This window comes from Heterocephalus glaber, unplaced genomic scaffold, assembly GCF_053883595.1.
Source record: "Heterocephalus glaber isolate CG9 unplaced genomic scaffold, H.glaber_assembly_v1.0 deba00001644, whole genome shotgun sequence".
Taxonomy (NCBI): domain Eukaryota; kingdom Metazoa; phylum Chordata; class Mammalia; order Rodentia; family Bathyergidae; genus Heterocephalus; species Heterocephalus glaber.
Genome location: NW_028258397.1, coordinates 109274 through 219430, shown reverse-complemented (window position 1 = coordinate 219430; position 110157 = coordinate 109274). Strand labels below are relative to the sequence as shown.

General features: G+C 50.9%; 3 protein-coding genes and 3 pseudogenes across 5 annotated transcripts; 3 read left to right on the top strand and 3 right to left on the bottom strand.

Annotated features, from left to right (window-relative positions):
• The first annotated feature begins 36 nt into the window (after positions 1–36).
• On the top strand, positions 37–19752 carry LOC147822385 (coatomer subunit gamma-1-like; annotated as a pseudogene). Its single transcript, XR_015445731.1, has 16 exons — positions 37–221; positions 331–464; positions 3550–3617; positions 3743–3931; positions 4920–5015; positions 6864–7107; positions 8127–8202; positions 9418–9521; positions 9957–10082; positions 10254–10322; positions 12258–12399; positions 12625–12796; positions 13258–13355; positions 15766–15904; positions 16118–16216; positions 19287–19752. The product of XR_015445731.1 is annotated as a coatomer subunit gamma-1-like (transcript).
• Positions 19753–20315: 563 nt separating this feature from the next.
• Positions 20316–35735, top strand: LOC101699348 (5-hydroxymethylcytosine binding, ES cell specific). The gene is given in 7 exon segments (XM_087196929.1): positions 20316–21189; positions 25398–25541; positions 26628–26753; positions 30152–30333; positions 32892–33014; positions 33016–33082; positions 34321–35735. Coding segments are annotated over 7 exon segments (1062 nt in total). The 5' UTR covers positions 20316–21006; the 3' UTR covers positions 34558–35735.
• A 16918-nt stretch (positions 35736–52653) lies between these two features.
• LOC147822384 (endonuclease 8-like 1 pseudogene) lies at positions 52654–54004 on the top strand (annotated as a pseudogene).
• A 2330-nt stretch (positions 54005–56334) lies between these two features.
• On the bottom strand, positions 56335–58851 carry LOC147822383 (sperm motility kinase 3A-like; annotated as a pseudogene).
• Positions 58852–60968: 2117 nt separating this feature from the next.
• LOC147822382 (histone H1.10-like) lies at positions 60969–63280 on the bottom strand. The gene has a single exon (XM_087196928.1). It carries the CDS (start codon positions 61974–61976, stop codon positions 61374–61376), a length of 603 nt encoding a protein of 200 aa, XP_087053054.1. The 5' UTR covers positions 61977–63280; the 3' UTR covers positions 60969–61373.
• A 13651-nt stretch (positions 63281–76931) lies between these two features.
• LOC101704017 (ras-related protein Rab-7a) lies at positions 76932–106770 on the bottom strand. 2 transcript variants are annotated; one of them, XM_087196927.1, is made up of 7 exons: positions 106690–106713; positions 105011–105070; positions 89109–89169; positions 87106–87232; positions 80939–81157; positions 80237–80365; positions 76932–78300 (listed from the first exon to the last, which is right to left on the bottom strand). In XM_087196927.1, the coding sequence occupies exons 3-7, from the start codon at positions 89159–89161 to the stop codon at positions 78205–78207; spliced, it is 624 nt and encodes a 207-aa protein (XP_087053053.1). In that variant the 5' UTR covers positions 89162–89169; positions 105011–105070; positions 106690–106713; the 3' UTR covers positions 76932–78204. The 2 variants fall into 2 exon arrangements, with proteins under 2 accessions (XP_087053053.1, XP_087053052.1); XM_087196926.1 differs by lacking the exons at positions 105011–105070; positions 106690–106713 and adding an exon at positions 106751–106770.
• Between the last annotated feature and the right edge of the window lie 3387 nt (positions 106771–110157).

Sequence of the window (110157 nt, the reverse complement as noted above, 5' to 3'; positions counted from 1 at the left end):
AGTCTGAAGCCCAGAGACATACAGTGACTTACTTGTATGTACCCGCTGTTGCTGTCCCCTAAGTACCATGCGCTGGGGCTCCTGTACCATGTGCGGAAGAACGACCACCTGGCTGTCAATAAGATGATCAGCAAGTTCACCAGGCACGGCCTGAAGTCACCCTTTGCCTACTGCATGATGATCCGCATGGCCAGCAAGCAGCTAGAAGAGGAGGACGGCAGGTGAGCAGTCCACCTCCTGCTGCTGGAGCCGGGCTTGGTCCTGTCATGCGGAGCTGTCCTCAGCTTCTCCTTGCCGCCCCCGCCCCCCCCCCCACAACTTCTCTTACAGTCGAGACAGCCCGCTGTTCGACTTCATCGAGAGCTGCCTTCGGAACAAGCACGAGATGGTGGTGTATGAAGCCGCCTCGGCCATCATCAACCTGCCGGGCTGCAGTGCCAAAGAGCTGGCCCCGGCCGTGTCAGGTCTGGGAGAACATTCTGGCCATCACTCGGGAGCAGCCCTGGGCCAGAGGCCAGAGATGGGGGAGAGAGGAGATGCCTTTAGTAGGCTGCTGGCTGCGGGGCGTTAAGCCAGAACCTGGGCTGGGGATTTAGCTCAGTGGTTCCGGCGCCTGCCTTGCAAGCACAAGGTCCTGAGTTCGATCACTGGTACCAAAAAAAAGCCAGAACCTGTTCGGCACCTGCTCTTGGCCGGAGAATGTGTGGGGACCTATCCCCGGTGTTACTTTTGGAAGTGGGCTCTATTTATTTTTGGGGGGTGGGTACCCAGGAACAAACTTGGGTCCTTGAGCTTGCAAGGCAGGCGGCAGAACCACTGAGCTGAATCCCCAGCCCAGGAAGTGGGCTATTTTCAGGTCCATTTTATACCAAATTGCTGAGGTGAGCCAAGCATGTTGGCACACACCTGTAAGTGAAGCTCTGTGGGAGGCTGAGGCAGGAGGTCATAAGTTAGAGTCCAGCCTAGTCACCAAGTCTGCAAGACCTGTCTCAAAATAAAATAAACGAAAGGGGTTGGGGTTGTAACTCAGGGTGAAGGCACTGGGTTTCAATCCCTAGTACTTCAAGGGAAGAGGGCTCCTGGGAAAGCCAGGACTGGGCGGTCCTAGGTGAAGAGGGTAGCAGGCCAGCCATGGGTTCCAAGCCAACCCCGGAGCCAGACAGCTGGGTTAGAGTCCCGGCTCTGCCCATCACGGGGGCGACCTGGGTGGTCACCCATCTTCTCCAGTCTTCAGGGCCCCCTCACTCTGCAGCGCATGTGACAGTCATGCCTGGCATGCAGGGTCGTCGAGGTCGGCACAGATGGTGTAGCATGGTGTCCAGCTCCAAGGCAGACACAGCAGACTTGAGTGTTTGTGGCTGCTCACAGAGAGCGGGAAACATGCAAGAGGCATTCAGGCTGGTGTGGACAGCAGGTGAGCTGAGAGGGTGGAGAAGCCCCCTTGAGGGGCTGGGCCTGGATTCTGCGGGCAAGAGAGAGGGGAGACAGCTCGAGCCAGGACCCACAGGTGAGAGCAGAGATGCTGAGGTTGGAGAGTTAGATTTGCAGGTTTTAAGGCTTTTATATATTTATTTTGTTTTGAGGGATTTTTTGGAGACAGGGTCTCCCTATGTAGTTCAGGCTGGCTGGAACTCTCGCCAATCCTCCTGCCTCAGCCTCCCCAGTGCTGGGATTACAGGCGTGTGTCACCACACCCAGCTAGACCCCCATGTATTTCTAGTAATCCCCGCAGTGATGTTGTAAACCCAGTCAGGCCGAGAGATGGGATTCAGGTTTGGAGGGAGGTCTCCCTGCCCCCTTGTGAACAAGCACAGAAGGAACAGGTGAGTTCACCCACTGCTCTGTGTGCTCATCCATATCCCCTGTCTCCAGGGTAATGGAAACCATAAAGTAGAGCTTTCAAAATAAGGATGGTCCTATTTAAGTAAAGAAAAATTTAAAAAAATACGAGATAATGGAAGCCAAGTGATGAATAAAGGGATGAGGGAGCCCCTGAAGATGGCAACCCCAGGTTTTGGGGGTTTTTTTTGGTACCTGGGTTCGAACTCAGGTCCTTGCGCTTTCAAGACAGGTGCCGGAACCACTGAGCGAAATCCCTGGCCAATGGTAACCCCAGTTGCCATGTGGTTAAGTGAAAACTTTAGCTCTGAGCTTCTGGGAGCAGGGCAGAGAGGATTTGCTACCTGATGCAGCTCTCCTAGAGATGGAAAATAAACTGGTCTTTTGTTTATTTAGCCATACTGGGCATTGAACTCAGGGCCTTTGCATTGAGCTACCAGCCCTTTTCATTTTAAGACAAGGGCTTACTAAGTTGCCCAGGCTGGACTAGAACTTGTGGTCCTCCTGCCTCAACTTTCCAGAGCTGAGATTGTAGGTGTGTGCTACCACACCGAGGTTTATTTGTTTATTTTGCAGTGCTGGGAATCTTACTGAGAGGTACTCTTATCACTGAGCTGCCTCTAGTTTTATTTTTTTGTTGTTGATTTTTTGGTACCAGGGATCAAACTCGGGACCTTGCGCTTTGGAGGCAGGCAGCGGTTAATCTTTTTAATTTTGAGCAGGGTTTTCCTAAGTTGTCCAAGTCTAGGTGTTGTGGATGAGTGAGTTTGGACAATAGGGATGGGCCACACTCTGTGTCAGATTCAAGCTCATTTATTACAGCTGGCGGCCGAGGGGAGCTAGCACCCAGAAAGGTTCCTCGGCAATGGGAAGCAGTTTGATTTCTCCTTTTAAATCATGATTTCAGTTGGGGAGGGCGCAGGGGAGAGCAAGCAGAATCTTACAGAACCAGAACCGTGCCAGGTTAGTGGGGGGGTGCAAGGAAGTTTCACACATAGTAGGTGAGCTACGAAGCATCCTGAAAGTGTAGCAAGTTTACTGCCAAGCAGGATGTGGGGGTTTTGGGTGCTTTTTTTTCTTTTATGTGCAAGCACTTTGTTTAAGCGCAGCTACAAAATGGCATTGAGGCACAAGATGGAGCCGGGTTGTCTATCAGATAGTCCCAAACTTGCAATCTTCCTCGCTCAGGCTCCCAGGTAGCTGGGATTACAGGTGAATCACAGTGCCCAGCTATACTGGTGGCTTCAGAGAGGACTTTATTCCTCCATTCCCAGCACCATGGGGAAGCCCTGCTGCTTCCTTGTGGATACTGTGAGAGAGGTGTGAAGTTTGACTTCCTAGTGGCTAAGAGCCCAGGCTGCAGATATGGCCAGCCCTAGGTTCTAATCCTGCACTGCCACCAGCTGGCTGCCAACCTCAGGGCACTTTAGCTGCTTTACCCCTCCTGCTTCAGTCTCCTTCTCTGGAAGGAAGCATGGTAGTTGCTGCTGCCCACTCCAATGTGAGGAACCAGTGACACAGGGCTGGCAGCAGCTGCCCCTGGTGCCTGGCCTAGAGCTCGGTAGGCACAGCTGGCACCCGTCCCTGGGAGCCCGGGGCTGTGCTGGCAGCTCGGGCCATGCTGGGATCTGAGCTGAGCTCAGCTGTGGCTCAGAGTTGCCCTTGTTCCTGCTGTGCAGCTCCCGATATGTGTCCCCTGCGTCCCCATAGTGCTCCAGCTCTTCTGCAGCTCCCCCAAGGCTGCGCTCCGCTACGCTGCCGTCCGCACCCTCAATAAGGTAGGGGTACAGGTTCGGGCAGACCCAGTCCCTATGATTCTCGGGACACTGAGACCGGACTCAGCCCTGCACAGGGAGTGACAGATGGGTTCTACCCTCTTTGTCCCTGTCCTCCCCCCAACCAGGTGGCCATGAAGCACCCATCCGCCGTGACTGCCTGCAACCTGGACCTTGAGAACTTGGTCACAGACTCGAACCGCAGCATCGCCACACTGGCCATCACCACACTGCTCAAGACGGGCAGTGAGAGCAGCATTGACCGCCTGATGAAGCAGATCTCGTCCTTCATGTCGGAGATCTCGGATGAGTTCAAGGTGCTATGCCAGGCTGGGAGGGCTCCAGGCCTGCTGCCTCGTGCTGCCGGGGGACCTTCAGCAGGGATGTCACCCTGTAGGTCTTCAGCCCTGAGAATGTGCACAGCCCCACCTCCCGCCCTCTTCCACTCGGCCCTTCTGGGATAGTCGGGTTCACCGATTCATTCTTTAAGAATTTATTAACCACTGGCTGTTCACTGTAGAGTTTGAGGAGAAGGGAACACAGCAGTAAATAGGACAGGGACCTGCTCTCATAGAGCTTCCTTTTGGGGGGCATGTAATCCCAGAACCCAGGAGCCCAAGACAGGAGAATTGCCAAGTGTGAGGTCCACCTGGGGTACATAGTGAGTTGGAGACCAGCCTGGAGAACACAGCCAGACTGCTCATTGAAAAGTGCTGCTTTTCTCTCCAGTGGATAAGCATCAAGTAAACAAATGAGCGAGCTCGAGCTTGGCCTGGTAGCACACACCTGCAACCCTAGCACTCGGGATACAGAAGCAGGAGGATCACCACAGATTCAAGGCCAACTTGGACTATGCAGCGAGACCCTGACTCAGAAAACTAAAAAAGGACTGGGGATGTAGCTCAGTGGCACCGTGCCTGCTTGGCAAGTGCAAGGTCCTGAGTTTGATTCCCAGTACCCCCCCCAAAAATTTTTTTTTAAAGCCGAACGAGTGAGCTAGATGATTTCAGGCAAGGGGCATGCCACAGAGAACCTAAACCTGCAGTCACTAAAGGTTGCTGGTGAGGAGAGCAGGGCTGGGGAGCCTGGATTCTCTTCTGGGGAGACCAGGTCTGCTGTGGGTACCCCTTTGTGAGCCACCTATTTGGTGGCTGGGGATCACAGGCTCCCCAGCATGCCAGTGTAGTCCTGTCTCTCTGCCCTAGTGTCACGCCCAGAACTGGGCCCTGCCAACAGGGAGGTACTTCCTTGGCACTCAGGAAGTGACTCACAAGGCTACTCTCACACTGGTCTTGTCTGATCCAGGTGGTGGTTGTCCAGGCCATCAGTGCCCTGTGTCAGAAGTATCCTCGCAAACACGCCATCCTCATGAACTTCCTGTTCACCATGCTTCGGGAAGAGGTAAGGCTGGGGCTGTTGGGGACCTGCCAGGTGTCCTGCAAGGGCAGGAAGTGAGCTAGCTGCTGGCTGCGTGCTCCATGTGGAGTGAGAGCTCCTCTTTGTGGGTGTGCCTGGCTCACCCCATTAACCAGCTGTTTACCTGGTGCCTGTGGCCCTTTAAACACCCATGCATACATGATGTAAGCATAGTCACAGTAATGACACAGTGACTCACCAGCCTGCCATTGCTCAGGTGCCCGGAGGTGATGCTTGTTGCTGAGATGATAAAACGCATGTTCTCTACTGGTGGAGTTGAGCAAAGAAATATTTGGGCTGTTCTAGGAGCTCCCGGGGTGGTGTCTTATGAAACTGGCTTTAATAATGTGACATGGGTGCTGTGTTAGTTCCTCACATGGATTAGTGATTGCACTTGTTAATGTCTCAGCAAGACCCATTCATTTCCCAGGAGCAGAAGCAAATTTTCACAGGCTAGATTTGGCCTCCAGCTAAGTGGTTCCCCTGCCCTGCCCCAGAGGGGTCAAGGATCCAGCACTAGAGGAGCCATTGCCCTGGGTGTCTGGGGTGTCCAGGGGCACCAGGAGAGAGGGGACCACTGACACTTCCTAAGCCCTCAGCTCCTGGCCTGGCTCTTCAGAGACAGTAGGCAGTGTGCGGTCCTGTGACCCTCCACCCCTGTTTGTTCCTGAGTTTTAAGTATGGCTACTAATTCAAAATGTTTAAAACTGTACACTCTGTGAGGTGGAGGGTGTTGCTCAGTTCTGAACACATTAGATGGCTTTAGCACAGGTGTCATCTACAGCAGAGCTTCTGGAGACCAATAACATGGCCTAGCTGTGAGACTTCCCAAATGCATGTTTTTCTAAAGTCACTTAAGACCAAGCGAGCTGAGCGTGGTGGGCACACCTGTAATCCCAGCACTTGGGAGGCTGAGGCAGAAGGATCACTGCAAGTTCGAGGCTAGCCTGAACTACCTAGCAAGACCCTGTCTCAAAAAAAAAGATCAAGTAAAGCCAGGGAATTTATTTAGTTTTCCTTGGTAACGGTCTGCTGACATCAGATTCAGGAGGGATTTCCTCTTAGGATGGTGCTGTCAAGCCAGGACCACCACCCGAAGTAGTTCCTATTGCTAAGTTACATGCTTCGCACCTCTGGCCTCTTAACTTTCCCCCTCTCATTAACATCTACTGTGCACAACCCTCGCCACCATCCATCTCGTGATAGTGACAATTTCAGCTGCAGCTCTGTCCTTGTTAACAACTAGCTGTGCGTTCCCCTCCTCCCAGGCCCCGGGGTTGTCGTTCCATTTTCTGTCCCTGACAGAAAGTGGCATTGGACAGGACTGGTCTCTTTCTGCCTGTTTTAGTTCACATAGCACCATGTCCTCCAGGTTTATCCAGGTTTCAGCCCGTGTCAGAATGCCCTTCCTTCTTAAGGCCTGGTGGGTATAGACCACAGGTCTGGATCTTTTCAACCCTGGGTGGGCACTCAGGACACTTTCACCTTCTGGTTGTTCGGCTCTGCTCTCAGCTCAGCAGGGTGCACAGCTGGAAGTAGAATTGCCAGGTCAGTGATGATTCTGTGTCTGATATTTTGGGGACCTGCTGTGCCATTGTCTGCAGCAGCTATCCCACCCATTCTGTCTGGGTCTCATCTCAGTCAGGAGGAAAAGTGGGCTGTGAAATGTTCCCATTAAACTCTTCCTGTTAGCAGCAGAAGAGCCCAGTCCGAAGCTAGGCCAGAGGCCGAGGCCCAGCGAGCCAGTGCCTCAAGGCTCCAGTGTGGCCTGGTGTTCCTGGTCCCAGGTCTGGCCGGGCTCTGGCTTCAGGCTCAGCTCTGTCCTTCCCACAGGGTGGCTTTGAGTACAAGCGTGCCATTGTGGACTGCATCATCAGCATCATTGAGGAGAACTCAGAGAGCAAAGAGACAGGGTTGTCACACCTGTGCGAGTTCATTGAGGACTGTGAGTTCACAGTGCTGGCCACGCGCATCCTGCATCTGCTGGGCCAGGAGGGGCCCAAGACCAACAACCCCTCCAAGTACATCCGCTTCATCTATAACCGTGTGGTGCTGGAGCACGAGGAGGTCCGGGCAGGTGCGTCTGGGTGCGGGCAGATGGGGCTCCCGGATCCTTCTCCACTCAAAGGAGTGGCCCTGCAGAGGGACCTGCATGGTGCATGTCCTCGCATCACAAGCTGATTTCACATCATTGTGGAAAGGAGTTTAGATGTCATCTAGTTAAATGGTAGGGATGTAACCTCTGTGATTTGTTGACTCTTTTCCTCTTTTTTTAGAAGTATCTTTTTATTCTTTTTTCTTTTTCTTTTTTTTTTTTTTGGTACTATGGATTGAACTCAGGACCTTGTGCTTATGAGGCAGTTGGCGGAACCACTGAGCTAAATCCCCGGCACTCTTTTTATTCTTTTAGGCAGGATCTTGCTATGTAGCCCAGGCTGGGTGCAAAGTTGGGATTGCCTGCCTCAACCTACCAAGTGCACTGCCATGCCCTGCTTGACTTTTTTTTTTGATACCAGGAATTGAACTCAGGGCCTCACGCTTGCCAGGCAGGCACTGCATCACTGAGCCATAGCCCTGGCTCTTTTGTTTTTTGAGCCTGAGTCTCACTGTATAGTTCAGGCTGGGCTTGAAATCACTATGTAGACCAGGTTGGCCTTGAACTCACAGCAGCCCTCCTGCCTCAGCCTCTCAAGTGCTGGGATTACAGGCATGTACCGCCATGCTGTTTGCAACCATCCTTTACTTAACCTTAATTTTGTTTATATTTTATTTTCCTTTTATGCCATCCCATTAGGCAGCTTTCCTTTTAGCAGCTGATACTCACTAAGTACTGGTCATTTCCTGGTTTGTATGGACCTAAGGCTTGATTGCGAATGGGGGCTGTTTGGAAACTGAGAAGCCTGACATCATAGGCCGCTTCCATGGCCTTGTCGCAGTTGGTGTGAAAATGGTTCCTGGGACCCTAGGTTGGGAGCCACCGGCAGTGCTGGCTCCCTGCCCCTCGCAGTAGATGTGGTGTGTGGGGTCAAGTGGTTCCAAGGCTAGTGTGGTGTGGCGCCACAGGGAGCTCCTAAACCACCTTTGCTTTCTGTGCAGGTGCCGTGAGTGCTCTGGCCAAGTTCGGAGCCCAGAACGAAGAGATGCTGCCCAGCATCCTGGTGCTGCTGAAGAGGTGAGTCTGGGCCCACCCTGGGACAGTGTTGGCTTGCGCAGGCAGCTTTCCTTTATCTTTTAACGAAGGGGGGGAGAAAATGAGAGCTGTTGATGATATGAAAAAATAAAATAGAAAAGCAATGCGTGAATCCCATCACCCACAAGTGACTATTTGTGGTTTGTTGTTTTTTTGGTACCGGGGATTGAACTCAGGTCCTTGCGCTTGTGAGGCAGGCGGCGGAACCACTGAGCTAAATCCCTGGCCCTCACAAGTGACTATTTGTAACTGGAGTGTTCCATTTTTAAAAATAGCTTTATTAGCGGGCACGGTGGCACACACCTGTAATCCCAGCACTCCAGAGGCTGAGACAGGATGATTGCCATGAGTTCCAAGGCCAGCCTGGGCTAACTTAGCAAGATCCCAAAAGAATAAATAAAAATTTAAAATAAATAAATTTAAAGCATTTCTTTCACCCCAAAAAGAAACTTTCCATTTTATAGCCACTCTTTCCCCTCCAGTCTCTCCTGTCTGCCTTTTATCCATATTTTTAAAGTGAATTACTTTTGTAGCATGCTCCAGTACTTTAGTCCTATTTTCTTTTTCCTCCCTTTCTTTCTTCCCTCCTTCCTTTTTTTTTTTTTTTTTTTTTTCTTGGTACTGAGGATTGAACCAGGGCCTTGCATATACTGGGCAGGCACTCTACCACTTAGGTTCCTCCCACCCCTTTTTATTTCTTATTTTGACAAGGCCTTGTTATATTGCCCAGGCTGGCCTCAAACAATCCTCCTGTCTCGGGCTCCAAAGTAGCTGGAACTACAGGCACATGACACCATGCCCAGCTATTCTTTTCTGTTACCAAATGTTTCACTCTGTAGATAAATTACATTTGGGTTATTTCTGTTGTGGGGCTGTTATCAGCAACACTGCTGTGAATGTTCATATCCAAGTTTTCACATTGCACATGGGTTGTCCTGTCTCTTGGGGAAGTGCTTGCTGACATAGGCTGTTGGAGATAGAAGTGCCACCCTCACTGGGGATGGAACCCAAGGCTTTGCACCTCCGTTGAGCCACACCCCTGGCTCCTGTGTGTGTTGACGCGCAGGTTCAAGTGTTGCTAGGTCCCCCCCAGTTTCAGGAGACCTACTCCCCCCACTGCCCCTGGTGACACCCTGCAGGATCCTTCCTGCTGTCCCTGCCAGGCCCCGTCAGGAGCACCTTGTGTCCTGGCTGCAGGTGTGTGATGGACGATGACAATGAAGTGAGGGACCGAGCCACCTTCTACCTGAATGTCCTGGAGCAGAAGCAGAAGGCGCTCAATGCCGGCTACATCCTAAACGGTGAGTCTGGTGGCATCTATGACCCTCTGCTCCTTGGGCAGAGGAATCTGAGACACGGCTGAACTTGTCTGGCAGCCACATGGCATTGCCATGACCTTGGGGGACACAAGGTCATCAGAGTGGAAACAGCCTAGTAAGTGGGAACACTTGTCATTAATAAAAACTTGTGGGGCCAGGGATTTAGCTCAGTGGTGTGCTGTGCCTGCCTTGGAAGCCCAAGGTCCTGAGTTCGATCCCCGGTACCAAAACCAAAAACCAATAAAAACTTGTGTCTTCACACCAGTTTACCTTTGATAAGTCACTTGGTATCTGTGTTTATTTGCTGAGCAGAGGTTGAAAGTGTTAATCAGTTTGCTCCTGTTCAGACCACTCCCCTCCTCCAGTCCTCTCGCCTTCTGTTGTACTGTCAGGTGACCTCTCTCCGCTGGCCTCTAGGTCTGACCGTGTCCATCCCTGGGCTGGAGAGAGCTCTGCAGCAGTACACCCTTGAGCCATCGGAGAAACCCTTTGACCTCAAGTCTGTGCCCCTGGCCACCACACCCATGGCTGAGCAGAGACCAGGTGAGGGTGGGCTAGATGGTTGCCTTGGCTGCCAATCCTGGAACTTCGCCAGGGTGGGCAGGGTCATCACTTTCAGGAGTTGGAATTTATACTGTGGGTAACACCAGCGGGCCAGCACCCCTGCCTCCTGTGCCCGGAGTTGTTGGTCACCCTGTGTGTCTACTCCTGCAGAAAGCACCCCCATCACAGCCACCAAACAGCCTGAGAAAGTGTCAGCCACCCGGCAGGAGATCTTCCAGGGTGAGTAAGAGTGCCCCAAACCAACCACTGGGGTCAGTATGGGGTCCGCTACCCTCCAAGGCCTAAAATACTGATCCCATGGGCCAGGTAGGGTCTCCTCGGGGATTAAAAGTGAGCACTTTAAGGTAGACATGGTGCCAGACACCTGTCTTCCAGAATTCAAGAGGCTGATGCAGGAGGATTGCCACAAGGTTGAGGCCAGCCTGAGCTTTTTTCATTTCTTTCTGTTTTTGTGAGCCTTGAGCTATATAGTGAGATGCTGTTTCAAAAAAAAAAAAACCCAGGGCCAGGGATTTAGCTCAGTGGTTTTGCCTCCTGCTGCACAAGGGCAAGGACCCAAGTTCGATCTCTAGTACCGAAAGAAAAAAAAAAAAACAACTTTAGAGACCAGGGGTGTAGCTCAGTACTAGAACACTTGTCTAGCATGCGCAGGGCCCTGGGTTCAATTCCCAGTACCACAACTGAGAACAAGAGTAAGAACTTGATGGGGTCTCTGGTTTGTCAGCACCTTTGGTGTGCCAGGAGGTTGTGAGGTCCAGCTGGTGTCTAGCTCCAGCAGAGAGTGGTTGGCACAGGTAGAAGATGGAACATGCTGGAATTAAGGTACAGGGGAAAGTGGCTTGGAGCTGCTTCTGGAGCCTACCCCACCGGGACTCGGAGACTGTGGCACATTTTAGATTCCCTGTGTTCAGTCCACACGTCCATCCTCCCCTCTGGGCCTCAAATGTGCGGGGCAAGTACCCTCACTGAGCTCTAGTGCCTGTCAAGGCTCCTATCGTGAGAGGAGAGACCATATTGAGGTGCTGAGCTCTTGTTGCACTTCATTGCTCCATCCTGGGCTTGGCTGCACCTCCTTCCGGAAGCCTTTCCTGCTCTCTCTAGCGCCTTACTTCCATCTACTCTGATCCTCTGTGAGCTGAATAGTTCTCCCTGCCATCTGGCTGTGTTGTGCATCTGTCATAGCAGTGGCCCGCCTTCTTCTTGGTGCCACCAATCACCCACAAACCCCCCTTTCTCCATCCCGTTCCAGAGCTGTGTCTCCCGTTAACACATTCCCTTCCACACCCAGACAGCGGCCTGAGATGAATGGGGTGCTTGGTGTCCCGCTGCTGCTCCAACACAGGACCACAAGCCTTGCAGCTTAACATGGGTGGCCCGTGGCCATAGAGCAGGGGAAAGCACAGCTGGCATTGTAGGCTTGCATGTGTGTGTGTGTGTGTGTGTGTGTGTGTTTTGATCCAAGGTCACATTAAGTAGTCCAGGCTGGCCTTGAACTCACAGTGATCCTCCTGCCTCAGCCTCCTGAGGGCTGGGATTCCAGGCACAAGTGACCATACCCAGGGCTGTTTGTCTTAATTGGACAGTGTTAAGGGCTGACTTGTTCTTTGCTGATTGTGTAGCTATAGCAGTGTGCACTTCATCTTCCTAGTCTTTTCCTGGTCCCTACTTTTCTTTTCAAGAATCCTTGCTGTGTCTCTAAAGGCAAAGGAGCCTCCAGCTGGGGTCAGGCCTAGGACAGTTCTCCCTCCTGGCTTTGCTTCTAAAGTCTTCCAAGGACAGGGGAGGAGAGGTCCCTGTGGGGTACAATTTGAGCAAGTGAGCAAGATGCAGACTGTTCAGGAAATAGCAAGTAGCCAGTGCTGTAGACACCATGTGTGTTTTGGGTAGGTGGGAGACCTTGAGAATTGGCCGTGGCCCCTGAATAGAAACCATCATACCTAGATGTGGTGGTGTGCACCTGGAATCCCAGCACCCTGCCAAGGCAGGAGGATTGCAAGTTCAACTTGTGGGATCTGTTTTAAAATTAAAAAGGACTGGGAATGTAACTCAGTGCAAAGGCCCTGGCTTCATTCTCCTGTACATGTGGGAAAAAAAAGTATTCTTAAATTGGCCTGGGGGTAGAAAAGCTAAGCGCATGTGGCTTGTGGGTTTCAGAGCAGTTGGCAGCAGTGCCAGAGTTCCAAGGGCTGGGCCCCTCTTCAAGTCCTCTCCTGAGCCTGTGGCCCTCACTGAGTTGGAGACGGAGTACGTCGTCCACTGCACGAAACACGTCTTCACCGAGCACATGGTGTTCCAGGTAAGCGGGGCAGGCTGACTGCTGGGGTGCCAGGTCTGGGATTCCGTAGGATCCTGGCACTCCTGCATGGAGTTGACAGCAGGGTTTGTCACTAGCAAGAACGTCCCCCAAACCTCCTGACCAAGGACCTCGCTGGGGACACAGGGAGGGACACCGGGAGCCGGGGGCAGCTCCAGGATGAGGAGAGGTGGGAGCAGGGTCTCAGCTCCCCTGTCTCCCGTCCAGTTTGATTGCACGAACACCCTCAACGACCGGATGCTGGAGAATGTCACCGTCTACATGGAGCCCACCGAGGCCTACGAGGTGCTCTGCTATGTGCCTGCCCGCAGCCTGCCTTACAACCAGCCTGGCACCTGCTACACACTGGTGGCACTGCCCAAGGAAGACCCCACAGCTGGTGAGCCCCTCAGATGCCACACAGCCTCCTGGGAGCCATGGGAAGAGGTTGGGACAGAGCACTGTGTCCTAGGTGGTCTCGCTCCACCCCCAGAGCAAAGTGCCGCTGTCCCTTTCCGACGGAGGAAGCCAAGGCCCCTGCTAAATATCTGGCCCGAGTTCAGAACCCAGGCCTGCCCAGTGCTCTCATTGTACCATGAGGTCTGAGTCAGTCACAGCACATACACAGTCCCATTCCACACACCCCAGTGAGCCTGCCAGCTTCTTGCTGGTGGCCCTGGCTGTGACACGGCCGTTGCCGTTGTTTGGCATCTCTTCTCTTGTCCTTCCTTGCCCTGTAAGTGGCGGCCCCTGGCCAGCCCGCTGGGGTCCAGTGGCGTGTTGCTGCTACTGCCGGTGGAGCAGAGGCCTGGAGGGCAGGCTGGGGACACCCTAACCAGCAGCCAGCCTCTCTTCCCACAGTGGGCTGCACATTCAGCTGCATGATGAAGTTCACTGTCAAGGACTGCGACCCCACCACCGGGGAGATGGACGAAGAAGGCTATGAGGACGAGTATGTGGTAAGAAGTGGTGTCAGGGGCCACAGAGCAGCTTCCTCCAGCAGCTGCTCACCAGACCAAGTTCTCTTCTTGCTGGTTTTGGCTTCACAGCTCTAGTTAGCCAGGCGTAGTGGTGCATGCCTGTAATCCCCACAGTGTGGGAGGCTAAAGCTGGAAGATTTCAAATTCAAGCCCAGCGTGGGCAACTTGGGGACCTAGCAGAGCTCTGTCTCAAATCAAAAGGGCAGGGGACATAGCTCAGTGGGAAGGCTCTGGGTTCAACTCCCAGTTCTGAAGGAAAAAGGAAATAAAAAGATTTCTTTTTTAAACTTGTAAAAATGCATACTCATCTGTAAAAGAAATTTGGCAAATTAAGAGCAAAGTATTAAGAAATGGAAACATAGGCCATAGTCCTTAGGCGTCCTTTTAAAGGGGGAAGTTCCATAACTGAGGTTCTGTACTTTATAGATCCTGCGATTTTCACTTAAAACTGTGGTATATTTTTGTACCATTACAAGATACCTCAGAAACACTTCTGATTTGTCTGTTTAGTGCTGGGGATAGAACACAGGCTGAGCCACACCCCCAGCCCTCGGATTTTAATGGCTAAAACACCCAGGCCAGGGATATAGCTCAGTGGCACCATGCTTGCCTCGAAAGCCCAAGGTCCCAGGATGGATCACTGGTACCAAAAAAAAACACCAAACCACCCTATCATACACACAGATCATAACTCACTTAACCTTTTGTTCTTAATGTTGGACATTTGGGCTTCTCAATCTTCACTGCCTTTTACAAAGCTGCATTAAACATGTAGGGTATACATTTTCATCTGCATTTCAGTTTTGTTTTGTTTTGTTTTGTTTTTTGATATAGGCCCTCGCTATGTAGTTCAGGCTTCCCTTGCACTCACTAGGTAGCCCAGGCTGACCTCGAACTCCTGGAGATCCTTCTGCCTCAGCGTCCCATCACATTATTTCTTTAGGATAGATTCCTGTTGGGTCAGAGGGTGAGCATGACTTCAGGACTTCAATTCCTATTGTCACGCTACTTTCTAGGTAAATTGGACCCATCTGTTTGGCGGGCAATTGTTGCGTATCCTGAAAAGCCCTTCCCATGCCTGTTCTCCGAGCTTGCAGGGTCCCTGGTGCGGGGTCCCTCTGGAGTGTGAGCAGGGGCCTGGCCCAGTGCCACTGCAGTGCAGATCATGGTGTTTAGAGACAGGGACCAGCAAGCCTCCTCCTCAAGGGACAGCCACTGTGGAGCACAGCTGACTTTCACCCCATGTCACCCTGGGGCCATAGTTGAGGGTGCCACACGCAAGCCCACGTGGCCCTCAGACTCCGCTCCTTGAGAGCTGGGCCTGGCTTCCTTCTGCTGCGGGAGCTGGGCCTTGCTTATGTCCACCCCAGATTCCACCTTCAGGGCTCCCTGAGGGTCTGTGTGACAGGACCTTCAGTAGCTGCAGTCAGTCCATGGTGGTGGCGGGGTGGCCACTGTCAAGTTCCTAGTGGAGGCCAGGGATTTAGTTCAGTGGTTCCGATGCCTGCCTCGAAAGCACAAGGTCCTGAGTTCGATCCCTGGTACGAAAAAAAATTCAAAAAACAGTTCCCAGTGGAGATGTAGCCAGGGGTGCCAGTATGTCAGGCCCAGAGATCACAGTTGAGAGCAGAGGGAGAACCTGCTGAAACAGAAATGGCCACTGCTGGGCCTGGTGGTATACACCTGTCATCCCAGCACTGTAGAGGCTGAGGCAGGAGGAGCGCCATGCATTCCAGGCCAGCCTGAGCTACATAGTTCAAGGCCAGTCTGGACTATATACAAGACCTTGTCTCAAAAAACCAAGAAAAAAAAATCGCTGCTGCTCTGGAACCTTATGTGGTCCCCCCGGAGAGACAGGCACAGGAGGCAGACCTGAGTATCCTGTGTCTCACAGCTAACAACTCTAGGACGAGCAGGACACTGGTAGATTGACACTAGGGGTGAGAGAGTTTCGTGTTGAAGGAGCACCACTTGGCTCTGAGGGCCACTGCCCTGGCACACTGCTCTGTCCCCGGAGCCTGCCATGCCTCAGTGCCAGGCACACACACCTGGGCACAGGTGGAGAGTTGAGGACAGTGCCCAGGGGTGTGAGGTGCACACAGAGAACTCCATCCCCTGGAAATAGTGTCTGACTCGAAGGAGTGAAGGGAGGGGAAGGGGAAAGGAAAAACTATGAGAAAAGAAAAAAAAATGGAAATGAAATCTATGTAAATAGGGAAGGGTGGAGGGGGTGAAGAGCGCACAGGTAATGGGGAAAAAAAATAAGCAAGATACATCATGTACAGGTACAAACACCCAATGATAAATGTAAATGAATTGTATACCTAAAATGTACCAATAAAAGAACTAAAGAAAAAAGAAATAGTGTCTGACTCCACCTTCTTCCCAGCTGGAGGACCTGGAGGTCAATGTGGCTGATCACATCCAGAAGGTCATGAAAGTGAACTTTGAAGCTGCCTGGGATGAGGTGGGGGACGAGTTTGAAAAGGAGGAGACATTCACGCTATCCACCATCAAGACGCTGGAAGGTAAGGGCCCAGCTGCTGTCTCCACCACCTGCCTTCCAGACCCTCGGGCTGCTGACGGCCTCCTCTCCTTCCTGCCTGAGCAGGGCCACTTCCCTGAGCCTTCAGTGCCCGGGTACAAGATTTAGGACTGAGAGGCCCACACAGGCCCTGGGTTTGGTCTCCAGTGCCACAAAAACAAGCTACTTGGCTGAACTCTGCTGTTTTGTCCAACAGAGGCTGTGGGCAACATTGTGAAGTTCTTGGGAATGCATGCGTGTGAGAGGTCAGACAAAGTGCCAGAAAACAAGAACACACACACACTGCTCCTGGCAGGTGAGCAGCACTTCCAGGGGGAGGGCTGGGGACCCCACTGGGGACACGAGGAGTCAGGGTCCACTGCTTCTAAATCTTGCACACTTGTAATCCTAGACTTGGAGGCCAAGACAGGAGGATTGCAAGTTCAAGTCCCACCTGGGCAACTTAGACCTTGTTTCAAAATATGGGCTGGGGAGGTGACTCAGTGCAGAGACCCTGGGTTCAAAATCCAGTACCACAAAAGGCCTGGGGATTTAGCTCAGTGGCACCACGCCTGCCTTGTAAGTGCAAGGTTCTGAGTTTGATCCCTGGTACAGAAAAAAAAAAAAAAAATCCAGTACCATAAAAAAGGGGGAAAAAATTCACAAAGTATAAAAAGAGACCTGTGACAAGATGTCCCCCTTCCCTACCTTTGTTGCCACCCATCTAGCAGGTGACACTGTTATAAACTGCCTGTGTATCATCTGGTCATTTTATGGCTATAAAAATACAGGAAGCTGTAATCTCAGCTACTTGGGAGGCTGAGGCAGGCGGACTGAAAGTGTCTGCCCAGCCCGGGCAAATTATCAAGACCATGTCTCAAAATAAAAAGAGCTGGGACCGGGGCTTTAGCTCAGTGGTTCCACTGCCTGTCTTGCAAGCACAAGGTCCCAAGTTCGATCCCTTGTACCAATAAATAAATAAATAGATAGATAGATAGATAGATAGATAGATAGAGCTGTGGGTTAGCTCAGTAATAGAGTGACTGCCTCATGTGTGAGGCCTAGGTTCCATCCCCATAACTGCAAAAAGAAGTTAATAGGAATACATTTCCATTGTGAAATTCAGATGTATAAATGGTATACAATGTTCTGCACTTGACTTTTTCACTTTATAGTGTGCCTGGGGACGATCCTTGTCAATATGTAGAGCTTTCTTATTCTTTCACCTCTTAATTATGGTTAAATATATATAACAAGCTAGGCATGGTGGTGCATGCCTGCAATCCCATCCTTCTGGGAAGGTGAGGCAAGAGGATCATACTTTTTGTTTTTTTGGTACCAGGGATCGAATTTGGGTCCTTGCGCTTGCGAGGCAGGTGGCGGAACAACTGAGCTACATCTCCGGCCGTCAAAATTTAAAAATACACATAAAGGGCTGGGGATATAGTTCAGTGAAAAGGTTCAATAACCAGTACCACAAAAAGGAAAAAAGAAAAAATGTAAATTTTTTTGGAGGGTGTTACTGGGGATTGAGCCCAGGGCCCTTGCACTGAGCTATATCCCTAGCCCTTTATGTATATTTTATTTTTTGTTTTGGTTTGGTTTTTTTGGTACTGGCCATTGAACTCGGGACCTTGGGCTTTCAAGGCAGGCAGTGGAACCACTGAGCTAAATCCCTGGCTCCCTTTATATATATTTTAAAACAGGGTCTCACTAAGTTGCTAAGTTGTCCAGGCTGGACTTGAACTTGTAATCCACCTGCCTCAGCCTCCCAGACTGCTGCGATTACAGGCGTGTGCCACCACACCTGGCTAAAAAAATTTACTATTTTTAAGTGTACAATTTAGTGCATTAGGTACTTTCACACTGTTGTGTTACCATCACCAGGATCCATCTCCAGAACTTTTTCATTATCCCAAACTGCATGAATCCCTAATCCCTTTTTATGACAGCCCAGTAACCCATTGTATAGATGTACTGTATCTCATGGAATTGCCCCCTAGTGATGGACATTTAGTTGTTACCAATTTTTTGTTATCGCCAATGATGCTACGACTAATCACTCACACTTATTTCATATGTGCACACTGAGAGTATCTGTGTTAAATTTCCCAGGACATGACTGGGTCAAAGTGATTGACATTTCTCCTTTTGATAAATAATTCCCAGTTGTCCTTAAGAATCATATGCCTTTCCTTCGACACTGGGGACAACAGAAGATAGCATCAAACTTTATGACTTTTGCCGGTATGGGTGAAAAATGTTATCTTCGTGTAGTTTTAATGTCCATTTCTTCTGTTTGGAATGAAGTTAGCCATCTTCCATTTGTATTTCTTGTTCAGTGGTATGCTTACTTTTCCTTGTCTAAGTGTCTATTGGCATGGTTCCTCTTTTTGTTTGTTTGGAGATAAGAGTCTCGCTGTGTAGCCCAGGCTGGCCTCAAAGTCATGGCAATCCTCCTGCCTCTGCTTCCCAAGTGCTGGGATTACAGGCATGTGCCACCACAGCCAATTCTGGTTGCTCTTTTTTTTTTTAATTAATTTTTTGGGGGGGACTGGAGATTGAACTCAGAACCTTGCACTTTCGAGTCAGGCGCCAGAACCACTGAGCTAAATCTCCAGCCCTGGTTGCTCTTTTCTAACAATAGGCATTTGGGGCCAGGGATTGAGCTTAGCGGTACAGCGGCTACTTAGCATGTGGGAGGCCCTGAGTTGGATCTCCAGCACCATCAATGGGCATTCAAGCATCTCCGCTGAGAAATCTTCAGATGTACACAAAGATGGAAGAGTGTAACGAACCCCAGAGTTCATCCCCCAGCCTCCACATTAGCAGCACCTGCACTCACCCGCCAGCATTTCACATGTGAATATTTCAGCATCTGCACTTCTCTTTGAGATAACGATGCTGTGTGAATAGTTATACGTATAACACTTAGTGTAAGGAAATGGGACTTTTTAAACTTTGGCTGAGTGTTTATATTCAGGGTTGGGCGGATGTCTGCTCACAGCTGACAGCCTCCACCCCCATCCTTTCTGGACACGTTGAAGCAGCTTGGTCCCCTGGGCCCTGCAGCCACCTGCTGTGCGGTTTGTCTTGGTGGGACTATCCCTGTGTGAGCGCCTCTGTCATATCAGGCACCAGCCTTAAACGTTCCATGAATTCATTTGAGCTAGGCAGGAGCTGAACAATGGTATCCTTATTCCCTCCACTCTGTGGTTGCAAATCCTGGGGCTCATTGAAGCCAAGTGGCTTGCGAAGGCCCAGCTTGGGGACCTTACCCCACTGCTCTCCAGTGCTGCCTTCATCAGCTGCTGCAAACGGCAGCCTCAGCCAGGCCTGCAGCCCTTCTGCCTCACACAGCCTTATCTCTCTCTCTTCCCTGCCAGGCGTGTTCCGGGGTGGTCATGACATCCTTGTGCGCTCGCGGCTGCTGCTTTTGGACACAGTGACAATGCAGGTGACAGCCCGAAGTTCAGAGGAGTTGCCAGTCGACATCATCTTGGGATCTGTGGGCTAAGAGGCCCCCACAGAGGCCCATCCTCCTCCCCAACACTATGCAGAAGTCTCGCCTTTCTTTAGCACGAGTCTGGTGGAAACCCCTTCCCCAGCTTCTGTATTCAGACACAGACGAATCATTATGGCTTTTGTTTTGAATTCTGTACCCTCATTCAGAACTGCTGGAAGGTAGCTTTTTAAAACAGGATTATTTTAGGTTTTCCTAGATCATGCTGTCTTGCCTGTGAGGGAAGAGACATCACAAATGAATAAAGTTCATACCTCTTCTTGAATTTATCCCCAAAGAAACATATCCCCTCCCTATATAATAAACAAGCATGTATTTATGGACTGACAGCTTCTTCTGCAGGCTCATCCTTGGGGCTCCACCTTCCCGCTCCTGTCCCCTCTACACCCACAGCCCTGCCCAGGACCCAGCCCCTCGGGTGCCTTCACGGCCGTCCTCTGTAAATGATAAATGAGGGTCCCAGTGGTCGGGGGCTAATGCCCGGGTTTCTGCCCCGTTAGTTGGGTCCAGTGAGTGGCAAGCCAGGAGTGGCCCAAATACACCGGAAGTGCCTGTTTCTAAAACGGGAGCCTCCTCGTGGTCAGGAGGATCCCAAGTTCAATCTGGTGGGACCCTGGCTCAAAATAATAAAAAGATGAGGCAGCTCTGCAGAGGCCCTAGGATTCTACTCCGGTACCGGTACATATGCAGGGTCAGCCCTGGGACATTGGGATTGTTTGCCAGCATGGGAGAGCCGAAGGTCTCGCTCTGGTGCTCAATGGTTTAGGCGACTGGTGTGGACCAGCAGTTTCCCCTTTTCTCCAGCTGGCCCACCCTGAACATCCACGTGGGGGGGTGGGGGTGTTAACCTCGCCAGTCTGAGACGCTCCCGGCCACTTGTCCCTGCAGGCGCTGTCTCGGGTAGTTCCGGAAGGCCCTCGGCCCCGAGGGGCCGCCCCGCTTGGGGGCGGGGCCTATCCCGGGGCCGGGCCTGGCGCCTGAGCGAGATTGGCAGGGTTGAGAGCGCGCCGCGGTAGTGAGGGAGGCGACACTAGGCTGGCTCCCCGGCTGAGAAAAGGTGAGACGACGCGCGGGCGGTGCTCAGTTCAAGGCCGGGTTTCGCGAGCGGGAAGGGGCACTGAGGCCGGGGCCTTGGGGCCGTCCGCGCCCTCACGTGGGTCGAGCCGCTCTTCACCCCCCAGACCGAGCGGGACCGGAAGTGGGGTGGATTGAGCCACCACCGGGCCGGGGCGCGGGCTCCCGTGTCACAGGGTCCGAGCTTGGAGTTGGCCACTTGGAGTCGGTCGGGGACCCTGCTTTCCACTTCCGCGCCTCGCGTGTCGCCGGACCGGGCGCCGAGGTGGGGAGCAACACGAGCAAACCCTGCCAGGCGGGAGCTCTGGGAAGTTTCCAGAGAGTCGCGGCGGTGCTGCGGATCGGATCCCAGCACAGGCACCTGAGGCTAGAGGATCGCCGCCAGTCGAGGCCAGCCTGGATGCATAGCGAGACCCTGTGCAAAAAAACACAAGAAAAAGCCCCAGCGTCGGAGGCCCGGGAGCGCTCCCCTCCCTGTGCTTGCTGATTGCAGGGCGAGCGCGGCGACGATGTGTGGGCGGACGTCCTGCCATCTGCCCAGGGACGCGCTGACCAGGGCCTGCGCCTACCGCGACCGCGGGGGCCGGCAGCGGCTCCCCGAGTGGAGGCAGCCCGAGAAGTACCGCCCCTCCTACAACCAGAGCCCGCAGAGCTGCAGCCCGGTGCTGCTGTCGCGCTTGCACCTGGAGAAGGTAACGGACACTCCCAGCGGCCCGTTGCCCCCGTGGGTCAGGGTACGCCCAGCCTCGGGATGACGTGTGTCCTGGTCCCTACTTGAGGGCCACCCTGAGCCCCGCGGAAAGAAGTTTTAACCTTGTTTGCTAAGTTGAGACGACTCCGTGTTCTTCGGCCATTTTAAGTGTAGTTCCTGTAACACCCTTAATGCGTGCCCAGTTTATGAGCCTTAAATTTGATTTGTTTTAAGACAACAGCTTTCACCTCACTTATCATCGGGATCATTTAAGTATCCTAAAAGAAAATTACCCCCAGCTGTGGTAGCACACGCCTGTCCTCCCAGCACTCTGGAGGCAGAGGCAGGAAGATCACCTTGAGTTGTAGGCCAGCCTGGGCTACAGAGCAAGACCCCATCTCAAAATAAACTTTTCTTTCTGTACCCCTTTACCAGACCAGCTGAAACACCAACTGAAAATTTTAGCTGGTGTGTCAGCACACACCTGTCATTCCAGCTACTCAGGAGGCTGAGGCAGGAGTATCACTAGTTCCATGCCCACCTGGACTACATTATTGAGTTTGAGGCCGGTTTGGACTACATAGCGAGACTGAGGCGCTGCTTCAGAAAACCAAAACAGGGAGAAAAGAAAAAGACAAGCTAATTAAAAACACTTGATATTTTTTAAGCACTGAAAAATTCTGTTCTTTTTGCTCGTGTTATCAGCCTTTTTATTTTGTCTTCTACTAAAACTAGAAAGACATGTATTTGATTTGGTTATCCGAAAATTTTTTTTCCTCTTTAGATACTGGGAATTAAATTTAGGGCCTTCACACTGAGGTATATCCTCAGCCCTTTTTTAAAATTTTGACACAGGATCTCTAAAATTGCTAAGTTGGCCAGGCTGGGCTCAAGGAAACTATCTTGCCTCAGCATCCCAGAATGCTGGTCACGTAGGTGTTCACCACCATACCTGGCTTGGTTTATCTGAAATTTAATTGTATTTATTGTGTTTACAGTATTTATCCTTGTAGTGTTGGAGTGTCTATTAATTTATAATAAAGTTTAAGTTCTTTTTCTTTCCTCCTGTTCCAGAAAGCAAAAGTTTCTCTATGTCTTAAATATTTTAAATGCTTTTGATAATGTTTTTCAAAGTCATGATTGGGCTGGGCATGGTGATGCACGCCTGTAATTCCAGCTCCTGGGAAGGCTGAGGCAGGAGGTCTCTCAAGACCCAGTTTGGCAACTTGGCAAGACCTTGTCCCCCAAAATAAAAAGGGCTTAGGATGTAGTTCAGTGTGGAAGCCCTGGGTTCCATCCCCAGTACTGCAAAAATAAATGATTTTTTAAAAATTTTGTTAAAAGATTGCTGTTGTTTCTTAATTTGATAACTATTTGATATTTTATTTTTCTCAAACTTGTAAATTTTAAGGCGAAATTAGAAGCATTTTAGCAGCTCATCCAAATTCTTAACGGCCAGCATTTGTGTATGGGTTGCAGCATTTGCATTTGAAACCACTGATTTGCAAATTACTTCCTCTTTCATTTATCTGCCCCGTTGCTGCCCACTGTTCCCCTCGGGAGTCCTTTGGGGGAGGAAAGATGACTAATATTGAGAAGTATTTTCAGTATTTTGGCTTCTCACACATTGTATTTGTTGCCCTCACGATTGGGTTTGGTTTAAATCGCTCAGGGAGCGCACTGAAGTCAGAGGTGACAACAGAACCAGTGAGGACCAGGTTTCTCAGCCTTGGCAGGCACTGTTGACCTTTTGGGGCCTGATAATTGTTAGATGTGGGGTGCTGTGCTGTACATTGTAGAATATTTAGCAGCCCCCCTGGCCTCTACTCCTTGGATACTAGGAGCACCTCCAAGTCGTAATCAGAAATGTTCCCTGGCATTGCCTGAAGTCTGTGTGATGGGAGGGGTGGGTCAGAGTTACCTGGTTTGGATGAGGTCAGAAGAGGGGCCCTCAGAATGGAGAGGGGAACCTCAACTTACCCTGAGGAGTGGGTTCTTGGGGTTTTGTTTTTGTTGTGTTTTGAGTCAAGGTCTCACTATGTAAGCCAGGATGGCCCAGAGGTCATGGCAATCCTTCTGCCTCAGCCTCTTCCAGTGCAAGGATCACAGGCATTGGCCAACACACCTGCCTCAACCCTTTGTGTAATTTTATCTCTTATTTTCTTTTATGCTGCTGGCAGGGACCCTTCGGCTTGGCAGGCATATTTGACTTTGGAAGGGAGAGGACTTAGTAAATCTCTGTTTTCACCCATTTCTCAAATATACAGGCAGTGTTTATAGTTCTTCAATTCCGTATTTGCATATTCACCTACTCTAAAATGTATTTGTAGCTCCAAATCTATACTAATGATGTTTTCACAGTCATGGGTAGACACAGAGCAGGGAGAAATTTGAGTAGCCTGATTATATTCACATTTCCAGGTGAATAGAGCCAGCTCTGTTTCCACTCTTTTTTTTTTTTTTTTTTTTTTGTAATTTTTATTTATTTAATTTTTTTGGTACCGGGGATCACACTCGGGTCCTTGCTGTTTCGGGACAGGCAGCAGAACCACTGAGCTAAATCCCCAGCCCTAAATTTCACAGGTTGGTTGGTTTATTTATTTATTTATTTGGTGCCAGGGATGGAACTTGGGTCCTTGCGCTTGCACAGCAGGCAGTGAAACCACTGAGCTAAATCCCTGGCCCTGTTTCCACTCTTAACACTGCAAACAAGTGGTGTCTCTTTTGTGGTCAATCTAGTGCTATGTTTATTACATTTCTGTGCTTTTTGTTTGTGATTTCACTGTTTGAAAAGACTCCCAAGCCTACCTAGTGGTGGATGCCTGTTAATCCCAGCACTCTGTGAGGCTGAGGCAAGAGGATCGCAACTTTAGCCTGGCCTGGGAAATTTAGCAACTTAGTAAGACCCTGTCTCAAAATAAATAAGAATGGTGGCCGGGGATTTAGTGCAATGGTTTCGCCACCTGCTGCACAAGCACAAGGACCTGAGTTCAATCCCCAGTACAAAAAAAAAAGAATGGACTGGATATTTAATTCAAGGCAAAGGTCCTGTGTTAAATCCCTAGTACCAGGTGGGAAAGGGACCCCCAAGCATAGTGCTAAAGTGCTGGCTAGTGTCCGTAGCCATGAGGGACCTGGAAGATGCCTTGAGAGGGAGAATATTAACTAGGTGAGCTTCTTTCAGGCCGAGGTATGTGGTCTTGTTAAATGTAAAGTAAATGAATCAGTGATACAGATCAAAGAAGGTGTCTTTAAGCCAAGCAAACAAAAAACAAGTTATGTATTGACTAGTTCTTTGTTTGGTTTTTGGTGTTATTTTTGTTTTATTTTGAGTTTGTTTTTGAGACAAGGCCTCACTCTTCCAGATTATCGTGGAACTTACCATCCTCTTGCCTCAGCTTCCTGATTCTGATTACAAGTGTGTACCCTCATCCCTGGTAATCTCTTCATTCAGACAAACTAGGCAGAGTAAACCGCCTTGTCCAGTGGGAAAGGTATGAACGATCCTGGGGGTCAGCTTGTAAGTAGACCCTCCTAAAAGTAGCATTCTCTGGCCTGCTATTAACTCTTCTACACAAAGCTATGAGTGCTTTGTTCAGTGCTGGGATGGAACCCAGTGCTCTGAACATCTAGGTAAGCATGCCACCGCTGAGGTACATTCTTATATTCCCTTTTTAAAATTTTTGAGACAAGGTCTTGCCAAGTTGCCCACGATGGCCTCAAACTTGCTATCTTCTTGCCTCAGCCTCCCACTAGCCAGGATTGCAGGCCTGTGTCACCTACATGGGTGTTGAAAGCTGAGGCCACATGAAGTCTGTCTGTCCCAAAAGCACGGATTAAAAGTATACAGGAACTTCAACTCTTTGTGTTCCCTCCCTGTCCAGGAGAATGTCCTAACATCCCAGTACACAGGATTGCTAAAGAATTCAAGTCATCTGTATCATGTAAACCATGACATTTGTTTTTCTTTTCCTGTTTTTTGTTTTTTTTTGGTACTGGGGATCAAACTTGGGACCTTGTGCTTTCGAAGCAGACGCCAGAACCACTGAGCTAAATCCCGAGTCCTACAATTGTTTTTAAGTAGACTTCTTTTGAAAAATTGTGTGCAGTTTGTCTTTTCATACTAATAGTAATGTGATGCATGTGTCTGTTTGGTTTTTCAGACTTCATTGTATCTCACTGGTCAATCTTAACCTTTTTCTGTGACAGGATGCAGACTCATCAGAGCGGATCATTGCTCCTATGCGATGGGGCCTGGTCCCCTCTTGGTTCAAAGAAGGTGACCCTTCCAAGCTGCAGTTCAACACCATCAACTGTCGCAGTGATACCATCCTGGAGAAACGGTCATTCAAGGTAGGTTGCCGGTCTAGGGAGAAGGCACATGCTCTGGTTGTTTTTTTGGTACCAGGTATCAAACTCAGGCAGGACCTTGCACTTGTGAGGCAGGCACAGCACCACTGAGCTAAATCCTCGACCCTTGTTTCATTTTGGTTTTTGCGGTACTGAGGATTGAATGCAAGGCCTTCACTGAGCTATATCTCCATCCTTTTATAATTTTCAGTTTGAGACAGGGTCTTGCTAAGTTGCCCAGCCTGGGGTCTAACTTGTAATTCTCCTGCTTCAGCCTCCCAGAGTGGTGGGATTACAGGGATTACAGGCATGCGTCACTACTACCAGTGCTAACATAGTGATTTAACTCAAAACGGTTCTCTCCTGTTGTATGGATATACTTGTAAGCAGATGATAGCTGGGGATGGATGTCCATATGCCATCTAGGCTGGGAGGGTTAGGGCTAGAATAACTGGAAGCCTTTCCCATGCCTAGCTCGAGGGTATGGGGTCAGCAGGCTCTGACACGGCAGCTCACGCATGGAGCTCATGACCCAAGAAGGCAGGATGGGTGCTGTGGACCCTCCCAGGGCAGGGTGGGAGGGAACATTGTGGGGTATGGATACTGGGAAGTGTGCATGGTTAAATGGGGGCCAACGCTGGACACCAGCTACCAAGTGTACCTGCTTATTAGAAAAGAGCCACTTGCTTTTATGTACTTTATATCTTTTCAATATCTGTGTAATTGAATGGTGACTGTACACACAAGGAAGCCAGGTTCAGTGGCTCAGACCTACAATACCAGCTGCTTGGGAGGCTGAGGCAAGAGGATTACCAAGTTTGAGCCCAGCCTGGGCAACTTTGCAAGACCCTGTCTCAGAATAAAAAGGACTAGAGGATAGTTCAGTGGTAGAGCACCTGCCTAGCATGTGTTAGGCCTAGGTTGCATCCGCACTACTGCAAAGAAAACAAAAAAAGTGAGATACAGAGAACTCTCTGTAAGTAACTCCTGGGTCACACCATGACTGAGATTTTAACTCAGTTACCTTAATGCCATCGCTGAAACACGAATGTGTCACTAAGGCCATACCTTGCCTCTCTTTTCTTTCAGGTGCCTCTAGGAAAGGGGAGACGCTGTGTTATCTTAGCAGATGGATTCTATGAGTGGCAGCGATGTCACGGAACAAACCAGAGACAGGCGTACTTCATCTATTTCCCCCAGATCAAGACGGAACAGGTATCTGGAGCTGAGCGCACAGTATACCTGTGGGAAGGACAGCGGGCCAAATCATGCTGTGTACCACATGACGATGTTTCCATCAGTGATGCACCGTGTATATTACAGTTCTGTGCCGTGTAGCCTGGTGTGTAGCAGGCTCTACTGTCTATACCCTGTGGTGCTCACACAGCGCTGAAATCACCTAGGATACATTTCCCAGAAGGGCCCAGCAGTGATGCTTGCAGTGATCCAAAGTAGGACATTTTTTTCTTCCCTCATAGAGGTGGTTTTGTTTTTGTTTGGGGTGGGGGTTTTTTTGTTTTGTTTTGTTTTGGTACCAGGGATCGAACTCAGGTCCTTGCGCTTGCACAGCAGGTGGTGAAACCACTGAGCTAAATCCCTGGCCCATTGTTTTTATTTTTTTGAGACAGGGTCTCACTATGTAGTTCAGGCTGGCCTTGAACTCACTGTAGCGAAGGCTGGTGTGGAACTCATGGTGATCCTCTTGCTTCAGCCTCCCCAGTACTGCAATAACAGGTGTGTGGCACCACACCCTGTATGTTGTTTTTTTTTCAGGCAACAGCTTCACTGAGATACAGAAAATAGGATGTATTGTTTTAAGTTTAAACCATTTATTATAGTAAAAGACACATTGCCATGAACTCCCCTCAAAATACTTCCCCCTACTTCCAACACTTCCTAAAGCAGTTTTCAAAGTCCTCTTTTTTGAGTGTCTAGTCACATTGCTGTGGCTGCCTTAATAACCTGAATCAATTCAAATCATTTACCTTTCAGGATCATTTTGACTTTGGGGAAGAGCTAGAAATTTCACAGTGCCAGATCCAGTGGATAAGGTGGATGAGGACTCTGTCACGTTTTTACAAATATGCCTTTTCATTGGATGGCACTGGGCAGCAGCATTGACTGTATTTTTGATCATCCCCAAAGCTAATGGTGAACCTACTATGTAGCCCACCATAGCCTCAAACTTGTGAATCTCCTGCCTCAGGCTCCTCAGGCCTGGTATTGCAAGTGTGCACTATGCCCGGCTAACACTTGAAATAAATAAATCAATCTATCTTCCTTCCTTCCTTCCCTCCCTCCCTCCCTCCTTCCTTCCCTCCTTCCCTCCCTCCCTTCCCTGGGATCAAACTCAGGACCTTGTACTTGCAAGGCAGCGGCACCACTGAGCTAAATCCCTGGCCCTCTTTCCTTCCTTCCTTCCTTCCTTCCTTCCTGGCCCTCTTTCCTTCCTTCCTTCCTTCTTTCTTTCTTTCTTCCTTCCTTCCTTTCCTTCCTTTCCTTCCTTTCCTTCCTTTCCTTTCTTTCCTTTCCTTTCCTTTCCTTCATTCCAGCACTGGAAACTGAACTCTCAGGACCTTTGCACATGTAGCATTCCCATCCCACCACACACACACACACCCACCCCTAAATTACCCAAGCTAGGCTCAAACATGGATCCTCCAGGCTCCCAGAATGCTGGGATTACAGGTATGTGCCAGCAAACCCAGTTGTTATTTTGGTTATGGTTTTTGGGATTTTTTTCTTTTTCTTTTTATAAGAGCTGAGGACCAAACTCGCAGCCTGGCACTTGGTGCACCACTCCCCGTGATTCTAATTATATAAGTGCTAAGTGTTTTGATATTGCCCTGCAGTTCTCAGATCTCTCTTCTGTATTTTCTTCCTGGGGTTCAGTCCGGGTAGTTTTCATTGACCTTAGTTCAGTGTGTTTTGTTTTGTTTTGTCTTGTTCTATTTTAGTAGTAAAAATTGAATGTAGGACCTTTGTAATGAGCTACATCTCTGGCCCTTATTTTTTTATTTTTTTTGGTACCAGGGATCAAACTCGGGTCCTTGCACTTGCAGGGCAGGCAGTGGAACCACTGAGCTAAATCCCCGGCCCTATTTTTTTATTTTCGAGACAAGGTCTTTTACCTAGAGTGGGCTCGAACTTTCAATCCTCCTGCCTCAGCCTCCCAGCACACTGGGATCACAAGCATTCGCTACCACACCCAGCTTTGATATTATTTGATTGTTGTCAGACATGACATGTAAGACAGAAACTGAGATAAATAATACTTACTTCTGGGAATTCGTCTATGAGTTCAGTCTCACTGAGTGGGCCTGACTTGGGCTTTGGCTGAAATCGTGCTTCCGCTTCTTTGGTGGTGTGCTTTGTCAAAGGTAACTGCAGAAGGCTGTTGCCATAGTCCTGCTGCAGCTGTGGACCCCCTGGGAGCCTGGCCTTGGAAAGGTCTCCTCCACTCTCTCTCTGCCCGCATGTCACTTGGTGCTCGCTGAGCTGCAGACGACAGTGGTTCTTTGTCATGGTTCGATCCTAGGCAGACCTGGGTCGCAGGCCATCCGTCTCTGGCTTTCTCGGTCCCCTTGCTCCTTTCCCTGAGTAAGTCTTGCCTGCTCCCCGGATACCCGGGGTCACCACTGTGCTGGGCAGCATGTTCCTCAGTACATCCTCCTACAGAGGAGCCCCACTCTTTGGCCTCCCTCTGGCACATTGGGAAGCCTGTGGCAGCGGCCTACAAGTGTCTGTGCTCTGCTTGCTTGCTTTCCTCGCTTTCCTCTCTTTCCTTTCTTGCCTTACGCTTTTTTTTTTTTTTTTTTTTTTGGTTCTGGGGATCGAACTCGGGACCTTGTGCTTGAGAGGCAGGCGCCGGAACCACTGAGCTAAATCCCTGGCCCTTTCCTTTCTTTACCGAGGATCGAACTCAAGACCTTGCACTTGCCAGGCAGGTGTAGTGCCACTAAGCTATATCCCTGGCCCTCTGTGCTCTGTTCTTAAAAGTGGACATAATTACCTCTGAATCTTTCTGCTGTGTGAAGGCCCCATCTTCTGCCTTTTGCCACCATCAGCTGGCATCTTGTGTTCCAGCTCCCCTCCAGGGCCCCATCTTTCCTTACCGTTTAGGCTTACTTGTTGCCCAGCAACTTCAGCTCTCTGATAAGTTTGAGAAAACCCATGATTCTGTAAATTCTATAGCTTTTTTCCTTATCATTAAGATGAGAGGGACACTCTTCACAGCTGTCTGTATTGTAAGTCTTAAACAGAATCTTGCCTAGTAAGTAGGAGTTGCGTGATGAGAGGGAAGGGTGTAGGGACATTTGGGCAGAGGGCGCCAGGTCTCGTAGGTCCTTGGGTTACGGCAGCTGGACGGTACAGATTAACATCGTGGGACTCAGTGGCGCACACTCACCTGGTGTGAACAAACACCCAGCCAAACGTGCGTGCCAGCTGCAGTGGCCTGCATGCTGAGCGGCGGGAGTTTTATGCCACCAAGCCTCTTTTCCTCGCTGGCAGTGGGTTGGGGGATTAATAGTGATGGGCAGAGTCAGCACACTATGGAGTGTGGAGCAGTGCCCAGGATGTGCATAGACCTCACCTGCCCACTTCGCTTGCAGCCAGGCAGCGGTGAGGCTGCAGGCAGTGCTGAGGATTGGGAGAGCATCTGGGACAACTGGAGGCCGCTGACAATGGCAGGGATCTTTGACTGCTGGGAGCCGCCCGAAGGAGGAGACCTGCTGTATTCCTACACCATCATCACCGTGGATTCCTGCAAAAGCTTGCATGACGTCCACCACAGGCAAGCTTTTCTGTCTCCAGTGCTGGGGATTGAACCTGGAAGTGCTGAGTCACAACCCCAGCCAGTGTTTCCTCACTTTACTTTGAGACAAGTTCTCGGTAAGTTGCCCAGACTGGCTTCAAGTTCATAATCCTCCTGCTTCAGCCTCCCAGGTGGCTTAGCATTATAGGTGTGCATCACCATGCTTGGCTAAAGTCACACTTAGTGTCCCTGGATCCAAAAAGATGCAGATGAGAGTCTGTCCTCTGTGCTCTTGGACAGGTAGCTTTAAAGAAACTAGCCAGAGGTGGTGACGCACACCTATGATCCCAGCACTCCAGAGGCTGAGGAAGGAGGATCATTACAAGTTCAAGGCCAGCCTGAGCTGCATAGCAAGACCCTGTCTCAAAAAAGAAAAGAAACTAAGCTGTTTTATAAATAGTTAGAATCAGTTTGGTGATTATATGATACATGACATGCATTTTTAAAAGTCACACTGCAGATGAGCTCAGTGGTGCTGCACCTGCCTTGCAAGCATAAGGTCCTGAGTTCAATCCCCATTACCCCCCCAAAAAATCACTACAAAATTGTGGAATAAAAATCACATAAAATCTATCAGGATTTCAAAGATTTTAAAATAATTTTAGGGCCTGGAATTGTGACTCAGTCATAGAGCATGTGTTTAGTATTCATGAAGATCTGGGTTCAAAAAATTTATATATACCCAGGCGTGGTGGCACGTATCTGTCATCCCAGCACTTGCAAGGTTGAGGCAAGAGGACTGCTATGAGTTCAAAGCCAGCCTGGGCTACACTGAGACCCTGTCTCAAAAACTAAAACAAGAGTTGAACATTTGATCCAGTTACTAGCTTCCTCCATTTAATTTCTACATCATGACTGGAAATGTTTTTATTTATTTTGTATGTGTAGTGCTGGGATCCAACCACTTGGGTGCTTTTTTTTCCCTCTGTCCTGGATGTACTGAGGGTAGCTCAGGCCTGGCACATGCTAGGCAGGCACTTTGGTACTGCGGTGGGTCTTGGCCCCAGCCCTGGGAATTCCTGTGGGCTGTTTCTGTCTGTGCTGCAGCTTCTCCTGACAGCAGAAAGCACTGTCCCACAACTACTTGCACTAAAAGAAGCCAATTCTGTAGTGTTTAAGGTCTTTATATAAAATAGTGCTTTCTCTTTGTAAGAAAACGGTTTTAGCTTTTTTTTTTTTTTTTTTTTAAAGAATCTTTCCATTGCTTCTGCTCCTTCAGGCCTGGTCACCTCAGCTTCGCAGGGCTTCTTGAAGCAGCTCCAGCCATGGATGTTTCTTTTATTTTTGCAGTGTTATCACTGCTATGGATTCCTTTATATCTGTTGCTCGGGAGATAATCACATGATCTAGGTTTTCTTTCAAGATGCTTTATTATTTCAAGCTTCTCTGTGTTTAAAATGTTTCCATTTGAACATACACCAGGAAGTTCCCAGGTGCTAAGGGGTAGCACTCAGCCTGGGACCTTCCTGGCGTGCAAGCGCAGGCAGCCTGGTTCTGAGGCCGTGTGTGTCTCTCAAGTCCCTCCCAGGCTCTCAGCTGGGGCCCTTCCTATGCTCACCTCGGTTCACATGCGTGAAATGGAGCAGAAGCACATGCAGAATTTGCATTTTGCTCTGCCTGCTCCCCAACACATCAATCACACTGAACAGATCTGCAGTTTAAAAGAAAGCACTGGCAGAACAGACTGTACCTGTGTGATGCCTTTACGGTTACCGCCAGCTCCGAGCACACGCCTACGTGAGGTTTTGCTGTTCTCTTGTAAAGAATGTAACGCTGCACCTACTAGGATCACCTGCTTAGCCTGGTCCTGAGCTATATCTGTGAAACTACACTGTCCTGTGGTGTAGTTGTTTTGTTTACTCTCCACCTGCCACCTTTTTAAAAACAATTTTGAGCCAGAGCCTCTAGCTTCCCAGGCTGGGCTTTAATTTGTGATCCTCCTGCCTCAGCCTCCCAGAATGCTATAACATTATTTCATATGTTGTTAAGAAAGGTAAAGCACTTTTGGCTGGGTGTGGTGGCCCACACCTATAAGCCCAGCACTTGGGAGGCCAGCCTAAACTACATACCAAGACCCTGTCTCAAAACAAAAAAGCACTGCTAGTTATTGCCAAGTAATGTATAATAAAATGCGAAGATGCTATTTATCATAAAATGCATCCAAAGGATTTCCTTTCCTTTGAGACTGGGTCTTGGCCTGTGCCCAAGCTGGCCTTGAACTCCTGAGCTCAGACAATCCTGCGTCAGCCTCCCAAGTGCCCAGCTAGCCCTTTCTTACTGTACGCTTTCACAGGTGGTGAGGCCGGAAGCAATGGTTGATAGACAGTTTTCCGGGATCTGTTGTCCCTTCATTCTAGGCTGGGGACTGTAGAAAGCCCACTCATTTGTTAGCATGGGTGCTGGTGTGGCCCTGCTCACTGTCTCTCTGAAGCACAGAGGAGACACAGTCCCGGGCGCTGCCCTTGCGGCGACTGCTGTCAGCTGGCTCAAGTCTGTGTGTCTCCTTCCCCTCACTGTACCGACATCCCATCCCGCAGGATGCCTGCCATTCTGGACGGTGAGGAGGCCGTGTCCAGGTGGCTGGACTTCGGGGACGTCCCCATGCAGGAGGCGCTGAAGCTGATCCGCCCCACAGAGAACATCACCTTCCACCCCGTCTCCCGTCGTCAACAACTCGAGGAACAACACCCCTGAGTGTCTGACTCCCCTCCACTTGGTGGTCAGAAAGGTACGGGCCCGTCATGTCTCCCAGGCTATGGCCTTTCCTAGTCATGGCTTTAACCCCTAGAAGCTCTCACTCTCCCTGGTCATCTCCAAAAGAGCTCACTTCCCTATAACCCCAACACTCTGGAGGCTGAGGCAGGAGGATCCCTGCGAGTGCGAGGCCACCGTGGACTATGTAGCAAGGCCCTGCCTCAGAAAATCCCCACAGTCACAAAAAGAAGTTGCTTTGGAACTGGGTACAGGGCTGCACACCTGCAATCCCAGCTACCCGAGAGGCTGAGGCAGGAGGCTCACAAGTTCAAGCCCTGCCTGGGCAATTCAGTGACGGAGAGCCCTATCTCAAAATTTTAAAAGGACAGAGTTCAGTTCCCAGTACTGCCCCCCCCAAAAAAAGAAAAAGGAAGAAGGGAAACAAAAGGAGGCATTCTTGTGAACCTGATAAATGAGGTTCTCTTGAGGGTAACTGAAGAAGAAATAAAAGCCCTCGGCCCACTGGCTTCTGCTGTCTCTTCCATACCTGCTTCTGCGGCCACAAGGTGGAAAAGCCCCTGTCCACCTCCTCAGAAGCACCTGTGCCATCTCAGACTTCATAGGACCCAGGCTGTGGGGAGGGAAGGTGGCAGGGCGGAAGGCCCGCAGTGGGGAGGGACTTCTACGCTTAACATCAGCCCCATAGAGCTGGGTGTGGTGGCACAGGCCTGTCACCCTAGCCATCAGGCTGAGGCAGGAGGATCCCCAGTTTGAGGCCAGCCTGGACTACACAGTGAGACCCTATCTCAAAAAGCAAATAAAAAAGCAGACCCCAGTGACATTCAGGGGGACGGAGCCGAGCTGTGTAGAGAGACCTGCGGAGCTCATGCTCAGAGCAGTGGTGCGACGGAGACCACAAGGGCTGCTGCCCTGTCCCGTTTCTCTTACAGTTGCTTTCCCCTTACTCATGATCACAGTTGTCTTTTTTCTTTTGTCTCAGTTCTCTGCAAACTCCTGCCACCCTGACACTTTTTCCTCTAAAAATGGACCTGTGTTCATTTTGCATCAGACACTGCCCAGTTTCTGCATGGACCTTACCCTGCGAAGGCACGTTGTGCTAATTCAGAACCTTTGTGCTCAGGGCTGAATCATTTCTCCGTTCTCTGCTGTGCTTGGAGCGGCCTCCAGTGCCTTGCGCCCCTTCCGGCTCCTGGCTGAGTCAGCCCCTCCCAGAAGCTGGAGCTGGGTGCTGTGAACTTTTCTCTCTCTTAGGAACCCAAGGTTAGCGGCAGCAGCCAGAAGATGATGCAGTGGCTGGCCACAAAGTCACCCAAAAAGGAAGACCAAGAGACACCCCTAAAGGATGAGACCAACACACCCCAGTGGTCCAGCCAGTTCCTGCAGAAGAGCCCGCTGCCCGCCAAGAGAGGTGGTGCGGGCCTCCTGGTTCGATGGCTGAAGCAGGAGGAAGAGGAGGCGCCCGCGGCCAAGCGGCCTCACAGTCAGTAGCCGGCCCCGGCCCTGGACACTTCAGGGGTGTGTTCGCGTGGGAGGCGGCAGCACAGGCTAGATGACAGTTGCGGCTCACCAGGAAAGCAGCCACTTTGGCCTTGAGCGGCAGCTGTGGGCAGCGGGAAGAGGGGCTGCCTGCTGCCTGTGCCTGAGGGGCCGGAGCCCTCAGCCTACCCTGCTGCTCCCACAGGGCTGTTGCCTGCACAGCCGAGGGAGCAAGCCCAACATGTGGGCTTGGCTTGACTTTGGTTTCCCTTGAAGTGTAAAAATGTTATTTTTCAGAAATGTCAAGACAATCACGTAAGAAAGGGAAAATGTGATCCTCCACTTGTCCTAGAAATAAATAAGGAAGGCATAAAGTTGCTTTTTTAATTATGGAAGTTGGAAGTTTAGCATCAGCATCCAAAGTAAACAACAACAGACATTTACCGTGCAGTTTGGATTAGTTTGATTGGGGTTTCCCAGAGGGGGTAAGAATATTTCTTCTGTCAGTTCCCATCACCAAAACAGTAAAAAGCAGCAAAAAGTAAACCAAGCGGTGGCTGAGACCTGGGAGGATGCCACCTGTAGTGTGTCTAGGCCACGTGGGGCGGCCCTTGCTGGGGACATGCACTGCCCTTCCCTGCAGCAGAAGTCAGGCTTCTCTGTTCCCCTCAGGAATTGCTTTCCTTATTTATCTTCTTTTTACTTCTTGGGGCTTGCAGAAGAGCACCCCTTATTATGTAGCACAAAGTATATACCGTCACAATCTCATTTGTTATTCCTTTTACTAAAATAGTTCAAATCAGTGTTTTTAACCACACTATCAGAAAGCTCTGTTTCTCTGCACAAATTGAAGCGGTGTGCCAAAAGGCCAGAGCGGGCAGGAGGGGTGGCTGCACCACTGTCATCTGCAGACGAGTGTCACTGCCCGTCCAGGACCCAGACCAGATGTTCCAGTCTGTTCCTAGAAAGCAGCACAGATACTGTGCACCCCACCCCCACCCCACTATGAGAAATAGGCACCTCCGCCATTCTGCAGCCATACATTGATAGGAATTTGTTTCTTTAAACAAAAATCAGTAGTAATGTATTTTCTTCCTCAACAGGTTTCAAGGGGGAAAAAAAAGGTCACTTTTTTCTTTCTCTGGTGTGTACCTAATAATTTTTGGATAAAAATGTCCCACTCTGGGCCAGGGATTTAGCTCAGTGGTTTCGCCGCCTGCTGCACAAGCGCAAGAACCTGAGTTCAATCCCTCATACCCAAAAAAAAAAAAAAAAAAAAGTCCCACTCTAAAAACATATGCTGTACAGATTCTGACTCCAGGATAGACCAAGCCACCGGCCTTGCCTGGGCTGGAAGGAGAACTCTGTCACAATGGGAACAATAGAAACTGAAGCCCTGCAAGTGAACTGCCCTTTGGGTTCCAAGGCCAGGAGTCAGCAGCAAGTCAGCACTGGGAATGAAGGGGCCTCTGAAAAGCCACCCCCACCCCAGCCGTCGGGAAGACTTTCCTAGAAAGGAAGGCATCACCCCGAGTTGCAGACCCCTAGGATCCGTACAGTGGACAACCCTATTGGGCCGTGGCTTTGTAACTGCCACCTACACCCAGGCTCACAGAGTGGCTGCTGGCTTGTACCAGCGAGTATGTTCGAGGTGTAACTATCACAGACATGCTGTCCTTGAATGTCATCCCAAGGTGGTGTTGGCTCTGTGGCAAGCAGGAGGGGTCTCAAGGGAAAGCTCCCTGGCCCCTCAGGGATGGCTATGCCCCTCTGGGCTATTTTCCAAGCCCATTTGCAGGTCTTGGGAACCTTACTGCTGTGGCCAAGCCATCCTGATCCAAACGACTCCCATGGGCTCCCAGGGCTGGATTCCCACCCAGTGTGGACCCACGGCCCTGTAGGGGCTGCTAAGCATGGCCAGTCTGGCTGCCCACTTGGGCAGGCAACACCCAGTACCATGGCCAGCAGACGGGGATCTCACACCTAACAGCAGCTCCCTGACAGTCCCTGAGGTACACCTGGGCACACAGCCCAAGGCTTTCCCAAGAGTGTACAACCCAAGGCATGATGGCAAACACAATACAACCCCTCAGGAGAGGCAGGGAAGCCTCCCATCCACCCTCACATGGTTCTGTCCTTCACCTTGGCTGACATGAAGACCATGTTTTTGGGCTCTTCAGCTCTTGCTACACGAAGCTAAGTACCTTTGGGAGAGGGCAGCCAGTGGTGTGGGGACTGAACAGCAGTGAGTGGGTACCAGGGCTGCTACAATGGTGTGAACGGTGTCACCAAGGTGGCGTGTCCCTCTCCCAGGTCCGGGAGTCTCACCTGGAAGGTGCCACAGCATCACCTACCCCTCTGGGCCTGTCTTCCTGTCTCCTCCCTCTGGTTTACAGCTCCCAAGCTGGGAAAGAGGCCAGAGGCCAGGAGCAGGGCCAAAAGGAACCTCGGGGACCTCACTTAGCCACCAGAGGCTGAGTAGCATGCTGAAGGTCACACAGCAAACTAAAGCCGGAGCCAGCTCAGGCTTCTCCCTTCCGCGGAGAACAGAACTCAGTGTGGGTGGCCTTGCAGCTGTCCTTTGGTTTGGGGTGCAGTCAGCCCTGGGGAGGCCACTTGACCCCTGACCCAGCCATGGCCCAGCTCTGCCTGACCAGAGACAGAGATGGTACAGAGTGTTGGAAATGTCGAGGTGAATACTGCACACAAGCAGCAGCTGCTATTGACCTCCAGGTATAGGGGCACCCTGAAGTCCCAGGACTGAAGGTCAGAAGAAGAGCAGCTTCCAGTCAGCCTGGACACAGTGACTCCTCCAGGATACAAGGCCCTGGCCATAGCAGGGGGCAGAAGCCAAGTGGGGCCATCTAGGGGCAGAGGGCGTGGTGAGATGGCCTTACTGCGGATGGACCCCCGGGCAGATCTGGCCTGGCATCCCCTTGCTCACTGCCAGGGAACAGAGGGACTGAGGCTGTCCAGGACGCCGGGCTGTAGGAAGTGGGCGGGTGCTTCTGTTCCCAAGTTGGCTGGTGCAGAGGTGGGAGATGGAGGGCTGGTCGTTGGTGTCACTGTGGAGCCAGAGCGGCCAAGTCCTATGTACAACTCACCATGGAGAGAGATGGCAGGGCCGAGGTCCAGGCAAGGCCAGGCCCCGAAGGTGCTGGAGCTGGTTCCAAGGCAGGTGCTGCTGGATGCAGGGTTTGGAGCACGCTGCACATCTCCTGACGATGGCCTCCTCACTCAGGTCCTCGCAGGGTCCTGGAGCAGCCGATGCAGGTTCTCGTGCATCTCCAGGACCTTCTGGCGCACACCACCAGAGCTGGAGCCCGGCTTCTACCCTGCTGAGCTGGAGCTGGGGGACAGGTGGGCGGCCAGGGCAGCTCAGGGCGCGGCAGGTGGGGTGTGCTGCAGGGAGTCGGAGGAGAACCCTTTCCGGAGCCTGCCTGCGTGGGAGGAGCCTGTCACCTGCCAGCGGCTTCACCTGGAGCTCCAGCTGCCTGGCATCGGGGCACGAGGGGAGGGGTGGTGCAGGCCAGGCCGGGGAGGCCTCTGCGGGGCTGGGAGGTTGTCCTGAAGCCGGCGGCTGCTCCCGCCCTGCCGGGGGTGGGGGGTTGCTCCCGCCCTGCCGGCGAGGGCCTTTGCTGCCCGGAGCAGCGGCACCAGCTCCTTCCGCGCCTCGAGCTCCCGGGAGCAACTACTTGTGCCTCTCGTGCCCCTTCCGCCGGTCATCGTCGAGGAAACCACGGAGCTAGCTGGCGCAGTTCCTTAGTCCTGCAGCCGCCGAGCTCCAGCATGGGGCTCACCTCACCTGCCGCACCAGCTCTTCCTCCGAGTGGCTGTCACCGGCAATCCCCCCGCCCCAGCCCCGGGCAGAGAGGGGCGGGACTTGCTTTCTTCCTGAAGGGTCTCCAGGTCACCCTGCTGGTGCTCAAGGAGCCAGGGCACCAGGTATCACTCAACACTGCTGCGCTCTGCGCCTGGTCTCTGCTGTCCTGGGAGGGAGTGATAAGAGGACGCGGCGCCGCTGGTGTCCACGGCAGGCGGGGGGCTGGTGCGGGCCCGGCCGCTCGCTGATTTCCACCTCTCATGGGTGAGGAGCTCCCTGCGGTTCTTTGGGCGAAAGTTTATATTGTGCCGGGGGCCCTGAGCTGTCCCCCCTGGAGGATCCATCCTTCACCTCTCCCACGGGAGGTGCCACCGGGGACTGGTGCCTCCCTCCTCCAGGAGTCCATCCTGCCTGACTGTCGCGCTGCCTGCTGTGACACCCTTTTTGTGTCACTACCTCCCTCTAGCCCCTCCGTGTCCACCGTGCGCTGTGCGGACATTGCTGTGGGTGGTGGTTCGTTTTCCCTTCGTACTGGAGATTGAATTCAGGGACTTCACACTGAGCTACATCCCTGGTTCCTTTTTTATTTGGTCACTAAATTCCCCAGGCTGGGCTTGAATTTGCATTCTTCCTGCCTCAGCCTCCCAGAGTGCTGGGGTTACAGGCATGTGTGGGAATCCACTTAGAAGGCTGAGGTGGAAAGATCTCGGCCTGGGGCCACAGAGGAGGGTCGGCAAGTTAGGCCTCCTTTGGCAGCATTCCCGAAAGCTGGCAGCTGGAAGTCTCAGCGAAAGAATCGACAGACAGCTGAGATCTAAGTGAGACAAAATGTATGCCTGGGCACACTCTGCCAATTAGAAACAGATGAACCTTCCTTGAACCTGACTCCACAGGATTGCTTGCTCCCTTTTCTAAGTGAGGAGCGCCAGCACCGCCAGTCCCGGCCTCTTTGTCCACTAGAGGCAGGAGTCCCCTGGGACCCTCTTCTGGAATTATCTATGTGTCTTTTGTCTTTCAGCCTCTTCACCCCCTCCAGCTGGCTGCTCCTAGCAGGCTGCTTTCCTGCAGGCATGCACCACCAAACCTGGCAGGTGATTCTTCTTGGTATTGATCTGATGTACAAACACATCTGCTTTAGTATCATTTCAACTTATAAATCCATATCCATTTCTGACCTGAACCGTTTGACCGTGCCAAAGACTTTGGTGGCAAGAATTTTTTGCTCCGTCTTCATTCCCGGTGGTGGCTGCAGAGTCAGGGTCTACCCTCACACTACCACCTACCCTGTCGTGAGGGGGCCTGGGCTCTTGGGCAGGGTCCTGCAGGAGGGTGGTGGCTGTAGCCTGGCCCGCCTCCTCGTGCCACCCCGTCTGCTCTTGCTCGGGCACCTTGGTGACACTACGTGGCTTGGCTGGTGGGCCTGGCTGGTGATCCGACCTTCTTTTTTTTTAAATTCTTTTTTTTTTTCTAGTACTGGGAACTGAACTCAGGACCCTGCACTTGCCAGGCAGGCAAAGCGCCACTGAGCTACATCCCCAGCCCCAGATCTTGAGTTTCTGGCTATGCTCTTGCTCTTGAGCTCCCATTTCATCTTAGCATCCCTGGTCGGCTTTTCAGTATGTTTTACTTAATAAACTTAAGGCTACATTTTTTTTTTTTGGTACCGAGGATTGAACTCGGGTCCGTGCGCTTGTGCAGCAGGTGGCCAAACCACTGAGCTAAATCCCTGGCCCTAGTCTACACTTTTTCAGGGATTTTTTCAATTTTTTAAAATTACTACTGTCCATGTTTGCAGTACATAAGGATCTCATCCTTGTGTGGAGTTGGCACATGTACCTCACATCTCAATTCTTTGTATCCCCTTCCGCTCACCTGCTGTCCTCCATCTCTTGGTTCCTTTCCCTTTTACAAAAGATCTCTCTGTTTCCTATTATCCTTCTTTTATTTTGCTAATTTTTTTTTTTTTTTTTTTTTGTGCTGGGGATCGAACTCGGGTCCTTGCACTTGTGCAGCAGGCGGCAAAACCACTGAGCTAAATCCCCGGCCCTTGCTCTCTAATTTATTTATACTTTGGTTTCTCATATAAGAGAAGCCATGCAATAGTTAAGTTTGTGTTCTGATTTATTTCACTTCACATTATGGTCTCAAGGTGCATCCATTTTCCTACAAATGACTGGTTTCTCCTTTATGACAGAATAGTACTCCATTGTGTATAAATACCACACTTTTTAAATTCATTCATCTGTTGATGGACATATAAGCTGCTTCCAAGGTTTAAATATTATAAGTTGGGCTGTGATGCCAGACATAGTAGTGCATAGTAGTGTTGTAATCCCAGCACTTGGGAAGCTGAGGCAGGAGGATTGCTGCAAATTTGCACCCAGTCTGTGCTACATAGTGAGCTCAAAACCGGCCTGAACTATATAGTGAGATCCTGTCTCAAAAAAGAGAAAAGAAAGGAAAGGAAAAGAAAAAGAATTGTGCTGCTATAAACATGCGTGTGCACGTATCACTGTGGTATGATGTCTTTAACTCTTTCAGGAAGATTCCTAGAAGGGGAATAGCTGGATCAGATGGAATTTCTAGTTTCAGTTTTTTGAGGAATCTCCACACTTATTTCCACAGTGGTTGTACTTTTTCTATTCCCACCAACAGTGGAGAAGGGCTCCTCCCCGCACCCCTAGTCTTCCCAGCAGTTATTATTTGATTTCTTGATGATGGCTATTCTTTCTGGAGTAGGATGAATCTAGGTGTTAATTTGCATTTCTCTAATGGCCAGCAATGATGAACATTTTCTCATGTATTTATTCGCCATTTGTTCCTCTGAAAATTGTTCATTTCAGTTGTCCATTTTTTCATTGAGACTTTTATTTTGGGGGGGGTCTAATTTTTTTGAATTCTTTGTATATTCTATAATATATATTATATTAGTCCTCTGTCTAAGGTCCAAGGAACAACTGGCAAATTTTTTTTTCCCATTATGTTCGTCTTCCTTTTGGAAAACCATCCTGGGGGTGGGGGTCTGACTTGTCTGGCAGCCATCCTAAGGATGGATTTTGTTACAAATGGGTCACTGGGGCTTTCTGAACAAGAAGGCTTGGTGGTGGTGGAGGGGGGCGTCCTTCTAGACCTCATCCTTTTAACATTTTTAAATTTATTTTTTAGCCAAAGTCTTGCTAAATTGTGTGGATTTACAGCTTGCACTGCCATGCCCATCTGCCCCTCACTGTGAACCTTGGAAACTGAATTTTGTAGCTTAAAACCATACTGAGTAGCCACTGAATTCATCTTGACTTAGGCAGAACAAGGACCCTGTCCTTGCCACATGGAGCTTCGATGGCACCTGGGTGAGGAGCACTGGCCGAGATCCCCCCTCCCTCTCATCAGGATGGAACAGGACCCAGGGGCTACCCGGCTGGGGCTGCGCTCTGAGATCTGGAACCCAGACCCTGAAGGTCAGAGCCCTGCAGTTGGCACTGTGGGATCCCTTTTGGCTCCTGCTTGGCCCCAATCACTTTCTAATTAATAAGGTATTGGTTTGGGGTGTGTTTATTATCTCTCCTTCCTCCTTGGGGCATCTGGACGGAAGGAAACCACACTGCATGAGGCTCATGTGGCAGCACCAGCTTGCGGGGTAGGATCCAGCTGCTGCTGGTGGGGCACTGGCCCTGGGCCCTATGCAAATCAGGGGTCAAAGTTCCCTGCAATCAGAGGGTGAGGATGGCAGTGAGGAGGCAGATCCGGGACAAGTGCAGGACCCCACCTAACCCCTCACCTTCCACCTTTCCCTCTAAATTGTTTGAGCTTCCTCTCCCTTTGGGTTGTGGGATGGGGCCACTTGGCCTGTGGTGGTTACTTCTCAGGCATGCCAGCCTCCAGTTCTGGGGCTGCTTTTTTGTGGACTTTGGTTGTTTTATTAAGAAATCTATAAAAATTCAGGTAACTTACTAGTATATCCACTAGATAACATTTACTTGCTTCAAGTTTACTAAATAAAATTCCCTGTTTTCCCTGACTTCCTCACCCCTGTTGCTCCTGGTTTGGTGGCCTTTTCATGGGGCAATTATATTTCCCAATGGGGTGTGGATAGCTTTTTGTCATTATTATAGTTTCATAGAAAAGCACACTCTTGCATCTGAGGACAGGCTTCATACATTCTGGGTTTTCATAAATGGTATCCTCTTGAGCATTTCCTGCTGCAGCTTTTCTCTCTGAGTCACCATGTCACTGATTTACCCCTTCCTCCCGGGCCTTGTTCTAAAGACTACAAAAAATGAGGTCCACAAACAGCACTGGGGAACAACCTGACCTGGGAATGGTTTATTAGAAAGAACAAAGAAAAGCTCTTGTTAGTGGAGAGGGGCTCCAAGCAAGGATGCAGGAGTGGTGCCTAAACCTAGAAGCTTGGATGCAGGTTTTGCTGGTTGTTTCTGGCGGGTATGTGAAACCAGACAGTTTGTTATTGGTGGGTGCTGCCTGGTGCGGCTTTCAGACTTGGGAGTTCGTGAAAGCTATGCAGTTGCCGCTGTTGTGAGGCTTCCATCATCAGGGCAGCGGACTTCACTAGGTCTTTGCCCTTTGCACTCCAGTGAGGCTTATCCCAGCTTGCTCAGGCCTTTCTCCTCATCTGCCTCTAATCCGATAGAGCCCGGACAGGGTTGGTGCCAGCTCAGATGAGCCCATCACCATCTCAGAGAAACATGGGTCTCATTTTACTTAGTTCACAGAGGACATGACAGCAGGTTACAAGCAGTTCCCCAAGAGGTCCCTCTGAGCTTTGGCACTAAACCGTCTTGGACTGATGAGTTTGAGTCCCCTCCCTTCTTTCCCACTGTCTACTTTCTCAACCAGCTTTCTGAGGTGTGGCCAAACTGCTCTCCAAAATGTTGCTCATTTCAGAGGTACATGAAGCCCTGTTTCCCCATCTTCCTCCCTATATTTAATCCTGGTTACTAGAGCAGGAGGCCATCTGCTGCAGTCTTTTGACTTTCACCAAATCTTGCAGACCAAACAGGAAACACTCACCTGCCTGTGGTGTGACCTGGGACAGTCAGGGCCCAGCCTTCTCTAGACCAGTGGGACAATGTGTGGGACATGGTGGCCAAGTACACAGTGACATCAGAGTGTCCGGGAAGCCAAGGGAGGAATTCTAGGAATTCTGAGAGCACGACCTGAAGAAGCTGATTGGTTACACCCAAGGATTGCCACAGCCCCAGAACAGATGGCCTGACCACCACAGAAAGTTTCTGTAGTGTAGTTGCTATCATGTTTGCCTGAGTACCTCAGCAGGAACAGGGGATAAGCCGGGCAGATACCAGCCCAGGAACTGCATAAGAGACACTGCAGAACTGCAAGTTAGACACAGGCATCTCCAAACAACAACTGGGGTTTCCTCCTGAGCCACATACTCTAGCCTCTAGCAGAGAGGGACACAGACTCTGCAGCATCTCCATGGGAACCAGATGCTCTCCCAGACTGCCTCGAGTGGGACCTGAACCTCTACTCAGTGAGTGACTTGGACTCAATTTGGTCTCATATTCGTGGTGAATGACTAGGATCGGGCCTTATACCCATTCGTGCGTGCCTTACAGAGGAAAGGTTTTATATGTGAATAAACCATGCACCCAAAAGACAATATTGATCTGGTGAGTGATCTGCTCGAGTCCCTTACTCTGCCGTAAGGTACTGCTGACAGGCAAGCCCAGGATGTGGCTGTATGCCCTGACTTTGCTCCCAAGCCCTCCCTCAGTGACCAGGCTCAACCAGAGTGCTTAAGGGAATTATGCACAGCTGAGCTAGATTGTAGGGAACAGGGGAAGGGGATGTTACCAGAACCTCTGCAGTGAGTCTTGGTCTCCTTCGAGCCATGGCAGCACACAGCGAATTACAGGAAAGGTAGAAAAATGAGACTGAGAAGAAGCTGAGCTTTGGGTCTGATCAGTGCTGCTCTGGGCAGCAAAGACAAAAGCCCCCAGCTTACCACACCTTTTATTCAGTACCTCGTAACAAATGACTTGCAGAGAGTTCAGTAGTTCACATTGGGATAAACAAGGTGTAACGGAAGGCTTGCAGAGAGTTCAGTACATCTCAGGCAAACAAGATGTTAACAGTCCAAGAACAACGAGGAACTGAGCAGATGTTTGTTCTCCCAGGATGTTTCTTGTCCTGGAGAATCACAGCATCACTGGATCACTGAAGTCTCAGTTGTGACCGGAGGCCAAACTGGAGTTATTCTGTAGCTGGGCTGTAGGCAAGAGAACTAGGCTAACCAATGATTTTCCCCTAGAATTATGTAGCATTGCTCCCAACACTAGATGGAAATAATTAGGCAAGCAGGGAGGGGTTGGGCCCTCAAAAGAGTCAGAAGAGGAGGATGCATCAAAATTGTGCCTGGACAGCAGTGCCATGCCTGTTTCACAAGCACAAGGTCCTGAGTTCGATCCCCAGTTCGATCCCCAGTATGGGGCAGGGTTGGGGGGCGGGGATTATGGCTGGAGGCAAATCTGAAAAGGGCCAGGCCTCAAGGCCTGTGAGTTTCCTTAGGATGAACAGCAACTTATTTTTATTTTTGCCTCTCTTGGGACAATAGAGGCAGTGTTGGCCCTGGGGTGTTGCCCAGGTTCAGGTGAATGGAGTCCCAATTGTGCTGTCTGCACTAGAATCCTTTCTGTCTTTTGCCCCCTCTGGGACTTGGTTGAACCTTCTGAGACTCAAGAGGCTGAGTACTCAATATTATGCACAGATGAGCTAGGTAGAAATATTACAGCCAGTCTGACAGGGCTAGGTCCTCCAGAGGGTCAGGACAGAGGTGAAACACCACAGCTGCACAGGAGACACGTGGGCTGCAAACCAGGCCTCGGGATAAAGACAAGATGACCAGACCTGCTTACTTCCTCAAAGAACAAACAGTGGGCCTAGTGAAGCCGAGACAGACATCGGCCACCCCGGTGGGTGACCAGAGACCTCTGGACCCAGCACTTCCTAGGAGAATCTCTTTCTTTCCATCCACGCTTGTTCCGTGACTTGTTTCCCAGTTGGACACCGTTACCTAAGTGGCTGTACTTGGAACCTTATTGGTCAGGGCTGTGGCCCACGTTGTACCCACGTGGTTTCACCCTATAAAACTCCTCTGTAAAGTGGGGTCCCGGGGCTACCCACCCAGGTCCCCCCTGCCCCTCAGGAGCTTTCCTTAGCTATGTCTTCCTACTCTCAACCTCCATTGTTCCTAGGACTCATTCTTTGATTTCTAGAGAACAAGAACTCGGCGTATCATACAGTTAACAGGCTGGGAGATAGAATATTTCATATTTCATCTCCGGTGTTATTTCCCATGACATTACCACCAAGCACCTGAGGTGCTGCTCACTGGAGACCCAGGCCTACTTCTGGAGAAGGGGTCTCCTTACAGCGCTGGGTAAGGATACCTCTTGCAGCCAGGACTCGGGCAAAGAGAAGCGAGCAGCAGGCTCCAGACATAGGTGCGCCAGGGTGGGCAGCAGGAGCCCAGAAGCAGGAGGACTGTTCCGAGGCTCTGGGGCATCAGTAAAACACATTGGACAACCACTCTGGACAATGCAGGAGGTTTTGATGGGCAGCCAAGCCAGGTCTGAGAAAAGAGGCCTCTGGGCGGGGATGGAGAGGGCACACTGGGCAAAGCATGGGTCCTAGCAGCCATCTTTGTTGAGAAATTGTCACCCTTTGAGTTCATGCTGCTTGCAGCATGGAGATAGCCAATGTGCAGTTTGGCCCCTTGAGATTTCATCAAGACCAACTTCAGGTACTTTCAGTGTTTGCCATAAAAGAGAACCCTGGGTTCTTCAGGGCATGCAAAAAAAGTAGGGTTTTTGTTACCAGGGAGACAGATGCAGGCTGGTTTTGCCCATTTCCTAGACTGCAGAAACCCAGGGCAGAGGAAGCGCCCAGCTTTTTTGCTTAGAATCCCCTCTGCTGACCCATTCCCTGCTCATGCACCTGCCCAGCAGCCAGCATACTTTCCACGCAGGGTCTGCATTCTGAGCAATGAGGTCTTTGCATGTGGTTTCTATGACTTTTGGCTTTTCTCTAACACAGTGAGTTTCAGCTGGGATCCATTGCACTGCCCCTCACTCCAGCTGGTGCTATTAAGTAACAGGCCATGATGCTGAGTCCCACCATCCCTCCTTGGAAAGATGGCTGCAAGGGTGGCATCACAGATAGCTCTTTCCTGTTGGTGACTGTGCTCTCTGGGAGTCCTGAGCTCGTGACACCCATGTGGCCCCCTGCGTCCTCTGCCCTGGCTTTCTGCAGTGCTCAGGACAGTCTGGTGCTAAGGATGATGATTGTCATGCTAGCAATCTCGCTGGGGGGCTTAATGGCCTCATCTCAGCCACCCTTCATGACGTGCACCACACTGGATAGCCAGCCCCTTGCTGAGCAACGTGGGCAGTGGGCAGGCCTCTTGCATGGTGACCTTGCTGGGCTCGAGATCACCACGTGGCCTTGGCCTTCCAGCTGCCACTGGAGGTGACAGATGCAGTATCTTCAAAAACACAAGATGGGGCCGGGGATTTAGCTCAGTGGTGCTGTGCTTGCCTCACAAGCGCAAGGTCCTGAGTTTGATCCCCAGGACCATAAAACACAAGAGGAATGACTATTGGATACTGAGCCAGAGTATTGCTGATATGGTCTTAGCCTCAGAAATGACAGAGCACTTCGAACACGTCAGCAAGTTTATCAACAAGCCCTTGGCAGAACTTGAAGAAAATTAGGAAACATGAAAAACAGGAAGCCGTGAGCATTATGTTCAGCGTTCCAAAGAAGCAGACTGTCATCAATCTAAGTGTCTGGTCCCTGCTGCCCTCTGAGCCCCGCATCGAGTGGGCCGTGCTGTCTGGAAGAAAATAGGGGCAAGAGTACATCCTGGAAAGGAGCTTTTGAATTCTATGTGGCATACCCACACAAGGGAGCTTCTCGTTACTAATCTGTATTAAATGACCCCAAAAAGTCAGGGGAAGGCATTCATACCCCCCCAGATAATCTCTGGGTCAGAATATTTCAGTGTACGTGGAAACTGGGTCTCCTCCTTCCGGGGAAGTTCCACAGCTTCAAATCCAAGGCACTGATCTTTGCTCAGCCTTGCTTGTCTGTGGAACAGTTCTCTGAGTTGAAGTGCACGTCAACTCTCAAAGGAGACTAGCAATATCCTAAGAATGTCCATTTCCTATTGCCAGTTATCTTGCTGTGGTTCTCTTAGGTTCTGTCCGAAGGAGCCAGGCGATGGCGTTTATAGGAACTCTATGCCCTTCTTTAAATCTGAAATTTCTTCTACATAAAAGGTTTAAAATAAAGCTAATAAACAGGTTTTTGTAGGCAGCATAGTTCATGTCATCTGACAGTCTGTACCTTGTAACTGGTGATTAATATATGGTCATTTCCATGTGATTACTCAGCTGCTTTGAGCCTGGCTTCCAGCTCTGCTTTATGTGCTCTTTGTTCACTCTTTCCTGAGTTTCTTCCTTCTTTTGGATTAGTATTTCCATTTCTCTCTCTGTCATGCCTCTGTTGTGCTGTGTGTATGTGGCTGCTTGGAGTGTGTGGCACAGGTCTGCCAGGCCTCCCTTCAGTGGCCATCCCCCATGCCGCCTGTGCGTGGGAGCAGTGTGACATTTCTGCCTTCCTTCCTGCATGCTGCTGTTTCCTGTGTTTTCTTTCTTTGCTCATTGTAGACCCTGCCATGCCTTGCTGTCATTATTCTTTTCACTGGGATAAAATGTGCCTCACATGAACTGGCCCCCATTACCCTGGACTGCACAGCCCCATGGCATCAGGTGCATCATGGTGCTGGGCAACTGTCTCCACTGTGCATCTCTGCCGTGCCTGCGTCATGGGATGGCTTTCCTCTAGAAAGCATTGATTTGTCTTCTCCAGTAATTGAAAGCATAATAGACTGAGGTTTTATGGCCACCACTTGTTGCCCTTCCTGGCGATCCTCATGCTCATGTTGGGGGCATCGTGGGAGGCCTTCCTCTCCTGTCCCACACTGAGCAGCTCTGCGGGGGAGGGACACGCTCACCTTCCGTGTGTGTGCAGGGTCCTCTGTCAGGAGAGGCCTCTGTGCTGACAGCAGCGTCCTTCCAGCCTGGTGGCCAGACTGTACCATGAAGTGTTTATCCGTGCAGCACACAGGCGAGTGAAGAGTTATTACACTGGGTGAGGGGGCCAGACAAAAGCACCCATGACCTGTGAACTCGTGTTTGTAAGACTCAAAGCTCTAAGCAATTTAAAGACTACAAAGAGACCCATGGGTGGCTGGACTGTACGTGGAGAACATAAGGCCTAAAAGTAACAACAAGGCAGGTGGGGGAGCCTCCAATTCAGGCCTGCAGTTTTCAGAGACTTTTCCTGGGCCAGAGAGTGTGGAAGCCACTGTGCTGGAGGTGGCTCTCCGGGTCTCTGCAGTCACATGTCTCCTCCTCTTGTTGCTTCTTGCCTGTCTGTGTCCCTGTAGGATGGTGTCCCCCAGACCTACCCATGTTCTCTGAATGGAAAGCATCAGTTTTTCCAGACAGAGCTCAGGATATGAGAGGAGGAAGGGCAGAGGTGTTTTTATTGAACGCAGGCTGGGGTGGATGCTTAGCCGGGGCCTGGGGACAACACCACAGCCTGACCTGCACCTGCAGGGACACAGCTGTCCCTGTGTGTGGATGGCACCCTCTGCTGGCAGGAGGCTGCCCACCTGCGCCATATGGTCAAGGCTGGCTGTGTGTGTGTGTGTGTGTGTGTGTGTGTGTGTGTGTGTGTGTGTGTGTTGGCCTTGACCTGAGTCCCTGGGTCAGCTCATCATTTATAAAATGGACACAAGGCCCCAGGTGCCCTCCGGAAGTTGAAGATCTCATGGAAACTGTGTAAGTTCAGTGGGTCTGGGGTTTGGATTCTTTGGTCCTTTGTTCTCTGTCCTGGAGCAGTGATTCCCAGCCGGCCCCCATCTTGCACCCCAGGGAGAGAGCTCTGGCTGGGGTTGTGCAGACCCAGGGGCGGGAGTCTGCTCAGCTTCCTGCAGGTGGAGGCCACTGATGAGTGGGCCTTGGTCCAAACAAGATCCCAGGAGACGGAGGGGTGGGGCGTTCCGGGAGAGTCAGGAGACCTGGGACAGAGGGGAGGACCAACCCCATTTCCGGGACAGTCCCCGCTTTGTGGTGCATCTGGGTGTGCAAGTGGAGCACACCCAGCTCTGCTCTGATGACTGGACAGTGCAGGCACTGAGCTTCCTGTGTCCCCAGCCTCTTCTGCCCTCCCTCCTACCTCTCCTGTCCCTGCATCCTTCTTTGAGAGGGAAGCCACAAGGGCCTGGGTGCTGGCCCAGGGGCATGGCCTCTCCCCACCCTCCTCTGATGCGTCCTTCCTGTGACCTCTGCTGCTGGGGTCCCTTGTGCTTCCCTCCTCCACTGCCTTTGGACACATTCCCCAGCCCCCCAGCCTGTGAGAGGCACGGACACGTACACAGGTTGCCTAGAAGCGCACAGCTTGACTCGAAGCACACAGCTTGACTAGAAGCACACAGAACACATCTCAGCAGAGGACAGACAGGCCATGGTGGCAGCAGAGGGCACAGGGGTCACTTCTGTGCAGCTGTCACTTCTGTCACCTGGAGGGCCAGGAACAGTCCTCCCTGGTCCCTCTTTTCCGTGAAGAGTGAGCCCAGCTGAGGACGTGTCCTCTCAGCAGCTCCTGAGGATAGCCCCTAAGCCACGCAAGGTCAGCAGTGACCGCACTCTGGGACCATGGAGGCCAGGCTAACCCACAGCAGTACAGCTTTGTGGGGAGACCTGCAACAGGGAGAAGCTCAGGCTACAGAGGGATAAGGGTTCTGAGGTGCCCTGGGCACCCTGGTAAGTGGCTTCCAAGGGGCTGGGCTCTCAGGGACCTTCTAGTCCTCTAGGGGCACAGGAAGGACCTCGGTGTATGCAAGGGGTGAGGGCAGCTGCTTCCCGTGTCCCTAGCCCCTTGCTGCTCCTGGCCCTATGGTCTTCATGTGGGGCCACAGCACTGGGAACAGCAGTGAGGCAGGGAGGTGGGGCAGTGGGGCTTCCAAGCACTTCAGGAGAAGGTGACATCAGTGCGGACCAGGGACCAGCTGACTCAGGTCCCGTCCTGATCAAGAACCGCTGTGGTGGACCAGTGAGTTCAGACAATAGTGGTGCGCCACACTCTGTGCCAGATTCGAGCCCATTTATTATAGCCGGCGGCCGAGGGGGGCGGGTGCCCTAGAAAGTTTCCTGGGCAATGGGAAGCAATTTGATTTCTCCTTTTAAATCATGCTTTCAGTTGGGGAGGGCTCAGGGGAGAGCAAGAGGAATCTTACAGAAGCAGAAACATGCCAGGCTAGTGGGGGGTACAAGGAAGTTTCACACACACCAGGTGAGCTACAGAACATCCTGCAACAGCAGCAAGTTTACTGCCAGGCAGGATGTGGGGGTTGGGGATGCTTTGTTCATGTGCAAGCACTATGTATGATTCCCTGCTCGTGACACTATTAGGTTGCAACTAAGATGTCTGGAAACATCCCCCCCACCCCGAGCCTATCGCTTAGATGTTTGCAGTCCAGTGAATGTGTTGCCACAGATTTCCCCCGTTGCATATTCTTGGATGTTAGGGCTAGACTGACAAGACTTCCTGGGAACTCTAGGCCTAGGAGGGAAGGACATGCTGGGAGTTGCAGTCCCTTGGATGGGAATATGTGGCTGGGAGCCTCTGCTGCCCCTCCCTCCTGGGAGCTTCCCTCCTGGGCATGAGGGCCCTGTGCAGGTGACAGGCTCGCTGGCCCTCTTGCTGCTAAGGAGAGATGACTGGCCATGACCTGTCCAGGATGATGACATTTCCTCTGCACCCCCATCGTATTCCTAGTCCAAATGCAGAGGCTTCACCTGGGTCCTGAAGTTCAGCCCCGGGAGTTCCTGGCTCTGCACCAGCAGGAAGGTGGCCGTCTCCTCCTTGTACTGCATTCTCCTTACCGGACCATGACATTTATTGAGTTGAATCCCATTTCAGCCATAATGCTTAGTATGCTACCTTATTGAGGGTAGAGCGTAGCTCAGGGGGAGTGCAGGCAGTACACCCCGGAGCTACCTGTGCTGCAGCACCTGCTGTAGGGTTGGCCCCGTCCTGCAGTTGGAGTTGATGAGGTTCTCATGAGGTCATTGGCATCCAGGGAGAGAAAACAGGGGCAAGAGTACTTCCTGGAAAGGAGCTTTTGAATTCTATGTGGCATACCCACACAAGGGAGCTTCCCCACTACTAATTTGTATTAAATGACCCCAAAAAGTCAGGGGAAGGCATTCATACCCCCTCCCCAGATAATCTCTGGGTCAGGATATTTCAGTGTACATGGAAACTGGGTCTCCTCCTTCTGGGGAAGTTCCACAGCCTCACATCCAAGGCACTGATCTTTGCTCAGCCTTGCTTGTCTATGGAACAGTTCTCTGATAGGAGGTCCCCCTGCAAGATTCCCTGCTTGTGACAGTATTGGATGGCAACTCTGATGTCTTGACATATCCCCCTCTCTCCAGGCTAGGTCCTCTGGCATCCTTTGGTTCCCACTCCAGAGGATGTGTTGCCACAGGTCTCCCCTCGTCACATACTCTAGGCTGGCAGGGCTACGATTGAAGGACTCACTGTGAACTCCAGGGCTAGGCGGGGAAGACATGCTGGGAGCTGCAGGCCTGTGGATGGGAATGTGTTGCTGGGACCCTCCTGCCATTCTGTCCTCTCCAGGCTAAGTCCTCTGGCATCCTGTGTTTTACAGTCCAGTGAATGTGTTGCCACAAGTTTTCCCCCATTGCGTACTCTCAGACATATCCGGGATGATGACATTGAATCCGCCTCTCCATCATCATCCTCGTCCACATGCACAGGCTTCACCTGGGTCCTGAATTCCAGCCCCTGGAGTTCCTGCTTCTGCACCAGCAGGAAGGTGGCCATCTCCTCGTTGTGTTGCTTTCTCCTTATCTGGTTCATGACATTTAGTGGGTTGAATCAGATCCCGGCTCTAAGGATTGAAAATTGCCGTCTTTTGGTTTGTAGGGAGAAGCTGAGGAGGACTGTGTGGTGGTCCACCCCTGAGCTGCCAGTGCTGAAGCACCTGCTGCATTGTTGGCCGCATCCCGCGACTGGAGTTGAGGAGGTTCCTCATGAGGTCTTTGGTATCCAGGTAGACACAGTAGGGGCAAGAGAACTTCCGGGAAGGATCTTATAAATTCAATTTGGCATCCCCATAAAAGGGGAGCTTCCTAGTTACCAATTCCCATAAAATGACCCCAAACATCCAGGTGAGGGCCTTCACATGTCTTGCTCAAGATCATCTCTGGAGCCTAATATTTCTGCATCCTTGGAAACACAGTCTCCTCCTCCCCAGGGAATATGCACAACCTCACCCCTAAGTCACTGATCTAGCCTCTGCTGATGTTTTCTCCTGGGGGATTCATTCCTGGGTAGGAGATGCCAGTGTCAGTGGCAGGCTCACTGGCACCCTTGCTGCTAAGGAGCATTGAAAAAGGCATGACCTGTGCAGGATGATGAAATTTCCTCTGCATCCCCATCATGATCCTAGTGCACATCCACAGGCTTCACCTGGGTCCTGAAGCCTAGCCCCCAGCGTGCCTGGCTCTGTACACGTGGGAAGGTGGGGCTTGGTAGCCCTCTTCCTCCTGGTGGGTGTCTGCTGAGTGGGCTGAGCATCTCTCACTCCTGTGCCTGCTAGAGAGGCCCAGAGTCGGGCAGGGGAGGCCTGGGCGTGGCAGGCCTGAGAACCAGGGCAACAGTGTGGTGTCTGCTGAGCTGGAGACAGGACTGTGGAGAGACACCCCATCCTCCCAAGGGGGAGCTGGGCTGGCTCAGGTGTCATCTCGCCAGAGATACATGTACCAACAACATGGCATTGGTGCCCGGGGGGGAAGATGATGACAACCAGTCATCCAGAGCTTTGGCCACTGGGACCCCGCGAGCAAGTAGCAGCCAGACCTCGGGCCCTGTGTCCGCCTGGAGAATGAATAGTTCAGAGAACACGTGCTGTGAAACCCGGCAGACGAGGCCTTCAACCGGTCCATCTGGCCCTCCCGGACCAGTGGTTCTTCAATGGCCTTGGCAACTACCTTGGAGCAGAGATCCTGTTGCAGCTGAGGATCCCTCCCTTTGAGAAGGCGTGCACAGTCCTGGAGGCCCTGCAGGGACACCAGCCAAGCCCGGAGCTCACTCTGAGCCAGAAGATCAGGGTTAAGCTGCAGAACCTGGACGTGCTGGAACTGTGCCACTCAGTGCCCAAGGAAGTGGTCCAGCTGGGGAGCAAAGGCTATGGGCGGAGCACAGAGAGGAAGTCTTCTCTGCCTTCAGAGCCTGGCTGCAGTGCTATAGCATGCCGGGCATGAGCTCCCTGCTGGACCGGAATGGCCACACCATCTGATTCCAGGGGGATCCTGGGCCCCTGGCCCACAATGGGGCCAGGTCCTGAAAAAAGAAATCCCAGGAAACCAGCCAGCACCTGTGGACGGAATGGAGCACCTTCCACCTCCAATCAAGGCCCCTCCTAAGATGCCAAGGGCCCAGAGACACCTTCCTGAGATGACTGCAGCCCGGCAGCCTGAGAGGTCAGGGGCGTGGCCTTGACAGGGATATTGGTACCTGGCCTCTTCCTGACTCTCTGCTTCCCAGGTGCTAGGAGGTGAGGGGCTTCCTCCTCCAACACTCCTGCCACGAAGTGCTGTGCTGCCCCAAGCGCACAGTGACCCTGGACAGAAACCTCTGCTGATGAATGTCAGGTGTCCTGCCACAGCCTGGAAAGCTATGAACACAGCCCTCTTGGTGCCAATGCTGCCTCTCCTGGTTTGATGCCCTAGCCTGTCTTCCTCGCTAGATGACAGCACGACTGAGAGCTTGGGGGATCCAGACTGGAATCCCAGCTCTACCCTGCTCTGGCTGTGGAAATCTCGGACTTCACTTTATCCCTCCATAATTCACGCTCCTCGTGCATAAAATCCCTGAGATCCTGACAGCAGGAAGAGGAAGAGCAGCACTGGGCACTGAGCACTCTCCGAGGATCACAAGTGTCACTGTGCTGAAGCTCTGCTGACTGTGCTGGTCACACGGCAGAGCTGTTTCTGGGTATTGGCACTGGATCGATCCTCAGCCAGCTGCTCTGGGGCAGAAGCTGCCTCAACTTGATCCCTTGCCTGTCTCCATGTTCTTCAATCCTGTGGCTCCCTCTTGCTGTCACACGCAGAAGCCCTCAGCATTGGCCCTGCACCACTGGTGTCTGTAGTGCCTGAACCATTGTCCTGGCTCTGAGTGTCCCCAACATCTGTGCCATGAACAAATCTCTACAGTGCTGATGGTGCATGGGGAAAAGACAGGCCGAGTTTGAGAGAAGTCCTGGAAGCAGACTGCCTTGGGCTGGGGCCAACCGTGTCCTCAGTGACAGAGGAGGAGGTGGGGAGGCCACAGAGATGTTAGCTATGGGGCTCAGGGCCTAGGACCAGGTCCGTTGGGCTGTGCTGATGTCTGGCCCAGGATGCTCCGTGGGTGGAACTGGGATGATGTGGAGACGCTGTCACACACCTGTCTGGTGACTGGGCAGGGGCATCTCCTACCATGAACTCAGTGGACAGAGGATCAGTGTGGCCTCTGCATATTCCTGGGCTGCTCACGGCATGGCCGAGTCTAGGCTTCTGCATGGGGGCCGGGGGAACAGCACAGTGTCCCCATCCACAGAACAGGCAGTACTGCTTCTCTTCACCTGGGCTCAATGTCCTTCCAGTGCCAACTCGGCGGCTTCTTGATGGAAGCCCTCACATGCGGACATGCCAGGAGGTGAGCAGAGAGAAGCTCCAGGCCATGGAGGTCTGTGGGATAAAGTCACAGCTGTGCTCAACAAAGCCCACGCTCATCCGGCCCCCACATCTACCTGCACCCAGTTGGGAGGCTGTGGTCTGGGGGCTCCAAGGTGCCCGGCACTCCCTGGTCCTAGGGGAGCCTCCCTGGGGCACAGGGACACAAGTCAGGGAATCCCCCTCCTGCTGCTGCTCTGTCTTCCTCCCACTGAATCTCAGCTCCTGATGCCCACACAGCCTTCTGTGCTGCACACCCCCCTCCCTCCCACAGGATGCATGGGTGTCCTTGACCTCTCCTTTCCCTCCAGCTCCCTAGACAGGGCTGCAGGGTGACTCACCATGGCTTCCTCCTTCGTGGCTGATCCCCCATGAGCAGGATCGCCACGTCTACGGAGTCACTTCTCAAGGATCTGTACTAAAAATGCAAGGAGATGTGTGAAATGGACACATAGCAGACATGTGGAAACATCAGATGCTATTGTTGGCTGTGGTCACCCCCACCCTCCTCTGCAGTAGACCCCACAGCAAGTCCTCCTGTCCATCTGAGACTCTTCCCTATGACCATGACCCCTCCATCCCTCTGCCTTCCTCTCCTCCCTGACAATTGAAAAGACATCATCAGGACACAGCCCACTCACAGGAAGCTCTTGAACCTCCCTCCCTCCTTGAGGGTTGTCTGGGTCTCTGCTGGGTACTACTTACATTGGGGCCACCTTGTGTCGATGGTGCCCTGAGGGTGGCAGGCAGCAGCAGCACAGGGCTCTCAGGCAGCCTCTGATGGTCCTCTTCAGAGCCTTCCAGCATCGCCTCCCTCTGCTGCTAGGGGTGGAAGTGGGGCTGGAGCTAGAGCAGGAAGCCCCAGGGCCAGGCTGGCAGAACACCCTGGGAGCAGCAGGGATAGGCTGGCAGGACATGCCAGGAGTTGGGGTCCTGGGGATGGGAATGGGTGGCTGGGGGTCTCCGCTGCCCTGCCTTCCTGGGGGCTTCACCCCAGGAAATAAGAGGCCCGTGCAGGTGACAGGTGTGCTGGCACTCCTCCGGGGGATGTGAGATGAGGGTGCAGGAGCTGTTGAGGGTGACGCTGTTTCCTCTTTAGCTGTATCCTCATCCTCAGGGTGCATACACATTGTTCACACAGATCCTTAAGTGCGGCCCCTGGAGTGCCTGGCTCTGCAACAGCAGGAATGTGGCCATCTCTTTGTTGCATGCCTTTCTCCTCACTGAGTCAATGACCTTCAGCGGGTTAAATCCCATCCTGTCCATCAGGTGGAGGAGTTGCATTTTGACAGGGACAAGGAGCTCAGGAGGACTGGGGGGTGGGACACCTTGGAGCCACTGGTGCTGTAGCACCTCCTGCACTGTTGGCCACATCCTGGGGTTGGAGTCCAGGAGGTTCCTGATGAGATCTTGTGGATCCTGGGAGATGGACTGGGGGCAAGAGCACCTCCCAGATAGCATAGCTCAGATTATCTGCTTTATCCCCATTAAAGGGGAGCTCCCCGTGAGCACTTCGTATAAAAATGATGCCAAGGGCCCAAACATCCAGGGGAGAGCCTTCATACCTCCCACGCAAGAGCCACTCTGGGGCACAGTACTTCAGAGTGCCAGGAACCCCGGCCACCTCCTGCCCAGGGAGGAACCGGAGCCCCGCCCCAAAGTCACAGATTTTGGCATGATCTTGGTAGTCAATTAAAACATTTGGTGGTATAGCCCTGAGCCGCCCGTGTTGTGGCACCTACTGTAGGGTTGCCCACATCCTGGGTCTGGAGATAATGAGGTTCTTCGTGAGATTTTTGGCATCCAGGGAGCGAGAATAGGGGCAAGATAACCTCCTGGATAGGATGTTTTTTATTTTTATGTGGTATCCCCATCAAAGGGGAGCTGCCCCGTGAGAAGTTCATAGAGGATGATGCCGAGAGCCTTCATACCTACCATGCAAGAGCCGCTCTGGGGCACAGTATTTCAGAGTGCCAGGAACCCCAGCTACCTCCTTCCCAGGGAGGAACGGGAACCCCACCCCAAAGTCACAGATTTTGGCATGACCTTGGGAGTTGATCAAAACATTGTGGGGTTTGAGGTCCCCGTGTACAATTCCCTGGGCATGACAATAATCCACGGCTCCCATGATATCCCAAAATATCCCTCGGGCCTCCTCCTCCGGCAGCCTGTGGTTTTCAGTCCTGAGGATCCGTTGCTGCAGGTTTCCCCCCCGTCACATACTCTAGGACCAGGTATACTTTGTCCTCAGTTTCAATGACCTCCAGTAGCTGTACGATGTTAGGGTACTGAAGGTCCTTCAGGATCCCCACCTCCGATGTAATGCAGGCTGCTGGCATCGTTGCCTTCTCTAACTCCTTCACAGCGACCAGCATCCCCGTGCCACAGGAAGATCCTACCAAAGCTGCCTTGGGCAAAGGGGCCCAGCACCTCATAGTTTTCCTGGAGGTGGTGACTGCTGGAGCTGGTCGTGAGGCCCAGCCAAGATGTTCCCTCACGACACGCACCACCCACACTACACATCTCGATGGAAACAGAAGCTCCACTCTCCACACCACCAACCCGATCACCAAATCACCGCCAACACTCGCCGTCCGACTCCTACGTCACCCACAAGCGATCCACCTGAGCCTCGGCCTTATATAGCTAACAACTGTGACCTCACACTGGCTCCTGTGAGGTAGCGTTACCAATGGGCCCAGGCAGATCTGGCCACACCCCCCAGGGCCACCTCACTCTTGCCCACAAAGACCCTTTGTTTGTCATAAAAAAGGTTACACAGTCCTTGCTTGTGTGGGTTATGGAGATCGACACGTAAGTTTTGAAAAATGAAAATCCGTAGGATGCTCCAAAATCCTTTTCCTTTCTGCTCTGAGAATCTGTGATACCTTTTGTTTTTAGAGATCTCATGATGTCTATGCTCAACATATCCAATTCCTTTTTCTTTAAATTCTTACTGGTCTCAGAGTGATGCTACAATTTCATTGCCATTAGAATAATGTAATGTTCTATTTATGAAACCTGTCGAGGCACATTAATGCCTATGAAGCTGGCAGGAAGATACCTATCATAATCACTTCCCCCCAAAGACAAGAGCAAGAGACTGGGATGCAGGGTCAAAAGCTGATTCCAGCCAGCTTCTGCACAGAGCAGCATGCCACAGGGTGCATGAGGCTCAGGTCGAAACAAGGTTTCCTTTGACTCACAGTGTGAATGGTGTCACCCACAGGTGCTTTGGGGGAAAGTGGTCACCTCAGGACAGCTGGGAAGCAAAGAGAAAGAAAGCGGGGGCTGGGGTCCCATTGTCTCCCCCAAGGACGTGCCCCCATTGACCTGCTTCCCCTAGCTAGGCTCCACCTCCTAAAGGCTCCCCCACCTCCCATCAGCTGGGATTTTACCAAGCTTTGGCCACCTGGGGCCCTTTAGGATCCAAATTTGGGTTGGCAGGCTGGGGAGATTTGGCTAGGGAGGGACATGAAGCGGGTTGGGGGCACAAACCCCAGGGATCACAGGCAGTCTTGGGGAGCTAACAGGCAGAAAGGGGCAGTGTCTCTTCTCAGCCCCCTCTGAACCTCCAAACACCCCAGGGGCTGGTCAGAAAGCGATTTCCAGCTCTCAGGGCACCATACCCCCCCACCCCACCCCACCCCCCCGAGCACCAAGGAGCAGAGCCCACCCCCACCCTGCACCAAGGGAGTGAGCCACTTGGGCTCCAGCAGCACCCCCCACCACAGCTGTGCCATTACTTGGATCCACACTGCAGAGTTGCAGGGGTCATAAAGAACATTGTTTTGAGCTCCAGATGACAGAGCAGAAGTGAACATCAGAGAGGGCCTCTCTGAGGCTCCTTGATGAAAGTTAAGGCCCACTGGAAAAGTGAGTCCGAAAGAATATCCCTGCAATATGGGCACACCAGACCACCTTAGTTGGGGGAGCAGTGGTGTGGACCAGAGCAGTGTGACTGCAAGCAGATCCCAGCCAGGGCTCCGCCCCGCCCCCATAGGCTGGGGCACACTGGCCCAAGCCAAGCGCACCTGGAAAAGACCTGCACAGGTGCACAAGCAACAGCCAGAGGCTCACCCTAATACCACTGATATGTGCATGAGACCCTAGCCAGAAGCTTGCTCACACAACAGGAACTGGGGTACAAAGCCCCCAGCCAAAGGCCCTCCCAGACAACAGGTACATAGGGGCCTTAGCCAGAGGCACACCTAGATACCACCCTAAGTGTACACAGGCCCCAGCCAGAAGCCCACCCAGATAACAGGTCAGCTCAGAGATCCAGAAGGCCGCCACTGAACCCAGGAATTAGTGTGCTGGTGGGCAGCCAGGAAAAGGCAGCTCAGTGGCTTGCTGAGAATTGAAAACCACTGGGTGAGCAAAAAGTTGCCTCAACAAGGGCACAGCAGGCTGCATCTGTTGAAATGAGAAGACTCGTAAATAAGTCTCAAAACCAGACTTCCAGATCACCTAAGGCAACCCCAAAGGGCAACAAGATGGAATAATCTGATACTCAACCACCTGGACTCCCTGAACTGGCAACAAAAGAGAATCTGGAAGAAAAAAAAACAGAGAGAGAGAGAGAGAGATTTCCAGGCCAGACCCCTGCAACTGTGATTCAGACAACTTGGGGTGCCCAGCAGTGCACACTGAAGGGGTTCTGGTTTGGGGCTGCATGGCGTGTTGCTAGGCCATAGCAGTTACCTCTAGAATCCTGGCTGGCCCTCTGGCCCATGGGCTGCTGGTAGCCTATTGTCTGTTCCCACAGGCATCGAGGGCCACGGATGGCACAGTAGCCTGGCAGCAGAACACTGGGCACATTGCCCCTCAGTGGCAACTGTGAGTCACTGAGCCTGTCACAGGGCTGGCTGGGGACTTGGTCTCAGTCTCTAGCCTGGGCCTATCTTTGTGCAGGGACCCCTGCCCACCAGGGCTCTCCTGGCTCCTCAGCACCTCTGACCTTCTGCCAACACAGCACCGATGGCCGAGGGGTGTGTCTGTGTTCCCTAGAGGCTTGGGCAGGGGGACCCTGGGGACAGGGCAGGCCATGCAGACAGGACACTGAGCCCCAACAAGCTGTGAAGAGTCTTTAAGACAGAGCGGAGTGGCCGCTGGGCCAGGACTGAAGGGCCTTCCCCTGGCTCCATACTTGTGCATCCCTCACTGAACCCTCACCCGAGCTCTCCCCAAGCTGGAGTGTCGAATCCACAGCTACTGTTCTAGAACCTTCTCTGGCTCTCATTGGCCCCAGAGCCTGCCTAGTTTTACAGTTGCCCCTTCCTAGGATACATCAGAATAGACCGCTGAGTGTTCCGGTCTCAACAGCAGTTCTGCCTGCGGGACACCTAAGGCCCCTCATTCTCTCCGGAAGCTTTCAGTCCTCAGTCCCATCTGCTGCACAGGGTGGGACCTTGACAGTGGCAACATCAAGTCTCACCAGAGTTAGAGGCCACTCTGGTAGTGAGACTCTTAAGGGCTGCCCCGCTGGATGGTGTCCTAGTAGATTTTGGCCCGTCGACCTTAGAAGCCCCCAACCCACACTGTGGCTTTGGGACCTGTGCAGGGGTAGCTGTTCTTCCTGGGGACTGAACCGACCAAGCCTGCTTCCCCTCGCGGACATCGCGCAGCGCCCTCATCCTAGGTCCTCTTGGCAGCCCTCACCCTACAGGTACCACCTCTTCCAGAAAGGTCCTGGCCCCCGGCCCCGAATCCTCCCTCAACGACTTCGAAGAAAACGACGGCGGTGCGAAGATTTAAACAATTTATTGCGCCCTGCAGACCCAAGGGATGGAGGGAGGCGCCGCGCAGCACCGCGCACAGCCCGATTGTTTGTCGCTGGTCGCTCACTCAGAAGCCGGGAGCAGGGCCAGGCGGCAGCCACATCCCCACCAACCAAACGCCCCGCCCGGGAGGCAGGCGCGGCCTCGGCCATTGGCGCCCAGGGTACGGTAACCATGGCGACGGCCGTCGCCAAGGGCGAGAGCCAATGGAGGCATGGCCAGAGCTGTTTCAAAAATCTAAAGCAAACAACAAAAACGCTGTCGTTGGGGGAGGGGAGAAGGCGGGCGCGCGGGGGGGGGGGGGGGTTCGGGCCAGGCCGGCGTGCGATTCGAACACGCATGGGTGGAGGGGCCGAGAGGCTGAGGGGGCGGTCACTTGCGCCCCTTGGGCACTTTGGGCACGCTGGGCTTGGCCGCTTTCTTCACCTTCTTGCCCGCGGCAGCCGCTGCCTTCGTAGCCTTGCCCCCTTTGTCTTTGGCGGCGCCCGCCTTGCACGCGCACTTGCCGGGCTTCCTGTCCGCGCGCCGCGCCCCGCTCCCACCCGGGGCCGGGGCCGGCATCCGGGCCTTGCGAGCAGCGGGCGGCAGCGCAGGGGTGGCCGTAGAGGTCCCGCGCCGCTCCCCGCCACCCTCTAGCTTCTTGCGATTGAGCTTGAACGAGCCGTTGGCGCCCGTACCCTTCACCTGCAGCAGCGTGTCGTTCTGCACCAGCGCCTTGATCGAGTACTTCAGGTACGTGCGCCCATTCTGCTGGTCGAACCAGGCAACCTTGCGGGCCTCCGCGTAGATCCGGGCCAGCGATGAGCCACCGCGCTCGCCCAGCCTGCGGATCGTCTCCACAACCAGCTGGCTGTACTTGCCCGGCTGGTTCTTCTTGCTGCTCTTCCGCTTCTTGGCCGCGGCCGGCGCTGCCGCCTTCCGGGCCGGCCCGTCAGCCGAGGTGAGTGGTAGGGCCTTCTCGAGTTCTACCGACATGGTAGCGAGAGGATTGGTGGCGGGCGGCGCGTGGAAGCCGGGGGGCCGCGCCGGGAAGAGGAAGGCCAGGGGCCGCGGCGGCGCCGGGGGACTGGGGGCGCGCGGCGGCTCCGGGCGGGAGCGGCCGCGGCCGGGGCTAGGGCCGGGCGGCAGGGCTGGGCGGGGTCGGGCGGCGCGGCAAGCGGGAAACAGGACGCGATCCCGGCCGAGTGAGGGGTCCGGGCCGAGCGCGCACAGCCGAAGTCACCACTGCCGTTAGAGCTCGCTGGGAATGCGAGCCGCGCTCTGGCGATGCGGGCGCCCCGCTCCGCTTTTTATTCGTCCACGGCGGACCGCGTTGAGAACAACAACAGCCTGGTCCGGGGGCCGGCGCCAACTTGTGCTTCCTGGAGTCCCTTCCCGGGCCGCAGGCTCCACGGGCTGCGCCTCCTCGGTGCCGCTGCGCCCTTCGCCGCGCGCCCTGGATGGAACCGAGCCCGCGGCACGGCGGAGGGCCGGCCTACGCCCAGGACCGGCCCGACCGAGGGCTGCGGAGACTTGCGCCCAGGGTTACGGGGGCGCCGGTGGAGAGGGCGCCCCGTTTGGGAGCCGATAACGCGAGCCTCCAGGGAGCTTCCGAATCCCGAAACGGCGCGGACGGCAGCCAAGAGCGCGCCCCAGGCACCCGACCCCTGGCCAAGACTGCGGGGCCCCCGGCCTACCCACCGGACGGGCTTTAATTTGCCCGAACTAACACAGGGCGCGCCCTCGCGTGGTCGGCTGGGTGACGAGCAGGGTGCGGGGTCTTCGCGGGGTTCGCCCTCGGTGGAGGGGACCACGACTGCACTAAGGCGCCCTGTGGGTGCGGCACGGAGACCTTGTGTGGGACTGTATGATTCCAAATTCAATTACTCCCCTAGTCTCTATTGTATTTAAAAATTAATGGTTAAAATGTGCTTGTTAGTTCTGGGACAATAGATAAAATCTGTAGCAAAACAAAGTTCCTAAGTAAATTACTCAACCCCTTGTTTGTCTGGAGAACGAATGTTCCCGGGCCCACTGTCGGTAGAACAATCCATCAGTGTGTCTGCCGACCATCAGTACGTGAGGGTCGTGACCATATGGTCGTGACCATTAGTGTGTGTGTCTGCTGACCGTCAGTACATGACAGTCGACCACTAACCTTTGTTCTTTTTTTTCGTAAATCTACATGTTAAACTCCCCCTCAACCCCCTATAAAACAGCCTCGGACTCTGAGCCAGTGCCTCTCTAAGCTGTTTTGCTTTGGGAGGGCCGTCTGGCCAGACTAATAAAGGTCTGTTTCACTTTCCAACTTGTCCGGTGTGTTCCTTCCCGGGTGTTCGTCGCTGCAGTCAGCTCCTCGGAGCGGTTGGTAAGGCCCTCGGTCTTACACTTGGACGCCACACGGGAGATGGGGACGACCACAGGCGTCTTTCTTAGGACATGGCCTCGCCACTTCCTCATGCTCCAAGAGCCCCATTTTGTGATGGGTCAGTGGTAGCCACCATCCGTCCCTCCAAAGCCACCGGGGGCCCGCGGTGGGCAAGTGTGGAGTTGCGGGGGTTGAGGGGCTCTTAGTTGCCGAGCGCGCCCTCCGCCTCTCGTCCACGCGGGAAGAAGAGCGGTGAAGGGAGCTGGCCATCAGGCCTCCTGGGATCATGCAAGTCCGGGGCCCTTGAGGTCTGTTGGTTCCAGCACTGGGTCAGGGGCGTTGCCCTCCACTTCGGGAAGCTGAGAGGAGATCCTTCTGGACAAATGAACTTAGGGTGCAGTACTACAGGGAGGCCTTGGCAGGGGTGCCAGTCGCACCATCTCCTGTATGATTGAGGGGCAGGGCAGGCTCCCAGTGTCCCTTTAGCCTTGTTGGGGAGCCTCAGGGCTTGACTTCCAGTAAACCATTCTTGATAGGGAATCCTGGTCCTGGGGCGAGGGAAGCGCTTCTACAGGCAGGGAAAGCAAGTGAGGCCGCCAAAGAGGGTGGGTAGGCACACTGGGGGCCCTCTGATGAGCCCTGGCACCCCTCCTCAGTTGCCCCCTCAGAGATGGGTGAGGCTGCCTGGGAGGCAGCCAGCAGCAGGATCTGTTTGGTTATAGAGGAGTCTGCACCCAGGGCTCTTGTCTAGGAAGCAGGACCATGGGGCGGGCCCTGTGCGGAGAGGCAGGGGAACTTGGGGGCCTCAGGCCCCAAGCCAGGGGGACCAGAGACCATCTGGATTTCCCAACAGCCAGGGAATGGACCCTGGAGCTGGCACTTGGGAGCAGAAAGGGTCTTGAGAGGCTTCACAGCTGGCAAAGAGTCCTGAAAACACAGGGTTTTTCTGGGCCAGTCGTCACGGGGGCTGCAGGGCAGGAGAGGCCAGGGCTGGGCCCACGGAGCTGTGGTTCCAGGGCACAGTTGCCATGCAGTGCTGGGCGAAGTGGAGCCACCTTCCCCCAGGGAGGTGACCGTGGTGGACACATCTGAGTGTCCCAGGGTGTCGAGAGATGTGCTTGGAACACTGTCATACAGACTGAAATGTGTCCAGCCACCACAGGGAGAGGGGGTGGCTGGAAATGTGAGTGCAGAGGCTTTGCAGTCCTCTGTCCAGGATACACTCCCCGGCCACCGCTGGGTCAAAAAGGGCCACATTTTTCCACACTCTAGCAGGGGGCACCCTGCTGGAGACTGAGGAACAAAGGTCAGAGAGGAAAGAGAAGCCTGGTGTGGCTTGTGGCTTGGAAGTGAGGAATTTCAAGCCAGATGGGCTGGCCCTTCACCGTCATGCTCGCGTGGCCGTGCTGCCATGTGACCCCAGCTGGACCCTGTTCCACCTAGAGGTTTACAAAACCTAGAAGATCCCAAGAAGGAAAACCAGGACTCCTGTTAGCAGAAGAGCATCCTGGGAAAGTTACACAGGCCTGTCTCCCATTAGTACCCTCAGTCCAAGGCATGGATGTTTTTCTTAACGAATGTCCTTAATGTTGCTTTTCAGAAGTAATGCCCCACAAACTACCCTGAGGAGCATTCGTGGGTGACACAGGGACAGCCTGACTTCATTACAATACCGGCATCTCTGCCATTGTTCCTGGCTCGCTCAGAAGTGTGGAGTCTGTTCGGATGATGCCTGTGCACCAGGTCCCTTGTTCTACAAGTGAGGACACCTTTGGATCGGTGTGACCCAGGGTCTAATGACAACTTCAGACAGATGTCCTGAGATTCCCTGAAGCTGTCTGAAGATTGGGCCGAGGGACCCAGCCTCCAGCCCCCCTCAGTGAGGAGAAAGAGAGGACACAGTGGGGCAGGAGACACATGCAGGCAGCATGGCCCCAGCTTTGGTGGCCACGCTAGCTTTGTGGCTCAGGGCCCAGGGGCACTGCCTTTGGGATTTGGGAGCTGAGTAGTCTCATCCCTCTGGTATCATTCTGCACATGGCGACATTGAGGCCTGAGGGAGGCAGGGGGGGACCATAACTTGGGCTGGGGTCCTGCCAGCCTTCAGGGACATTGAACACCACACTGCTGATAGCCTCATCCCGTGCCATCCCAAGGGACCCAGAAGAAAAAAGCATACAGAAGTGCCCCAGGCATAGCCCAGACCAGCACCAGAGGTGCCCCTGTGCCAGGCCAGCCAGTTGGGGACAATGGGGGCGCTGTGGCTGGGGCCTTTTCTGCTGAGCCTGGGACTTTGACACTATCCATGGGCCAATGACTGAGAGAGGGTGACTCCTGGTACCAGCTGCTTCCTCCCATGGGCATTGGGATGCTGCGAACTGTCACCACATGTTTTGACCAAAGACGTGGATCCATGCCCCTACTTTCTGTCCTCTGATCTCTCCTCCAGCCCAGTGATTCTTGCCTGCCCACTCCAAGCCACTCCCCTTATCCCTCCCTGCCACCTGCTGCCCACTCTCCCCATGCCACCCCCGCATCCCTGCCCCCACCCCATAGCCTCTGCACCCATGTCCATGGCGGGGGTGCAGTTGGCTCCTCCAGTGCCTAAGGTGCTTCTGAGACTCAGGTGGACCCAGCTTGTCTTTCTTCAGCCACCTGAACCCATTTGTCTGTGACTCACCTGCTGTCACTTGCACTCTGCACAGGCCCTGCCCTTGACCTCAGTGGCCCTGCCTGCACCCTGTGTGGTGTGCAGGTGGCCAGGACACACACCACTCTCAGGAACAAGGCTGGGTCTTCCCTGCTCTCTGTTGTGCCCCCAACACTGGGCTGTGTGGATGAGTGACAAGTGCGTGGTCACACCTCTGACCCGCACCCAGCCTGGCCTCCGGCAGCAGGCTTATTTTACCAGCATTTCTTTAAGGTCATGACTGAGGTACAACAGTAACTCTCCAAGGGCCTGGGATTTAGCTCAGTGTTTCCAGCGCCTGCCTTGAAAGTGCAAGGTCCTGAGTTCAGTCCCCGGTACCAAAAAAAAACTCTCCACCTTGAAGCTATAGGAACTACAAGGGGCATCAGGACATGATCTAATTGCTGGTCCTGTTTCCCCCCATCCCAATAGAACATCAAAACTCCCTTTTTGTGCAAATACATACATGTATTATTTTCCTATTGATTTTTTTTGGGGGGGGTACTGGGGATCGAACTCAGGACCTTGCGCTTGCAAGGCAGGCAGTGGGACCACTGAGCTAAATCCCCAGCCCTTATATGTATTATTTTAACCTTCATCACTATCCCTAGCTAGCCTATACACATTTTGCTAATTCTACTTGGAAGGACTGGGGCTTGTTGTTGTTGTTGTTGTTGTTATTTATTTATTTATTTATTTAATTGTTGGGGTTTGTTTGGGTTTGTTTTGGTACAGGGGATCGAACTCGGGTCCTTGTGCTTGCGCAGCAGGCGGCGAAACTACTGAGCTAAATCCCCGGCCCATTGCTTTGTTTTTTGAGACAGTCTCACTAGGTAGTTCAGGCTGGTCTCGAACTCACTACGTATTCCAGGCTGGGCGCAAAATCTAGTGATCATCCTGCCCCAGCCTCCCAGGTGCTGACGGATGTTTTTTCTCCCAGTTGCTGCAGTCCTCTCTTGGATTCACCTGCTGTTGTCCTGCAGTGTTATCAATAAACTCTTCCCTCTCTGTCCCTTGACGATTGGTGAGCTCTTTCTACCCACAGCACCAGCCCCTGCCCATCTGCCTCCCCCATCGCACTCACAAACCCCCTTGCGCCCGACTCAACCTCTACCCCGTTTTTTTTTTTGGTATCGGGGATCGAACTCAGGACCTTGCACTTGCAAGTCAGGCACCAGAACCACGGAGCTAAATCCCCAGCCCCTACCCCGCTTTTTTTAACCCTTTTGCTGCCAGCCAGCCATCACCACTGGGATGGGGATCTGAGGGACCCTCCAGTGTCACACTGGGCTTCTGTACTGAAGACATGGCCTCAAGGGAGATGAGGAGCCACCAGAAAGAGACCCAGCCTGGCAGAGAAGGACCCACACGGCGGGTAACAGGGGAGGAAGCCACCTACATCCGCAAGTCCAGGGCCCATGTGCCCCATGGGCTGTTACATCTATGAAGGGGTACGTTGGGGGGCATTGCCCACCGGGCATCTTAAGGCCTGGGCAGGAACCCGAGGGCCATGGGGGACTGAAAGGAGGAGGGGACAGGTCAGGTGCCTTACTGCCACCCCCAGTTCATTCAGGGGGAAGGTACAGGCCTGCCTGTGGGGCAATATCAGTCTTTCTCAGGCTTGAAACAAAAGTGGAGCAGCCTGGCCTGGGTGGGACGAGGGTGGCTGGACTGGGATTCAGATTGGAGTGGACAGGAAGTAGATTCAGTGTAAAGGGGAGCCGGGAAATTCACTGCCTTTAAGATGCAAATGAAATGCATTGCAAACCCTGCAGGGGCCGCTGTTCGAGCTCAGGCCCTGGGCCTCCCTGCATCTGGGCAGCACTTTTGGGGTCTTAGGTGCCCAGAGAGCCCAGGAACACCCTGCCCTTGCCTCAGTGCCCCTGCCTGTGCCCTGTGTGGTCTGCAGGCGACCAGGACACAAAGTGGCCCCTGCCTTGCTTTGCCCTGGAAGTCACCCCTTGGTGGTCGGTGACAGGGTGCCGTTGGGGGCCCTGACATCTTCCCTGGTGCCTGTGTCCCACCTAGAGTCTGTGCCAACTTCTATCACTGCCATCACAATCACCAGCCTTCTGTGGGCTCTTGCAACTGACAGAGTCGCAACAGCTGAAGGATCAACAAACTCCTGGGCCCTTAACCTGTTACTCATTTGATTGTTTTGAGACAGGGTCTCACTTTGTAGTTCAGGCTTCCTAGAACTCACCAGGCAGCCCAGGCTGGCTTAACTTGTTAGCCATTAAATGTACAGTTTGTGTTTTCTGCTGAGGTAATCAGACTTAAGAGCAGTTTCTGGGTTAAAACCTGTGGCTCTGCTCAAGCCCAATAGGTAACTAAAAGGAGAACAAAGCTTGACCTTCATTTTGTAAAATTCTGGGTCAAATTCTTCTCAGTTCCACATGTTAGACATGTTAGACAGGTAGGAACTATGTATCCAAAAGTTGGCGAAACCCGACCTCCCGGCACACACCTGTAATCCCAACACTCTGGGAGACTAAGGCAGGAGGATCACAAACTCAAGCCCAGCCAGGATAGCTCAGTGACTGTGAGATCTGTCCCTTGGGATGTAGCTCAGTGGGAAGGCCCTGGGTTCAATCTCAAGCACAGACAGAAAAAAACAGTCGGCCAAACAAAGCTTATTGGACCTAAATTTACCTAGCCTATCTCAAGAGGCAGGTCACCAAGACAAGAGGAACTAACGTAATCCTCAGGATTCAGAGGGACATTGGATCACCAGCCAGTTCCAGGCCCTTTCCCCTTAGAGGGACTGGACTGTCCTGAACTCGAGTCACCTGGGTCCCGGGACAAGCAGAGCCTCACACGACCTACACAGGCACACAGGCACAAGCATTTCCTGGGGACAAAATCCCCACCTCCAGCCCCTTGATGCCTCCAGAACCAGGAACCAGCACTGAGACAGGGACTAAGCGCCCCTGCCGCCTGGGCACCCCTCAACCTGGGCCCTCCTCTTTCAGGGTAGCCTGCCAGGCTCCACTGAGCCGCTCAGGCCGGCCTGCCCCACTTTCTCTTGCTCTCCCTTGCTAAGGAGCAGCTACATCCTTGTCCTCTCATTTCCCATTCACAGCTCTTCCTGCCAAGCCAAGCTTCCGTTCTGATTTCCATTGTCTCTAATAAAACAAGGACCCGGGACAAGGAGTATTATACACAGATGAGCTAGGTAGAAATATTACAGCCAGTCTGACAGGGCTAGGTCCTCCAGAGGGTCAGGACAGAGGTGAAACACCACAGCTGCACAGGAGACACGTGGGCTGCAAACCAGGCCTCGGATAACAACAGTGGGCCTAGTGAAGCCGAGACAGACATCGGCCACCCCGGTGGGTGACCAGAGACCTCTGGACCCAGCACTTCCTAGGAGAATCTCTTTCTTTCCATCCACGCTTGTTCCGTGACTTGTTTCCCAGTGGGACACCGTTACCTAAGTGGCTGTACTTGGAACCTTATTGGTCAGGGCTGTGGCCCACGTTGTACCCACGTGGTTTCACCCTATAAAACTCCTCTGTAAAGTGGGGTCCCGGGGCTACCCACCCAGGTCCCCCCTGCCCCTCAGGAGCTTTCCTTAGCTATGCCTTCCTACTCTCAACCTCCATTGTTCCTAGGACTCATTCTTTGATTTCTAGAAAACAAGAACTCGGCGTATCATACAGTTAACAGGCTGGGAGATAGAATATTTCATATTTCATCTCTGGTATTTCTTGTAACAGAGGGACTGACCTGGGACTTCAGACACCCTTGAGACCTGGCTTTCTAACTTCATCTCCCACTGGAAGCCCCTGCCAAGGTTCTGTCCCAGGCCCGGCCACCCATCCTTAGCCCCTGGGGTTTGCCTGTGAACCTGGAAGTCCCCTGGCCTGCTGGACCTCCCAGCTCTGGAACTGTACACCACAAAGTTTTGCTCAGGAGTGAGGGGTGGGGGGACTCTCCCTCGAGAACCCCAATGCCAGGAGAGCCATCTTTTGGTGGACCCTGTGGAGCGGAGCCTGGCCTGGCTGCCTCTGGACCACAGCCTGCTCACCATCTCCTTACTTTGGGGCCCAGGGCCTCCTAGGGCCCCCACTGCACCCCTCACCCTCATGAGGCCCTGCCTGGCCCCTGAGGGGCCCTCAGTTTGCCCCCCAGCCTTGCCCCTGCCCACAGGAAGGGGTCCAAGGGTCTTGGCGGGTGAGGTCAGGCCTGTTTCCGGCTACTGACTGTTGAGTCTGACATCTCTGCTCCAGCCCTTAGGGAGCTGAGATGAGATGGAGGTGGAGAGGCCACCTTGGAAGAGGCTCCAGCCGCCAGGGTGACACCTAATGCTGGACAGTGGGGCCAACACCCTGTGTCCACTGGGGCCCAACCACAGTCAAGGGAGTTGCCTGCCTCACCTGCAGACCAAAGAGGAAAGGGAGGAAGCAGCTGAGGCAGGGCAGCCCCTAAAGCAGAGCTGGCAGCGGGCGGTGAGGTGCATCTCCATTTTCTAGGCAAGGAAACTGAGGCTTGAGAGAAACTGGGCAACATCTCCAATGACACCAGCCAGGAACAGGGACACACAACCATTTTAGGGTGCACCCGGCTGCCTGTGGTGCACCCCCCCTTTGCCATCCCTAAGCTAGTCATCTTGACTCCTTTTCACCTAAACTTTCTCCAGCTGAATTTTCTTTCCTGCTAAGATGTCCCCCACCCCAGATCTCGGCCATCTTGAGAAACAGTGGTGGAGACTCTGCTCTGCAGACTTGACTTTTTATTTGTGAAAGAGAAGGAAGACAAAGCAACCCCCACTAAGCAATACTAAAGCTGGCAGAAAATGACCCTCAGAAACATCCCCTCCCTTCCTTCCCTTGTGACCAGGCTGCTCTTTTTGCAAGAGGTGGCCCTGGGGTAGTGATTCAGAGGCATCTTGGGGTGCAATGCCAGGATCCTTGGGGCCTGTTATGTCCACCCCATGCCTTTGAACCCTTTTCCATGAAGAGGTTCAAAGAAGAGGCAGGGCTGTGCCGGGCCTGTGGATTTTTGCTCCAAGTCTGATGCCCAGCTCAGCACTTTTCCCCACAAACCCCTTTCCTGCATCTGTCCAGGTTGCAGGAGGCCAGGGACAGCGCTGGGCAGGTGCAGGGCTTGGAGAAGCCACGGGGTGTGGTTGACACCACCCGCCTCGGAGCTTCTGCTGCTTTAGCATGAGAAGCCTTCGCAGCATGTTGTCCCTCGACAGCGCCCCAGGATCCGCAGCCGGTGGCCAGGACCCCAAGCAGGGCCGAGCACCTCTTAAGCGCCACCAGGCCCCTCTGCGCATGGGCCCCGCACAGTTGCGGTGGCCTCTTGGTGGCCCTGCTGCTGCCACACTTGGCAAACGTTTCTTTGTTACCTCTCTGCCCGACCCGCTCACCCAACTTTCCACCCTGAGCCCCCAGGCCGGCTGCACTGCTGCTCGGCTTCGCGGGCCTGTCCCTGCTTCCCGGCCTCCTGCCGCGTCGTCCCCACAGCGCTCGGGGTTTGCGCCTTCGCCCCTCCGCCGCCCCTCGCCGAGCAGTGGTCGTTTGCCCCAGTGTCACGAGGTCTGGGAACCCGAGCCCCACAGGTCAGAGCCACAGGCGCCCAGGGTGAAGAGTGGGACACAAAAATTAAAGCCAGGTGACACGGGCCTGACGAGGGTCGGATCAGGAAGCGCGGGCAGCGTGGCCGGGCGCCGGCGCCCAGGAAGCGACTCTGTGGCCCGGGGTGAACAACGACCCGGGTGTCTCACAGCTCGGGGTGGGGGCTGGGGCGGGCCTGGAGCACGAGGTTGCTCCCAAGACCCCGGGGAAGGCCGCGGTGGCTCCCGGCGGCCTGGACCAGGGCCCTGCGGTTAAGAGCTGCCCCGCTGCTGTGGCCTCGCCACCCACTACCGCACAGGGACGCTGCCTGACCAAGCTGCTCGGGTGCTGGGTGCGGCCCTTAGGGCGGTGGGTGCGGCCCTTAGGGCCCTTAGGCACCAGCGCAGCCCCACCCAACCGCCCCTGCCCTGAGGGCCCCGCCCCGCCCCTCGTCTCCATGGAGACTGCAAGCTCTTTTTCCAGTGGCTGCTCACGCGGCTGTCCGCGCACTTTCCGCCCATCGGGGTTTGCTAGAATTTCCCCCTGTGCAGGTTTTTTGGAGGTCCAGAGTCCCAAGGGACGATCCACGGCAGTTAAATATTTTTTTGGCCAGGAATGGTGCCGCACACCCACCCATAATCCCAGCACTCCGTGCCAGAAGTAGGAGGATCTCCAGGAGTTCAAGGCCAGCCTGGGCTTCGTGAAGATACCCTGTCTCAAAGAAACAAAAAATAAAATAGGGCGTGGCAACACATGTCTGTGACCCCAATATTCTGGGAGGCTGAGGCAGGAGGATGGCAAATTCAAATTCAGCCTAGGGATTTTAGAAAAATTAAGAAGGCTAGGGATGTGGTTCAGCGCAAGGGCCCTGCCTTCCATCCCCTCTGCCACACATTTTTTTTTAAATGCCCTTTTTGCCAACTCCCTGGACACCCCACCTCCATATGTGGCTGAGACCTCTGTTCCCAGGGCTGTGTGGCGCGGCTCTGTGCCCTCTTGCGGGCGGGCCCTCTCTTCCTCCGCGGTCTTCACGTCCGCTGGAGAACCTGCTCGGCACCGACGAGCAGCGGCTGCCACACCAGCGCATACACCGGGTCGTTTTCCGGGCCTCTCCCCACTCTGTGCCGTCTCTACCCTCTATGGCCAGCAGGGTGCGCTCTGGCTTCCCGTAACTTTTCGCCCCAGGCCTGGCGCTCCCCCTAGCTCCACTGAGGAGAATAGCAAGGCTGTGGACAGAGGCCAGGCCACCATCACAGCCCTGGCAGGGACCCAGGTCCCCACGTGGCCTGGACAGCTGCAGCGACGTCGCGGGCCCCTCCTTGGCCAGTTTATGCCTTCACTAGTGCTCAGCTCAGGAGCCCCATTTTTCCACGAGCCTTTGCCTCCTGCTTCCCAAAAGGATAAAAGAGTCATAACTTCCTCCAGTAACCATATTCATAGACTTGCAGGAGGGGTCCATCGAGAAGAATCCTTCCATGAGCTGCAGACCTTTATTTTTTATTTATTTTTTAGTACCGGGGATCGAACTCGGGTCCTTGTGCTTGCGCAGCAGGCAGCGAAACCACTGAGCTAAATCCCTGGCCCAAACAGTGGTGGAAGACATTTATTACCTAATTTTCTTTTGGGGGGGGGCGGTACGAGGGATTGAACTCGGGACCTTGCGCTTGTGAGGCAGGCGGTAGAACCACTGAGCTAAATCTCCAGCCCTGCAGACTTTTATTAAGACAGAAGGAGCCAGGGATTTAGCTCAGTGGTTCCAGCGTCTGCCTCAAAAGCACAAGGTCCTGAGTTCGATTCCCAGTACCCCCCCCCGAAAAGGAAGCTAGGAGAGCGGTGCCAACCTGTCACCCCAGCACTTGGGAGGCTGAGGCAGGAGGATCTCAAATTCAAGGCCAGCTTGTGCTACACACAGTGAGACCCTGTCTCAAAATTTAAATCTCATTATTACATGTACCTCCCGTGGGAGGTACATCCCACGTGGGAGGCCCTGGGTTTCATCCCCAGCACCGAAAACCAAATCAAGCCAAGACCTCTTCCCAGACCAGTGCCCTTGGAAGCTCTGAAAGTGGTGCCCAGTTGGGGAGTTTCCTGGAGCTCAGGGGTCTGGGTGCTGTGGTCTGAACACGAAGTGTCCCCCAAAGGGGGTGCGATGCCCCGTGCAGCAGGGCTGGAAGGTGGCTGAATCACAGGGACTCTGGCCTCGTCCATGACAGCCAGCAGTGGGCACACAGCTGAGTGGGCCTACCCCTGGGGACCACATCTGGCCCTGCCCCTTGCTCTCGGCTGATGGCCCTGAGGTGAGCAGTGCTCCTCCATCCCGATGTCCCTGCCTCAGGGCCAGCTCCTGGGCACCAGCTCCCTGGGCCTCCCACAGGATGGCAGGCAGCTTTCCCATCACCCCTTCAGGAGGCAGAAGCTGGCAGGAGATGCAGGCAGGTGTTCTCAGAGTACTGTGGCCAGAGAAATTCCCAGCCCTGTCCTCATCCCCCACAACCATCACACTCTGCAGCAGATGGCAGAGCAGTCAGAGCACAGCCCTGGACCCCAGTGCACACCCGACCCGGGCTCAAACCCATGGCCGCTGGCACTGCAGGGAGGACGTCTGGGGTGAGGGGACAGTTGTGGGGCACAGAGGCCGGGGAAGGCAGAGCCTGCCTACAGCAGGAAACAGAGCTAGGCCCTGGGCAGTGCGGAGACAGCTGGGTTTTGGTGAGGCTAAGCCTAAATTCAGGTTCAAATCATCTTTGACCTTCTTACAGGATTTAACCCCAGCATGCTCTACCACTGAGCTACATCTCCAGCTTTTTTCTTTTTTTTTTTTTGAGACAGGGTCTCCCTCTAATTCTGGTTGGCCTTGAACTCATTATGTAGCTCAGGTTGGCCTTGAACTCATGGAGATCCTCCTCCCTCAGCCTCCCCCGAGTGCTGGGATTATAGGTGTGTGCCACCATGCCCAGCCAGCTTTATTCCTTTTTGGGGGGGTGGGTACCAGGGATCGAACTCGGGACGTTGCACTTGCAAGGAAGGTGCCGGAACCACTGAGCTAAATCCCCAGCCCTATTCTTTTTGATGCTCTTGTAAATGAAATTTTTTTGGATTGCTTATGGTTTGTGTAGAAGTGCAACTGACTTGTGGGTGGATTTTATAACTGCAACTTTGTTGAATTAGTTTAACTCTAACAGGTTGGGTTTTTTCCCCCTCTTTTTTACAGTCCTAGGAATGGAACCCAGGGCCTTATGGGTGCTAGCAAGTGCTCTATCACTCAGCTACACCCCTGCCCCGCATCCCAGCCCTCAGTGTTTTCTATGAAACACTGTCATCCATGATAGATACGTTCACCTCTTCCTTTCCAGTCTGGATGCCTTTGCCTTTCCCTTCTAGAAGGCCCAGTAGTATGTTGAATGGAGGCAGCAAAGCAAGCATCCTTGCCTTTTTCCTGATCTTACGGTGGAGAGTTTTCACTGTAATTAAAATGTTATCTCTGAAGTAGGCATGGTGTGTATGTACCCTGTAATCCCAGCACCAGGGGGGCTGAGGCAGGAGGATTGCCGCCAAGTTGAAGGCCAGCCTGGGTTATACATGAGTTCAAGACCAGCCTGGACTACATGAGCTTTGGTCAAAAAAAAACAAACAAAAAAACCAACAAACTTTGAAGATTTCATATGTTGAGGACATTTCCTTTGATCATAAAAGGCTGTTGGATTTTGTGAAATGCCTTTCTTGCATTAATGGAGAATGTGTTTATCCCCTGTGAATGTGATGGGTCCTACCGTGGGGAGCTGCCTGGCTTCTCAGAAATGAACACCCTTGGCTGTGCTGTAAGGGACCTAACAGGGTTTGGTGCTCTCCCCAGTAATCCTGGTCCCTGCCACTCACTGGGGCTCCAGCCAAACCATGTGTCCCCAGGGCTGGTGGCGGCTTGGTGCAGGGCAGTCAGTGATGGGGGCCCTTCAAATGCTGCTTGCCCCCCAAGGAGGCAGCATGTCTGCCATGGCCCAGGAAGAATTCCTTCCTCTGAGGGGGGCGGGAGGGGGTGTGCCAGGCTGACCCTCCGTTACCCCCTCCCCAGCATTATCCAACGGGTGTGAAGCTCAGGAGCAAAGGGAATCACAGGGAAGTGGTAGCAGTGGTGCTGGCACTAGCCTGCCCCTTGAGCAGGCTTCCCCGACTGTGCTCAGGACCCAATGGGCTACTCTGGTGTCAAATTTGTAGCAATCCTCCTGCCTCAGCCTCCTGAGTGCTGGCTTCAAGCTGGCTAACCCAGGAGCCAGGTGGGGAAGGTTCGGCTCCTCCGTGAGCCATCAGTAGGAGACATTCAGGAAGGCAATGGCAGGGTGGGGGTTCTCCTCTGGGTTTCTCAGAAGCCAGCTGTCTGGCTTGGACTTGGTACACTACCTCAGTTTGCGAATGCATACAAGGCAGTGAGTCATACAAGATACAGAGAGGGCTGTCTTCAGCCTCTGTAAGGGCCTTACAAGCCTAAGATACTCGGGGCAGTTTATTTGGACCAGTCAGACTCTGGCTACATCTTAGAATGACCTGGATATTTTTCTTTCTTCCTGGCAGTAGGGATTGAACCCAGTGCCTTTGGACAGAGCTACCTCCTGAGCCCATTATTTTTAAATTTGGGGACAGGGTCTCATTATTTGTACTGGCTGGGCCTCAAACTCCTGGGGTCAAGCAATACTCCTGCCTCAGCCTGAGTAGCTGGGACTACAAATGGTACCACAGCAACAGGCAGGAGAGTTATTTTTCAAAGACAGAGATAGGAGCCTCAGAAGAGGATACAGCAAAGGGAGTAAAGGGGGACATGAAGAGCTAGGTTAGTGGGTGCTTCTGCAAAACCTAGAGGGACCTGCCAGGTGACCCACCAGCACTTTCCTGAAATCACTCGGTGGCATCTGATCAGGTCCACCTGGTGGCTTACACACATAGGGGTCAGGAGCTTTGCTCTACTTTCCTGCCACATGACACCCGAGTGTTAGCTACAGGTGACAACGACACCCATAGGGTAGACTTGGGCTGCGGCCACCAGCACTTTCTGCTGCTCCTCAAAAGGGATGAGGCTGGGCCGGGGATTTAGCTCAGTGGTTCCACTGCTCGCCTCACAAGCGCAAGGACCTGAGTTCGATCCCTGGTACCCCAAAAAAAATAAAAGGGGGATGAGGCTGTCTCCACTCAGGTTCTCACACCTAGTCCCGTGATTAGAAACCGCCCCCACACCTCAGGCAGCACAGAGCGCCACACAAGCCCAGTGACATGGGCCCTCCGTGTGCCGGTGCAGTGAGGGTCAGCAGGAAGGAAGAACACAACACGGTAGAGGCGGCTTGCTTTGTTCTTGTTAAATTTTATTGGCATTGCGTTCATCTCTTTACAGAAGAACTCAGCCTGCACCTAGCACGTAGACCTCTGGAAAGGTGAGGGGTGTGCTCTGGGCAGGGCTCCGGGCAGGCTGCCCGGGGCGGGGGCAGAGCTGTGGGTGAACCCGAGGCAGGGGCGTGGGGGGCAGTGCAGGCCAAGGAGGGACAGGCCAAGGTCTGCAGGGAGTGCCTTCTAGGACAGGGGGAGGACACCGGGACAGATGGCCGGTCCTTGCCTGGTCCTTGGCTTGGAGAGGGGAGGCTGATCTAACAGGAGTTCTTGTGTGAAGCGGGAAAAGAAAGAACTGAAAAGGGAGAGTGACCTTCAATTTCTGAAAGGACAGCCAGGGATCCATTGCACGTACTGCTGGATTATGCAAATCAACCTTGGGGAAAACTGAGACCCAGAGGGAGCCAGGCTGCTCCCCCAGAGGTGCCAGCTTTCCGGCTTGAGTCTCTGAGAAGAGGCACGCATCGCTCAAGTCTGCTGTACACAATACTGCTGATAGCTGGATGTTGCATCCAGGTCGCCAACCCTGCCATCCGGAAGGGGTCCGACCCTCCACCTTCCACGCCTGCATCACAGGACTTCAACACGTCATCCAAGGGTTTCTTACACTAATTTATACATTTTAATTGGTTGCATATATTAACATGTACTATAAGATTCTTTTCTAAGAAGCATTACATAATAAATGGATACTGTAAAAAGATCTGATTAGTTAAAAGTAACAAGCATTAACAGATACATACAAAACTCAGCCTGATCGACTGGGTGCATTGGGATGAGCAGGGGCACCAGCCTTCCCAAGGGGCCTTCGGGGACATGGGGTCAGGGCGGGTAAAAAGACCACAAGACCGTTAAAAAAAATCAGGCAACTAATTAGACACAGATCAACTGTAAACAGTTCTCTCTCCAGTGGACAACAAGCCTACGCTTCCCATGCTGACTGCGCACCAGAACGGTTTCTACAGTAGCCGGCCTGCCTGCTGCCAGGCTCGTGGAGGGCGGCGGACCTGTGGGCCATCAAGGCATGGGCTGGCGCACGTGCGTGCGTGTCTGTGCGTGCGTATGTGTGTGTTCGTGTGCGTGTGTGTGTGTGTGTGTGTGTGTGGAGGGTGGGGCGGGGTTCCTTTTGGCAGCTGGCTGTGAGAGATCGATGTCTGTTGAGAAGAGGGGCTGTGTTGAAGGCCTAAGTGTGTTCTTGGTTCTGAAGGACTCTGTGCTCAGCGCCCACTGCCCCTCAGCAGCTGCAGCTCTCGGCCGAGGGCTTGGCCCGGTCATTCTTGTCCAGTTTGATGGGTTCGGGGAATTCATTGTACAGCTCCACCTCTGTCTCCTGCAGTGGGAGGGGGGAGTAGGGGAGCGGTTATTAGGGCCTGAAGGACGGTGATGGAAGGCCACCCTCGGAGGGCAGCAAGAGGTGCCCGCTGCATGGGAGATGCTGGCAGCACTCCCTGGATGGCGCGGGGCTGCCAGGACTTCAGCAGACTTCACAGTGGTCTGCACTCCCTGGGTGACAAGGCCGGGGCACCGGCTGCCCCGCCACGCTCCAACCTCGCACTTGTCTTTCCGGGCCACCAGTTTTCTTTTTCTCCAAAGGCTAAGGAGAGGTCTGCCTCTCAAACGCCCCCATGTGCGGAGCTGTGCTCTGTGCCTGGCTTTGGAGGGAGAGCAGCAGGGGCTGTTTGCAGTTGAGGGCTCTCTATTGCTGGGCTGTGGCCCAGGGCAGAGTGCTGGCCCAGTGTGCACAGGGCCCTGGGCTCCATCCCCAGCCTGCAGCAGAAGAACTGCCGAGAAAGAACTGTTCACCTGCTATAAAGTGTACAGCACAGCAGTTTCAGGTACTTACAAACTGGGCAGCCATCGCCACCGTCAGTCCAGAACATTCATCACCCCAAAGAGCAGCCTCTCCCCACCCAGCCCTGGCCCTGGCAGTCACTCAGCTACTTCCTACCCCACAAGTTTCCTCTTCTGACCTGCTGTTTGACTTCAGTGCAGGGGCACAGAGCCCAGGGCTCCTCCAGCCATCCAAGTCTCAGGCCTAGACATTTCTTTAAATGGTACTGTACAGCATAAGGTCTCTGAACTGTCCTTTCTGTTCAGCATCCTGTTATACCACTTCTCAGCTCTTTCCTTCTTACGAGTGAATAATATTTTAGTGGACAAATCTTTGTTTCTTTTTTTTTTTGGCTCTTGACATACTCTGGATTGACCTTGAACTTAGTACGTGGCCCAGGGTGGCCTTCAACTCTCCGTGATCCTCCTGCCTCAGCCTCCTCAGAGCTGGAATGAGAGGTGTGAGACTCCACACCTGGCTTAGACCATGTTTATTTACTTATTAGTTGGTGGACATTCGTTTCTACTTTCTGACCATGACAGATAGCATCGTTTTGCATTCCTCTGGTAGATAGGAGTGTAACACAAAAGGCAAAGGACCTGAAAGCATAAAATCTTACTGGAGGGTGTAATACAGCACCTAAAATAACAGCTGCTGGGGGCAGGGTGACTGCGTCCCCTGAAGTTCCACACCAAAGCCTTGCGCCATTGCGCCTGTGTCTGGGCCACATGGTGGGTCCCCAGAGGGTGCTGTCCTCAGTGTGACCGTTCCTTAGACACATGTAGTCCTGTGTCTCCTGGCGAGGGCTTCCTTTGTCCCTAGACGGAACTCTTCTTCCCAAGGCTTCTGGTCTGCAGGATGCCCCCCACCCCTCCCCACTAAACCAGGGCTTCCTGCTGGTGGCAGACCCTGCCTTGCCCTTCACAGCCCACCTGCTCCTCCAGCGCTCACCTCACCCACCACGTGTGGTGATGCCACAAGCCCACCTTCAGGTGCTACAGTCCCCAGCAGAGCTGCTCCACCCACACCACCTTTGTCACACCTGTGGTCACAGTCACTGTTGGGAAGAAGGCTGGCCGGGGCTCCGGGACCTGGATTCCTTGCCAACATTTCCCTAGATTCCTTTCCTGCCTGTGTCGCTCACTTAACTGTTCCCAGGGGAAAGCGACGTGCCGTCTGAGTTGAAGCAGCTCAGAGGAGACAGCAGCTCAGAGGAAATGAAAGCCCCAATAGTGTGACTGACTGCAGAGCTGAGACACGGAAGCCACCATCTGTCACCTCCCCACAACACGGGAAGAAATCGGGACACTGCAGACACACGATGGTCTCAGCCACAGTTTGTGTCTTCCACAGGATCTCAGAGTGGGGGCGCTCCCAGGAACGCAGCGGAGCTCACCGTCACCCCAGGAGGGTGGCAGAGACAGCCAGGACCTACCTGCTTGAGCGCATTCCGTGCAATCGTCTGGAACGCCTGCTCCACATTGATGGCCTCCTTGGCACTGGTCTCAAAGTAGGGAATGTTGTTTTTGCTGTAGCACCAGGCTTGTGCCCTCTTCGTGGCCACCTGGAAGAGGAAGTGGGGCCGAATGTGCTGTAACACAGGTGGCTGCACTAACTCAGGAACAAGGCTGGGGGGACCCCAGACCTGCCCTGGCCACCTGACACCTGCAGGCCAGCTCAGACCTCTGGCCGAGGCTCCCTTATAGCCACTTGAGAGGGAGCATGGAGCCAGCTGGGAGAAACATGGCCTAGGGTTTGCAGCCTCCCCATTACTCCTGCCTCATCCATCACCTGCACCACACGCTCTGGTGCCAGTGCTCTGTAGCTCCTGCCCCTCACACTTCGCTGTCCCTGCCCAGGACTAAGTCTTGGTGGATGGCTGAAAGGGTGCTGTTACCAACGTAAGTGCCCATCCCCACAAGGACACGCACCCGAGGTGCACAAGAGCTGCTGCCCACACCTGAGCAACCTCCTGCACACAAGAGACCCTGGCTGCAGGTAACAAATCAAATCTCCTCCTCCCAAGTGCAGAAAGGGGCTCCAGCTCCGAGAGCAAGAGGGCAGCCAAAGCCACCAGGGATGGGACCTTCCAGCCAAACCCCTAACACACCCAGCGTCTTCGGTCCTTGGCACTTACTTGTCTGTTTTCGAGGTCGATCTTGTTCCCCAGCACGACAAAGGGGAAGTTCTCTGGGTCCCGGGGGCTGGCCTGGATGAGGAACTCATCTCTCCAGCTGTCCAGGGTCTTGAACGTGTTGGGAGCTGTCACATCAAACACCAGCACGCAGCAATCCGCGCCTCGGTAGAAGGCCACGCCGAGGGACTGGAACCTTTCCTGACCGGCCGTGTCCCATATCTGCGAGAGAAGGGCAGCGGCTCCTGGGGACACGGGCAGGGCGCCCTGCTGGTATTGGGAATGCACCAGTGGGATGCGCAGGCTGTGGCGCCACCTGAGACAGGGACTCCAGAACTCAGAATGGGGCTTAGGGCTGCAGTGCCCAGAGCACCCCTGCATTCCAGACTGAGTCCAGGTCTATGAGGCGGCAGGGAGCTCATCTCTGAGCCACTAGAAAGGTTTTCATACTTTTTCAGTGTTGACAATAAAAACCAAAGCATGGCACGGCATGGCAATGGCATGGATTAGTAGAGCCACATCCCCAGTGTAGACATTTCCAAGGCTTCCTCCCTCAGCCTCGAGAGTAAGTAGCTGGGATTATGAGCATGCGCCGTGAAGTGCTCACACGGGAAGATATTCTCTGGGCAGGAGAGGACTTGCCTATACGCTCAGCCACTCGTGAGGCTAGGGCAGGAAGACGGCAGGTTCTAGGCCACCTCAGGCAACTGAGTGGGACCCTCCCTCAAAACCAAAAATCAAAAGTAATGGGGGTGTAGCTCATCCCTAGGGTGAGTTTGTCCTCCAATACTGCAGAACAAAACAAACTTAAACTGAACAAGCACCATGACAGAAAGAGAGGGAGAAGGAGAGAAAGAACTGCAGCACACACAGCGAAGATGAACACCAGGTCCCACTGGCCCACTGAAGGCTGTCGCCCTCGAGGCCATGCTAGGTTCAAGAGGGAGGCTGGCACTGGGTTCGGAGACTCACACTGTAACTCCAGCACCCGGCACAGGTGATGCAGAAGGGTCAACTTAGTGCAGGTCAGTATGAAGGCCCTGGGTTCAATCCAAAGAACCACCATAATAGAGGGCTGGGGGAGGGGACGACAAAGGTTTTCTTTTTTGGTACCGGGGATCGAACTCAGGACCTTGCATTTTCGAGGCAGACGTTGGAAACACTGAGCTAAATCCCTGGCCCTAGAAAACAAAGTTTGATTTCTGCAGTACCGGGGATTGAACCCAGGGCCTGCACAATGAGGGACAAGCCCAGATCTTTTTCTATTTTTTATTTTGAGGCAGGGTCTCACTAAGTCTCTTAAGTTTCCCAGGCTGCACTGGAACTTGCAATTGTCCTGCCTCAGCCTCCCCAAAAGCCAGGATTATAGGTATGTGCCATCACATCTGGCTCAAAAGCTTTAAAAACAAAACTTGAGGCCTGGAGATTTAGCTCAGTGGTTTTGCCACCTGCTGTGCAAGCACAAGGACCCGAGTTCCATCACCAGTACCAAAATAACCAAAAAACAAAACAACAAACCTTGAATCCATACTCGAACATATTAAAATACACACACACACACGCACGCACGCACGCACGCATGCACGCACGCACACAGAGACTTCATTAGGGAAGTAAGTGTCATGCAAACATCTGGGAAGTAACTAAGCAAAAGCCAAAACCAAAGTCAAACAGAAGCCCCCACTCCCCGGTCTTTAGGGCTCATGCTGCCCGCAGTGCCAAGTGGTGGCCTTTCCTGCCCCCTCTCTGCATGTCTTCATCCTGCAGGATACATGCCACTCTCCTGAGGCTTGGCCCAGATTCATTCCTGCTTTTAGAAGAATACTGCCGCCCATCGTCTATGCTTATGAACAGCTCAGGATGAACAGGTATGCACAGCACTCTTCTATCACCAATGGCTTTTGCCAGGAGTCCTGGGAACGAGACCCCAGGGCTTTGCTAGAGCTCCACCCCCAGCCCTTTCCATTTTGACAGGCTGGTCTTGAACTCAAGACCCTACCTTAGCCTCCCTCGAGGCAGGGATTCCAGGGATATATCATGTGGCTTCCTCTAGACAGTACCCCTAGACTGGCATCACTGAGAACTCTGCCCTCCCAGGAGGACCCATGGTTATATGGAATTCAGATACACAGAGAAGGCCAAGGAACAGCTAAGAAATAAGCTGAAACACTGAGGGGCTCTTCCCAGCAATTTCCAAAGTTAATTGAATTTCAAATTTATCAATGTAAGTCTCTAAGCTGCCCAGGCTGTGCTGGAACTTGCAATGTCCTGCCTCAGCCTCCCCAAAAGCCAGGATTATAGGCATGTGCCACCACACCTTTGTCTGACTGGTCTTTTACGTTTAAAAACATTTTTTTCCTTTTTTCCCAGTACCGGGGATCAAACTCAGGACCTTGCACTTTCGAGGTAGGCACAGCACTACTGAACTAAATCGCCAGACCAACAGGTTTTTTTTCAAATTTTTATTTATTTATTTTTTATTTTTGGGGTACCGGGGATAGAACTCAGGTCCTTGCGCTTGCGAGGCAGGCGACGGAACCACTGGGCTAAATCCCCCGCCCCAGACCAACATTTTAAATATTTTAACAGAAACATTTTATTTTCTATATTCAAAACTATTCTGTACATTTATCTACTCACTACTTTGATGTGACAAAACAAACTTCTGAGTATGGCACTGGGCACGGAGCGCCACGCAGGCCTGGCCTAAGCACACTCTCTGGCACCGTGCTGTGTTCCCTGCCCCGAGGTGACCAGCTGGTGCCGACACCATCCAGGGTTCAGGGTCACCTTCTCCCTCCTTCCTCCCCAGAAGTCAATGGCCCCGGGGGACAGCTTATTCACGGCTCTCCTCGCAGCTGCCCTCTGCTCACGGGCGCTATAAGGCCCAACACGCTGTGCGTACCCACCCCAGCTGGCAGCCAAGAGCACCCTTCTGTCACTCCTTGCCTGCCCAAGGGGACTCCAGGCCACGGCCAGGACCGTGACACTGTGATACTGCCCCTCGGCTCTGGGACCCACTCTCCTCCCTACCCACCCCACCGTTCAGGGGCTCCTCAGGACCCAGCGGCTGGCCACCAGCACTGCCGCCCGCCATCCCCAAGGCTGCTTGTCACCTGGGTCTGTCTGCACACTCCTGCTCTGTGCTCCGTCCGCATTCTTTGGCAGTCTTGTTGTTCAGATGTTTAATGTGGGTTACGACCCATGTTCAACCTTTTATGATTGGTGTTTTCTCAATTCTAAGTGCCAGAGGTCTGCTGGCCTAGCGTGACAAGGCCCTGGGTTCAAGCCTCTGCTTCTCTCCCCACTCCATGCCAAAGGTTAAAAAAAAAAATCTATTTTTAGTCAGGCGCAGTGACACATGCCTGCTATGCTAGTATTCTGGGAGGCTGAGGCAAGAGGATCACAAGTTTTAGTCCCACCTGTGCAATTTAGCAATGCCCTGTCTCAACACAAAAAGGGCAGGGATATAGCTCAGGGCAAAGGCCCTGTGCTCAATTCCAGGTACTAAGAAATAAGAGCCTGAGATTCAACCAACTGCAGATCGTGATGCAGTCACACACATGCCGTTTTTCTTTGTTACTCATTACAGTACATGCACAATGTACTGTGCCCACTATTTACCTAAGGTCAGGTCTTGTGAACCAGTATATGCACAGGAGGCTGTGTCCGGATGAGCATACCAGGTCAGTTAAGGGACTTGAGTGCCTGCAGGGATGCCATGGGGACCCAGGGACCAACTACAGTAGTTTGGAAGTTACACACCTACCTTCCTTCCGTTTTTTTCATTTTTGCAGTCCTGGGGATTGAACCGGGGCCTTCACAGTGAGTTACATCTCTAGCCCTTTTCAGTTTTCCTTTTGCGTCAAGGTCTTGTGACCTCCTGCTTTAGCCTCTCAAAATGCTGGAACTGCAGACACGTAGCACTGCACCCGGTTTTGTGTGTGTGTGTGTGTGGGTGGGCCTCACACATGCTAAGCAAGTGCTCTTCAAGTGAGACATACCCCCAGCTCAGCAAATTATACTTGTGTTTCTTGAGACAGGGGCCTGAACTCACTAAGTAGCCCATGATGGTCTCAAACCCAGGATCCTCCTGCTTCAGCATCCCAAGTGCAGAGATTACAGGCTGTATGTGCACCCCCACTTGGCTGCAAACCCTTACATACAGAGCACAGTAATGAACAACAGGCACCATGCTATGCAGCACTCTAGCATTTATTCATCCTGGGTGACACAAGAGACTGGATCTTGGTTATTTCTTTAAATGAAAACCACTAAATTACCAGGGAGGATCTGCTGGTCTTCTTCATAACACCTGTTTTCTAAAAGCCCTTAAAAAGCATGTGGAGGGGCAGGGGATTTTAGCTCAGTGCTTTTGCCACCTGCTGCGCAAGCGCAAGGACCCTTGGGCAATACCTGACACCAAAAAAACTCAAGCATGTGGAGATCCCTTGAGATCTCAGATGATAGCTGGGCATAGGCTGAGGAAGATCACAAATTCAAGGCCAATCTGGGCAACCTCAGTGAGACCTCTCAAAAAAAAAAAAATTAAAATTAACAAATAAAAAGAGGCTGGTGTGGTGGTGCATGCCTGTAATCACAGCACTCGGGAGGCTAAGGCAGGAAGATCGATGTGTGAGGCCAGCCTGGACTACACAGTGAGTTCAAGAACAGCCTGAACTACATAGTGAGACCCTGTCTCAAAAAAGAAAAACGACCCAAAACCTGGGGTGATGCCTTGCCCAGAGACGATGGTTTTCTCGTTTCCTGTCTGAGCCCGGCTGCAGCCTCTCCAAGGCCCATGGTCCAAGGCATAGGGCCTCGAGGTGGCTGGGCAGCACAGGGCCAGGCAGGAATCCCCCAGAGCACCCAGCTCAGCAGGGCCACGGTGCACAGGACCCAACTCCCAAGCTCTGCTGTCGGAGACGGAGGGCATCCTGCTCCCTCTGTGGCCTAACTTCTGTCTCTAGATCGGTCACCTGTCCTTTCCCTCTCTAGCTGCTCTTAGGGATTGTGCCTTTGATCTTCTGCAATTTTAAGTTTTCTCCTAGGACATTTGCTTGGCTCTGAGAGTTTACTATGTTTCTTTGGCTGTGTGTAATCCAGAGGCTAACTGTTGATTATGTTTATTTCAGTAGTCGTTTTTCGGTCCTTGAAGATGTTTTTTCATATCCTCATTTTATAGTGTCTTTTCCCACTGAAGACTTCCCTCCAGAGGTCTTTGTCATTATGAACATTTCTCCTGGCATACATTTCCTCATTAGCTGTACGCATGTCTTCCCTAGTTTCGGGGTGTCCCTACAGAGTTGTCTTTGCTATGTTAAACTCTTCAGACAGATTTCCATTCCTGGCAGAGTATGAACTATGGAGAGTGGGACCACGAATCCTTCTATGAGAGGGCAAAGCCCCCAACCTGTGGGTCCATAAGCCTTGTCCACCTCCTCAGCCTGAGAGACCCAGCCCTGCCTTCCGAGCCTCCCAAGGGCTGGGTGGGTGGGCAACTTAGCAGTGCAGCAAGGTCCTGGCTCCAACCCCCAGCGCCACAAAAAACGGATAAAAACTGAAGACATTTTGGAACACAGGCAGGAAGGCGTAAGATGCCAGATTTAGCAAAAACCAAAACCTCAAACCCAGGACAAACTACAACAACAAATAAACCCAGGAAGCCCAGTGAAATCTGAATTTCACAAAAACCATCACCAAATTTTAGTATGCCTTATATGAAGTTCTAATTTAGGGCTGAGGTGTGGCTCAGTGGTACAATTCCTTGTTTTTAATGGTGCTGGGAGTGGAATCTAGAACCTCAAGCACACCAGAAATGTGCTCTACCACTGAGGTACATCTGCAGCCTGAGGCAGTACAGTTCCAACTCTGCATGCAGGAGCCCTTGGGTCCATTCTTGGTGTCACAAAGGGCGGGTGAGGGGTGGGGTGTAAACTTAACCCAGGTGTCTGGTGTATGTGTTTGATAATTCTTTTTGGGTTTTGGTACTGGGCATCGAACTTGGGTCCTTACGCTTGCGCAGCAGGTGGCAAAACCACTGAGCTAAATCCCCGGCCCATGTGTTTGATAATTCTGCCCACAGCCAACTACCCACAAATACAACCGTGAGGTCTGAGAGCGGGGAAGGAAAACACCGAGATAGCGAGCAAGGCGGGAGGCAGGCCTACCTGCATGGTGACTAGTCTGTCATCCACCATCACCTCCTTGGTCAGGAAGTCTGCTCCTATTGTGGCTTTGTACTGGTTACTGAATTTCTTGTTCACATACTGGTTCATAAGTGATGTCTTGCCGACCCTGAAATTGGAGAAAAACCACAAGTCTGAGCCAAACAGGAAGGGGGTGAAACAGACCTGGACATGTGCAACTTTATAAGGAACCTGCTGGTCCTGAAAGAGGAGGAGGAACTGTCCTCACCAGCCGGGCAGTGCCAGCAAATGCCAGCAGCACCCGAGATCCGCTGCACTTTCTCCTGGGTAAAAACACAGTGTGGAGGTGGAGCTCAGCGGAGAGCCCTGGCTTAGCATGGCAAGGCCCCAGCAGGTGGGGCCCAGCACTAGGGGGAAAAAAGAAAATAGTCTTGATGTGTGCCAGATGCTGAGAAGTTCTGGTACAGGCTACTCAGTGGTAGAACCTAGTATTATTCTTTTCCCTTCCAGAAGGAAGTCAGCAAATCACTCCTTCTAAAAGAAGCTGCAGTAATAAGATCTCTCCACTATTCCAAAAATATCCCTGCAGTCTGGAGTGCATCTCTCTTTGGTGGCTGTTACTCAGCTCGATGCACTGAGGCCAGGAGGAGGATGCTGCCCTGGAGCTGGAAATGCAACCTGGAGAAAACACCCAGCGGTGTCATCGGAGAGAGTCTGCTGCAAGGCAACACTCCTCCCAAGGGCCCCCACCCCGCCAAGCTCATAGGCGATGGTGGACGGCCTTTTCCTGGCCAAGGCCAGGGCAGCCTGAAGAAAAGACAGGAGCCCCTGAGCCAACAGCACCATCTGTGTCCCTCAGAGGGACGGGTCACCTTCATTCACAGGGTCCCTGGACAGACAGCGCCACAGCAACTCACTCTACGCAGACCAGAGCAGCCAGGAGGGCAAGAGTGAACGCTGCGACAGAAGCTGTAATGGGATGGGGCCGGCTCATTCTCTTCAGGCCCGTCTGGCAATGCAGGCCAAAGCAAAGTATCTGTCCGTCCTGGGCGGGGGCACGGACACGGGACAGGACAGGATGGGACGGGGCACTTCAACCCCACCCCAGTGATCTGGGGCTGGGCAAAGGCTAGCTTATTAAAGGGGCCTCAAGTAGTTCATATAAGCCCACCAAAAAAGAAAAATCACTCACTTCTTGAAAGAAAGGGTGGGAACTTTGAGACACAAGGGCAAACCTGTCTACATTTTTATTATTTTGAAGATGGGGTCTTGCTATGCTGCCCAGGAAGGTCCTGAGTTCCTGGGTTCAAGTGACCACCTCAGCCTCCTGAGTAGCTGGAACTACACGTGTGTGTATACAAGATCCAGCTTATTACTGTTTGTTTGTTTGTTTATTTATTGGGTACCGGGGATTGAACTGGGGTCCTTGCACTTGTGCAGCAGGCAGCAAAACCACGGAGCTAAATCCCCGGCCCTTATTACTGTTATTTTAAATATGTATGCCTCCAATGAACTAAAGCTATCCTGAGTCATGTCAGACACCAAGTCTGAAAAGCCTACCAGTCAGTTGCTCAAGAGTTAGTGCAGATCGAAAAGTAGCAGCCAGGTCCTCCTCCACAGGCCTGACCAGGCACAGGAGGCAATGCACCAGACACCCGCCCTGGAGGAGAGCCAGAGGCAACCAACCCCTCTGCAGCAGTGGCAATGCATGGGCATGAGCAGCCTCCCGGGGTTGAGCAACTTGGAGCAAAGGGGCTTCATGAAAATGCCCACATCAGCTGAGTGCAGTCAGCCACCTGTTCCCTAGCAATCATGCTATAAAAGCCATGTACCCTATGAAGACTGCACAGTAAGAGACCATTCATACTTCTCTCTGTACCCCAACAGCAGGAGAAGAAGAGCCCAGAGCAGGACACAGTGATGTCTACACCAGCCCAGGGATGGAGGGAACATGGCGGGGAGATCCCCGGGAGTGAGGCTCAGCTCTAAGCCAACATGATGGCTCAAATACAGGTGACACTTACCCCGAATCGCCCAGGATGATAACCTTCAGTAACACTTTCTTCCTCGAGGTCATCCTTCAAACTGCAGGAGAAAGGAGAAAGCACAGTGAGCAAAGACCACCAGGAGGAAATGCCCCTTGGCACAGCTCCAGGCCCTCAGGACCCTTCTGATAAAGGGCCCATCCCCAGAACTTGGGACCAGAGAGCCCGGCAAGTGTGGGAGGGGAAGGAGGGGGAGGAGGAAGGCTGCATTTTCCCATTCGATCACTTGGTGGGCTCAGCAATTAGAATCAAAGCTCCAAGCTTCCCTGGCAGCTCCAGGCTCTGTGAAGCACCGGTGTGTTCCTTTTGGAGCGTTTGGTAAAGCCAGCGGTCTTACAGCTAATCCTCTGCTTTTTCCTATCATTCTCCTTCAATGACTCTGGCCCTTCCGCTCTCTGGGTCAATAAAATTTAGACCTAGAAAGTACAAGATTGCTTTCTCCAACATCCACTGGTTGGATGCTAAAATTAGTGAGCAAAAGTTTAAGCAGAAACAAGGTACCTGGAGAGGCTCAAAGTATCTCCCCTAAAATACTTAGTAAAGGGCCAGGGATTTAGCTCAGTGGTTTCGCCGCCTGCTGCACAAGTGCAAGGACCCGAGTTCGATCTCTGGTACCAAAAACAAAAAAAAAACCTTAGTAATTACAAAGGGAGAAATAGTAAGTTCACAACAGAGAATCCTGTCGGGCACTGCCTTAACCAAGTGATCAAGATTAACATCACCAGTGCTACTGATAGGGCTCGCTGAAAACTGCACATCACTGGGGAGGTATGGCTATGGGATTGCTGGAAGTGATAACCTCAGTCTAATCATAATCATCACACAAACCAAATATGAGAGCCATCCTACAAGCTACCTGGCTCTTGAAGGTTGAACCCCTCTTTATCTCTGTATTCCCTTTTAGGTTGTCTGTTGATTCATTCCCTCCCCATGATGGCTCCTAGAGTGCCTGGGGCACTGCAGGTACTCAGTAAAAAAGATGCACAAAGTTATTTCCACTTAGTCAAGGAAGTGTGACAACCATTACTCTGCACATTAGCCAATCAGTTAACCACCTCATTATTCCCCTACTAAGTACTCACCAATCGCCCATGGATGAATGTTGGGAACAGTTCTTTACTTCACACCCCAAGTTCTTATTTATATTAGTCAAAGCTCCCGGTGGCAAGTGACAGAAACCCAACTCAAATTAGGCATGGTAATAATATACTGTATAAACTGGTATTCCAAAACCCCAAAATTATAAAGGATGTTACTTTCTCATGTAAAAATTCTCAAACTCGGGAATCCAGATTCCTTCAACAAAACTGAGCTTCCAGCTTTAACAAGTAGCTCCATTTGGTGATGGAGATGGCTGCTCCTGATTTTCTGTAATGTCTTTATTCTACCTGTTTTAGGCAGTCTTGTGCTGCTTTAACAAGGGGATTTAGCTGCCTGCCTCAAAAGCACAAGGTTCTGAGTTGGATCTCCACTACAAAACAAAGAACAACAACAACAAAACCTGAGATCAGATGATTTATAAAGAACAGAAGTTTATTTCTCATAGCTCTGGAAGTCTAAAATGAAGGCACTGGCCACTTCACCTGTCTGCTGAGGGTTGCTCTCTTACTTCCAAGATGGTGAATGATGCTGCATCCTCCATGGAAAGGAATGCTGTGCCTTCATATGCAGAAGAGCAAAACAGGATAGAACTCACTGTATCAAGGGCTGGGGATTTAGCTCAGTGGTCCCAAGTTCGATCCCAGAACCAAAAACGAAAAAACTCAAACAAACAAAAAAGCAGAACTCACTGTGTCAAGTCCTTTTATAAGATGCCCACGTGTCAGAGTAGAGCCCTCATGACTCAGTCACCTCCCGAAGCCCACGCCTCCCAATACTGTTCTAATGAGGATTAGGTTTTAACCTGAATTTCTGGAGGGAGCAAAAACCCTGCAAACCGTACCACTAACTAATTGGAAGAGAAGGAAGAGCAGGGGAGAGCATGCTCCTCCCCTATGAGCAGGAATCAGAAAATTACTACCTGCAGGCCAGCCAACTGTTTCTGGAAATAAAGTTTTACTGGAACGTAGTCACACCCATTCATTTACATGAGGTTTATTACTGCTTTCACCCTATGAAAGTGAGAGTTGCATGGTTGCAAAACAGTCTGTGTGGCAGGTTGTGATGGCAAATGCCATCCCAGAGTGAGAGAGACTGAGGCGGGAGGATTGGTGTAAGTTTGAGGTCAGCTTGGGCTACATAGGGAGTTCAAGGCCAGCCTGAACTATAAAGCAAGACCCTATATCAAAACAATAACAACAAAATTAAATTTAAAAAAGAACAGACTGTGTGGCCCACGAAGCCTATTTACTATTTGGAATTTTACGAAGTATGCCCATGTTGTTTTTTTGATACCAGGGCTCGAACTCAGGTCCTTGCGCCTGCACAGCAGGCGGTGAAACCACTGAGCTAAATCCCCGGCTGTTCACACCTGTTCTTATGGAAGATGTTCACACAGACAAAACAGGTGAAGGATGCCAAGGGCAACCTGGCAGCTGCATAAATTGACAGTCCAAGATCAGAGAGGAATACTATTATTTAAATTATTCTGTAAATCCAAAACTCAACATTCAAAGATAAAAGTAGCATTAAGAGAATGTGGAAAGAGGTTATTATGGTTTAGATCTAAAATGACCCGCAGGGCAGGTGTGGTGGTGCGTGCCTGTAATCCCAGCACCTGGGAGGCTGCGGCAGGAGGATCTCTGCAAGTTCCGGGCAGCCTGGGCTACAAAGTGAGTACAAGTTCAGCCTAAACTAGGTAGTGAGAACTTGTGTCAAAAAAAAATAATTTTAAAAGTGAAATAAAATGTCCCTTAAATGTCTCATGTAAGGTGATTGGATGGGGAGGTGCTATACTCATCAGTGAACAGCCAACTTACTCTTAGGAAGAGGTTGGAAACAGGTCACTGGGGCAGGGCATGGAAGAGTATATTCTTGTCCCTGGGTCCTCCTCATTCTGCTCCCTAGGTATCATGGGTTGAACAGCTCTCTACCACGCCCTTCCATCATACCATTTCTACCTTGGAGCCAGCTGACCACAGACTGAAACTGTGACCCAAAAATAAATCTCTCCTCCTTTAAGTTGTGGACATTGGGTATTTGGTTCCAATGACAGGAAAGTGACTGACAGATTTTAGTACCAGAGAAGTGGGTTCATTGCTCTGACTATACCTGATGCTGTGGTTTAGAAGCATTTGGAAATTGTTTACAGGAGGAGGAGTCTGGAAAAGTTTGGAGAAGTGGACTAGAGAAGATCTAGAATGTCATGAGCAATGGTTAATTTGCAACACTGCTCAGAGTTCAGAAGATAAGTACAGGCCAATCTCAAGAGGTTTCAACTGGGACTCCATGAGCAGTTAGGCTAGAGGCCATGTGTTTGTTTTTTTGTTTTGAGGGGTTTTTTTGTACTGGGGATCGAACTTGGGTCCTTGCACTTACAAGACATGTGGCAGAACCACTGAGCTAAATCCCTGGCCCAAGGCCATGTGTTTTACACTTTGTCCATGTCCTAAGATGCTATGAGAGACTGAGATTAAGGACAATGGACTAATTAACCTGGTATAGAAAATTTCAAAGCAGCCCAACTTCAAGCTGTAACATGAGTGCTACTGGCTGCTTTGGCCAAATCTACAGGGAAAATCAGGAGCAAAAGACAGAGGTAAAAGATACTGAAAGTTTCCAGTTTTGCCAGAAAGGCAGCACCTGCAAAGTTGGGGTCTTGGAAAACACAATTGCTAAAAAGATTAGCATTAGAAAGAAGCCAATAGGACCAGGGATGTAGCTCAATGGCACTGCGGCTGCCTGGCAAGCACAAGGTCCTGAGTTTGATCCTTAGTACCAAGATAAATAAATAAATAAATAAATAAATAAATAAATAAATAAATAAATAACGGCACCTGCCTCACAAGCGCAAGGTCCCGAGTTTGATCCCTGGCACAAAAAAAAAAAAAAAAAAAAAGTGAACATTCATTATCAGTTCTTTTGGGGCCGGGGATTTAGCTCAGTGGTTCTGCCAACTGCCTCACAAGTGCAAGGACCCGAGTTCAATCCTCGGTCCAAAAAAAATTTTTTTAAATAAATAAATAAATAAATAGGCCAAGTACTGTGCTTTACATTGAGACAATAGGAAAGGCCTTTAAGGCATCTCAGAAATCAGCAAAACCCCACCTTTCACAGGCTCAAGAAGGCAAAACTGTAAAGCTTTCATTTAAGAAGAGAGCCCCTATGCCCCCTGCTCCAGAAAGGACACATAGGGAATTAGTTCTCTAGGATTTCGTAGTGCTTAGCCATCCAGATGCTCAGAGGTTTCTGCAGCCATGATCCAAGGGGGCCTGCTTACTGCTCAAGCTGTCAGCAGAACTTGGTATCATCCACTTGGTGCTGGTTTTATAGATATCATCATCCGTAAGGCAACAGTCACAAGGTCATGGAGGCTTCCACCCAGACTTCAGAAGGCCTGGGAGGCCAGGCAGTGTGCCTGTGAGAGGCACATGAAGCTATGAGATACTATGAGCATGTGTGAAGCTATGATATAAATTAGAAATTAGAATATACTTTCAGATGGATAAAAGTGAAGACACAGCAATACAAAACTTATGAAATGCAGCTATAGCAGTGCTTAGATGGAATTTTATAGCTATAAATATTCATGTTAATTAAGAACAAAGAAAGCTCTAAGGTGGATGTGGTACCACATGCCTGTAATCCCTGACTTGAGAAGATGAGGCAGGGTGATCAAAAGCTCAGGGCCAGTCTGGACTGGACTACATACTGTGGCATGGTCCTATCACAACACACACACACACACACACACACACACACACACACAAGAACAAAGGGCTGAGTATGTAGCTCAGTGCATGAGTCCTTGGCATATGTATGAGTCCCTGAGTTCAATCCCCAACACTGAGCAAACAAAAAACATCCTCAAGTCAAACAAAAAACATCCTCAAGTCAATAACCAACCATACCATATTAGTAAAATAAGACCAACCAGATCTAAAGCTCACAGAAGGAAGGAAATAATAAAGACTAGATCAAAAAGTAATGAAACAGAAAAGAGAAAAATAATTAAAGCAAAATCTGGTTCTTTGAAAAGATGAACAAAACAAGAAAAAAAAGACCAGAAACTCAAAATATAAACATCAGTGGGGCCAGGGATTTAGCTCAGTGGTTCTGGTGCCTGCCTTAGAAGTGCCAGGTCCCGAGTTCAATCCCTGGTACCAAAAAAATAAAAAATTTAAAATATATATATCAGAAATGGCAGAGTAAGCTGGTTATGGAGCTGCACGCCTGTAAGCCCAGCATTCTTGGAAGCTGGAAGATTGCAAGCTTAACCCCCGCCTGGGCAACTTAGCAACTTGGTGAGATCCTTTCTCAGAATAAAAACTAAAAAGGCTGGGAATGTATAAATACCTAGTACCACCACCAAAAAGAAAGAAAAGAAAAGAAAAGAAAAGAACCACATAGCTCAATACAAATACCTAATACCACCAAAAAAAAAAAAAAAAAAAAAAAAAAAAGGCAGATATTTACACAAATAAAAACAATTATAGGGCCGGGAATTTAGCTCAGTGGTTCCGCCACCTGCCTTGCAAGCACAAGGATCCAAGTTTGATCCCTGGTACCAAAAAAAAAAAAAAACAATTATAAATGAATATATCATAATTTGTATGGGAATAAAATATGAAATCAACAAAAAACAGACTCAGGATAGATAATCTACATAGACTCATACTAAATGAATTAGTCATTTTAAAAAATAACTTACAAAGCAAAGCTCAGAAACAAGTGGGTTCACAGACAAACTTTACTAATTTTTCACAAGTGGTGAAAACATCAGAAGAGGGAACACTCCCAAGTCATTTTATAATGCCATCTTTGACACTTAAACCAGACAAAGACATCACTACAGAAAGTTACAGAAACCAATATTTTATGAACATATATATGAAAATAACCTGAATAAACTAGCAAACCAAATCCAGGAGCAAATAAAAGAATTAGGCTCGAGGGGGCCAGGGATTTACCTCAGTGGTTCTGCCACCTGCCTCGAAAGTGGAAGGACCCGAGTTTGATCCCTGGTACCAAAAGAAAATATATTTTAAAAATTAGGCTCCATGATCAAGTGGGATTTGTACCAGGAATGCAAGGTTGGTTGAATACCCAGAAAATAATCACAATGAATTGGAAGCATTCCTAAAGGCCAGTGTTCAAGGCAAGCCAGGTGTGATGGTACATACTTGTAATCCCATCACTCAGGAGGATGAAGCAGGAGGAACACCATGAGTTCAAGGCCAGCCTGGACTAAATAGTGAGTTCAAGGCCAGGCTGACCTACATAGCGAGATCCTGTGTCACAAAAAACAAATGAACAAGCAAAAAACACCAAATGTTCAAGGCTTGGTCATCTGCTGTAGAACTACTGGGTGGGGATGGAGCCATTAGGGGCTGGGGCCTGGTGGAAGGAAGCTAGGTTTTGGGGACCTGCCTTGACTCCCCTTAATATCCATGTCTTTTTTTCACTTCCCAGCCTCCTCTGTCACACACTCCTGCCATGATGATGTTCTTTGCAGCCAGAGCTCCAAAGCAATACAACCAAGGGCTGGGGATTTAGCTCAGTGGTGCTGCATGCCTGCCTCAAAAGTGCAAGGTCCTGAGTTCAATCCCCGGTAATGTCAAAAAAAAAAAAAAAAAAAAAAGCAATACACCCAAGTAACCATACAAAGAAGCCCCTCAGGGCCAGGGATTTAGCTCAGTGGCACCGTGCTGAGTTTGATCCCCAGTACCTCAAAAAGTGAACAAACAAAACCAAAGAAGCCTCTGAAAACAATACCAAAAATATACTTTTCCTCTTTTTTCATATTTTTAAATTTATTGGTATGTGTCTGTAATATATAATAATTACATTCATCTTAGGGAATTTGTAGGGAACATTACTACAACTTCTGCATCAGGTCCTACCTAGTCTCATGCAAGCCACAACAGCACAAGGTGAATTATTTAATATTTAGACAGAAAATGAGACTTAGAGAAGAAGCTGAGCTTTGGCCTGATCCATGCTGCTCTGGGGGGCAAAGATCCCAGACTCCAAGCTTGCCACACCTTTATTCGGAACATCAGCAGAAACAAAAGTAGCAAATGACTCAGAGGGCAGCTGCTCCTAGAACAAGGAGGAACTATGCAGATGAAGGTTTGGTTCCTCCCAGGATGTCTCCAGCTGGTGTAGTCCTGCCCTGGAGCATTACAGCATCACAGGACCATTGAGGTCTTAGCTGTGACCAGAGGCTAAAATGGAGTTATGTCTTGACATGCCAAAGCTGGCCAGTAGACAGGAAAACTAGGCTCTTATCATGATTTAATTATGAAATGATTTTTTCCCAAAATCATGTCGAATTGCTCCCAACAGGAATTGGCACATATATATATATCTCACTTTTGGCGCATATATATATATATATCACTTTTTTTTTTAGTTCTTTTATTGGTACATTTTAGGTATACAATATGTTTACATTTATCATTGGGTGCTTGTTCCTGTACATGATGTATCTTAGTGCTTATTTTTTTCCCTATTACCTGGGTGCCCTTCACCCCCTCCACCCTTCCCTATTTACATAGACATCATTTTATATATCACATTTTAACCATTATTACTTCCCTTTTTTAAACCAATTTTGTGTGTGTGTGCGTGGTATCGAGGATTGAACTCAGGACCTTGCGCTTGCAAGGCAGGCGTGGCACCACTGAGCTAAATCCCCTGGCCCTAAACTGATTATTTTCTAGGAAGTAGAGAGATAAATCTTTCTCAAATGGAAAAGAGACCAAGAGATGGGGAAGGGGGGAAGAAAGTAAGAGAAAAGAGATGACTGAAAAGGAACTGAGATGTTACGTACACATACTAACTCCACACAAGCAATGTAAAAGTTATGTACTGCAAACATATACTAATAAGAAAAGAAATAAATTCATTATTTTCCCTTTCTGTGCTTTATGCTGATTACCTCAGTTATTGTGTCATAGCAATGAAAACCTAACACAATAATATATCAATATGCCATAATAGAATAAAACTTAGAGAAAATGTTAGGGTTCTCCAGAGAAATAAAACAAAGCAGAAAGCATGTATACCATAAGGCAGAAAGAGAGATAGCTATCTCCTATCTACACATGTGTACATTATATACTATATATCATATATGTCTTATCATATATACATAAAGCACACACATATATGTACATACAAATACATATAATGTATTCTAAGGAATTTTTCATGTGATTATGGAGGCTGAAGTCTCATAATCTGCTGTCTACAATTGGAGGCCCAGGAAGCTGGTGGGTGGATCTGAGCAGCTGAGGACCAGGGTGCATCTCCGAGTCAAGGGCAGGACAAGGCTGATGCCCCACCTCAGGCTGAAGTTGGGATAAGGGAGAATTCTCCTCTCCACTTGGCTGGTTCTGTGGAAGCCTCCAATGATTGGATGGCACCCCCTTCCAGTGGGGAGGCCAATCTGCTTTACTCAGCCTATCAATTCCAATGCTAATCTTTTTCAGACATTCCGAGGAACTGTATGTGTGCCTTGCTGCTGCATTTTTTGTTTTTTGAGACAGCATCTTGCTCTGTAGTTCAGGCTGCCCTGAACTTACTACCATGTTTCCCTGAAAATAAGACTTAACTGAAAAATGAGGACTAGTATGAATTTTTTCAGTATGCTCAAAATATAGGCCCTATCCCAGAGGAGGTGAGCTGCTCCCAGAACACAAGAGGAGGCTTCTGGGCCACCGTACCACCCCTACCAGCACAGAGGAGGTGAGCCGTGCAGGTGCCAGCAGCATCCCCACCCCCCAGTTGAAATGAGAAGACATGTAAACAAGTCTCAAAACCAGACTTCCAGATCACCTACAGCAACCCCAAAGGGAAACAAGATGGGACACTCTGATACTCAGCCACCTGGACTCCCTGAACTGGCAACAAAAGAGAATCTGGGAAAAATGAAATCAGAAATAATTTCTCAGATAATAGCAGAGATTGTGCTCATGGTGCAAGACATGATTAATAAATCTAGAGAGGAGTTCAGGAACATGATGGAATCCCAACATAGCAAACAAACAGAATGCATAAAATATGCAAACAGATTTCCAGGACATTAAAAACTCCATTGAAAGTCTATGCACCACAATGAGCTAATGTGAGGACAGAATTTCAGATATAGAAGATAAGATTGCAATTAGTGACTAGGAAAAGAAAAATGCCTTTGAAATAGTAAGGGACCATGAGAAATCAATCCAGCAGTTGCTAGACAATGCATAGAAGAGTAACATAAGACTGATTGGAGTCAATGAAGAAACAGGAGAGAGCGCAGATGACATTAAAAAAACTGTTCACAGAAGTAATGGCAGAAAACTTCCCAAGCAGGGCAAAAGAACTTGACATACAGATAAGTGAGGCATATAGGACTCCAACTAGCCTTGATCAAAAAAAAAAAAAAATCTACACATAAGCATATAATTGTTGGGCCAGGGATTTAGCTCAGTGGTTCTGCTGCCTGCTTTGCAAGCATAAGGTCCCGAGTTTGATCCCCGGTACCAAAAAAAAGAAAATGGTTGGCATATAATTGTTAAGATTCCAGAAACCCAACAGAAGAACAAAGTTCTACAAGCAGTTAGAAAAAAGAAACAAATCACATACAAAGGAAAGCCCATCAGAATCACAGCACACTTCTCAATGCAGACCCTCAAGGCAAGAAAAGCTTGGAGTGATGTATTTCAAGCCCTAAAAGAAAACAGCCTCCAACCCAGATTGATGTACCCTGCAAAATTATCTTTCAAAATTGATGGAGAAATAAGATACTTTCATGACAAAGAGCACTTTAGGAACTTCATGAATACCAAACCGGCACTCCAAAAAATTTTAGACCATATCCTAGGAAAAGACAATGAGGATCACAACCCCAGGAAGCCCAGCAGAATGAATCTGTTGGGCGCAACAAGAAATTAAATGCAGGCTGGGGATTTAGCTCAGTGGTTCCACCGCCTGCCTTGCAAGTGCAAGGACCCGAGTTTGATCCCCAGTACCAAAAAAAACAAAAAAATTGGGCCGGGGATTTAACTCAGTGGTTTTGCCACCTGCTGCGCAAGCACAAGGACCCGAGTTCGATCCCAGGTACCAAAAAAGAAATTAAATGCAAAGGGGTAGAATCCAACAAAAAGAAAAAGTCGGGCTGGGGATGTAGCTCAGTGGTTCTGGTGCCTGCCTCACAACCGCAAGGTCCCGAATTTGATCCCCGGTACCCCCCCCAAAAGAAAGTCATGTCAATGATAAGTCAGTATGTATGAGTTATAATCATCAATGTTAATGGTCTCAATTCACCAATCAAAAGAAATAGAGTGGCAGAATGGGTCAAGAAGCAAGATTCAACAATATATAGGGAAGGGTGGTGGGGGTGAAGGGCACATAGGTAATGGGGGAAAAAATAAGAACTAAGATACATCGTGTTCAGGTACAGGGACCCAGTGATAAATGTAAATGTACTGTATACCTAAAATGTACCAATTAATATATAAATAAATAAAGAACCAAGATATATCATGTAAAGGTACAAATTTCCAATGATGAATGTCATCATACTGTATACCTAAAATGTACCAATAAACTTAATGAATAAAAAAAGAAATGGGGAAAAAAAAGAAATGGAAAAAGTGAAAAAGCAATGTGAACAAATATTTCATAAATAAAATTAAAATGGCAAAAATTATTTGGAAATTAAAAAAAAAAGATCCAACAATATGCTGCATACAAGAAACACATTTAATTCAAAAAGAAACTCGAGGATTTAGCTCAGGTACCGCTGCCTGCCTTGCAAGCTCAAGGTCCTCAGTTCAATCCCCGATATAAAAAAAAAACCACCTAGACAATCTACCTTTGCAATTATGGGGCCAGGGATTTAGCTCAGTGGTTTTGCCACCTGCTGCGCAACCACAAGGACCCAAGTTCGATCCCCGGTACCAAAAAAAGAAAGAAAGAAACTCATGGTCTGAAAGTTAAAGGGTGAAAAACAATACTCCATGTGACAGGAACCTGAGGAAAAAAAAAAGCAGGAGTAGCTATCCTCTTTGCAGATCAAGTGGATTTCAAACCAAAATCTGAAACACTCTGGTCCCAAGAATTTCAGATAAGGGATACTCAACTTGTATGTACAAATCTATTGTGAAAATGTGTTTTCATTCCTCTCAAGTAAAAACTTAAGAACAGGACTGTTAGTTCTTAACAGTAATACAAAAAATTTCTATATTGTTTTCCAAAATGGTTTCATCATTTTACATTCACATTAGCAGTATTAGAAAGTTTTAACTGGTTCACACCTAAGCTGACATTTGTTCTTTTAAAACTTTTAACTTAATCTCCCTAATGAGTATGTAATTCAATCTTGTTAGTTGATTAGTATTTTTCTGATTCTAGTGTTGCAACCTTTCCTTGTGCTGTACTGGCTATTTATCATCTTCTTGTGTCTACTTTTTAATTGGGTTGTCCATTAATGAGCTGTAAGAGTTCTTTTTTTTTTTTTTTTTTTGGTACCGGGGATCAAACTCAGGTCCTTGAGCTTGCGAGGCAGGGGGTGGAACCACTGAGCTAAATCCCTGGCCCAAGAGTTCTTTATATAGTCTAGTCATGTGTTATATGCATTATAAATATGGTCTGTTTAAGGACTACTTTTCATTTTCTTAACAATGTCTTTTAAAGTTCTAAATTTTGATGGAATTTCATTTACCAATTTTTTTCTTTTATACATCATGTTTTTTATATCCCAGGAAATTCTTGCCTACCCTAAATTCATAAACATTTTCCCTTATAATTTCTTCTTAAAGTTTTATAGTTTTAGTCTTTCATATTTAGGTTCATAGATTCTTTCAAGTTATTTTTATGTATGGAAATAAAGGGTTGAGGTTAATTTTTTATATACGGATACCAGGTGTTCTAGTGCCATTTGCTGAAAACATCATCTTTTCCTCTCCTCTTGAATTGAGTTTATGTTCTATAAAATGGTAATGTTAAATAATCTTTCAAAACTCAGTGGACCATATATGTGTGGTTCTATTTCTAGATTCTCTGTTTTATACCAATGATCCATATGTCTTTCCTTACACCAACACTGCCTTAATTACTGTAGCTTTAGAGGAAGTCTTAAAATTAAGTACTAAATGTCTTCCAACAGTTTTTTTTTTTTACTTTTCTAGGTCCTTTTACTCCTACATAACTTTTAAATTTCAATATTCAATTCTTCATTTATAACAAGTATACATAGACCTGAATTTTTATATATACCTTGTGTTTTCTAATCCTGCTAAATTCAAATACAAGTTCTAAGGCCTCCTAGAGATTTTTTAGTATTTTCTCTGTAGATGATCATTTCATCTACATATAAAGATTTTACTTCTAACTTGCCAATCATATGCTAATTGTGTCTTTTTATTGCCAGACTATTTTGGTTCGGGCCTATGTTTCAAAGTTTAATGGATAGATGAAGAGTAAGCATATCTGCCCTTGTTCGCCACCTTAGGGAGAAAGCATTATATCTTCTCCATTCATATAAGGCATTCTCGCTGGAAGTATGGAGTACATGTCTTTAATCTGTTGAGAAAGTTCTGTTCTACTTCTAGGCTCCTCATAGCTTTTACCATGAACAGCTGTAGAATGTAGTCCAATACTTTTTCTCCAACTAGTGACAGGATCATATGGCTTTTTCCTTTCCTCTGTTAAAATGATGACTTTTGGGGGTGGATCTTCCAATGCTGAACCAACACTGCCATCCCTATAATAAAACCACTTTCTACATCCTGCCAGATCTGACTTCTAATAGTTTGTTTTGTTAAACAAATTTTCATCTATGTTCATACTTTTTTCTTCTATTATCTTTATCCAGTTTTAGTATTAGCACAATGTTGATTTCCTAAAATGAGGGGAGAAGTGTTCCTTCTTTTTTCTGCTTTGTTTGATATAATTTATCAGTTAAAATGTATATGCGCCTGCTGTTGTCATATAGGTAGGTTTTCAAGCTAGGAATATACTTTCTTTAACAGGTGCTATTCAAATTTTATATTTCCTCCAGAGTTAGTTTCAGTAATTTGTCTTCCAAGTTACTTCTTTTTTTTTTTTTTTGGTACCAGGGATCGAACTCGGGACCTTGTGCTTGCGAGGCAGTCGCCAGAACCACTGAGCTAAATCCCCGGCCCTTCCAAGTTACTTCTTAGAAGTTGTCAAATTTATTTCAAAAAAGATTTTGTAATATGCTTCCTATATCCTTTTAAATTCTGTAAAATCTGTGGTAATGTCTTCTAGATCTTGATACTGTAACTTTTAAAATGTATAATTGATATGTGTAATAGGAAGAAAAGGTCTAAAGGAGTAGGGGAAGTGGGAGGGGTAGGGGAAAGGAAAGAAGGGAAAAGGAAAAATATGAGAAAAGGAAAAAAATGGAAACAAAGTCTTTGCAAATAGGGAAGGGGAAAAAATAAAAACCAAGATACGTCATGTAAAGGTACAAGATCCCAATGATGAATGTAACTGTATTTTACACCTAAAATGTACCAATAAATTTAATGGGAAAAAAATATATAAGCCCTATCCTAAAAATAAGCCCCAGTTAAGATCATCAGCACACGGACACATTCAGTATGTCCGTTACAATACACGACAGATGCTGAATTATAAAATAATATTAACATATATTAATATAAACAATATTAACATTAATAGTTAAAATAAATTATAAACTATAAGCCAGCCATAAAGGTGCACCCCTAGATTCCCAGCAGTCTGAAGGCTGAGGCAGGAGGAATGCTTTGAGTTCAAGGCCAGCCTGAACTACACAGCAAGACCCTATCTCAAAAAACAGCAAAAAAATTTTTTTAATTTTAATTAAGTGGGCCAGGGATGTAGCTCAGTGGCACTGCACCCGTCTGGAAATCGCAAGGTCCTGAGTTCAATTCCCAGTACCGAAAAAAAAAAAAATACAATTAAGTATTTGTAAATACCTGTAAATACCCAAGCAGGTGTCTTTGGAAGAGAGGTAAACACCTGTGTAAACTGATGAACTCAAGACTTGTTGCTGAATGACCAATCAGGGTACAGACACAACTTAGGAATAATGTGCACACTTGATAATGAATGGACATGGTTGTGTCACAATTGGAATCTCAGCATTCAGGAGCCTGAGGCAGAAGGATCGCTATGGGTTTGAGGCCAGCCTGGGCTACATAGTGAGCTCAAGGCCAGCTTGAACTACATATTGAGATCCTGTCTCACACACACACACACACACACACACACACACACACACACACAAAACCTAATGGTTGAAGGTAAAATAATAAAGCTTTTAAAAAGATAGCAGTAGGGGCTGGAGACTTAGCTCAGTGGTTTCACTGCCTGCTGTGCAAGTGCAAGGACCCGAGTTCAATCCCTGGTACCAAAAAAAAAAAAGATAGCAGTAGAGGGCTTCAGGAGGGAATGGGATAAAACAAAATTTATTTTTAAAAAAAGACAGCAGTGTTTCAAGTCTTGGTATATGCAAATATTTTCAAAGAAGGCTAGTGTTTGCCTTTGGGATGAGAGACAGTAGGACCCAGAGCAAGTGTGTAAGAGATTTCAGAGATCTGAAATTTCAGATTTCAGAGATTTTACAGAGATATTCGGATGATAATAACTTACTAAATTGAATATATATGTTTCATGCACTTTTCTGTGTATATATTATGATTCATAGTTTTAGAAAAGTTTTTAATTTTTTTTTTGTTTTTGTACCGAGGATCAAACTCAGGACCCTGCTTTTGCAAGGCAGGTGGTGGCACCACTGAGCTAAATCCCCGGCAAGTTTTTAAATTTTTTGTGGGGGGGGGGTTGGGGGGAGTACCGGGGATTGAACTCAGGTCCTTGCGCTTGTGAAGCAGGCGGCAGAACCACTGAGCTAAATCCCTGGCCCTAAGTTTTTAAATTTTTAAAAAGGAAAGGGTCAGGGGAGGAAGGGGAAAGAAAGGGATAAAAAAAAAAGCAATGAAAATGTGTGATGTCCACGGACCAACTCCCCACAAGGAATGTAATCTTTATGTACTGCAAACATGGACTAATAGAAGGGAAGAAACAGAAAATTAACAAATCAGGAAAAGAATTGATTTAAATGAAAAGAATCTATATCCCTGATGGTATACCATGCCCCATGCAAGCCTCAGATCTCTTGTGGATAACTTATTACATGAGATATAGCCTTTGTCTGCTCAAGCTACTATACAAGGTTATTTTGTTATTTATAACCTAACACTTTTGTTGTGCGTGATAAATCTTAGAACTTATTGCATAACCACACTGCCTCAATCCTTTTAGAGGCTGCATGGTACTACCATTACACAGATGCGTACTTTTTAAACCAAACTGTCACCTTCTGATGAGCAATTAAGTTATCAGACCACCATAGATGAATCTTTGCACTTATGTCTATGCACATGGGGGCTGTTAGCCAGTTTTTCATAACTATAACAAAATACGTAAGGTAGGTTGATTTTATAAAGTTTTTGTTTAGCCCACAGTTCTGGAGGCTTAAGGTCAAGATGCTTGCAGCATCTCAGCTCGAGGAAGGAAGAGATCACATTTTGAAATAGGAAACAAGGAACCTGAAGTCACTGAGTTCTTTTGGAGGGGCTCTGGTGTGAGCAGGACAGAAGCCACCTTATGTTTCTGATTCTAAATTTACTTTCTGAGTCTAAACTAGCTTGTGTAACCTTAGGACCTATGTGCCCAAAAAACTTATCTTGCAAACCCTTTCAAGAAACTTATAAAAATATAAGCACCTTGAGGACTGGGCCATTTCTCACAACCTCTGGAAATCAGGGCCCACTTCCCGGCACGGTCTGGTCACCGGAGATGACATGTGACATAAAGAAAAATACATTTTTACCACCATAGGATTAGCACATTTTGTTTATATCAAATTCCCCACAGCACAAAGACAAAGCCTCCGGCTGCTCTTCCACTGGGTCTTCTGGCTCCACACTTGTGGACTCTGCCCCAGGTAGTGCTCTTAGCAGAGCTGCCGCTCCAGCTCTACAACCTTCCATTCCACTCTGCTTGTCCAGAACGCCCTGCTTGGATCCCCTGCTGCACCGTCAGTGCCACCTCTGGCTTCCAGCTTATGCCTTGGGTGAGCTCCCCTCCATTCTGTGAATGTGATAAATTCTGAATAAACTATTGCATTCCAGAGATTGCTCGACTCCTGAGATCTTTGTTTAGCAGACCTGCCAACTTCCTTTAGCTCCTGTGAGCCCCTGGCCTCAGAGAGCCTTTTGGCCTAGAGAGCAGCCGCCTTGTCCAAGACCGACAGCCTCCCACTAGGGGAGGTGTACTGATTAAAGGTGTACAGCTTTCTACCACGCCACACTGAGGACCAAGCTCCCAACAGTGGGAGCACAATCAAACTCATCCAGAGTACAGCAAGGGAGTCTACCTGTGGGGCTGAAGTCGGAATCAAGGATGGGTGCAAAGGATTAATTCCATAATGACAAATTTACAGGCACAGGTGCTGCTAAGGTAGAAGCGTCCCTCCCGGGAGGTAGGACAGCCAGGTTCCCCAGCCTCACCACAATGTCTTGTCAAGAGCCACACCAAATGATGGCCCAGGAAGCCACTTCTCTCCGAACAGCCCAGCTCGGTGGCCAGGCCAAGGATCCTAGTACTAGAGTTTTGCAGGTCAGTAACAGACATTCAGCAAGAAGGGACTGGAATGAATTAACACCTAAGGGTCCGAGTGGCAACTACACCCTGTTATTACTATCATCTCCGCTTCCCATCCCCAAGCCGGAAATCATTTCTTCTCCTGTAGTGCAGACCGGACAAAAACGCTGTTCCTCGCCTTGCTCCTCCACCCTCTAGTGCCGTCTGAGCCCTGGTTCTCCTCTCCCCAGACCCTTTCTTCCCTCTCCGACAGGGACGCAAGCACCTTGATGAATGGGCCATTTCTCACAACTTCTGGAAACCAAGGCCACTTCCCACAAGGTCTGGTCACCAGAGATGACGTGTGACAGTCGAGGCCACACACCCCGGGTATTGCTGCTCAGGCACCTCACTTGGGCTTTTCTCACTGTCCCTATTTGTCAAAGGAGAAGCTACGGCTGCCCACCTCAGAGTCCTCGGGTGAGGAAAGAACTCTGTGTAAGCCCAGAGGACCATTATCAAGACAGACAACACCAAGGACGCAGTAGGGCCACCGAACAAGCGTTCCAGCCTCACAGTGATCCCCAGAGCAATGTTTATCTCATTGTACGGCAGAGGCCTCTCATCGAGCTTCAGTTTCCTTCTCTGTAAATAGTAATAATACCCAGCACACTTAGTCATGAAAAGGATTACAAGACACCTGGGACGCCCTCCTCCACAAGCCTGGATTTCCACACCCGCCCCCGCCCACAACCCAGGCCACACCCATCCGTGCCAGGTCCCGGCCCCTGAGCCCTGAACAAGCTCAGATTCATCTTACGAAGGGAGCCCAAGTCGACCCGGAAGCAGACTCCCCCAGAGTTCAAAAACGGCACCACTACCTCCGCACCGCCCCCAGGGGGCAGGAGACGACATGTTGGCTCGCACATCCGACCCGACGTCAGGCTGTCGGATCCGGAAGTAGAAGAGGTCGGCTCCGGAAGTGAAGGAGTCTGCCGTAGAAGATGGCAGCTGGTTCTGTGTGTGCACGAAAAGCGAAACGTTTTCCTGCCGGGGGAGCGCGGTGGTTTGCGTACGGCGCTCGCGGGCAGATTCCCGGGAAAGACGGCCGCGGCGGAGGTCGGCCGCGGCGGAGGTCGCATGGTCCCTCAAGGTGGCGGCCCGAGTCCCAAGATGCCGGCGGCACGAGGCGAGGCGCTCGAGGTCACTGCCATCCGAGGGCCTGTCCCCTGTGCGGTGCGGGGGACCGCGGTGCCTCGGCGCGGGCTGGTGGCACCTGATTACGGAGCCCCGAGGCGATGTTCCCTGAGACCCTCGCGGAGACACTGGGAGGAAGCCCTCCAACCTCAGCTGCCTTCCGCGAAGGAACAGGCTTCCTTGTCTCTGCAGCAGCGAAACCAGGCAGTGCTGCAGCCCTTGCAGGGAACCATTTGCGTCGTTAAAAAGATCAAAGCATAGGCTCTGCGTGGGGGCGCACGCTTATAATCCCAGCAGTCGGAAGGCGGAGGCAGAAGGAACGCCAAGTACGAGGCTGTATAGCAAGGAACCTGTCTCAAAAAACAACAACAAAAAGAGTTTGTGCTCTTAAGTCATAGTTTAAATATTCGCAGAATTTATAAACTTGTTGCCATCTTTTTTTTTTTTGAGGCAGGTGCTGGAACCACTGAGCTAAATCCCCGGCCCCTATCTTTTTTTTTTTGAACCAGGGATCGAACTGAGGACCTTGCGCTTGCGAGGCAGGCAGCAGAACCACTGAGGTAAATCCCCAGCCCCTACTGTCTTTTTTGTAGTACAAACCTCAGAAGACCTCAGTGATCTTGCATGAAAACTGACCCCATTTTTTCTGGCTTTGGTGACACCTGGCAAAGGCTGATACTCGGGTCTCAGCCAGTTTCAGTGCTTTTCGAGCTCATAGCTTTACCTGTATGGGTCTTTTTGTTTAAAAACGCAACAATAGCATAGCTATGCATTTTCCTGCACTTTCTTTCACTTAATGTATCTTTTTTGTTTTCATTTTGTTTTTGGTTTTTTGACACCGATCTCACACTCAGGCTGGCCTGGGACCCACTATGTAGCCTAGGCTGGCCTCGAACTCCCAGGGGTCTCCTGCCTCAGCCGCCTGAGTGCTGGAATTACAGGCATGGGGCATCATGTTTGTTTTGAGTTCTTTTTTTTTTTTTTTTTTTTTTGGTATCGGGGATCGAACTCGGGTCCTTGTGCTTGCGCAGCAGGCAACAAAACCACTGAGCTAAATCCCCTCAGCCTCTATTTTGGGTTCTTTTGAGAGGGTCTTCCTATGTAGTTCAGACTGGCCTTGAGCTCGAGGTGATCCTCTTGCCTCAGCCTCCCCAGTGCTTTGATTACAGGTCTGTGCAACCACACCCTGTTATCATTTTAGAGGTCACATGGTTTGGAAATAATTTCTCACTGTATATCCTTTGATAAATTACTTTCTTGGCCTCAGTCCCCTCATGAGTAAGATAAATACTACAAAACCTTTCAAAATGTTATAGAGAGGGGCTGGGGATTTGGCTCAGTGGTTCCACTGCCTGCTGCGCAAGCGGAAGGATCCAAGTTCGATCCCCAGCACCAAAAAAAAAAATGTTACAGGGACATAATGAGTGCTCTGTAATTCTGTACTATTTCAGTCTCAGAGTTGTTGTTTTTGAGACATGTTCTTGCTATGTAACTCAGGCTGACCTTGAACTCAGTATGTAATCCAGGCTAGCCTCCAACTCATGGCATTCCTGCCTCAGCCTCCCGAGTGCTGAGATTACAAGCCTGTGCCACTATGCCTGGGGATTTCATTTGATTATAAGATGCAGAAGTCCAAAGAAGAGCATTCACCATGGAGTCATGCTCTTACTCAGCCAGCCTTATCCTGTGACTTTCATCCTCACACTTGTCGCCCCAAAGTTCTCAGATGATGCTGGCTTCCTCCATCATATCCACATTTCAGGCTGGAAGAAGGGAGACAGAGTGGCAAACTACTTTCTGGCTCACTCAGCCTTTTCTTTATTTATTTTTATTTTTTTTGCTACCAGGGATCAAACTCGGGTCCTTGTGCTTGTGAGGCAGGCAGCTCAGCCTTTTCTTTAAATGAACTTTTCAAGAAGCTACACCCAGCACCTTCTACTTCTACCACACTACAACTGAGTTACCCGCCCACCTTCCCCTGCAGGGACACAGAAATCTAGCTGTCTCTCCAACTTTACCATTATCCTGAAGAACCCAGGCTTCCAGTAGAACAAATCAGAGTAGATAGGGGAGCAGGAGCATCAACCTCAGGTATCTGAGAGCCTTTAAAATTCCAGTTTTGGGCCGGGGATTTAGCTCAGTGGTACTGCCACCTGCCTCATAAGCCCTAGGTCCTGAGTTTGATGCCTGCTACCAAAAATAAATAAAATTCCAGTATTCAGCCAGGTGTGGTGGGGCATGCCTGCATCCCAGCATTCGGCATGCTGAGGCACAAGGATTGCCAAAAGTTTGAGGCCAGCCTGGGCTACATAGTGAGACCCTGTCTCAAAAATCAAAACCAGGGCCGGAGGTTTAGCTCAGTGGTGCCAGCGCCTGCCTAGCAAGCACGGGGTCCTGAGTTCAATCCCCAGTATGGAAAAAAAAAAAAAACAGCTGTGGTAGTGCATGCCTGTAACCCCAGCCCTGGGGAGGCTGAGAGCTTGAGGCCAGCTTTTTTCTTTTTCTTTTTTTTTGTTATCAGGGATCGAACTCAGGACCTTGTGCTTGAGAGGCAGGCGCCAGAACCACTGAGCTAAATCCCCAGCCCAGAGGCCGGCTTTTATCAGAGACTACTGCAGTAGGTTCCCATCTCCTCCTCAGTCCTATGATGCAAGGCTTAAAGAAAACTCAAAGAGGGCTGGGGATTTAACTCAGTGGTTTCGCAGCCTGCTGTGGAAGCACAAGGACCCAAGTTCAATCCCTAGTACCAAAAAAAAAAGAAAGAAAACTCAAAGATACAATTAAAGAGACAGAGAAATGGAGAGCCAGGACAGCCAGTGCTGAGCAACCAGCAAAGACAAAGACCCTGGCCAGTCCAAGCCACTGCATTGCTATTTATTTATTGGTACTGGGGATCAAACTCCGGACCTTGTGCTTTTGAAGCAGGCAGTGGCACCGCTGAGGTAAATCCCCAGCCCCACTGCTATTTATTGATGACATCGTGATTGGATTAGGGTAAAGGGGCTACGTGAGGGGACATGTGGTTGCTATGGACACATTACTGATGTAGGCAAGGCTTGGAAAAGACAAAGCATTCTTGAATTAGGAACAG

Bases quoted from the DNA above. Each gene is read 5' to 3' on its own strand.
- LOC101704017 (XM_087196926.1), bottom strand. From the start codon at position 89,161: ATGACCTCGAGGAAGAAAGTGTTACTGAAGGTTATCATCCTGGGCGAT. The intron at 81,158-87,105 runs GTAGGCCTGCCT...CTTCTCTCGCAG, and splicing joins ACAGACTAGTCACCATGCAG to ATATGGGACACGGCCGGTCA. The intron at 78,301-80,236 runs GTAGGTCCTGGC...CTCCCACTGCAG, and splicing joins CACGGAATGCGCTCAAGCAG to GAGACAGAGGTGGAGCTGTA.
- LOC147822382 (XM_087196928.1), bottom strand. From the start codon at position 61,976: ATGTCGGTAGAACTCGAGAAGGCCCTACCACTCACCTCGGCTGACGGG.